The sequence below is a fragment of the Haliotis rubra genome, unplaced genomic scaffold (genome assembly GCF_003918875.1).
Source record: "Haliotis rubra isolate DU_JTF1 unplaced genomic scaffold, ASM391887v1 Scf790, whole genome shotgun sequence".
In the NCBI taxonomy this organism is placed as follows: domain Eukaryota; kingdom Metazoa; phylum Mollusca; class Gastropoda; order Lepetellida; family Haliotidae; genus Haliotis; species Haliotis rubra.
The window spans coordinates 1-142,963 of NW_025767513.1; the positions used below are offsets into that span (position 1 = coordinate 1).

General features: G+C 40.4%; 3 protein-coding genes across 3 annotated transcripts; 1 reads left to right on the forward strand and 2 right to left on the reverse strand.

Annotated features, from left to right (window-relative positions):
- Positions 1 to 2,455: 2,455 nt before the first annotated feature.
- Positions 2,456 to 105,010, reverse strand: LOC124261189. The gene is made up of 15 exons (XM_046695509.1): positions 104,533 to 105,010; positions 103,740 to 103,857; positions 102,552 to 102,898; positions 95,149 to 95,322; positions 94,252 to 95,007; positions 83,991 to 84,040; positions 68,337 to 68,501; positions 62,742 to 62,950; positions 57,868 to 58,167; positions 36,774 to 37,018; positions 35,219 to 35,461; positions 28,361 to 28,562; positions 6,129 to 6,211; positions 3,198 to 3,513; positions 2,456 to 2,566 (listed from the first exon to the last, which is right to left on the reverse strand). Exons 9-15 carry the CDS (start codon positions 57,940 to 57,942, stop codon positions 2,456 to 2,458), a joined length of 1,275 nt encoding a protein of 424 aa, XP_046551465.1. The 5' UTR covers positions 57,943 to 58,167; positions 62,742 to 62,950; positions 68,337 to 68,501; positions 83,991 to 84,040; positions 94,252 to 95,007; positions 95,149 to 95,322; positions 102,552 to 102,898; positions 103,740 to 103,857; positions 104,533 to 105,010.
- LOC124261192 lies at positions 94,487 to 96,363 on the reverse strand. The gene is made up of 3 exons (XM_046695511.1): positions 96,354 to 96,363; positions 95,149 to 95,322; positions 94,487 to 95,007 (listed from the first exon to the last, which is right to left on the reverse strand). Exons 1-3 carry the CDS (start codon positions 96,361 to 96,363, stop codon positions 94,487 to 94,489), a joined length of 705 nt encoding a protein of 234 aa, XP_046551467.1.
- A 2,228-nt stretch (positions 105,011 to 107,238) lies between the features above and the next one.
- On the forward strand, positions 107,239 to 119,313 carry LOC124261188 (catalase-like). The gene is given in 14 exon segments (XM_046695508.1): positions 107,239 to 107,419; positions 108,245 to 108,416; positions 108,914 to 109,024; positions 112,364 to 112,494; positions 113,528 to 113,578; positions 114,536 to 114,715; positions 115,067 to 115,258; positions 116,451 to 116,565; positions 116,568 to 116,602; positions 116,749 to 116,887; positions 117,584 to 117,690; positions 117,692 to 117,736; positions 118,501 to 118,668; positions 119,272 to 119,313. Coding segments are annotated over 14 exon segments (1,527 nt in total). The 5' UTR covers positions 107,239 to 107,362; the 3' UTR covers positions 119,296 to 119,313.
- The last annotated feature ends 23,650 nt before the right edge of the window (positions 119,314 to 142,963 follow it).

The following is a 142,963-nucleotide window of genomic DNA, read 5'->3' on the forward strand; positions in this document are numbered from 1 at the left end:
TATAGTCAGTGCTAATTCACCGTGGGTCGCCTTGGCTTATTATTGGGCCATCATCATGAAACAGTTTTTGTAATGCATTCATCGCGGTCACATTCCTCATTTCCATATCATACATGGACTGACTAACTGAGGCTTGCAACTCTGATTTAAAACGATGCAAATAAATACGAGATAGCAGAAATGTCCAAATGAGATGCATCCGGATAGATCTAGATCTAGATTTGGATTCTGTGAAGATGGCGGGACCCCCGAAGCGGATTTTTACTTTTGCTTGCCTCCGACGAAGGGGAGCTCTTACGTTTCTTAGTCTGAGATCTTGCAGAATCCATACTTAACCACTCAACCTCTGATAATTCTGAACACAGAAGGCAGCGATCTTGCAAGGTACAAAGATTACCAGTAAAACAAGAAATGCAGAGAGAATGGGGGTCTAATCCGACATGAACTTCTGACATTGCACGCACTTATTCTTAGCCATAGCTTAAAGTTAGACAAAGGAAAAAGGGCGGGAAAATATATATCAAGTACAAACATAAAAATAATATAAAAAGGGGGCAAAGGTCAGGTGTTACAGAGGCCAGAAGATTTGATTCAACTTAGCCTACAGCAAATTTCCACATCTTGGTAGTACAGTCGTGCCCCGTTTATCCGAACCTCAGATATCCTGAAAACTCGCATTCTGAACGACAATCCATTATATGAATTCACAACGTTGTAAAACTACTCACTTGTCCGGAAATCTGGTTTCCGTAACCGGACGGTCATTTTCACATACCAAATGCTAAATCATATACATTTTTCTCGTATATCCGGAAGGCTGAGCACCTGTCAGTATGTTTACACGTGCATTTTACCGAGTGGCCTTGCGTGCCCTAACATGAAACAAGGGTTACAAGCCGGCATTCTTTGAAGGGTGAGAGGATTAACTGCCCTTAATTAGCAAGGTGACACTGAGTTAATCTTGAGGCGTGTCAATTGGTGGGCCACTATAATTACGCTGATGACTTCTTGTCTGATCAGAAACGTTGTCTGTCAACATGGCAAGCCAACCAACAAAGAGTAAACGCCATGCCATTACAGCGAGAGAAAAAAAAAGAAATTTGCAAGTACAAAGAGCAGTATCCCTTAGCAAGTCATGTCGATATCATCCAATCAAATGAAGACCCAGAAGAAGACATGGCCTTGGCAGAACTTCGCGATGCACTACGGTCCTTTGGGCAAGTTGCACCTGTATTTGTTACTGCCAACGACCTTGTGAATGTCGACAGTGACGAACTGACTGGCGAATCCCTGAGTGACACTGACATCCTGCAAGCAGTGTGTCCTGACAACGAGACTGATGATGACAATGAAGTTGAGCAGCCGCCACCTCCCCCACCCGTGTCTCACAACGAAGCTTGTGTCTGCCTTGACCAGTTGATCAGGTACTACGAATGTGCAGGCGAAACTGACAACCTCGAACTCGTACTCGTACTGAAAGTGAAGTCTTCTCGCTTTTCTGCAAAGCCTGTACAAAAAACTTTGACACATTTCTTCAAGCGAACATAACTGCATGTACAGGTATGTTCTCACGTGTATACATATTGACTTGACTACTGTATTTGACAAGATCTGATTTTATGTATGTATTTGTTATTTGTTGATCAATCAATCAATAAAGAATACGTCTGAGGCTTATTATGTTCGTCTGTTTGTCTGTCTTTTTCCATATGGTCCTCGGTTCAGATATCAGAAATTCGTTTATCCGGACAATTTCAAGAAAAACACAAGTGTCCGGATAAACAGGGCACGACTGTATAAGAAGAGAGAGGTGCATACAGTGAGACAGATAAGTTTAAAAATCAATGATATATTGAGTGTAATTCAACCTACAATTTGTAATGTATATAACATGGTACAGAGAATGGTAAAAATATGATGAGATAAGGGATTAAGGCTTTGACACCAAGTGGGGGATACCATGAGTACTAAAAGAGATCTTGAGCACTAAAAGTATTAAACCATAAAAATTTCATATCTAAAGATGCATCAGTTCAAAAGGATAACGCTGCAAAGGACTTGATAGCAGGGAGTGCACATTTTTGCTTCCATGAAGAAAGAATGATAATGTAGGCTGCAATTAACAGACTAAGGTAAACAGTCTTAATTTGCACACTATGCACACTGTAAGACATTAAATTAACAAGGGCAGCTTGGAAATTCAAAACCATTTTGAATGAAAAAGCCTTTCAATGAATTTACAAATCTGGATTTTCATTAATTTAGAAAGGCAACTAATTTTTATCAGGATTAGTGACTAGGTTGACTGCTTGTGATCATATCTGTACAGTGTGGGACACTGCTTATCGTATCAGCCACTGCTAGGCTCAAATCAGCTTGAATATTGATAATTGTAGTATAACAGGAAAGATACTGTGATACATATTAAATTGTTATACCTGCAAGTAAATGATTGTTAACAATGTACCTTAGACAAGATCCTTTCAAAGGCATCAAGAACTGTTTTCTGCCATTCTTTTTGTAACTCAGGAACAGAAATGTCCAAACCAATTAAAACATTCCACAGCTGCAACAGAAAAAATACAATACCATGTGTAACAGGTAAAAATAACATCCCAGATTGTAACCTTATGTTGTTTTGGGAACATTTTTCATACTTAGAACTGAAATATTATTACTGATGGATAATGAATGAATATGAATGAGCAAATCATGCAGCAAAGTACAATGCAACCTTATGACATCATTGCAAATTTGGATCATCTGTACAATGTGTTTGCTTCATAAATCTGTTAATTCAAAGGAAACTATTGCAAACTATAAATGTTATGACAAGAAATTAACAGCTATGTAACAGAAATGCTGAAACAATTTACCAATGCATAGTGCACCACAATAATAATGTTTAGTGTCATGATCAGTCTTAAGTATCTGGAAAGCTCAAGTAGATGCTCAATTTTACGTTTTTTCACTGATGTGATGTGATGGTCATGTTTGTTTAATCAAGGCTTCCAAAACGTTTCCCATAATACAGTGAAATTATAACATATTCACAAGCCTTTCCTCTGAAAAAGTGTAACTTTTATAAACAATGTATTGGGATATATACTAATGTGACTACTGTGCATCATTTCAGCATATCATGATAGTTAATTTCTTTACTTTTATTGTCCTAAGTCAAAAACAGCATCACTAACCTCTAGTGAAGATCTGACAGTAGAGACTGAATAGAACTCAAAGTAACTGTCCATCCAAGTAAGCATTTGATGCTGAACACCTTTCAGTTTTGACAGCATATGGTCAGCACAAAGCTTTTCAAGTTCATTTTTGCATTTAGAATCCAACTTCACATTTTGGTACAGAAGGCGACCATTCCAAAGACTTGACAGAAAGAGATCTGCTGCAGCTGCTACCAAGTCAATAAGTTGGTATTTTCGTTTCAGACAAACCGTTACCACTTCAAAAGCAATCTTGACACTCATCTTTGCTTGAGCTAGATGTCCTTCTAGTGATCTAAAACAGACAATTTAATTTAGATGGGGTGGACTGAGTGTCACTACACATATTCAGTTGTTGATCAAATGGTAGGGGTTCAAAATGGCTATAGCTTGCAAGCCGATATACTTTGTCTAATGTTAAGGATTCCGAAGACCTGAATCTTTTTAGCACTATCTATAAAAACAAACCAGAGTTTCACTGATACAGAAGCTTATTTAACAAGTCACAACTATACTTTTAACAAATTTCTCCTTTAAATGACAGTTACCGCTACTTATGGTAATTTGACAAACTGGATCAAGCATTATTGTTTTTCAAAATGACTGTCTAAATTACCATTTACATAAGCAAATCCACCTTTTAACATTATTTTCAATAAATTTTAGTCTTATCATATGGACTAGTGTTAGTTGAGCTTACAAGGCCAAAAATTGTTTCTAGACTCATGGCTTCAGATCAATGGTTAAAGTCATTGCCATGCATGGTATTTCAATAATTTCAATCAATTTCAATTAAAGAAAAACATATTTTCAAAATAGTTTCCTACATCAGAAATGAATATGATGTTAGCTTTACCTATCCCATCTAGGTATGTGTCATTTTACATTTTAAAGTTTAGATGCAACCAGCAAAATAAACATAATTAAAACACAATTATCATTTATTCATGACATATAACATACATTGCTGATTATGAAAAAACAAACGAACAACAAAAATTATAAGCATACAATCGGAAATCAAAAGTGCAATATTTTGTACTTGGGTTTACTACCCTCAAAACAAAGCACCCGGGATACCGAAAAACCTAGTCAGAGCCAATTGGCGTGCACTCGAGTGTAACAAGAACTTTCATTGGCTGATACGCTCAGGGCTCTTTGAGTGAGAATAGGCATCCCGGTTCAAGCGGTGTTGTGCCGGGAAGGCTAAAATTTATTTTTTAGATGTCCCGGGAAGGCTAAAACGTATATTTCGGATTTTCCGGGAGAAAATACCGCCAAAGCTAAAGATACGGTGCCGGAAAGCATAATCCATGTTGGGAGTAGATAGATTTCTTTTAGAAGCATTAGAATTTTATATAAGTGGCCTTTGTATTTCAGATGTAGTTAATTATAAAAACATGAGAATAATAGTCACTAAGCATAATCCATGAGTAGATAGATTTCTTTTCAAAACATTGTTATAATCTTCTTCGCTTGTTTACAACTTTAAGTGATGATGTAAATACGTTTTTCTATACAGTCATTGGCTTACAGCAACAACTTCATGTTTTGCATCTATTTTGTATTACTTGGGGTTTGAGTGTTATTATTGAGAAAACTACTATTATTGTGTTCAGAAATGGATGCATGTTAGAATGGATGTGATATGGTATTATGGTAATACAAGGCTGAAATGTGTTTCGTTTTATAAATATTTGGGTTTAATATTCTCAAAGGCTATGCAATCTGTATACCAGTTATTCAAAAAGAATTATTTTATTTCTTTCAAAACTGCTTGTACCATCTTTGACTGTAAGATTTTACCGATTCTTTTATATGGGTCCAAAATTTGGGGAACTAAATATTTTCACCGTATAGAAAGGGTTCGTGCATCATATCTTAAATTCTTCCTAAATTTGGAAAAGTATACTTCAAATAAGGCTGTATTAGGGGAAACTAGTCGTTGCAATAAATTTGTACTCACTAGACAAAGAGTAATAAAATTTTAGCTGAAATTATTAACAAGAGTCATCAGAAGATGACAAATCCCCCCAGACCCCATAAATTTGAAAGAACAAATCAACTGACAGTTACTTAAAGTCCAACTTGATTTTTTGGGACTAAGTCCAAATCCTTTCCATGGATATCATGAAAAATGAAAATGCCCAAAATCAGCAAATAGCCAAAGGCAATACTTCAAGATCTTTTGATATATCTGTCAAGTCTTGTAGAAAGATATTGAACGGTTTTCAAGTTGTGATCCGGAAACGCAGCACACCCCTCCCTTTTGAGACTAAGTCCAAATCGTTTCCATGGAAACTGGGAAAAATTAAAATGACAAAAATCTGCAAATAGCAAAAGGCACCACTTTGGGATCTGCCTCACATATCTGCCAACATCACTTGGTCAGTTAGTTAACAATTAGTCTAGTAATGTGTTTTTTCTATCATATCTTTTTTGGGTATGTGTTCAGAACAAAAACTTTTACAAGTACAGACACAAGACAAGGCAAAACTGAATGTTTACAACAAATGTTTCAAAGGAAGATTTTTTTTGTCCAGGATTTTGAGGGGAAGAGGAGGGAGTGAAGGCCATTCCAAATTTTTTATCATATAAACATAACTATCGTTAAACTGTAGCCTAAGAAAAGCAGAACATGTTTTGGAAATATGACACTGATATGTTCAGCTGTTTGAAGAAGTGTTTTTGCATTAAGCGGCCCTATTTCTAACTGATATTGTTCTAATCCATAGGTCAAATGCAGCATCATGTGATTAATTAGTCAAAAAGAGTACACAAAACTAATTTCAGCTGTATTTGCTCCTCAAACATGTGACATGATTGCAATCTTGATTCTGGCAGTGTTTTTTAATCTTTTATAACATGATGAAAAACATCAACAAATGACACATCTAAATAGGAACAAACTTTGGATTTGGTTCAGACAATTCCATTGCCGTCCACTGCTTTCTCTGTGCATCTGCTACAGTCCTTAACCCAGTAGCTAGTTTCTGGAAAAAAACATACAGGAAAAATATTTTCAAGTCAATGGCCATACAATTAACATGGCAGAATACAATAAAATGACAGTGGTAACAGCAAGAAAGACAGTGATAATTCTTTTCACCTAGCAACAACAGTTGTCAAGCTTCAGGATATGATCGAAAATAATGATCTTCATAGACTGCTGGTCTTGATTTAATATGAAAGATAATAGACAGATAAACTCTTGCCTCCTTTATTTCATATATAAAAATACCCTCTCCCCTATACCAAACCAAAATAGCAACAATGTCAATACAAGTGACAAAACCCTTTCAACATCCATAAGAAATCTCTGGTGAAAGCAGAGTCAAGTGTACAATTCCGACTACATTATCAGAATGAATTTCTTTGTGTGCTTGTTTATGCCACCTAAACCTTTACTATCGAAATGAAAATACTCTTCTCTCTGGTGTCCCCCCATTACCCCTACACTCTCAATTCACTTACACTATTTGGGGTCAAAATGTATAGGGGTAATGGGGGGTCTTAAATAAAAAGTGTAGATGATGTACACCCTCTGAAATGTAAAATGGACTCTTTCAATCTGTATGTAAAACAAACAATATATTTTAACTTATACGTTAAATGTTTAAAGTCGCCATTTGAGCCTATATATCCTGGTGTCCATTTCCTTGTATTCTCGTTTGCAGCGTGGTGGGGGTCTGCTGACAACAATTTCCACTGAGGACATAGATGGATCCAGCAGGGGTGGGGTGCAAGTTTATTAAATGACCATTGAAACTCTTGCGAAAACGAGTGAAAATTAACTCCCCACCTATTTAAACTGTAGCGATACCCATCTAATAATGCTTGTTTTCCATCCCTCTGTGATGATACACTTTTGACTTTTCTTAAACATGCCATGTCGAAAATGTGCTTCGAAATGCAATATACATCACATTCTAATGTAAGTAAACGAGAAGCTGATAGTCCTTTTGATTGTTTAAATTGACAACACATAATACCTTCACAAAATCAATTGTGTTACTAAACATTAAAGCTTATGCTCACTGTCTATATCATGCCCCAAGTTTCATGCCTCAAGTTTCTTCAGAAATGAGCCAAGCTTGTTTGTTAATTGGGTGAGTCAATTTGTAAGTTGGGTAGAACCAAAGCAAAGTGTTGGGGTACTGAGAAAACATGCATTGATTAAGTGGTGTCCTCACAATGAGCCTACATGCCATTCTGCCTACAGTCTTTAAACAACATATTACAGTCTGTAGGTTCTGCATGTGTTGGCACTTTGACTTATAATAACATCCTTACTTACCCAATAATGACAAATAGACCAGTCCAGAAAAAAGTCCAAAACATATACATTAGACTCTGTCTAATCGACATTGATTAAGAATAGACTAAATTGACAGTTGTTTTAAGAATGTTATTTTACTTAGTTGATTAAGAAAAGACTAAAAAAGAACAGTTATCAAGCTACAACTGGCTTCTGGGCTTATGAATATGTACTGTCAAAACAAAAGGAATAAAGTCCTTTATATAGAATTTGATACAACACTTTCTAATGAAAGCAAGACAGTCAAAACAGAAGGTTTTTTTGTATATATCGCGTTAGATACTGTTTCTCATATAAACTGTACAATGGCGATGCTTCAGAGAGTAGTAGAGTATATTACCGTACTTCTCAGGCCGAAGGTCAGCCAATGTATGCTGAGAAAACCATTGGACTTGTTACAGAGATGCTGGAGTGCAAGCTATAGTTCATCGAGCAGCATGTCTTCTTCTCTTGCCCATTGACATAGTACAAGAAGCTTGGATAGAAGCACTTGATGACAAACCAAACAAGCCCTTAGTGAATACATTTGTAGACTATGTGACAACAACCTGGGTAGATGACGATGCTATGCTATGCTATGTAACTTTCAGGTATAGCTTGCCTGATCTGGAAACCATTTCTCACACTGCTTGTTAGAAAGTCGCAAAACCAAGATACTGTGCCTTGATGCTGCAAGCCATCTCCTCAAGCTCAATCGTTAATGAACTATATTTTGTGTAGAGATGATGTATATGAAAAGTGTCTTTAAATAATGCTTCATTTGATGCTAATATTATCATCTTAATAAATGATGCATTCTGAATGTTGTTCTTTTTATCTGTTACCTAACTGGATCATATTATGTAGGCATGGGGATGATGAATGTTTTCACTTTCCATTGCCAATGTGCCTACACTCCCCACATTTGTTTTTTAGGACTGTTGGCAGAGTGTCATGTAGGCACAATGTGAGTTCAATGTTTGAGGTGAGGTGAAATAACATTTATAGTGCTAGCCCACTGAGATACCATGCCGCACTGAAGCATGAATACCCCACTCAGACACATTATACTGACTCTGAGCCGACCAGTCCTTGGTGTACCCATTAATGCCAAGCGCCAGGCAGGGACCAACAAGTACCATATTTTAACGTCTTTTGTTATGACATGGTCGGAGATCGAACCCGCCACCTTCTGCTTTCCAGGCTTCAATGTGTAGGTGAACTGGGGTGTAGGTGAAATTAGAGTGTAGGGGTTACACACTGTGGGAGCGGGGAGCAGTGAACGGCAGGCAATATTTCATAGCAGGAAGTGAACAACTTATCACGCGAGAGGTGAGCCGGTTTTATTTTTTAGGTGTAGGAAAATTGCCACTATCTATATTTGTATAGGCCACATTGTCCCCAAAATTCAAAAATTTATGCTGTAAAATAGAAGACACCTGTGAGTGATTCGACCAAATATCTTTCCATTCCGTCATTATACAAGCCCATGAGCCTGCAAAACAATGCCTAGCTTTGGCTATGTTTCCTTAATATGCATAAACATATAAAAATTTAAGGTATCATTGCTGTACAAATTTGAATGGTTAGTTTTGGACCGTTTTCGAGCTTTCATCCTTGAAAGACCAACACCAACAAACAGTTAGTGAACGATTTAAGGAAATCATGGTGAACGATTTCATGTTGAACTCTAATTTACACAGTGAACACTTTACAGTGGTTATTCAATAGAGTTTCTAGTGACAAGGTGTGCTGTACTGCCCCAAAGTAGTGTATTCACAGAGAAAACATATAGAGACATCCGTATTTCAGTCACGTAAAGCTGTTCAATCAACGTGATAATACTTTTTCAGCATTTTCTGTAGTACATAGTAATTACATTTCTTACGTACGGATTCTCTCGGTCAACTTCTATAGCGGAGTAAAAGTGGCAGTGGGTTGTATTCTTAACTATTGTTTCAACATGATCAACATCAGTCGCAAAACATTGCAGATAAAGATACTAGAAGAAGATACTACCATTAAATAAGACACATACCCCCTTGTCAGCACATCTACACCTGTCAAAAGCAGTGCAGTGAAATTGCGGTTTCACTTACAATCTTAAAAAAGGGTGATTTTGAGAATATTGGACTCATGTAACTGCAGCAAAAACAATACAAATATACTATTTCTTTCCACAACATCATCTTTGTGGTTCAGTGCCAAAACGCAGCAATTTTAGCTTGTCCCCTTGTTTTAGAAGTGTTTGAAGAAATATTCGCTAATACGTCACCAAGAAAACATGCAAAGCAAAATGCATGTGCAAGTAAGTGGAAAACCATAGGGTATCGGTCATTTTAAAAAGGTTAACATTTTGTTTAATATTGTCATTCGTTTTTGCCTGGAAAAGAGGAAATCATCATGCCACGACTGAGTGCTGCCAATCGAAACATCGCCATAGGCCGCTTTGAAGCTGGGGAGTCGCAGTCTGCATTTGCCCGACATTACAGCTTTCTGCAGAGCACCATATCTTGCCTTTGGCATTGTTTCCTGCAGACCAATTCCGTCCAAGAAGCAGCTGTCCAAGAGTGACCACCCAAGCACAGGACTGCTACATCCAGATTGCTCACTTGCATCATCGTTTTGCCACAGCCATGGAGACTGCCCATCCCTGGTTTGAGAAGAATTTCCGACAAAGCTGTATAGAATCGATTGCGTGAAGTGGCGATGCGACCAAGAAGGCCGTTTTGAGTAGGACTGCACGGTATTACCAGTACATCACAATACGCCTTTCAAATGATACGGATTGCAATGGGTTTTTGTTGTTGTTGTTGTTATCTTGATGGTATAATTTCAAATCCATACAGATTTTCATTCACACTGACGTTTATTTTATAAAAAAATCCTTCAAAATCAAATCTTAATTCAAAATTTCTGTTATCACAACCATTAAATTTATTTTTATGGCTTTAGCATGTAGAAAATAGGCTCTGCATGTACAATCTAATATTGTCACTCGCTGTCGAACACTCAGGCTTCCAATACATCGCAATACATATCGGAATACGGGTACCAGAATAACAATATATTGAAATACAATTTATTTGATAATACACAGCCCTAGTTTTGAGAGACTTCCATCGGCACAGTCACTTCCGGTGGTGTCGTAGAGTCTTGAACTGGAACCTTAGAAACCGGAGTCGAGTCTGGTTCAGTGATGAATCGTGATTTCTTCTTCACCAGCCAGATGGAAGACAGTGTGTTTACTGTCCAAGAAAATGAATGTTTTGCCCCTAATTGCATTTGACAAGTTGACAGATTCAGTGGAGGCAGTGTCATAGTGTGGAGTGAGATATCCAGTGCATAAAGATCTGATTTAGTGGTGGTTCAGGGGAATCTGACAGCAAATCGGTACATCAACAATGTCCTTGCATGTCACATGCTCCTGACAGAAGGGGTTGCTCCAGCATGACAATACTATTTCACATACAGCATGCACTACGGTCTGCTACCTAGCCAATTCTAACGTCAATGTCTTGCCATGGCCTTCCCGATCACCAGATCTAAATCCGATAGAACACCTATGGGATGAACTCGATCGACGTGTACGTCAACGTCAAAATACGCCTGACACTTCCACAACTGGCCATTGTATTGTGAAGCAAGAGTGAAGCAAGAGACTTATCCAGTCTGTGCTGAGACGGTGCCAAGCAGTAATTGCTGCCAATGCTGGCCAAATAAAGGACTGACTTTGGTGCCATCTTGTGGACTCAAGTAAACAGAAACAATAAAGGCTGCTGTTGTGTTAGCGAGCTCAATGTCTATATATTGACGTGTGAATTTTCACCCTTTTACCATTGAAATTACATGAAATAATTGCTCTGAAACTAATACAATACATTTTTCTAAAAATGGCTTATGCGTTCCTTTTTTGAAGTGTGTATCTTTTCTTTTTCCGGTGGGCATGGTGATTCGTCATCCTTGATACTAAACTGAGTTTTTCAGGTTCCTTAGAAACAACAATTTCTTTATCAGTTTCATTTGGCACATATTTGAAATCTTTTTGTAACCTTAACATATTTTTAAAATAATAATTGTTGGTCTGTTTTGTTTTTCGTTTATACAGCAATGATACCTTAAACTTAAATATGTCTATGCACATTTACGGTAACGTAGCCAAAGCTAGACATTATTTTGCAGGTTCATGGGCTTGTATAATGACAGAATGGAAAGATAATTGGTGGGATTACGCACTTTTCTATTTAACAGCATGAATTTTGGGGACAATGTGGCCTATATAAATATAGATATTGACAATTTTCCTACACCTAAAAAAATCCCGGCTCACCTCTCACGTGATAAATCGTTCACTTCCTGCTATGAAATATTTCCTGCCATTCACCGCTCCTAAGGTGTGGGTTATGGGTGTGAACCTTCTCTCTCACAACACTTTGATTACTGGTCTGCAAATTCCTCATTATCCAAACCACCACAAGCTGTGACATGACATGCACAAAAGCATGAGAGAATGTGAACAAGAGTGAGCATTTTACACTCTTAAATGATATACCTTTGATTACAGCAATATTGCAAGCAGGCTCTGCTAATTTCCACATATATTCTTAGAGTGAGTGAGTGAGTGAGTGAGTGAGTGAGTGAGTGAGTGAGTGAGTGAGTGAGTGAGTGAGTGAGTGAGTGAGTGAGTGAGTGAGTGAGTGAGTGAGTGAGTGAGTGAGTGAGTGAGTGAGTGAGTGAGTGAGTGAGTGAGTTTGGATTTACGCCACTTTTTGCAATATTCCAGCAAGATCACAGCCGGGGAAACCACAAATGGGCTTCACACATTGTGCCCATGTGGGGAATCAAACCCGGATCTTCGTCATGACGAGTGAATACTTTAACCACTAGGCTACCCCACTGCCCCTATTTTCTTAGAACGGATTGAAGTGGAACTTGACTTTTTGTTAACAAACTCAGAAGAGAAGATGAACTCTTCTTTTCTAGTTTATAACCCTGCAATTTCCTGCCTGAAGCTAACTTGATGTGTCAGCAAACTAACCAAAAGCAGAGCCATCCCTTTTATTAAAAGAACTAAACTTTTGTCTACAGGCTCAGAAACCAATTCATAAGTCTCCAAATCTGAAGCCTTAACAACCTGATAACCAGACACTCCAAACATCCTTGCTTTTCCTTTAAATACTTTTAGGGGCCGTTTCAAACTGTTAGTCACCTTTTGAAAATGACAACAACAAAATTCTCAACAGTCTTATCTGCATGTAAAGATCAAACAATATATCACCTGTTGAGGTACTGACAGAGACCATTCTGTAATTGAGCTCACTGTGTGAGTTAATTTCCATCTGCTAACTTAAACCCTAAGCTTGGATATTGAGTAGTGTTGCCAACCCCTCACAAACAATACACTTGTGAATGCAGACATGCTGCCACATCAGCAGCTTAGCTTTAGGGCGGAGACCATTAGTTTCCAACTAAGACAGGCGGTAAGGGAAAAAATACACCGAGGGGAGTTTGTTGACATGAAATCTGGAAAATCATGGAAAACCAAACAACACAGGAGAGTCAGAATTTCATGATGGAGCTTGACCCTTCAGGCCAGGTAACGTTTAGACCCAGGCAGTAGTCCACTCATCATTAAACATTAGGTCTTGGACGTCTGCATTTTTAACCACATCGCAAACATTTTTTTGTGTACAATATCTTTACACATCAATAAATAACTCAGCACAATTTCAAGACATTACGTGAACGTCTGCAGTCCATTTAGACTCTTGACTTCAGTATCTAGTGTGACCACCACGAGTGGCAATAACTGCAGCACATCGTCTATGCATGGATTGCACCAATCGATTGATGAAGGCCATTGGCGCCTTGAATCCCACTCTGGAAAGGCCTGGCGCAATAAATCGGCTGTCTTCGGCCTTGGTATGACATTATTCAGTCTCCTCTGAATTTCATCCCAAAGATGTTCAGTTGGGTTTAAATCAAGACTAAGGGCTGGGCACTGCATAAGGTTGACACCGTTCTGCTGTAGGAAGTCCCGTGTAGCTCTGGCAGTATGGGCCCAGGCATTAACATGCTGGAAAATGTTGTTCCGGTGACATGCGAAATGTGGCATGAGATGGGGTCTGAGAGCTTGGTCGATGTAGCGCACCGCTGTGATTTCGTCTCCTCTCCCTGGACCAAGGTTCTGGAACACCACAGGACCCACTCTCTGGTTCAGTCCTGATGCTTGCACCTTCCCATGAGTCTCTTTCTATAACACATTGGTCTGAGTAACGCTGGCCACTTCGTCACCATATTCTTGTTCTGCCATCTGCAGTTGATACACAGTACCGACTCTCATCTGTGAACAGAACAGTTCTCCATTGCCTGTATTGCCAGTTTTGGTGTTGTAGGGCAAACTGTAGACGTTCACGCCGATGACGAGGGGTGAGGATAGGTCCAAGGTAAGGTCTACGGCAATGGAGGTTCCCGCTGTTAAGATGTCGGCGTACTGTATCAGTACTGATTGGTCTTCCGTGTGTTCCCACTGTCTGGCGTGCTGTTTTGGATGCCTGCATGAAGGGATTCTGTACATGCTGTCGCACAACATTGTGGTCTTGTCGTCTTGTGGTCATCCTTGGTCTGCCAGTACGGGGGCAATCATTTGTGGTGTTGGTGGCCCGGAAACGTTGCTGCAGCCTAAAAATGGTCCGAACGTTGACCTGGAAGTGATTGGCAATGGCTTGTGCAGTGTGGCCAGCTTCAAGTCTTCCTAGCGCCTGGTTCCTCTGAGCTGTTTTGAGTCGCGGCATCCTGCTGACGTTGTAATGTGAATGTTTCAACCAGGTTTGTGGTTGCATTTTATAGGGCTGGTCCTTGCTAACAGCACGTGTAGCATGAGTTGCATGAAAAACATGGAGAACACCGTACCATCTCCGAGATCAGGTTGTGTTTTTGAGACCATTTTCTGGGTTCCATTCTGAGTTTCGGAAGGAATGTCTTTGCTCAGGTCAAGTTGGAGATGTTGTCAAAAATATGCAATCAAAACATTAAATGAGTTTACAGTTATCCGTTTTTGCAAAGGAAAATTCCAAACTGACGTTTCTTTTGCTGCTTAGTACATATGAGATGACCCCTTGTGCCTGTAGGCAGTACGTGCATTCCATGATAGGTGAGTCAATGGGGAGTTGCCATACCTGGCTGAGCATCCTAATTGCCATCTTTAGTCTGATCTGTTGTTTTCAGCAGCTATTCATATTTTTTTATAAGTTTTTACTGATTTTGCAAGTAAACTTGGAAATTTTAACTATAAATTGTATATTTATATACTTATCCTACCTCGGGATTTGCACTTCTCTCTCTTGCTTAGATGCTTAGTGGAACGAATGAGAACTTTTCCTGTAGGCCTCTCTTGTCCATACGCCTGTGTTCCCCAGGCTGCTCTCTTTATAGGACCGGTCCCTAGTCCCTGACGAAGCGTGCAGCACGTTCCCCTATCTACCCATTTGACTACCACAGAATGATCATTCTCTTCTTGCAGCCAATGACAGTTATACGTAACCGTCATAATCTGAGTAGAGGGGAGGCTGGGCGGGCATCCGTTGCATGAGATAGGATAAAGTATATAAATATACAATTCATAGTTAAAAATTCCAAATTTTAAAACTTATCCTATCTCAGGATTTGCACTTATCCCACAGTTGGATGGCGGGTTGCAGATTAATCTAAGTAAAAAAGCACTGACAGTATACACTGTATTTGCTAAAGACAACCGTAGATAGCAATGAACAAGGGAGGCCGCATCCGACTAGCATAGTATTTATACTAGTGATGGGTTCTCCTGAACCCCTTGGCGTACTAGGCATCATCACTCCCAAGAAGTGGGTGCCCCTGAGTGATATGGTGTTCGGCCGCAACCCTCGCATATGCAAGAGGACACAACTAGGCAAGTCATCTCGCTTTGCCACAACTTATCAGAGTACCCCGTAATTAAAGTCTTACGACTAGTAATCGGGCCCACACCTACTTCGAGACAGCCCCCAAAACCCCATCACGAAGAGGGGAAAAGGTAACTAAATCGCAAAGCACACAAGTTTAATGTTCAGTACCAAAACAACACCACATGACTTCCACTACTTACCACAGTTAGGTCACAACAGTGTGCTAAGGTACTTTGGAGCTAGAATGCTATGAAATCCATAAGGAAATCGGGAAGGACTCACTACACTGACGTGATTGCTCTGTGGAGTATAGGTCAGCAAGTGAGATTGTCGAACACTTCTACATCGCTGAGTGAAAGCAACAACAAGGTAGGCCAATAACTACCAAGGTCACTACGTGCGAAGGTTAGTTTGAACACATTGACTTACTAAGCAGAATTCCTCCTAGGGACCATGACCATGACTCCTAAGCAATGTGGTGTTCAGTCACTACCTTCACGAAAGTGAAAGAACGTAGCATAGCGAGTGTTAACAGTCGCATCACCACGATTCCAAGGTATCCCCATAATAAAAGTCTAACGACTAGTATTGGGCCAGCCCCTGCTTCGAAAAAACAACCACCATAGACAAAGTCCCATGGAGGGTGAAAAGGTAATTGAATCGGAAAACTCACAAATTTAACATTCAGTACCACATCATCTTATGACTTCCACTACTTACCACAGTAAGATCACATAGATGTGTATAGGTACATAGGAGTATGAACGCTACGAAGTGTAACACTTCTGGAATGACTCGCTTGAATGACTGACGTAATTACTCCATGGAGTAGAGGATAGTAAAAGAGGTGGTGACACTCGCGAGTCTCAAATTAAATTGAGAGGAGAAATCTAAGTCCCGGAAGAATCAAAGACACAAATCAGAAATAAAACAAGCATTGTCACTAAGGTGACATAATCCCCCGCCGCAAATTATCAAATCAAACTTATAAAGTAATGAAAGTTTAAGATGAAGTTAAATGTCAACAAAAACATGACCAGTCAACCTCTCTTGATATCTTGCTGTTTAGTTGTTCAAACACACACAGATTTTCAACACTGACTTTGACCTTGACATGAATGTCATAGTGTATGAAATATGCAAAACTAGTACTAAAGAAATTACTTATTGAAAAACATTCAAGGGAGGTCTTGAAAGTCTATGAAGAAAATCCAGTGAACCGTTCTTAAAATATCTTGCTGACAATTCAGGTTAACATGCTGAAATCTTCAAAGTGTCGTCGTGACCCTAAAAATTATGTGAAGGTCACCAAAATTGACTGGGCCCTGGGCCTTTCCTAGATGAAGCTTGGTGACAAATATGAAGAAAATCCACTGAATATTTTTTGCGATATCTTGATAACTCTCTTAACATGCGATTTAACATGCTGAAATCTTCAAAGTGTCTCTGTGACCTTGTAAATTAAATGAAGGTCACCAAAATTGACTGGGCCCTGCGCCTTCCCTAGATAAGGCTTGGTGTTAAATATGAAGAAAATCCAGTGAACGGTTCTTGAGGTAGCTTAACATACAGGTTTACATGCTGAAATTTTCATAGTGTCGCCATGACCTTGAACATTATGTGAAGGTCACCAAAATCAACTGGGCCCTGCGCCTTTCTTAGATAAAGCTTGGGGTTAAATATGAAGAAAATCCAGGAAACAGTTCTTGAGATAGCTTAACATGCGGGTTAACATGCTGAAATCTTCAAAGTTTTGCCATGACCTTGAAAATTATGTGAAGGTAACCAGAATTGACTGGGCCCTGCGCCTTCCCTAGATAAAGCCTGGTACTGAATATGAAGAAAATCCAGTGAATGGTTCTTGAGATAGCTTAACGTGCAGGTAAAACGTTAAAGACGGTCAAGGTCACCAACCTGACTGGCACCTTCCTTTTACTGTGATGAACCTAAGTACCAAATATGAAAAGAATCCAGTCAACGGTTCTTAAGATATTCCAATCCGTACGTACGGACGGACGGAGCCTAATACTATATCCCCCGCTTCGCGCTAAACGCGTGGCGGGGGATAATAAAGAATTTTATACACATTGTACTCAAAGCAGAAACGCTTGCAAATGGTGAACATCTGCGCTGAAGCTGATGGTTGTACCGAGTGGCGAAAAGGTCTACATCTGGTTGTGATAACAGGTAGATCATCGATTGGAATGTCAGAGGCAGTAGTTTCCACTCCGTGGATGACAGGTGTTTGGGACGTGACAGGGCATCGGCAATGACATTCCTCGTCCTGGGAATGTGTCAGGCACTGGCCACTATGTTGCTTGAATTGATAAATTCGAAACATCTACTGAAGCAGAGCTGCCGATCCTGTCGAGCCCTGATGGTTTATGTACCAAACTACCATTGAATTGTCTGATTGAATCAGTATATGAGAGGACCGTAGTTCAACTGCCCAATGCCGAATGGCGAAAATGACAGTGCTGAATTCCCATTCGCTGATATGAAGGGCCCTTTCTCCTGATGAACACTGCTTTGATGATGGAGAAAGTGAGCGCCCCAGCCCTCGAGAGATGCGTCGACGAACAGGTGTTGAGTCGGTATGAAGGCACCATTGAGACTCCGCCGCAAACATTCTGCTCATTGAACCACTGATTATAGTTGTGCGGGAAGACGAATCAACTCCCTGGGGTTGTCTTCCCGGATGTATGGGCACAGAAACATCTGAACAGGCAAAGCTGCAGCTGGTCCCTGTAAATCAGCGCTTGTGTCAACGTCAACCACCCAAGTAACTCCTGCCACTGGTGAAGAGTTGTGGGTTGGGCCAGCACTAGTGGTAAGTTGCACTGAATCTTGTCCCACCTGACCTGGGGCACAATTATCATGATGTGTCATGTTGAATATTGTCCCGATAAAATGTAATCACCGGGTCGGTGTTACCTCCGATTTCTCATAATTCAGCAGCCAACATAATTGCAACTTGATGGTGAACTGCCTGTGGAGATGAAGGACAACTAGAGTCTGCTGGGCTTCAAAACAGACGTCGATAAAGCTCTCGAATGTCATGCCTTCGACAATGCAGGTAGCTTGTTATCGGTTTGGATACCTGAGTACAATGCCATGGGGCCGTACATATGCCAAACAGCAGCACCCTCCATTGGTAATGACGCCCTTTGAAAGTGAATTGAAGATACTTCCGATGGTCTGGATATGTCGAGGATGTGAAGGTAGGCGTCTCGCAGGTCGAAGGAAATGAGAGGTCTAACTCTTGCCTCAGAAAAAGGGATATCTCCTGAGATAGGAACGTTCAATTAGTCGACCTACCATGCCAGTACTAATGAGTCGGTTCGGCACATGGAGATTGTCAGTCAATCTACAGGAACGTTCACATTGTAAACAAATTGAAGAAATTGTTACTAGCAATTGAAGGCTGGCCTTGATATCTGACTCGTGGGACCAAGACAAATCTGCCAGGGCACTTCATAGTCACTCTAATTATCAAAATTTCTGTTAAACAAACAGTAGTCCGCCATTTGCAAATGTTACCCACGATGCAACAGTGACAAAAATCTGGACAACACGGTCTTCAGTTAACCAGGCAAGTCACACCCCATAAAATCCAGGCTAAGCTATACTGGCTATTTGACAAGACATCACTGCTGGTATCATGCATAAAAACTTGACCCATCTGCCATCTGTCCAGAAACTTGCTGATGATGTAAAAGGAAGGGTGCAGAAGATGACGAACCAGGCAATGATTGCACCCAACGATACACAAAAACGCTGTTACGAGTTGTCTGTAGTAACAAAACTCAGTGAAGCATCATAAAATATTTGTGGATAGCAAGCATATCTAGTAATGCCCTAACGGGTGGTTGTAGAGCTGATATCTACGCCGAGGGGTAGATTCGTTGAACCAAATCATTCATCAAATGTGAAGACCGGATGGTAGATTAAATCTGGAATGAGATGAGCCCCGGTCATGAAGAAGTCTTGAGATCTGGGATCGTCAGACCGTCAAGTGCCGAGCGCAATATGTCTAGATGACTGCACTACTGAAGTCAAATGTGAATCGATACGGCATGGTGAGTCACATAGCTACTACCTCTGTTCAACCAGCAGAAAAAAGGATACCAGGCGGGATAACTTTAAGCACCTCACAAGCCGTAAGGTAAACCAGATAAACAAATCAGATTGTCGTGCTTAGAGCTTGCCAACCCATGGTGAGGAATTCGTCTCATCACAAATGCCCTGAAAAATAGGATCGTGTTGAAAACTAGCATAGTTTGACAAATTTGGCCATATCCAGATGCAAGTTGAGGATCTAAAAAACCAGTGTTGACAAGTCCCGATCCTTCATGTTGAATATAATAAATAGAACATCTGGTATCTTGCTCTAGGTAGCTGTAGGTGGTCGGCGAACCAAGCGATCATGTGTGTCGAAACAACCAAAACATTTCCTGTATCTTAAGGAACTGATGATTGATGAATGCTGATAGTTCGATGAATGCTGACGATTCAGTGATCTTGAATGGCCAGGCGAACTGGTTCAGCGAAATGAAGTGGTTCGGCCTGGCGAAACAGTTCGGCATGGTGAAGCGATTTGGACCGGTAAATCGGTTCAGCTTAGTGATCTGGTTCAGAATGGTGGAACATTGATGTGATCTGAATCGGGACTGTGATCTGGATCGGTTCGGTAATCTGAAACGTTTAAATGATCTCAGCTGATGGAGAGATCTAGAACGAACATGTGAACTGGTTCGGCGAGGTCAAATGTTCCGGCCAATGTGAATCTTTTCGGAGAAGAGACCCGTCACGTCGAGGCGAACCGTTTCAGTGTGGTGAAACGAAACGATGATGTGAGCCATTTTGGCGATAAGAAACAGTCATGTTTCGGCCTGATAAATCCAAAAATCTAAAAACCTCTTTGATAAGGGAGCACATTAAGGGAGCGTTTGCTCCAGGAACACAGGCCAATACAATCCACACATGACGAGTGGGGATCCGAGGAACAAAATATTGTTTATACTGTGCGCAAAATTATGCTACTTAGGGTCAACTACCCATGATATATTTCTCAGGAAAACTGAGAACTCTAATAATACGCCCACACAGTGGTGCGACAAGAAGAAGAATGATCACTCTGAGGAAGTCATGTGGGTAGATAGGGAAACGTGCTGCACACTTAGCCACGGACTTGGGACCTGTCATATAAAGAGAGCAGCCTGGAGAACACGGGTGTATGGACAAGAGAGGCCTACAGGAAAAGTTCTCATTTGTCCACTATGCATCGAAGCAAGAGAGAGAAGTGCAAATCATGAGGTAGGATAAGTTTAAAAATATGCTTTTCTGGATATCCTACTATGCATCCCACTGAACGCCCAGTTAAGCCTATGTGGGTTATTCCAACATATGCTCTTTGCATTGTGTAAATTTTAAGGTTACAAAGTAACAGACTAAAAAGCAATTTTTTTTTCTATTTCCGACAGTACTTTAGGGCTACAATAAATACAAATATGAGACAAATTAGATGTTTAATGGATGTAGAGTAACAAATACAAATATATATTCATGAATACTTTATGTTTCATAAATGAACTTATGTATTTGCTTAGGCTGAAACATTTCAATAATATTTTCTTGTAAGGCAAAGAACAACAAATAGCAGCAATGCAGCCAATAGCTTTATGACTGTACCATAATGGGTCTTGGCAAAATTGTGCTACTTTATGGCTTGTATATATTCAATCTTGCATTTCACACTTTGATAAATATCAGATTGGTATTGAGTTAAATGTATAGAGACAATGTAAAGTGATTACATAATGCACAATTGCATTCTTATATTTTATTACTGTTCCATTATGTGACCTGGCATTTGTACAGATTTTAGATGAAGCTGCTTATTAAATATATTAAATCAACCCCCCCACACCCCCCCCAAAAAAATTAAAAAATATGCACTCAGTTGTAGCTACAGACATGATGAAGAACATGTTATGTGAAATATACTAGCCACATAAAGAAATTGTGCATTGTCAAAATATTATCCCATTTGATAAGTACGATAACAATGTCAAAGGTACATATAAACTTTAATGGAGGGATCATGAGACCATAACAAGTCGGGAAAATTTCAATTGAAAAGTCAATCACAATGACGTCACGAGTCCACAAGCGGGACAGGGGTCAAACAACCATGTCACAAGCTCAATAACGGGTACGTCCACCATCGGCATTGAGAACAGCAGTGCATCGATGACGCATAGAGCCTATCAAACGTGCAAGGAAGGCTTGTGGGATGTCACACCAGATTCTCTCAAGTTCTGTTGCAAGGTCAAGGACGTTATCTGGCGGATGAGGAAGACGGCGTAGACGTCCCAAACATGCTCTATCGGGGAGAGATCCTGTGAATTTGCAGGCCAAGGCAGTAAGTCAACGTTGTGGTACTGCAAGAAATCCATAGCAACCCTTGCCGTATGAGGCGGGCATTGTCCTGTTGGAATGTTAACCCAGGGCCATGACGTTGCAGAAAAGGAATTGCCACAGGTCGAAGAATCTGATCCGTGTAGCCCACACCAGCTAAGTTGCCCTGAACAATCACCAAAGGAGTTCTTTGGCGTGCTGTTATTCCACCCCAAATCATCACGGAACCACCACCAAAGCGATTCCTCCCCAAGACACAGGCCTGTGCATAACGTTCTCCCACGCGTCTATAGGCACGTTGACGTCCATCACTATGGGAAATGTTAAACCTGGATTCATCTGTAAAAACAACATTTCTCCAACAAAACAAGGGTCTGCGGACATGATTTCGGCACCACATTTGTCGAGCTTGTCAATGACGTTGTGTCAGGATTGGCCGTATGGCGGGACGTCGTGGTCTGATCCCGTGATGACGTAAATGTTGTCGAACTGTAATGGCCTCATGACGTTGTGCAGACGTGAGCCTTGGCATGCTATGCGTTTCAATAGCCGTTTAATTTTTTGAACGATCGCAAGGGCAGGGGATGAGCCTTCCAAAGTGACAGTATTGTGTGGCATTCATTTGCTCTGTTTCTCTTTCCCGGAATGCACGTGCAACAACATATTGCACGTCTCAAGGATGAATCCACTGACGTCACGGAACGTGGCACATGCATGCATGTTGGATACATGTCACTAATCTCTGAGTTTAAATCCTTATGTATCTACACAGGTTTGATAAATTTAGATTTTAAATTTTTGTAAGCACAGTTTCTTTATGTGCCTAGTATACTATAAGTATAAGTCACCTCTATCTTGAACCTGAAGGGAATAGCCATTCAGGATCAAGGTATTGTACAATTGATGCAGACACAGACATGTATTTCATATTTGTTCAATTCAGTTTCTCACATTTCTCTGCCTTGGCATTCTTTTGAGTAGTTGAAAGTTCTGTTCCACAAACAAAAATCAGAATGTGCTATGAAAAATTGAAATGCCTGCTTGTGGAATTTGTGACAAACTCAAAAAGAGCATATCGTTCTCTTGCCAAGAGCACATTTAATACACATAAAGTGTTGAACAAACATAGAGAAATGGAGTGTATATCCAGAGAAAAATTACAGCATCTGTTCTTAATGCAGTCTTTGCAAGGGCCCCAGAACGTGACAATTGCTAGCACTAAAAAGGCACTTAAATCCACTGCAAGACCAAAGGCTCATTCAGGCTTGACTTGCAAATTGTCAAATTTTCTTTTTCACAATAATTCACCATGTGCATCTAGTGGACATATTCATCACTTCACAAAATGCTAAGCAAAATGAAAAAGAAATGCATGGACATCTAAGCTGAATATTGTTTACTATATTTAGAATGTGCAGTGGGCAAGGAGAAGGTATTGTAAACATTGTAAAAGCATAAAACACCTTGTAAAATCAATCATCTGGTAAGTATATTTGGAATACCTTGCACAACCATCAACAGTTTTAATTACATCAGAAAACATGGGCGAGTAGGTTCGGTGGAAAAGTTGGAATGAAGTGGGAGAAATCAGAAATGAGATGGTGTTTTCGGGGGTCCTTAAAGGGAACAGAAAAGAAATTATGCAACATAATTAATAGTAGAAAGGGTGTAACATTGTGTACAAAACCTCTGCAGAGAAATCTGAAAAGAATGGGGTAATATAGATGACCTGTGAAGAAGATGGTGATGTGTGATGAAAACAAACAAAAGTGTGTGAAATGGTGTAGGGAAAGAAGACTATGGACAAAAAAATGACCATTGGGAAAAGTTTATGTTTTGAGATAAATGCCAGACTGTGGTTGCTTGCATCAAGTGTGTTTTCTGTTATGGTCTGGGAGGGCATATGGTATGACAGTGGCAGAACACTGAATGCAGTCAAAGGCAAAATTACACACATTCCAGAGTGACAATGCTTTCTTTCTAGAGTTGGGACAAAAGCCTATGCCATGATATGTATCATGATACTGGTAGTCCGATACATATGATATGATACATATCACGATACTTTGTCCTTGTATACAGAGAGATAGAGTAATGGATATAATGTACTGTTATCTTTTCATTTCAGGGGAAATATTCCCCTGCAAAGAAAAATAATGCAAGTCATCATGAAAGACATTTTATTCAAAATGTTTGACATGTTTCAGGAAACCAGTGTTCCTTCATAAACAAATGGGACAGCTGGGATCAACATTGGCACAGCTGGCATTTTGGCACAAATAACAACATAAACTTTGTGAAAATGATCTCAATCTGAGCATAATGAAAGTGTTATCATAATCTTCTTTTTCAAATGATCACATCATTTTCATATGTCATGTGTCAAGTCCAGACAAACCATGAATTACTGGTAAAAGCATGAACTATGAGGTAGATCAAATATCCACACAACCTTAAAGACCTTATGATCAGACTCTTGTCAGTTGTCAGCAATTCAGAAGCTAATATAGTTTTAAACAAAAAATACTGTCATAATTTGAAACTTGAAATGCAATAAATTTGAATATGCATTCAGCAAACATTTGTGTAAAATATCAAAAGGGCTGTTTCATAGACACTGGAATAACAAAAAAAAGATTCAATTGCAATATTTCCAAAGAATGCAATGTTTTTGCTTCTTGGAATAGGGAGCATGATTAAACTGCTAAAACCACAAGATTTTCAAACTGGAAGAAACATTGAAAATTGACAATTTCAAAATGCAACAGTTGCTCACCATTCAAGATGCAACATTAATGAGATCTTTAACACATTAAACATAATAAACAACCTGTTGTAAAGTTTAGTCAAGTTTTGAATGATTGTAGGTGCATTTCACAAACATTTGTGTAGATATATCAGAAGAGCTTACCAGCATGTAATGCAAGCCAGGTTTCCAAAGAATTAGAAATGATAATATCTACTTGGAATAAAATCATGATATTTTGTAAAAAAATAGCTAAAACCATAACATCTTTAAACTAGAAAATCATTGGAAATTGACAATTTAAAAATGCAGCACTTGCTCATCATTCAAGATTTAACTTAGGAGTAAATTGTCAAAGATAAGTAACATCCTGATATTTTCGAACATGGACAACTTGAACATGAAACAATAAACACTTTCACATCTGCAAACTCTTGTCACATGTCAAGTTAAGTCAAGTTTAGAAATGGTGTTTGACGTTTTTCTTCAGAAATATCATCCTGTCAACAGGAGGTTGGCTCACTGTACTGTAACAATATCAACTGCAGTAGAGAATACCCTCCCTAAAGGGACAGACGTTGCAGGAATGCACAGAATGGACTTAGCAAACTGGGACAACATTGGGTACTTATGTTCATGAAACTTCCACCAATCCAACAGATTAGAATCCATATTCATCTCCTTCACATATTTCTCAATCTCCTCCTGTGCACGAACTAGGGAGCATTTGGTCTGCTCTTGATGTGGAGCCGGGTCCATCTTCACTACGTACACATCCCCGAACAGTTTGGACAGGCTACCTGACGAATCACATTGCTTGGGAACTTCAATGGGTTCATGCTTCATAGGAGGAATATCAGCATCTTCTGCAGGACCAGTGTTTGATAGGTTGGATAAGTCAGGCAGTGGTAGATCATTGGTAGCAGAGTGTTCTTGAGGCTTTTCCTTCACCAGTGTTGGAACTGGAGCAGATATCATGTATTGTTAAAACATTTGCTCTATTTCCTGATTCAAAATAAGTATAAGTAACTGTTTCATTCATTGACACTGAAGTTGAATTGAATTAAATCAAATTCAGCAGATTCTGATATACTATTATATTATTGTATTTCATATTATATACACTTTAATATTTCTTTAACTTGGTAACTTTTGAAAAAGAAATTAAAACATTTTACACAGCAAGAATACATACACTGTGTCTGTCAGTAGTAGCTAGATCAGCAAACACGGTGCTTTTCTCTTCATCATTCAGAAACAGCAGTGTTTTAAATCTGGGATCAATGGCTGATGAGTGATGTAGGATCTGTTTCACTTTGGTTGCGTTGTAGCGCTTCCCAAAATCTGTGAGAATGGCTTGTTTCACATCCTTCATAAGACCGGAATCTCCTTCCAGGGGAATCATCTGGCTGTGGATCAAGTGTAGCATGGGAGCTATAATTGATATGGTTGGAATCTTCTCACAGGGGACTTCTGTTGCTCCCTTCAATGGATGATGAAGTTCTACGAGTGTTGACATCCCCTCGTTTCTCTGGACATCTTTGGAGACTAGAGTCGCATATATTGCGGGCTGTAACTGCACATAGCTCACAAACATGTCATGTGTGCTTTTCCAGCGGGTGACGACATCCATCTCAGCTTGGTCTTTGGAAGATCAAGACGAACTTGGTTTAAAACCGTCTTGAGGTGAGCGAAGGTAACTGTGCTTCTGTGGAAAATTACTTCGCGAACACTCAATAGAGTAGACACCTTGTAAAGCTTCATTCCTCTTTGGGTTGCTAAGTTCAATGCTTTAGCAAAGCAATAAATGTGTGGTGACATGTCTGCAACCTCTGCTGCCACACCCATATTGGCTGCATTGTCAGTCACAAGAGCATGTTTGTCTCCAATTCCCCATGTCTCCAATTCCCCATTCCCGCACAGCATCTTTCAGGACTTTGCCAATATTAACTCCTGTGTGGCTTTCTTCTATGACTAGAGTTTGCAGCACACATTACACTATCTTCCAATCATTGGATATGTGTTGACTGGTAATAGTGATGTATCCCTGGGTTGAATGACTTGTCCATCCATCTGTGGTCGAAGCAATGTTTACACATGTGGAGAGATCTGACAACACTGCTGATTTTGTGGTTTCATACAATTCTGGTATGAATTTCTGTGATAGAGTTTTTGTGTTTGGTAACTTGTACCTAGGTTTGAGGGTAGCAATAAATTTCACACATCCATCATTTTCTACGAGAGAAAATGGCTGTAAGTCAGTAATGATAAAATAGGCCTTGGTAATTGCTTGTGCCTGTATACTACCAGCTGGGAACTTGTGAGTGTTCATGAATATATCTAGTAAAGATGCACACTTCGACGTGGAAGTTGGTTTCAAACTCTCGCTTGTAGCAAGTTTCTTGTGCCTTTGATCGCTATCTGTTGCAATGATGGGATGGTGCCTCCTCAAATGCGCAAGCATATTTGTAGTGTTGCCGTTATAGCCAGAAATTGTCCCACATAGCGAACAGTCCACTTTACCTTTATCTTTAGACATAAGGAAGTGTTTCCATACTTGACTTTTTTAAAACCGCTGGTGGTTTTATGAAATCTGAGGGTGACAGCACAGTCACCATGTCCACACCATCCATAATTTTCTTGGCTTGTAAGTATCGCGAGAGTTGGCGTTGCATAGCAACTGAAAACATGGCCACCCCCTTGTCACTGATGACTTGTTGATCGTAATGCATTTATTGACTACATTTTTTCAGGTAAAGGTTTAGGGTTACTTTGTAGGTATATACGTATCGTATTGAATCAATACACAAGAATTGTATCGATATATAGTATCATGCAGCTTTAGAATTGCGATTATTCGCGTAACGATTAATCGTCACAACTCTATTCCTTTCATTTGGCACATGTTGTGAAAGTGTACAAAATAAAAAATGTAGTATGAAATAATGACCAGAACAGTTCCCAGATCTGAATAGTTAAAATGCCAGTTTGTAGAAAACCAAGTGATGTCACGGTCAAAAACTATCAGTACCCAATGACATTTGGTTCAGAAATGGTTTGGACTGTATTTGCAACCAATAGAACAATTCCATGTCAGATTCTTGAAGTCCTTTTCATGAAATACAATCTGACCAATGTTACAAATTTCTTTCACAATTTGCTTCTCAAATGTTTGCATGAAGTAATACATTACAGTCTGGTAATAATGGTAAGGCCAGACCAATTTTATTTCTTATGTTATGGATTTTTGTTCTCAAAAAACCTAAAGGCAGGAGGGAAAAAAAAAATAATAATAAAATCTCCAGTCAAAGTAATATTCCTTCTAAATAAAAAAAAGTATTTTCATTTTGGCAATTTATGAAAAGTATATGGGGCCAAAAACAATCTAAAAGAAATTTTCTTGTAAGTTCACATTTTGGGGCAATAAAAATATCAGGATTTTATATTTTGAAAGGGGAATATAATTTATTTATTGTTTCTTATTCTTGAAAAAATATGACCGGCGGATCCTTAAAACAAGAAATAAAATTGGTCTGGCCTAATGGTTCTCAGACAACCTTGCACAGTTAATTTACAGAAAAGTCAAATACAATTAAAGATTTAGCACTGTGTTAATATAAAGTTTCAAGGAAAATATCTTTATAAATGTTCATGTCCATTATGGAACTGAGGCATCAAGCATCAGGAAAGCCAAACCAGGATGGGAAAAGGAACGAGCAAGTGTCTTATGAAGGCATTAAAACATAAATGTTCTTACTTTCTTTTCATATTCTTGAAAATGGAAGTGTTGAGAGCCCAGATAGTGACTAAAGGTAGCTGAACTTATGTCAGGCGGAATGTTCCCAAGGCAGTCAATATCTTGAATGTGTTGAGCAGACACACATGCCATAAGTGTTCTTGGTAGCAAGTAGTCAACTTCAAAAAGATGCTCCAGGTCCCCAACAAGATGACTGAATGGTCTGGAAGAAATTAATTTTTTAACAAGTGTTACAATCTTTTTATGTAAAACATAAAAAAAATCGTAACAAAAATAATTTATGATCTTCAAATACAACTGATAAACAAGCAGCAGTAAGCTTTACTCAAAGATTCAGCATTTGTATTTGGATTCAGATACATGGAACAGAAGCTCACCTGAATATGTGTAATAAGCAGATTCGAACACCAACAAAGAAAGACAAAAGTTCTGTCAGCTTTGCCATTCAAATATTTCTGCATGAACAATGAGGAAAAACTGATAAATATATTTGCTCATTTTAAACAAGAGTCATCAGAGGGTGACAAATGCCCCCCTGCCCCCATCATTAACAGGTTGCACCTGGTGCAAGTAACAATAAATCTTATAGCTGTCATTGTGTATTAATTGAGAAGTAAGTGACTTGAAGTAATATGTTTCCCTCTGCATGACTTCCTACAAGCAGAAACATTTGTGTACTCATAGATCAGTTATGTAGAAGTAATCATATTAATGAGATTTATAAATAAAGGTAATGCAAAATTGAATCAGATTCATCATTTATCATCAGGGTCAGGTTGTGATGATTGTATCTGATACTGAGTACTTGTTATGAAACATTGCTAAACAAGTATGCATGTTACTTGTTAGAACTAGTGATATTTAATGGTGCAACCAAAGTTTAGATTGATAAAAAAGCCTCTTTATTTACTAACAAACAACAAACACCCCCCCCACCACACACACACACATGGAGTTACTTCCCGTGCCACACATGCGTTGCCAACGAGGTAAACGTCCTAGCCCAAATCATCATTCCTTCTGCTGACTTTAGCTAATTCTTTTTCAGAGAGATCTTCCTTGGGGTACATATATAAATGCATATACACAGACTCCCAAAGACCGAAGGCTAGGGAGGTGGGAATATTAGTACAAGAAAATTAGCGATATCGTAAAGAAGCATGTTACTTACGCTAAAAACACTCACCTGGTCACATGACCCGCAGCTCAAAGAGAGGCATGATGGAGGTGACCCAAAAGGGAGGAAATGTACACAGTTCTGATCGTAACAGTGAAATGCACTAGATCACAAGTAGTGATAAAAAAAGACCCGCCCACAGAGTGAAAAATTAGCGTAGAGCACAGTAAGGGCATACACATAACAAAAAAGTCAACTCCAATAGGAGATTAATTGTAATGAGTAAAATCGAGCCTTCAGTGGATAGTGGATCAGAGCAAACGAATGCAGAACCAAACCAATGATCCAAGACTCACTCGGACAGGGTGGCAGGACACTGTCCACTGGAGAGAACAGACCAACCAAACCGAGCACGATCTCTAGAGTGTGTATCGAGTGGAGTGGTGGAGGAAATCTCTTCAATGGGCAGTGCGGCTGCAAAAGCTTTTGAAGTAGCCACTGCCCTGACTGAGTGAGCCTTCAACCCTTCGGGGGAGGGGGGAGGGGGGAGAAAGGAGGGAGGAAGTTTACCCTTAGCCTGATAAGCTGCACAAATGACAGAAACAAGCCAGACAGAAACGAGATAGTTTGTTTACTGGCAGGAACCCCAGCCTTCCCACCACCGTAACAGCAGAACAGCTGGGTAAGAGTAGGAAGATTAATAGGAGCTGTCACGTGGAAAGCTGGTAACCATCCAGGAGGCAAATACTGACACGATCAGGGTGAAAAACCATCAGTGCCGGATCAGATGACATCGCGTGAATATCACCGACCCTTCTTTGGATGTAACCGCCACCAGAAAGGCTGTTTTCCACGTTAAGAATTGAAAGGAAATAGCCGATAGATGTGAGAAAACAGGACCGGACAGTCAATCAAGCAAGATTGGCAAATCTCAAGGTGGGCTGGTTCACCTCAGAGCAGGCTGAACCCGATCCACGCCAACTAAGAAGCGCTGCATAAGAGGGTGCTGCCCCAGAAAAGCACCATCGACAGGGGTGTGAAAAGTGGAAATAGCAGTGGAGTAGCCATGAATGGTCGAGCACACCAAACCCTCTTCCAAACGAGACTGAAGGAACTCCAGAACTCGGACTAAATCTGCAGAAAAGGGATCTGCAATTCCCCTATCGGAACACCAGCATGCATAGCGGGACCACCTATACTCATATTGAACGTTTGTCGAATTCTGCCTCGAAGCCAGAATTGTGTCTGCAACTGCTGCAGGAATTCCGCGTGCTTCGAGGCTAGACCTGACAGAGGCCATGCCACCCATTGGATCCGCAGATCAGGGTGCGGCACTCCGTTCTGAGTGAGATGGTCCGTCTGTAAAGGTATTAGAACAGGAGGCTGAGCCAGAAACCTGAGAATTCCCAGAAACCAGCTCTGCAACGGCCAAAGAAGTGCCAGTGGCACAAGTAGCTGAGCTGGCTGGGTGGATAGCTGGGAGAGGACCCTGGGGATTAGCAGTAGACTTGGGAACGCCCACAGTACCCTATACCCCGTCCGTCCAATCCAGCAGGAAGCCTTCTGGTCCAGTATTCGAGAGCAGAACACTGGTATCTAATACGTCCCGCCAGACGCGAACAGATCCACCTGGAACGACCCGTACAACTGGGAGATAACTCAGAATATACGCCGATCGAGCATCCACTAGTGTGGGGCCAGGGTCCGGCGAGAGAGCACGTCTGCTTGCACATTCTCCAGCCCCGGGAGATATATCAGAATTACATGGTAGTTGTATTGGTCGCACCACAGTAGGAACTCCGTCTCCTGAAGGAGCGCTGGAGACACCGTGCCGCCTTTTTTCAGAATGTACGTCATGTTTATTTGCAGGCGAACAACCTGGCCCTGAACGTGATCCCGAAAGCACTCGAATACCAACCTGGCGACTCTCAGTTCTAACACGTTGATGTGAAGATGGGCTTCGGCTACAGACCAGCATCCAGACACCCACAGACTGCCCAGAACACCCCCCAGCTCGTGAGGGATGCATCCGTTTGAACTGGAAGAGCCGGCGTCGGGAGACTCAAGGGGAGACCTTAGGAGAGATTTCCGACATCGGTCCACCACTGAAGGTGAGGGAATAACCACTCGGGAACTGTGAGACACTGCTCCAGATCCTCGGAGTAAGCCCACAGACACGCCAAAGCCAGCTGTATAGGGCGCATCCTCAACCGCGCCCACAACACGACAGACGGTCGCCGCCATGTGACCAAGCAACGGGAACCATGTCTGCACCGGGGCCTGGGGACATGAGAGGAACCAAGACACCATCTCCTGTGCTCTGGTGATCCTATCGGGCGAAAGGGAAACCAGGCCCTGATGTGTATTGAACCGTGCCCCGAGAAAAACCAAGTCCTGGGTGGGTACCATGTCAGATTTCTTGAGGTTGACGATCCTCCCCAAGCGGACTAGAATATCTAACACAACGTGAGTAAAGTCTAGACCTCCTGGTTGTGTTAGTGCTCGCAGCAACCAGTCGTCCAGGTAAGGATGACAATGCCTTCCTTGCGACCGAGCTAATGGGGCCGGCACTAACATGAGCTTGGTGAACACCCTGGGGGCAGTGGATATGCAAAAGGGGAGCACCCGAAACTGGTAACAAATCCTGTCGAACGAGAAACGAAGGTAACGCTTGAACGAGGGATGTATGAAGATACACATCCTTTAGGTCAATTCACGTGGGCAAACTGCCGGGCTAAACAGATAAGACGACCCCATGGATAAGATGACCCCCGAACTTGACCCTTATAATCAGTGTCAAAATGGCATAAGTCGATCCCCCGCGATGGGGTCCTAATTGCAGCAAACACAGACAACTGGCAGTTACCAATAACTTTGGTCCACATTATTCAAAGAATTCACAATCATATATATTGCGTCTAGTCACGGATCGAAAAGAAAAGAAAATGCATAATATATTTTGTTTCTCTAAATATCATATTTATTGTAGCAACAAACTGGCTTGCTTATTTTACCCCATTCAACAATCACAAACTGATTACAGCCTCGTTTTCCATTCACTGCTAGTTTACAGTAACATCGGTAAAAATGTGTGAAGTTAAATGGCTTCCCTATTTTACCCCATTCCATGTACGTACAACTATTGCTTACAGCGTTCATGAGGGTCCGTATAACCTTAGTGTCTATTATATATATTTTACATAACAACTGTAATTACAATTACACAATGTTAGGTTATATTTCTTTGGGTTAAATAATAGTACTCTGTGTTATATATTATTGAGCATGTTTGAACTTGATCGCCGGGAAACATGTGCACAGCTGATTGCTATTTCCGGCTTAGATACACACGGTAATCTTTATCCCTGCAAATAATAAAATGCAAAATTCGGCTTATAAATGGTCATATACGGTAACCCCTTGAGGTTTAGAATCGGACGGAAGTCGCTGTCTTTCTTTGGGACGAGAAAGTATGTGGAGTACAGACATGACATTTCCTCTCCTGGTGGAACACGCTCTATGGTCGACTTGGTCAGTAAAGCTTGAACCTCGTATCGCAGAATTCCCGCTTTGACAGCACGGGGAGTGCGTCTTATGCCGGTAAACTCGGGCTTGCCTCGTTTCCAAGTGGTAAGTGGCCGACAGTAATGGTGGACAGCACCCAAGGGTTGTTTGTAGCTGTCTCTCACACCTGCTGGAAAACACTGGAACATCGGGAGAAGTGCGTGGGTGGTCCTTTGCAGATGTAGAACTGGCAGGGATGGACCTGACAGAGGAGCTCGCACGTCTGCCGGGGGGTCAGGGCTGAAAAGACTGCTGCACACTGGCAGTAGACTGCTCCTTACCTCTACCCTTGGCGGGGCGACTCCTCCTCCTACCCCTGCCTAACAGCCGAAGCCAGCCAGCAGACTCAGGCGTAGGGTGTGCCCCGGAGGAGGAAGTTGCAACGGAGCATGGAAGCGAGAAACGCACGGTTGCTCCAGCAAAGCCTTAGAGTCCTTGAAGGAGGTAGCTGCAGCGACAGCCTCCCAAAATGATTTGCAGAAACCCCAGAAACAATGCCGCATCCAGCCTAATCGGAAGGGCCTGCAAGGTCTACTGTGTCGCCACGGAGTACCTGGACGTGGACAACCACAACCCTGTGCATACCCATGACCGCGCACATCACCTGTGACACCACAGATTGCAAAGAATCCTGGGTCAGGTGGGCCCGAACTTCAGTAAGCTGCCGGAGCAACACAACACTTGACGAAACGTCGCCAGTGTGCGCGTCTGGTTCCAGGACAGATCTCTGTAAAGAGGAACGCCCCATGAACCACCAAACTAATCTGTTGACTGGCATTACAGAATACCTCCTCATAGCTCCTGTAAGCCGCACGCAGAGGGGCCCCCAACTTGGGAAATGGTGGAACCAGCCAACCCTGTTTAGCCACCGGAGCAGCAAGCAAAGAAGCTGAGCCTCCCCTGTGGGTCACTGAAGTAAACTCACACTCGTCCACCACCGGTACAAGGAAAAGAGAGTCATCCCCTAATTGGTATCTCTTAACAAGCTGAGGCAGATCGAAGCAGAGCTGAGATCCAGTGAGTAAGGGGTCAACCACATTCTTCACCAATTATGGGAGCACGTGGAGCCGAGTCTGAGTAGGCTGCCGAGGGGCAAAATGCCTCAGCTGGAAGGCGTAACTCAGCCGAGCCCTGTTGCTCCAATGGGATTGCAGCCTGAGAGAGGACCAGTGCTATGCGCTGGAGCACCTCCCGTAAGGGTTCCTCTGCATCCCCGACCTCCATCGACTCAGCCTCTGAACCCGAACCAGAGAACCACCGACCATGTCGAAGATGACCTGCAGACACCAGGGCAAGGGTTGTCACCATACATTGTCATTGTCAATCTGACAGGTTAGCGATACAGGGATGAGATTATTGGGCCTCATTCAAGGGCAGAGACGCGTCACCAAGATAACGCCTGTCCACATGTTGCTTGTGTGGTGACAGATTTCCTGAAACAACAGAACATTCTGGTACTCCCCTGGCCAGCTGTTTCTGTCCCCTTTTGAGCACACTTGTGCATTGTGGGACTATTATTAACTATTATAATATAAACATTGTCGTGTTGCCGTGTCGCTGTTAAATTGTGAGTTGTTCTGAGACATTTTATTCATTGAAAAACATAAACGTAATGTTTCCACCAGTGATGTTAGCTGAGTGAAGCAACTGTTAACCAAGAAATGGGATGCTACAGAGTCGGTTACTGTAGGAGGCTGTACGAGGTGATGACAACTTACATGCATCTTGACGTCAGTTACCAAGGGTATGTTTGATGATGAGGGGGCAGACGCAAATGGCGTAGTGACATCAAAACATTATGCAAACAGTCGGCACCTTTGATCTTTTTGCGAAACATCTTAGAACATCAAATAATGCACAGTTACTTTATTCCAGTAGAATAGAAAGTCTTCTTACCGACTTATGGATAAAGACATTAGGAAGGCAGCTGTTGCAGGATGACTCTAGTAGAATAGTTTTAGTCTTCCTGCAACAGTTGCTTTCCTAATGTTTTTATCCATAAGATTTTTTCCTGTATATCCAGTTATGTTGCTATACAATTTACAGGTCAGTATTTTTTGTTTACGCTGAAACATGATCACCATAATACAACTTGTTAGTTAATATTTCTCCATATCCTGAGGAATTTCTATCAGATCATTTTTAATGCGCATGTAAACCTTAAATGTTTTACTCACATCGACCATTGATGAATGGTCTTCAGCGTTTCCTTTGCCTTCTCTATGCCAGTATGACCCCACCATTCTGATTTTCTGTATTCAGGATCACAGACTTTCTTGAATGGTTCCGAATCCTTTTTCAAGAAATGTAGGAGCGGTACAAGGTACATCCATTGAGATTCACAACTGTACACTGAAGTCCCATATCGGTAGTCTTTGGCATGAAAATTTATGGTTTTCAATAGGTAACCCACAAGGTCACTGAAAAGATATTAATGTTATCAAAAATAGAATTCTCTTATAATTCAAGGCACAGAACACTATCACAAAAATAAATTTGGATAAAATCAGGCTTAAAGGTTTTATATGATATTGTACAAATCTCTCATCTAGATCAGATTTTAACATTTCATATCCACAACTTAACTAATGGAAATAACATATCTCATTTTAATTCTGGAAATCCATTTGTCAATAATTCAAATCACATATTAGAAAATAACTGAAATTTCGTAATATATTTACAAGAAACAATAAAGAAATGAACACAAATAGTTGTACAGCAATGTTAACAAGAAAATGTATGTAACAACATCTCTGAGATGTATCTTTGCTGTCTTTTATCTTTACATTTGGTGTTTTGTACTTCAAACAGTACATTTTCCGAGGTATCATGATATTTGCTGTCACAATTTTAACAGGGGATAATGAGGGAATGCTGAGATGGAATTTTCAGGGTGTTCCGCAGATACGCTGGGCAGAGAAAGATAGTCACACAAAATATGTGTTTGGCTGAGAAACTCTTATACAGTCAAGGCAGTGGGGATGTGGATCTTTGGAAGATTTTTCACCAACAATTAACAATCCATGCCTTGGAAAAATTACGTGAAAACATGAACGAGGGACACAAAATGTTGGCAGTTGGAACACAAGACATGAGAGAATTCAAGGGACGAAATTCTCCCTTGTGCGTTAAAAAGAGAATGCTACTACATGACACATGTAACCACCAAACACTTCTCTGCATCCATGCTCCTGAGCAGTTTCAGCCATGACAGCTCATCATGCAAGAAAAGGGAACCAAGTAATGCTTGGAATAGTGAGCAAACAAATCAGCCATCGCAACTCATGTATGCACTCAAGCTTAAAGGGGGCATTGCTTTTGAAAGGGCAATTGACAGTACATTTGTATAAGGCATATTCTTTTGGACTGAAAGAAAATGGAAGTTCATGTATGCCTTTATCTATCTGGCTTATAATCTTAGCATAATGAATCTATTACTATGTTTTTATGCATTTTGGAACTTCATAAAACATTTTAGTCAATCTGTTTTCAGTGAATTAGAATCCTCAGTGGATTTATAAAATGATAGCAATGGCAAAATTGGCCTGATTTACGACTTCCAATTAGCAAATGTGTGTTAATACAATAATTTCTCTGTGATGGGGCAAAATTAGCCTCACTTTAACACTCTAACTGAAAATGTCTTCTGAACATTCACAATCCATTTATATGCAAATTCAACTGCAAGGAAATAGCAATGATGTTATAATTGTTCAGTAAAATAAGTACTTTGCTTTTGATTTGAAGTGTTGTTTCAAAGCTTCCAGATCTGGGCATTCTTTCTTCTGGTAATCAGGGTGTGGTAAAAAAGCTTGAAAGAGCTTTGCATCAGAATAGATCTCATGGATCATGTCGTTCTCGAAGGACACCATTAACACAAATGCAGCTAATACCAGTCCACTTTCGTCAGATGTGTTCTGTCCCTCAACCTTCATGATGTGATCTTGAAATGGTTTGATGAATCTGAGAAATGCCTGAAAAGTACGATAACCATTTGAGCATAGAACAAAACACTCTTTTCTATGATATTTTGTATCTGCCAATGCTTTCAGTAGTGCTGAATAGATTGAATTTAAAATATACAATGTCATTTTTGTGAAAGATGGGATCACAATGTCTTAATCATCATAAACTATGAAAATAAACACATAAAACACTCCAAATAAATTAAGCAAAATTCCATGGCACATCACTCTGTTGTAATTTCAACCAGTATACATTTTTCCAAATGAACATTTGTTCAAAATGTGAACAAGAGTCATCAGACCCCACAAGTTCGAAAGAACAAGTCATCTGACTGTCACTTAAAGTCCAACTTGAGATTTTAAACATATAAATGTTTCCTTGAAAGATATTGAAAGGTTTTAAAGTTGAGCACTGGACACAAAGCCCACACCTCCCTTTTGAGACTAAGACTGAATCGTTTCCATGGAAATCAGGAAAAATAAAAATGTCAAAAATCTGCAAATAGCAAAAGGCACCACTTTGGTATCTGCCTCACATATCTGCCAAGTTTTATTGATAGATATTGAATGTTTTTTTTAATTATCCATCCCTTTTTGACACTAAGTCCAAATTGTTACCATGGAAATCCCGAAAAACATGCCCAAAATATGTAAATAGTAAAAGGCACCACTTTCAGTTTTGTTTGATATCCATACAATTTTTTGTTCAAAATTATTGAACGGTTTCTTTGTTATAGACCATTCTTAGCCAATATGCATGACCTCGAGGTCAAATCGAAAGCGAGGCTTAAATAGGTTGACCCAAACTTGAAAATGGCGACCTCGGAAAGGAGAGATTACTGCTGTGTGCCTTTGCGTTGGAGTGATGCCCGTAAGGATTTTACGGTATCTTTTCACCATATTCCCAAGAATAAGATCAGAAGAAGGCAGTGGTTGACGAAAATACGGAGAGATCCTCGAAAATGATTCATAGTAAGTACAACTTAATTACGGCACATGGCATAGTCTAGATCTGCCGTGTAATGTACAAACTGTTCACTATGCAAGGTTTTAATATTAGGGGCACATGTACAATGTGAATTTCACACACACAGAGACACATTCAAACCCCACCCCCACCCCACCCCACCCCACCAGACATTGTCATGTTCAAAATCAGTGAACACCACCCTAGTTCACATGTACATAATTGGCCCTCCCCTGCCTCCCAAAACAATCTGGGAGACACCCCAACCCCCACAAACACCGCACCTAAAATCATCATCACCCCCCTAGTCATAAATTATGAACGGTCCAATATATTAAAAAATTTAAGCATATGGACATGTGCAGACACTCTTGTCATGATGGCAAGGGAATTTTATTTGCAAATGTTCTCTGTATCAGTGAAATTAGATTGGCTGCAAATCAAAGTAACATTTCAAGTACATATATATGCAGGACATACACATGCCGTTAAAAAATCTTAAATATGTATCTACTTTCCAAATTACTCTATGCTGACTAGTACTTCAGGGATACAGGACATATTACTGGACAATCTAATTACACCAACTGAAATATATTTAGTGTTTAAATATCCATTTCAGATGCTGCTGATTAAGAGTCAGAGAGCATGTCACCAGCTCAGGAACCTCCCAAAAGGAATCTACCACAGTCACCATCTCAGATACAGTAAGAATGTCAGATCGTATTAAGTTAATTTTGCCAACTGACATGGTTTTAAAGAATTTAATACAACTGAACTTTGACCTATATGCTATGTTATTTACATATAAAAATATTGATTGCCCATACTGTCTAAAAAATGATGTTAGCAACTATTCCTTGATGTATATTTGTAATTCCAGAGATATATTTATTGTTTGTGTGGTCAAAGAGATAATAGTGATGCTTTACAATGCTTATATTACAGTGAAGCAGAGAGTGATACAGCAGCCACTGACCCCAGTCCTACATAGAACAACTCCAGCAAAACTTACATGAACAGGGGAGGCAACTCAAGGAAAAGGTTGACAAAATAGAAGATTTGAACAGAAAACTTGAACTTGAAAAGTTTGGAGTTTGTAAATTCATGTATGATGATAAACATTGATTTAACATTTTACAGTATTCCATCATTTCAAACATTGGCACTGATTAGCTGGAACTTTTTCATTTGTTGAATATCTTCCCAGGTTTTGTGAAGTACCTTGCCCAAACTGCACAATTTGACAGACATGAATGTAAATGAAATTGTTTGGTGCTTTTGTGTTGTGTAAATGATGGATGAAAAAAGAGACAGCTGCAATACATTCACATTGATGGATTTAACTGAAAAATACTAAGGTCTTTCATAATGGCATAGTTGTAGATGTAACTCATTTGCTGCTGTTTAATTAATAATTGATGAAAAAGAATGTATTTCATCCTTTTGGAAAAGAGGTAGTTGGGAATCAGAAAAAAACCCATCATTCATTGGTAAGAGATTATGATAATGTGTAAGGGGAGAAAACTATGATAAATTATGCATTGATCCAGCTGTAATTGTTGCCATTCATGTCAGACTAATCTAAAAGGATACTTCTATCAACATAAATATTGCACCCAATATATTTTCAATTTGCATCCTCTGAAAATTTATTGTTATTCATCAGTATTACAGTTGGAAGCTATTGTGAATGTGTTTATTGTTATTGTTATAGTTTCTACATGATGATGTGGCGATTCGTTTTTCCTCTGCGATTGTAACATGCAGCTACGCACACATCCCCCATCACCACTAGTCCTGTACAACTGAAAATAAATGCGTGAATAAATACCCTATATCTATAAAACAGAGTCGATAGGACAAAACATTTTAAACAAAAAATACCAAACAAAAAATTTCATCACATGAATAATACAAAAAAATTGTCTGGTCCAGATCCTTTCTAGGAGAGCTATCTTGATCCTACTTATAATCTCGATTATCTAGCTCAAGTATTAACAACACTACTCCCACGTGGAAGTGGATGATTTGAATCCAGGTCAGGGAATACGTCTTTTACTTTGTTCATATGTTGATAAAGTAAACGTAATTGATTTCCCTTAGTAATATATCCACTATTGTGACTTTAGAGTAGCTTCCCTTCATAAATGCTGAGCAACATGGTAAACGTTACCTAGATATCTAGGTCATATGACTATTCACCCTTCAATCCGTGGATATGCTACAGAAACATTTGTGTAGCCCTTTCCCATTTCTCTGCGATTTCCCTGAACTACTGGCCAGTTTCGTAATGTACCGTTCAAGGGAAATTTGAAACCAGGAAGTATACATTGAGTTTTGTCGCCATTACGCGATTGTGTCCTTGCCCCGTTTGGCCTCGTTTTGGTACAGATATGAATATTCATGAGGCCTCATTAAGAATGGTCTATGCTCCGGAAACAAATTGAGTACAGATGGTCGGAAGGACGAGGTATTGACAATATCCCTGGGGGGGATAAAAACTAGTTATTAATTACAATTGAAAACAATATTTATCTGTTTTACAAGTCAATATAGACAAAATGCTATTGATATTATCTATACAAATGGGCTACACTGGTCATTGAATATTGACAAAACTGATGTATCTCCATAAATTCATGATATTTCTTAGATTTGATAAGTATCTGAGTTAAATATTCCCTTGCCACAGTTCATGGGTGGCCAGGTAGTAATTCCTGTGTTTGAAGCCAACATGACAGCACAGTCAGGAGCACTTTTGATTTAGTGATGTCACGTCCAGTTGTGGTTTATCATGATAATAATGATACAAACAAATATGAAATGTAGATAACCTGAATTGTAGACTGTAGAATTTTTTGAGACTGTCAAAGACCTTGTGAGTGGATCCCTAGCAATGGCACACACACACAGTATCTTTGAGCCAATGAAAATCACAATTAGAAAATTGTTTGGAAAAGGCCTGCATACAGCCTTAGACATATGCAAGCCAACAAACCTGACCATGTCCTTTTTGAATGAATACAATCATGTTATTAAATTTGACTGCAAGTGATTGGCAAGTTTCAGGAAAAGCATCATGAATATGCAGACCTCACCTTTGAAATGTCTTGCTTCCAATATGTAAACCAAATATGTCCCTCTCTTTTGTGGAATTCAATACAGAGTAAAATAATTGCATATACTATCCACTGAAAGTAGGCAACATAGACTACAAAGAATATCATACGATTGTCACATATTCAAAGGATATAAACATTTTAGGGATATATAAAATATACCAACAACAAAATATACTTCCTCGAAAATGGAAAGCATACTTTCTACATGAATTTCGGAAGTAGCCTGACCTCACATGTCACTCACACCCTAGCAATCACATGCTCCATGTTTCATAGACCTTTTCCTTAGCTGTAAACACTTTTTAGACAAGCTACGACCTACAGGATGACCTTGACCCTAGAATTGGTGTATTTTCAACAAAGATAATTAGGGCTGTAACAATGCATCAAACTATCGATGGATTGCAATTGTTGAGTCTCTGATAGCGATTAATTGATGGTAGAAATGAAAAATTATTGATGCATCAATAGTATGTGTGACTATCGATAGTTTAGTAATTGATCGTCACAATATGGCTGCAATATTGCCGATGTGACGTTAACTTTTAACTCACTCACTTTAGTAATTGACTTCCATTGATCAATTCTCAATCTAAATGTCTATTTGGACGGTTATTTATTTTCATTAGATATTTATGTTGTTTTGTATTTTCTATTGTTTGGGTGCAGATTTGCAGCTTCACTGAGTTTATGTTTAACTGTTTACTTGATCTGGGTTTCAAGTTTCTTGTCAGTTATTAAAAGAGACTGAAAATGTAATTTTCTGAATAAAATTGATATTTTATACTTATCCTGACTCATGCTTAATTGCTTGTCTCCTTCCTCTTGCGAACGTTAGTGGAAACACTTGTATCTCCTATTGAAGCTCCCTTCAATAAAGAACAGACGTAAAATCACTCCTCCCAAGAGTTATCTCTCCAGCCGTTTAGGCGGGAAACTGTGGAGCCACCGTCCCCACATGCTTCACTCTCTCCTAATTATGAGCCCAACACTTGAATTTGCAGGGAAATCCAAAGTGTCTAGTGGGGAGGCTGGGTGAGCTTACCCCATGAGTCAGGATAAGTATAAAATATCAATTTTATTCAGAAAATTACATATTTTTCCTTATCCTGACTCATGCTTAATTGCTTGTAGAATCCGACGGAAAAGGTGATTGGAAAAGCACTTTAGGATTTCTCTAGTGAATTTTACGTCATTATATACCCCCCTACGGGAACTTCGTAATGGCACTGTATTTACTGGTAAACTCTGCTGCTGTTGCGACCCTGCCTTCCAGTTGCCTTTAAATGGGGGGACCACAATAGTTAACTTTTGGTCCTTGCTTCTGTTAACATTTTATGTGGATTTTGCGACTCCATCTCTTGATGCAAGCACCAAGTGGAGAAGCGACCATTCCTGTACAAGTATCCTTACAAGTACTGGGTCATATCACTTATGCTAGTTGTTAGACGAGCATTGTGACTTAAGCAGAACTCTGCTGAGTGTAAGCATTGTAAGTCATGTGATAAAAGGGAGAGACTCCGTCTCAGAGCCTTTGCGGGACTGTCAATTGTTGTGCTACAATAAGTGGGCCGAAATAGTGAATGTAAGAGCCGTCCTCAGTGGCGATGTCCCTCAAGTAGTGGTTGGCAAACACCATGTTCCATTTCCAGAAGCAGCCCTCCATTATCGTCCTGATAGAGCGATTCCCAAGTATAGCAAGTGACGCCAGAGCTCTAACTTCATGAGGGTTGGAGGCTCTTGGAGGATCAAGTCCTGCTGCTTTGTAGGCAGTAGTATGACAGTTCTGATCCAGCTTGATATCTTAGTGCGGAAGACCTTCGTCTGTGTCGCTGTTGATATCGAGACGAAAAGACACTTGAATTTCCGTCTCATGGACCTGGATCGTTGTAGGTAGACTTTCCATGATCTCACTGGGCACAAGGATAAGACCTGCGTATCCTGTGGTCCAAGGGCTGTTGATAGTGTTGGGACGTGGAACTGTCTGTCTGGATGACCTGGCAGTTGATTCTTTGCTATGAAGTCCCATCTCAGTCCCATCTGCACGATATTTTGATTTGCATCAAATCGTGTTCTTTCAATCAAGAGCATGTATTTCCGACATCCATGCTGCTGTTACTAAGGTTATCAGGAACAGCGCCTTCTGCGTCAATAACTCTAATGATGTTCTTTGTAATGGTTCGTAGATGTCACAAGTGAGATGTCGTAGAACAACGTTGAGGTCCAATACCAGAGCTTAAATCTCTGAAGTTGGTCCTCCAATTAAAAGGGCGTAGTAAGGCCAGTAACTCCGGTACTTTTGTCAGTTGCACTCGTCCTCATGGCGATAACTGATTTCAATGCCGCTAGGTATGTTGAGAGTGTTGACCCTTTTAACTGCTTCCTTTGTCTAGGTGACAAAGGTAGTCCGCCACTTGAGGACAAGTTGCGTGAAGACTTGCGTAAAGCTAGTGTGACTGCTTTCGCTGCCCTGGCGAAATATCTTCTCTTGTTCAAGCATGCCTTGATACAGTCCACATGTGTAACCGGAACACCTCTGGGTTGCCGTGCGCCTGCTTTGTGTGAGGATGTACTAGTAGATTCGTCCACTCTGGTAGTTGCAGTTGAGGCAGTCCTAGGTTTTGTATGAGAATAGAGAACCATATTCTCGGTGGCCAATAAGGCGCGCCCCAAGTAGATGTGGGTCTCTCGCCTGACTGATTTCTTGCAACACCCTCGGTATTAGAGCTGGTGGTGGAAACGCGTAAGCGTTTAGTCCTAGCTAGGAGATGCTTAGCGTGTCCATTGCCCATGCCCGTGGATCTGGTAATGGTGAGACGAATGTTATGAGTTGACCCTTGTGGCGAAGAGGTCTAATAATGGTGCTCCCATCTCATGTATGATCTGCTTGAAGATCTCTGAACATAGCATCCAGTCTGTTTGAGAATGGCTGCGTTGGACAGGACAGTGCATCTGCTATCACATTCTTTGCTCTTGGAATGTGGCATACTCTGATGTGGACATTCAGGTTGACTGTTATGTTGACCAGTTGAAAGCAGACTTCCAGAAGGTTCGCCGACTTTGTTAATCCTTCTGTGGATGTAGAATGCCACTGTGGAAGTGACTGTATGTATCATCAGATGAGCATTCTTCAAAATGCTGGTCCAGTTGAGTATTGTGTTTATCACTGCTTTCATTTCCAGCATGTGGACGTGCAGATCTTCTCTGCTATGGTTCATATCCCAGCTGACACATCATTGTCGAGGTGTGCTCCCCAATCTTGGAGAGATGCGTCCACATAGAGATGCGTCTAGTACTCCGGCTCTGCTAAATAGGTGCGTCTGCGACCCTCTTATCTCTGAGTCCACCATATTAGATATGGATTTAATCTGTCCGGGAGTCCGAATGGGTCCGGATTGTCCAGATGTATATTTACGAAGACCTGTAGTGGGCGTAGTTGTTGACTCCCTCTGCGTGTCATGTCTTGTGCTGACGTGAGAAAACCAACAGATTCTGCCACTTCGTAGTAATAACGGAGAATGTAGTGCTTGAGATACTAGGACTTGTATCTATACCCTACGATCTTGAAACCCTTACCGTGTCCGTAAGGGAATGAAGCCCTGTCCGACTCTGTGACTGCCATTGTTGTGAAGTCTATATAAAGTCGTTTGGCTGCCGCAACCTAAGTCCGGCCAACGTATGTTGCTGAAAGTCGTCAGAAGAAACCTCTTCAATGATGACAGGGAAGGTCTCTAACCTCATGAAGGCAGCCAAATCACGTAGGTCCCGTCTTAACTGGACTGTAATTGAGGCCTTCCTCGCTCGCTGACATGTTGTTGTCACTTGTAACCCATTTCTTAACCTGTGAACTACGTCCGACCTCTGCGCAGGGCGTTGTCCCTCGTGGTCCAATCAAAATAAAGCATTTTGATTCCTTTGGCTTGCCTCTCTGTGACGTCACCATGATATGTGATCAGCTGTCGGTCTTGTCCGTAGCCTTCCGAAGTTACACGAGTGACCACGTGTATTGAGGGTAGAATGGTAAACGCGCGAAATATTTCGCCGCGTAATACCAATGTGGGTAGGCTGTTTTCCTGGTTGCTGTGACTGTTACTTCAGTCCTGAAGATAATGCCGTCGCCCTTTATACAGATGATCCACTGAAATCTTCACGTTGTCAGCTTGTAGACTGCATACATCAATGAAGAGTCATAATTGTAGAATTAATGCTGAACTTGTTGTAAATTCTACTCAGGGAATCCTTGACGAGTATGTATTTTCCTAACCATAGTAAGGCTGCTGTTGAACCACGCCAGTGAGAATATCTGCAGATCTGTATGAAAGTGAAGATCTCTATATGGCCATGAGTCTGCTAATGTAGATATATCAATCTATGTGAATCCCGTCCTGGATTCAGTCTGAAGATTCGTGCCGGTGATGAATTCGGATAAGAGTACCCCTCTTGAACTGTATTTACATGATCTTCAGTCTGTGTACCGATGAAGATCTTTCCCTTCTAATGTGACGCTACCTTGTGTCCTGGTTGAATAACCTTGGAGATTTGCGTAGTGATCTGCGTGGTGGTCAGCCTGGTGTGACTGTATGGCGCCTTGCGTGTAGGTAATCGTCTCGTAGTCCGGGATTGCCTACCTGGCAATATATACGGACATGGTGATTCCCATGATGATCTGCGACGCATCGTTGATGCCCTTGATGTAGGTAGTCGGCCTGAAGATCCTTTATTAGGATCTATCTGTTGACAGTCTCTGAAGATAGCGCCGTCCTTCGCGCAAGTTGTAGACAATAAGTAGCGTTCTGTTAAGAAGCTAAGTACTGCGACGTCTCTGCCTTGTGGATGGCCTGTGCGAATGCCTTCGCGCAGGCTCGGTGATGACATGACATGTAGCGATCTGTTAAGAAGCTAAGTACTGCGGCGTCTCTGCATTGTAGATGGCCTGCACGATTGCCTTCGCGCAGGCTTGTAGACAGCATGTGGCGTTCAGTACTGCGATGTCTCTGCTTCGCTGGAGACCTGTGTGACGACCTGTGTGAAAACCTTCATGGAGACCTGCGCGGAGACCGGCGCGGAGATCGGTGTGGCGAGTGGTCCGGCGAACTGCGTCTGTAGGGTGACTTGCGCGGAGATAAGCGACTGTGAGTTCGTGAATGTCTCGGCGAATCCCTTGACGATCTGCATGATGCGGAAGATGTCTTGGATACTGTATCTGAAGTCCTTCGCGAATGCCTTCGCGAATGCTGGTCATCTGATTCCGTATCTGAGGAATGGCGACTGGTCCTTCCCGAACGCCTTCGCAAACGCTGGTTGTCCGATTCTGTATCCGGGGATGGATGAATTCTCCTTCGCGAACGTCTTTTCGAACGCTAATCATCTGATTCTGCATCTGGGGAATGGCGACTGGTCCTTCGCGAACGCCTACGCGAACGCTGGTCATCCGATTCTGTATCCGGGGATGGCGATTCCTCCTTCGCGAACGCCTTTGCAAATGCTGATCGTCCGTGTCCGCCGCAGGGGATGGTTGAGTGGACCTTTGCGAAGGCTGGCCTGTAGTGTAGATCTGCTGCCAGATGTCACGTTGATGGAGGGTCCCTCAGAGACGACGTCTGCGTTGGAACCTTCGCGAAGGCTCGGGACCTCGTTGTGGGCTGTGACTTCTTCTCCAGGCCGTAACGCTGTTCATCTCCTGCATAAAGTCCCCCGGTTTGAAGGTCTGCGGTGGTAGTAGCGCTGCCCTTTTTGTGGTGATAGCGACGTGGCCCACAGGACGTTCATCTGTTGTCATCGTAGATACCTCGGGTACCGTGGAGATCTGCGCTGAAGTCACCATAGCTGAGACTGGTCGTTACTTGTGATGAACCTCTGGGAAGATGATCGGTTGATCATCGGAGAGTCCCTGTACTGTCAACGGAACAATCTCGGCAGAGAAAGTCCTTGTAGTCTGCGCAGACGTCCCCGTAGAGTTGTTGTCATCTAAGGGGTGTGTAGCCTTCTTTGGGTAGAGGATGGCGTCTATTCATCGTCTGCGATGATTGTAGAGCTGCCCTCTCTGCGTTGATAGCGATATGGTCCGTAGATCGCTCATCTGTCGCCCTCGGACTGCGTGCTGTATCTCTGGGATGATCAGCAGCGGATGATCATGAAGCTCTCTCACTGCCATCGGGATGAGGCTTCATTCTGCGTAGAGGATGGCGTCTTCTTCTACGTCTGCGTTGAGGGGTTGTCCGATGTAGAAGCCAACGTCTTCGAAGAAATGGCGGACAACATCCCACGCCCATCCTCCGAAAACACCTCCGGCAGGTCACTTGATGGTAGTAAGTCGTCTAACAGCAGTAGACAGCTCATGAGGGACTCAGCCAGTTTATCCATGACTTGGAAAGTCACCTGGATAGTCGATAGTACGTCTAAGTACGGAGAAAAATTATTTATTAAATTGAATTTCAATTAAATGCTGATAAAGATTACAGCTATAGCTGGAAGTACATGTTGTTGTGCAGCTAGGGCACAATCAAAGCGGGTCTGCAGCAGCGAACCTAAACCTATAACGAAAATAGGTTTTCTTGAAAAGTAAACAACTGATATTGTTGCAGGATACTAACTAAACCTCTATAAAAGTAGAATAGAGGAGAATAACTAATTAATTAAAGGATATAGTCCTGTATAGGAGACACAGGTGCTCTCACAACCTGCCAACAGGGCGGAGAAGGAGAGAGTGAGGCATGTGGGGACGGTGGCGCCACAGTTTTCCGCCTAAACAGCTGGAGAGATAACTCTTGGGAGGAGTGATTTTACGTCTGTTCTTTATTGAAGGGAGCTTCAATAGGCGATACAAGTGTTTCCACTAACGTTCGCAAAAGGAAGAAGACAAGCAATTAAGCATGAGTCAGGATAAGGACAAATCTACTTCTTTTTGTTTCATATAAACTATACATTCATTCATATGGGAAATGACTTCAAATGAGACAATTCAAGGAGGAAAAAACAATTGCAATAGTATTGTAATAGTTGGTCGCTATACACTATTGCTATCGCAATAGTATGTTGCAATAGACTATCGCTATCGCAATAGTTGTTTCCCCCTCAATAGTAACCCCTAAGGATATTAATTCTTGGAATGCTATATCTAACATTTGATTGCCTAATTTCCTGAAACTTGATCCTGATCCACATGTTTAGTTTGAATGAAATATTTAAAGACCCTGGTCTTGTGTCTTTCTTCCTAAAGTACTGTCATAAATAGAAAAAAAACAAACCTGTTCTTAACCTCCTACTCTGTATCCTTGTAATTGCAAATAGCATATGTCAAAATAACCTACATCGGCATAACTGGACGTTCAGTGGAATACATAATAGGATATCCAGAAAATAATGTTCACTTCTAAAAACTTAGAAAAAATATGAATAGTAAGGCTGCAACGTTTCACCCAGACCATGACTCGATTCAACTTTCGATATTGGACCCTAAATTTGATCAATTTCAATTCAATTCTTCATACAAGTAAAAACATAAAATTTCATTTAACACTCTGAGTCTGCTTTTTCAGCATGAACTACTAACAACAATTTTCATTGGATAAGTAGCCCAGCATCAACCAATCACGTTATATATCGGTATTCAAATATCGAATCGAAAAAGTGATAATGGTTATCGAAAATTGAAACTAAGGTTACAGATTCAACTTATGATGAATCAAACCGAATCATTGCAGCCCTAACGAATAGCTGCTGAAAACAATAGTTCAGACTTAGATGGCAATTAGGTCACTCAGCCAGGTATGGCAACGCCCCATCGACTCACTTGGCATGGAATGCACCTGCTGCCTACTGGCACAAGGGGTCATCTCAAAGATATTTTATGCTATTACATGAGTGTTGAATGTTTCATCTATTCATTAACATCTTACGTGTCTTTCTTTGATAAAGTTTATGTTGAGATACGTAAAAGTGTATGATACCCATAGAAAAGCTTAAATAAGCCATCGTATGAAATGTCTCAAAATATATAGGTGGCATGACCACCCAAAGAGCGACAGGACTGGATATAGTTTGTAAATTGTTATGATATGGGATTAACCTCCCCAGTTTCTTTGCCCTAAAGGATTATCTTATCTTAGCTGATATCTCTAGCCCCTAGTCAGACTGAGATGTGGAATCGGATTGGTCAGAGGTATGATGACGGGTCTGACACGACCGACATTGATGCCATCACACTGTTGATATGCTACCTTGATAGCCAGGCCATGGGCAATATCCTTGCACACTAATTTGCATGAAGCCATGGTCTGTTCCGCATATGTCACTTTGGACTTAAAAAAAAAAATGCATTGCTAATTTCTGCAATAATCTTTCTCAGTAAACTTCTTTTTTATTACGTTTCCTATCTCCCTATCACTGAGATTGTAGTTCGGCACAATTTCTTTCTATTTTCAACAGTACTTTAGTGACCTTTCCAAGCGCTATCCAAAGGAATTATCTTCCCTGATGTAAGGCTGGGAACCATATATTTGGTAGGGTACTGAGAGGAATGTACTCTGGGATTCCTTGGGGAAGGATGGGTGGGCCTCTACCTCAAGCATTAGGAGTAGTATTTTAAGAATGATTATCATTGTCAGTCATACTCTACAATTCTTATGAATACGTACCTTTAACACTTCACTGCTGAATTTCACATAATGACAATAAACATCTGGCCTCTAGATTGCGCAAGCATGATATCTCATTTCTGGTAAAATAAAATTCTCGCTGCTCCCCTCCAGTAAGGACAGACTGGGCAACAACCAATTTCTGTTGAGCCATGGTCTTCAATGCTAGTTACCTTTGCTTCAGCAAGAACACAAACACTATCATGTTTTTATGCTTTCTTTTTGTATCTGGCAGGAAATAAATTTAAGAATTATTGCAGTTATTCCAGAGACCCCTTCTGCTATTTCCATTCTGAGTATGATAGGCGCAGCGATTATAGTTGATAATAAACCAACACAAGCTGCACCAAGCCCCATGCTAACTGCTAGAAGTGCATAGTCATCAAGAACATTCACAGCTCTACGACACTTTTTATATTAGCCGAGTTGGGAATCACACTCCTTCTCCGTCGGTACTTTCCCATAAGACAGACTTCCCAAAAGACAGACCACTTAAAACAACACATTTTATGATTGGTTGCATAAGGCTTAATTAAGCTGTACCCTTGATAATAATGGTATGTGCCCAGATACAAAAGACAACATTACGGATCGTTCATAATTTATGGCTAGGGGGTGATGATGATTTTTATGGAGAAGCATGTACAATGTGAATGATCCCCACCCTCTAAAATGTGTACAAAGTAAGTGACCCCCCTGCATGCCATGTACAAAATCAATGACTCCCCTTTCCATATTTTTCAAGCATAACATTTTTATGCGCAAAATTGCTGACTCCCCTAGAACATTTGTACAAAATTGCTGACCCCTCCCCCACCTCCCCAGAACAAAATGGGTGTAGTCATGTCTGGGACAACTGCATTGCTGCTTAGAATACCGATCCAGAAAAATTACAACTCGATGAATTAAGGACAATCTGCGGGGCAACAAGAGGTACAAGTCATAATAAATTATATGCAGAAACTAATTTCACACCCCTTATTGACAGAAGACGTGCAAAAATCAACCCTCTTCCACAAAACGATAAACGGCAAAGATTCCCAACTCAGGTCAGCTCTAGCCCTCAGACCAGAGGGTTGTACCGACTCTCTGTGTTCACCCCATGTTATTCCATTCTTGTAAATAAACTTGTGATTAGCTTCTTGTGACTTCAGATTCTTTGCTGAGTTAATTCCCTCAAGCAGATCAGAACGCCAGTTAGATAAGGGGTTTCAACGGAACCCCCACTAAGAACCAAGACTCATTTCATAACATTAATTAAATGATGAACCTTACCGTTGTCATCACATTGGCGGGACAAGGGTGATATTTAGTAGCTTGTCAATTTTTGTCAAGAGCATAATCCATTTATCGTAATCAGTATGCATGAGATTGTACAATGTTTTTTTTGGAGACCCCAATCCCAACACCATTTAAATCTCCTAGAGAACTAACACTAGGTGAGTGAGTGAGTGAGTGAGTTTAGTTTTATGCTGCTTTTAGCAATATTCCAGCAATATCACAGTGGGGGACACCAGATATGGTCTTCACACATTGCACCCATGTGGGGAATTGAACCCGGGCCTTCGGCATGACAAGCGAATGCTTAAACATTAGCCTACCCCAATGCCCCCATAACACTAGGTACTGTTAGTGTAATGTTTTTTCGCTTGTATACACCATCTTGTAAGAGTAAGGCACATCATTTGTTTTCAGTACTGGGTTTATCAACTCTTTATGTGTCTCCGAGATCAGAAATTGCAATGTTGTGTTACATGGCATAAGGTGACGTGTACCAGGGCCTAAAGCATCAACCATTATTTTCAATATACAGTGTCACACTTATATATCCTATATTTATGGGTTGGTATTTTATATCTCAAACAGACACTTGAGCTCCGTAATAACACCTTGCATTAACTTCTTATGCTGTAAGACTGTAATACTGACTGACTGACTGAGTTTGGTTTTACGCCGCATTTAGCAATATTCCAGTAACATCAGGGCGGGGAACACCAGAAATGGGCTTCACACATTGTACCCTTGTGGGGATTCGAACCCGGGTCTTCGGCGTGACGAGCCAACGCTTTAACCACTAGGCTATCCCACCGCCCCAAGACTGTAATAGCTCCTAACAGAGTTAAAGGACTTTTGTCTTGAATACTATCCATTGTGCTAATCTAATCAAGATGGATGCACATCTCTTGATAGGGAACTATATCAGGGTAATTTTGATACAATCATTGTTGTGAGAGGTAATAAATTTCCGGGTTCGTACAGAATTTCAAGACCAAAATTTAGATAAACCTGTAGAGGTTTCCAATTCTTTGAAGAGAATCATCCTTGGGGTACATATATGCATTTTCTGAGGCTGAAAATGTCATGTGACAGTTGTATCAATGTTTTAATAAAAATATTGTACAATAATATGGCCCCCATCACGTGGAGTTACCTCCCTGCTACACATGCACAGCCAACCAGGTAAGCACCCAGGCATATCATTCTTTCTGCTAAACAAATCAGTGAACAGAATTGCGGGGAGGTGGGCGGCCCCACCCCAAGGACGATTCTCTTCAGAAAATTGGAAACCTCTACAGGTTTATCTAATTCTTCTTCATAGAGATCGTCCTTGGGGTACATATATGCATTAACACAGACTCCCAAAGACCGGAGGCTAGGGAAGGAATTCTGTCACAGTACAAAGAAATAGCAAACTCATACTTACAAAAAGTTACTCATGCCATAACACACCTGTCACGTGTCCCCGAGGCTTCTGCGAGAGGCATTATGGGAGGTAACCCGACAGGGAGAAATCGCACTGAGGACCGACCTTAATCAAGTTAAGCATGACAACACATCATATAGAGTGTAAACGAACCCCGCCCACTGAGGGAAAACTCTATAAAGAGCACCGTAAGGGGGAAACTACAACTCACAACCAAGCTAGTTAGCAAGAATCAATAGCGGATATGTCAATGAAACAACAATTGAACACAGCGTCTCTAGAAACCAAATAACCAAGACTCACTGAGTCAGGGTGGCAGGACACTGTCCACTGGAGAGAACAGAATGTCCGAAGCGTGCTCGATCATGGGAGCGTGTATCCAGCTGATAGTGCCATATAAAAGTACTAGGTCGGCTCCAAATAGCGGCAGAGCAAATCTCTTTGATGGGCAGTACTGCTGCAAATGCTTTTGAAGTGGCAACTGCCCTGACTGAGTGAGCCTTCAACCCCTCAGGGGGAGGCTTGCCCTTAGCCTGATACGCAGCAAAAATAACTGACACAAGCCAGCGAGAAAGAGTCTGTTTGCAGCAGGAGCCCCAGCCCTCCTGCCACCATAACAGCAGAACAGATGGGTACCTGTACGGATCCCTTGTGTTCGTTTGATATAGACCTTGAGGGTCTTACGGACGTCCAAATGGGTGAGTGCTCGTTGCAGAGGTCCCCGATGTGGAAGGCTGGGTAAGAGTAGGACATCGATAGGAGCTGTCAGATGGAAAGCTTGATAGACCTTCAGACGGTAACTATCCAGGAGGCGAATACTGATGCGATATGGATGGTACACTGTCAGCGCCGGGTCTGCAGACTTGGCATGTAAATCACCGACCCTTCTCCCAAATGTCACCGCCACCAGAATGGCTAAATGGAAAAAAGCCGATACACGTGAAAAAGTAGGACCGGACAGCCAATCTAGCATGATTGACAAATCCCAAGGTGGGCTGGTACGCCTGAGAGCAGGTCGAACCCGATCCACGCCAGCTAGGAAGCGCTGCATAAGAGGGTGCTGCCCCAGAAGAGCACCATCCACAGGGCTGTGAAAGGAGTAAAGAGCGGTGCAGTAGCCACGAATGGTCGAAGCCGCCAAACCTTCTTCCAAACGAGACTGCAGAAACTTCAGAACTTGCCCTATCTGAACACCAGCACGCATAGCGGGACCACCTATCCTCATACTGAACGTTTGTCAAATCCAGCCTCAAAGCCAGAATTGTGTCTGCAACTGCTGCAGGAATTCCGCGTGCCTCGAGGCTAGACCTGATAGAGGTTAAGCAACCCACTGAATCCTTGGATTGGGGTGTGGCATACCGTTCTGAGTGAGAATGTCTGGTTGTAAAGGAAAAGAACAGGAGGCTGAGCCAGAAACCTGAGAATTACCGGAAACCAGCTCTGTCATGGCAAAAGTGGCGCCAGAAGCACAAGTGGCCAAGCTGCTGGGTGGACAGCTGGGAGAGGACCTGGGGAATGAGTGGTAGTGGCGGAAACACCCACAGCACCTTGCCCGTCCAATCCAGCAGGAAGGCATCGGAAGCCAACGCCCTCTGGTCCGGTATTCGAGAGCAGAACACGGGCATCTGATTCGTCCCGCCGGATGCAAACAGATTCACCTGGAACGATCCGTACAACTGGGAGATAACTCTGAATATCTGCCGGTCAAGCATCCACTCGTGCCGGGCCAGGATCCGGCGAGAGAGAGCATCTTCTTGCACGTTCTCCAGCCCTGTGAGATAAACACCCACGTCTCCCGAAGGACACCGTGCCGCCTTGCTTCAGGTTGTACGTCACAGCCCTACGGTTGTCCAACTGAAGACGAACCACCAGGCCCTGAACATGCTCCCAGAAGCGTTCGAAAACCAACCGCACAGCTCTCAGTTCTAAGACTTCGGACCAGTCCAGAACACACACACACCCAGCCCCTGAAGGACGCATCGGTTTGAACTGTAAGAGCTGGCATCGGGATTTCCAAAGGGATCCCCTTGGAGAGATTCTTGACCTGGATCCACCACTGAAGGTGAGGAGACAACCACCCAGGAACTGTGAGAGACTTCTGCAGATCCTCTTAGTGAGCCCAGAGACTTGCCAATGCTTGCTGTTTAGGGCGCATCCTCAACTGCGCCTGCCACATGACAGAGATAGTCACCACCATATGACCCAGCTGACAGCGCCCAGTCTGCGCTGGTGCCTGGGGCAGGAATAAAGACACCATCTTCCGTATTCTGTTGATCCGGTCGAGTAACAAAGATACAAGACCTTTGTGAGTTGTGAACCGCGCCCGAGAAAAAACAATTCCTGGCTGGGTACCAGGTCGAATTTCTTGAGGTTTATGACCCAACACAGTCGAACTAGAAACTGTGTGAGTAGAATCTAGGCTCACTGACTGTGTTAGAGCACACAGCAACCAGTCGTCTAGGTAAGGATGACAATGCCTTCCTTGCGACCGCGTGAGAGTCGCCGGCACTAACATGAGCTTGGTGAACACCCTGGGCGCAGTGGATATGCCGATGGGGAGCACCCTGAACTGATAAGACATCCCGTCGTACCTCGGAGCCAATGGCAGCGGATCAACAGAAGCCTCGAGGCCTATGGATCGAGCCGAGCCTGGAGATCCAACCCACAAACTCTCCCACCGGAGTCCTCCAACCGACTTGTGAACAAGGGACTTCACTGAGTCCACATGCTGTTGGAACAATTGCTGTATGAAAGACATATCAATTAGTACAGATTCATTAGAAGGCTTTTTAGCCTTTTTTGCTTTGGATGGGGGTGTCTCCTCAGTTGGGTCCCCTCCCGCCTCCATCAATTCTGTAGAAGAGGAAATCATCAGCCCTTCGTTTCTGGGCATGGGAGGAGAAATCAAGGCAAAGTTCGCACACATCGGGAGTATGCCCAGCCTTTCCAAGGCAACACAAGCACTTGTCATGCTTATCGGCAGGCGGTAAACGTTGCCCACAGGCAACACATGCCGTAAACGCCTGAAACATGTAGCTAATGGCCAAAACAACAGAAAAATACACCAATAAAACACTGAAAATATGTGAATGCGACAACGCGACAAGAAATAATTGTAGTAATAAAGCAATATTTCAAACCACATGACCGCGTAAACTTCCCGCCATGGGAATATTAACCGTACGTAAACCACGGGAAAGCTAGCATAAATCTATACAAAAGTCACATAAATGAGAAATAACCGACTGCAAAGTCAAAAGAGCGTTCTGAAGAACGAATAAAGACCAAACATACAGTAGCTGAAGTCCAAGACATTATTGTAGTATGCATCTAAGTTGGTCAGCACAAATCAAGCACGTATGTACACAATGTGTGACAGCAGAAGGAATGATGATACAGGCCTGGGTGCTTACCTGGTTGGGTGCACATGTGTAGCAGGGAGATAACTCCACTTGGTGGGGGTCGTACAATGATCAAAAAATGATTTTTAATCATTGTACATAATATTTTTATCAAAACATTGATACAACTGTCACATGACATTTTCAGCCGCAGAAAATGCTTATATATGTACCCCAAGGACGATCTCTATGAAAAAGAATTAAGGCTTTTTTCAAGGCTTTTCTGGGCAAAATTAAGGCAAATTTGACAAGCAATGATATAAGTAAACCTAAATAAAATAATAAGAAACAAGACTTCTGAGCACTGTTAGGTTTAATTTGAAATTCTGATTTCAGGTAGTGTCAACATTACAATCTGTTTTCCATATCAATCGAGGCATTGGCAGGAGTCACATGAAGTAACGGAGCATGTGCGACAGGCGACATTCGGAAACAGTGGAATTGCTGTATATTACAGTAGATAAGCCGAAATTTGAAGACAAAAAAAGAAAGGGGTTCGGGCTTATCTTGGCGGGTAACACTTTCGTCAAATTCTTTTTCTGGTGAACAGTAAGAAAACGACATCGCATTGTTTCGCGTGAATGAACAAGAGAAAACAACTTTTTCAGTGAAGACGTCAAATTTGCAATTAAACATTACTAGACAAGATTATTGACCTTTTCATTTCTAATTTCGTTTTGCTAGACACTGTATCATATGCAGAGATTAAGATCACTGTGTATATTTGTCTCGTGTACAGAGCCAGAAATAGCAAGCAAGTTAAAACATGCCAAATAATATAACAGGATGAATTCTGATGCAGTGATCTGTAAAATATAATATCTAAAACTATTATTTTACCAAAAGAAATATATCCTTGCATTGTGTAATTTTAATAACAGGTTTTGCTCTATATATGTAAAATATGTATAATCAACACTAAGGTTATACGGACCCCATGGTAAGTGGAAGTTGTATGCACATCGAATGATTTGAACAAGCATGCCAGTTTGTCGACATGTGATCATCCAGCAACAATAAATATGACATTTAGCAAAACAAAATATATATAGTAATATATATACAAGTATATGTATGCATTTTCTGTCAACTACACTTCATTTCTAGGCGTGAGTAGATGCAATATTATTGTGAATTCTGTGAATAATGTGGATCGAAGTTAAGGATTTTTACGGCAAAAATAGATTTTCCAGGCTTTTTAGTGTGGGACTAGTTTCATGAGGTTTAAAAACTTCATCATTTAGTAAACATAGACTATAATAACCATCAGATATAATTTGGTGGTCTTTATTTAAAAATAACCTTTTATTGTTGCTTTCTTTACATATACTGGATGGAAACCTCACCTTTCAAAAGCAAATGCAAAAGTTTGTTCGTACAAGGTGGGTTTTTTATATGATTGTACCGTTTTGTTAACATGTTTTTCAATCCAGATTGACAGTTAGTACCAACATCAGTGTGTTTTCTGATGAAAAAGCATATCAACCAAACGTGATATCTGGAGACGTTCGAAGTTGCAGTATCCCTTTACCATCTATTTCAAACTTAGAATAGTCACGGCTCATAGGAGTAACGAATTTTTTATCTTCCTTTAAGGTATCGTAATAATCATTAACAGTTGACTGCAAAAAGTTCATCACCTAGACTTGCTCCGTGAAAGTTTGTTTGTCAATACCCTCATTTATTTTGGACCTTTAAAAGGTTGATCTTACAGGGACTTGCCTCCATAAAATTGAAAACAAGCCATAATTAATGTTAAAAACAATGATTCTTAAATTGCTTCCTTTACATAGACTATTAAGAAAAGGTTATTCTCAAGGATGACCCTGACCGTTGACTTCACTGGTCAATGTATCCACAGAATCCAGGGCTATAAAGGAGATCTACATGGCTAGATATCCCTCTGATGTCAAAGGACTGTGTAATTTCAGAAGCTGGAAATTCAAACAAAACCTAAAAACATCTATATACATGATACTGGTTAATTACTTTAAAACAATAACATCAATAAAACTTTTGATTCACCTTTGTCTTCACGCCTTGATCAAAGTCTTTCATATTTCTGTCGATCATATGATCCTTCATGCCTGAAAACACCATGAAAACAGTATCCAGAATATCTTCTGCTGTTTTTGAACCTTCAGGTTTCTCTTGAGATAGACAGGCAATGACTTTTCCCACTGGTGGTAACAAAAAGCTCAATGGCCCGATCAGTGTCAGCACGAAGTTTGTCCTCAAAGCTTCCTTTCCAAAGACCTTTCACTGTATTCCAGATGCCTTTTTCTATTTTTGGATAAGTGAATCCATCATACTGATGCCATGTGCCTACAGTAAAATGAAACATCAAACATGAACAATATACTGCAGGGACTAAACATATTACTTAATTTGCAGGATATAGCAAGGTAGTATTAAACTGGCAGATATGAAATATTTTCAATGTGAATTCATGTACCACCTATAATTATGAAATAATTATCACCAAGATTCATTTAATTGAAAATGTGACATCTGAGCTTATGAAATTTTCCTGTTATGTTTGTTGTGCTAAAAAATACCGAAATAAAGAAAAGAAAAAAGTAGTTCTTTGGGTTTATTTTGCAATCCTCCGATAATCGATAGTGGATTTGTGAAAAATAGTAAATGCTGGAAGGTTATATTCCCTACAGTCACTGGGTGGATTATGAAAGGGTATCATGGAGCTGAATCGGATTCACAAATTACTTCTCTTTAATAATTTGGTGTCCGATTCCCAACACTACTTGTAGATTTACCCTGAGATTCATGTAACCTTTTCCTTACAAGAACAATAGTATTTTGATAATTACATGAAATAGATCTATAAAACCATTAACAATCTCTCAAATTATAATGACTGTGACCCTCATTTCCTATCTGTCATACTTCCAGTCATGAAATTTGTATTCCTGTTGGACGACATCACTTATGTCACTTTCAGTTAGGACTTATCTTCCAGATCTTTGTTCCTACTATGATGTCAGCTCCAGGTTTTTTTTTTTTTGTATAATTACCAGGTGAGAATGTCACTTCTGGTCACTTTTTGATTGTTGAATGATATTAATTACGCATGCACAAGAGGCTACGAGATTGTATCTGCTGGAAGTTGTCGGGGAAATAAACATGGCTAGAAGGAAGCATGTGTGCTGTCAGCTGTCGTAATGTTATGGGGGTAAAAGGGCATGAACAAATGGTAGCAGAGCGTGGTTCGTTGACAAGTGATGTTTTCCACATGTGGAAGTAATTCTATTGGCAAAGGTCGTGAGTAAACTATCTGTGAAAGACTTTGAAATATTTTCTGAGCATGTGGTTCGGACTCGTTACTCCCCAGTTTGATCAATATTCGTGTGTGAAACCGTCAACATGTCAGTGAGAATTAACCCTCCTCAGTACAGGCCTGCTAAAAGTTATGAAAGTTATAGACAGGAACTGGTGGTCTGGAATGAAAATTCCTGCTAAACAGGGGGGCACATCAGTTGCATAATTTTTACCGGAAGACGCCCCCGCATCAATTAGAGAGAAAGCATTTGACCTAATTGACTTGGAAACATTAAGATCAAACACAGGATTAGATGCATTAATTGACAAATATCTTGGTAAAGATGAACTTGCAGATTCTTATAAAAATTTGAAGACTGTCAAATAGAGAAAGAAATGACCATGACTGAATATATTTCTGCCTTTGACCACTGCTACAATAAAATCAAGAAAAAGGGTATAACTCTCCCATCTGAAGTCTTAGCATTTAAACTGTTACGGAGAGCAATGTTAACAAAAGAAGAAAAACTGTTAGTTTTGACAGGTATGGACTTCACTAAGAAAGACACCCTTTTTGAACAAGCAACTGCTTCTTTGAAAAAGTTCTTAAGAAAGGGGTATGATAGCCAAACCCGAGAGAAGTGAAGCATCAAAACCCATAAAAGTAGAGCCAACATTTTCAGTTGATGAAGTCTACACAGCATATGGAGGTAGAAGACCAAATTATTTTAATTCTGGAAGAGGAAGGAGTGGTCGTCAAGGGTTTAGGAACAGTCGTGGATATAATCTTGGTGGCAATGATGCGAGCTTTACAGGAAGGGGAAAGGATCAAAGGGACATGAATCCGACAGGAAGAGATGGTCATACACTTAAGTGTTTGGCGTGCGGTTCCTATCGACATTTAGTTCGTGACTGTCAACATAACTTTGAAAAGACAGAAATGTTGGTAGAAGAGGTAGAGGATGTTGAACTTGAAAACATTGTGTTGTATACATGGGAAGAGCAGGTAAAGCAATGGACACCGCCTAGATCATGATACATGTGAATGGAGAAAAGTTGAAGAGTGTAACGCAGTTATGATTCCCAAACCTAAACATGATTAAGAAGAATGTCAACAAGCAAAGACAGAAGAATTGGAAAAACTCTTGGCATTTAAAACTTACATAGAGGTAAAAGACACTGGACAGAAACGAATATCTACACGATGGGTCATCAGTGATCAAGGAAATGGCAAGATTAAAGCTCGTCTTGTGGCTAGGAGTTTCGAGGAAGAAGGGTAAAGGCTGGTCAGTCAAGACAACATACATCAAATCTGCTTTCCTTCAGGGCAAGAAGCTGGACAGAGATGTGTATCTACAGCCACATGTAGAAGCAGATGTGACAGAAGGGAACATATGGAAGCTTGAACACTGTATGGCCTGGGTGAATCAGCTCGACATTTTACTTAAGTGTGGTAGAAGAGTTGACAAAACTAGGGTGTGTGCAATCACAGTATGACCCAGCCTTATTCTACATGAAAGAGAAAGGTGACTTGTAAGGGATAATTATTTCACATGTTGATGACTTCTTACATGCTGGTTGTCCATTGTTTGAAGAAAACGTTATGGGAAGACTGAGGCAAAGATTCATAGCTGGAAAAGTGGAAGGAAATGCTTCAGATATATAGGTTTTCACATTAAGCAATACAATCAAGGAATTATAGTATCCCAAGAAGACTATGTGTCTGATATCGACAGTGAAACCATTGCATCTGCCAGGGTCCTAAAGAAAAATGAAGTTCCAACACCAATGGAACAAACTAAATTCCGAGGAATGGTGGATAGAATCAATTTAGCTGTTCAAGGTTCGAGACCAGATGCAGTGTTTGAAATGATAGACTTAAGTACAAAGTTGAATAAAGCAACAATTGCTGACTATGTCCGAGCAAGCAAAGTCATCTAGAAGTTACAAGATAGTTCATCCACACTATGCTTTCCAAATCTTGGTCCCAGTAAACACTGGAGAATGGCTGCATTCTCAGACCCTTCCTTAGGAAATTTGAGTGATGGTGTAAGTAGTGTTGGGGCACACTTGTTTTTTCTTGTGAGTCAAAGCAATCATTGCTGCCCTATATCATGGCAAGCTAAGAAAATAAAGAGAGTGGTGCGATCTATGATTGCTGCTGAAACTATGGCGCTGTTGGAGTCTGTCGAAGATTGTATTTTCTTGAGAGCAGTTATTCATGCCAGGATGGACAGAAAAAGACCAGACCATTCCTATAGATATCATCACAGATAACAGAAGAGTAGTGGAAGCCCTGCAGTCAACAAAGTTGGTAGATGACAGAAGGTTGCGGATGTGGCAGCGATCAAACAAGAACTTGTAAATGGAGATGTGGAGGTGTCCTGGTAGAGAAGCAGCTCGCCGATGTGTTGACTAAACGGGGGCTGTCAGGAGTGAAGTTGTGCCAGATTCTTCGGAGTGGAAAGCTGTGTCTGTGATGTGTAGTGTATCATGTGATTTGTGTATGGGGCAAAATAATCCCCTAGAAGCATGAAGGTAGTTTTCCTTGTGAGTGCTTCTATCTAGTGAAACAATCTTAGCTTAATCAAGGGTAAAGCAGATGAAGAATCCTGAAGTTGAACTTTTAACTATAAGATAAAGAAATGACATTGTTACATTTTTACAAGATGAAAAAAAAAGAAGACAATTTTAATGAATGTTGATATTAATTACGCATGCGCGAGAGCCTGCAAGAGGCTACGAGATTGTATCTGCCGGAAGTTGTCGGGAAATAAACATGGTTAGAAGGAAGCATGTGTGCTGTCGGCTGTCGTAATGTTATGGGGGTAAAAGTGCATGAACAGAAAAAAGTAGTTCTTTGGGTTTATTTTGCAAACTGCACAAAAAGCATTTACAAATTTCACATCTTTAAAGGATGACTAGAATGTCAGGAACATAAATTTCCTGGAGTCTTTAAGATAAATTCAGTCATGCAGGGGTTCAAAAATCCCATCGCCCGACGTCCAGGACAAGTCAGTTTTCATTTCGGGCAATCAAATAATCGTATCTTACTTGTCCGTGGGCTACAAGATAATTTCCACTTGTGGTTTCAAACCGCAAATAAACTTGGATTTAATTTCATATCTGCTCAAAATGTAGCTATTACATTTCGCAATGATAATAAAGTAGAGTTATCTTTCTTTGCTATTTATCACTTTTCAATAAATAGTCCAGTAAACATTAACGTCAAATACCATGTTGATTTCTTCTTTTACATTATCATAATTATGTCATAAAATCAGGGCAAGTGGAAAATTAGTCAGGACAAGTTACTTTCTTAAAGTCACTTGCCCTGTGGCAAGTGGATTTTAAAAAATGTTTTTGAACCCCTGGTCATGGCTTGTAATAAGCTAATAGTACTTATGAAATGTAAATTTAATGACACAGACAAACCAACCTTGTGAACAAAATATTATTAATGCAAACATGTGTTTCAACATTGTGTGTGTTTAATTATGAAAAAACATGATTGATTGCTTGGTCGTTTAGTCACTGTGACCAGTATTTGACTATTTCAATTAATTGGACCTTGACTAGAGTAAACTGTAGTGCCTTTGTGCACAGACCTGAGAACTTCTTACCTTCATAAGATTTCCATGATGTTGGAATACAGAATGCACGATTAATATTTGGATGGTCTTTGTAGAATCTTTTCCTGTAGTAAGGTTCTTCCCATGTGAATGTGTCTGGACCACGCTGTATCATGTACTTGTATCTAAAATGACTTCTTAACAGATCCTTAGAGACTGGGACATGGCAGGCATATTCAAATTCTCCCTCAGATATTTTCCTGAAATTAAGTCAGACAACAAGTACATATTTGGGTCACAATTCACTTGTTGGATGTTGGGTTCTTGCCACTAACCACATTAAGGGATGTTGTTAGCCTAGTAAAATTTCATAAAGTCGCTTTTTTAAATGTTATACAGGCCGCCAATTGTAGGATATTTTTTTTGGTCTGTCCATGGTGGTCCAATAATTCAGACACTTTGTTATTAATCTAAGGTTCTAACGTCTGATTTAAACATAATGATACTAAATTCTAAGATTTGTGTACACAATGTCTACACTTGCTAAATAAATATTCACTACCCCTTGACCTTAACTTTCATGTGTAATGTCAAAGCTCACCCATGCTGCCTGTTTCTCCTATTGCTGGTTGCTACATCTGAACAATGTAAAGACACATCTTATATTTCACTTTCCCTGTTAGGTTTATTTTATGTTTATTGCTACATACCCAGAAAGTGTGTATATATATATATATTCTTCAAAAAAAAGAAACTTCACATAGCAACTATTTGAATCTTACAAAAATATTTGACACAAACCAATTCATGCTGAATCCCAACATGTGGGGGAATGGTTGCTGACAACAAAATGTTTGAAAAAAGACACGAACAAAAACGTAACGTTACACTCACGTCTGTAGTGAAAAGTTAAAACGCACCCAACAATGAAATGCACGTGCATCATGGGATTGTGAATCATCCTGAGCTGAAGTCTATGACTGTAGGCTTTAAAAAGCCACATCAATGGTACACCGTGTGCATTGCTTTAAGACACTATGGACGACAAGAGAATGAACAGATTGACAGAAGCTCAATGACACAGTGCCATCGGCCGTTTACTTGGCCGGGCATCGCAGCACATCGGGCACTTCAGCATGTCCGGACAGACCATCTCAATCCAATGGACCTAATACACTTGGGAGTGTTAATGACAGACCCCGGTCAGGTCGACCTAGTGTTACAACCGCCCCCCAGGATTGCTAAATCCGGTTGAGACATCTTCGTTCAAACACCACGGCCACATCATCCACAACAATCCAAATCCCTGGACTGCGTCGAATCTCCGACGCAATTGGCTATGGGAAGCCAGACTTTTTGCCAGAAGACCAGTTCAACATCACATCGTTCCCTTCATCAACGTCAACGGTTGATCTTTGTGGCATGACAATGCTCGACCTCACGTTGCACGTGTTTGACAAAACTTCCTCCAGCAAAACAATGTTCAGATGTTACCTTAGCCTTCTCGATCACCGGATTTGTCCCCCATTGAACATCTTTGGGACACTCTTGATCGACGCTTGTGACAGCATAATCCGCCACTTAAGACACTACAAGAACTGCACACAGCACTTCAGCAAGAGTATCAAAACATTCCTCAACACAGCATTCCGGCATTTCCTTTCATCTATGAATCACCGATGCCAAGCTGTTATCGATGCTCATGGTGGTCACACCTGATACTGATATTTTACTCTGACCAAGTGGCTTTAATAGCACTCTGTGGTTTTACCAAACACTTTCTGGATCATCATGGTTTGGAAATTTGTAAAGTGATGAATTTACTGTAATTGAGCAATGATGTCATGTTTGAATCAGTTATATGCACTTAGTAAGTAAACTCCAAATCAGCAAGTCAAGTTTCTTTTTTTTGAAGAGTATATATATAATAATACCAAGATATCAGTTGTTATTATATATAGTTGACGTTAGGAAAACAGGCAGGTTCTGGCTCAGACACATTCCCAGTGTACTTGACAGAAGTAATAGTTTCTTGTAGATAGGATGTTCCGATGATCATAAATAATCGAAAATCGATGAAAAGAAGGATTAAAATGATTATCGATTGTAAAAAACATATTTTCGATTAATCAGAATTTTGTTGTTTTTGTATAACCCCCTTGAATTAAGTAAACTAAACATCAAATTTGACGAATATTCATGAACAAACATGCGCTCAACAGCATAAAGCTTTGCACATTGTAAATTTTAATCTCTTTTATTGTTTAATTACAATTCCAGTGTCTTTCTTGCATGCATGCATTTAATTGCATGACGGTATTAGTTATATAAAAATAATTAAAAAAAAAAAAAATGGGGAAAAACCCTTAAAATTTGTGATTACATTAAACATGTATATATTTCGATTATAATTGATAATCGTTCACCACAATCCTCCAATAATCGACAGTGGATTTGGTGTCCGATTCCCAACACTACTTGTAGATTTACCCTGAGATTCATGTAACCTTTTCCTTACAAGAACAATAGTATTTTGATAATTACATGCAGTAGATCTATAAAACCATTAATAATCTCTCAAATTATAATGACTATGACCCTCATTTCCTATCTGTCATACTTCCAGTCATGAAATTTGTTTTCCTGTTGGACGACATTACTTATGTCGCTTTCAGTTATGACTTTTCCTCCAGATCTTCCTTCCTACTATGATGTCAGCTCCAGGTTTTCTTTGTATAATTACCAGGTGAGAATGTCACTTCTGGTCACTCTTTGATTGCGAGGATATTACAGAGCTTTTGGGTATGATGTCACTTCTGATTCTGATGTCACTTCCAGTCACTTACAGACCATGATGTCAATTGATCATGACATTACTTTCAGCCTACTCATTGTGGTTTTCTTTCCTGTAATCTGCATAGGTAACCTGTTTTAGGGTCAGAGTAATCAATGGTCTACTTATCTCCTTCACCCAACTGTTTCCCATAGGAGAAGAAGAAAAAAACTATTGATGAATAATGTATTCAGCATGACTAGAGGATCTACAGAGTGTACCCCTTCCTGGCTTGGCTGTTCATCGTGTACTTAGAAGTTGAGTAATGCGTTGTGCAAGCCCCATTCACAACTTGTTACAAGTTGCTCCATAGACACTGTGTTTCAGGATGCAATGTGTGACGCCAAAGCTCTGATTGATTGGCCAAAGTAAACAACAAGCATGGGTTGTGAGTCATGAGCATGTTGCCTTCTGCTATGGTAGACTTGAACCAACATGCTTGTCTGATAATGTCTGAGGCTTGGGCTTGGGATTCTCAGATAAACTTCTGTTGGGTTGGTTTCCGATTTCGTCAGGAGTATAAAGAACCCACAATATGTCATGAGTTGGACCAAGAAGATCCTGTTTTGTTGTAATGGTGATCTGTCTTCATCTTGTAAAGAAAAAAAGCCATCAGGATAACAGTGTAGATGAATTAGCTGATGGTCTGTAATATGACTTTGGTAACAGCCAAGGCACATTCATTATCCCAAACAGAAGTTCTTGCAACTTGTATTTTCTACTAGTGACAGATGCGTAGATGAAGATGAAGGATATATGGGAACATGAAACAATGTATTCTGCTGACCAAAGGAGATGATGAGCCAATCTACCATTGTGAGTCTTGTACAAAACTTCCATATCGGTTTAATCAGGAATTTAAGTAATGATACTAGATGACTTGTTGAGGATCTTGAGGTCTATAATCATCATCCATTAAAAGTGGACTTCTTCTCGGAAACAAGATATACCTGACAGTTAAAGCCCTTTGTGATGTCTGAGCCTTGAGATGCTTCAGGACCTTCTTTTCTAGTTCAATTGGCCAGATTTGTTGCTGAGGTTTCAGTCCCTTCCACATTGAATCTTTGACCTTGTGGCTGAGACATGAGAAAAGGATAATGGTGGAAGTACAGCTTGTATCCTACATCCTGACATCCACTGATGTTCTGCTTTCAGTTCTGGGCACATGACAAAAAAGTACTCCTCATGGACCCAGAGTTATGTTGAAACTCGGTACTCTTAAGTCGAATGTAAAGCCAGGTCTATATGATTGAAAGTAGGAGAAGTTGCCAAATCAGAATCTCCAGTTGGTGCAACCTCTTTGTTTATGCTACCTCTGCTCTGTACACAATGCTGACTCTTATCCTTGTGACAAAATGATTGAAAAGTATCCTTTCCTGTGGGAATATACATTATCTCAGCAGTTCCTTGGGATCACTGTCTTTTGTAGATTGTCTATGTTGCATAGATAGTAGAGAATAACAGTGGGCCTAAGCCACTAGGTAGATAGCAGATACTTGGGAATTGCTGTGTTGTATCCTGATGCACCTCTTCTGTTATCTTGATTGTTTGTGCTGTAACTAGTGTTGGGAATCGGAAACCAAATCCACTATCAATTATCGGAGGATTGTGGTGAACGATTATCGATTATAATCGAAATATATACATTTATAATGAAATCACCAGTTTGAAAGGTTTTTCCCCAGGTTTTTTCTAATAAATGTTTCTTATACTGTCATGCAATGAAATGCATGCATGCAAGACAGACACTGGAATTGTAATTAAACAATAAAAGTAGTTACAATGTTACAATGTGCATATCTTTACGCTGTTGAGCGCATGTTTGTTCATGGATATTTGTCAAATTTAATCGCTAGTTTACTTCATTCAAGTGTGTTAAACTAAAACAAAAAAAATTCAATTAATTGCAAATATGTTTTTTAACAATCGATAATCATTTTTAATCCTTCTTTCAAATGATTTTCGATTATTTTCAATCATCGGGAACTCAACTAGCTGTAACGGGTAATGTCTGATGTCTCAGAGTCCAGAGTGACATTCATATCTGCATGGTTAGTTGATCACTTTGCAAATCTATGAGAGATTATGAGTAGGCAAGATGACCTGATCTGTCGTGAAGGAGCATGGAATTCAGCAGTATCTTGAACTATCTTCTCTGTAGGAATCCAAAAATTGACATATGACTTGACAAATACTGACTACAAACTATTTACTTTTTGTCACAATATCTATGAAGTGCTTGTTGATGGATGGTGAACGAACCAGCTTCAGAAATTTCTCATTCAGAATTTTAGATTATGGTAATGGGCAACTGTGCATCTGGTAAATCATTTTCCTTAGTTGCAGTAAAGGGCGGCGATCATGCTGCCTATCTTAAGTCAGTTGTCACACACCTCGACAATAATCCTGTGACCATAATAATTTCAGAGTGTTCTGAGAGAGGCGACAGTAAAGACAACCTCTGTTGAAATTTCTGAAGATTAGTTTTGTGTGATTGAAACCACAATACAGGAGTCACTGATGTATAAGAAGCAGATGATTCTTTAGAATTATGTTTGCTTTGAAAGCCAGTTGTGGAGTGTATCCAGGTCTTTCCCTTAGATATTTAAATACTTTCTACAAATATAATTAATTTTTCTTTCTTTGAATTGACATAAAAATATCAAGGAAAATTTATATTCACTAGAAAATTGCAATCATGTTTTTTATTCATTTCATTTGCATTTGTCAACAGCACAAATTAAACCAAGCACATAAAGTAAGCAACCACCTCTAACAGGGCACTGCTTCATTACAGAGTAAAAGGTTGTTACCTTACAAGATCCATTTTCCACTTGTCTGAATTCCAACCTCCAAGAGAGTTTGGTCCAAATCTTATGTACACTGCTTCAGTATTTGGCTCTAGCTTCATTTGTTCTGATATTATCACATGGAAGACAACTTCCACATTATTGTCTCTTTCTGCAGTAGTTGTTTGTCTGAAAAGAGATAAACACCATAACATACAAGACAAAAAATAACAATAGACTGTTAATAATTGTTGGAAAATTCTCCAAGTAAGCTGGAAACTTACAGTTAATCACATTGGGACCAATTTCCTTACTTTTTGGGGTGCCATATCTGTTCTAATGATTTTTCTTTACTATGCCTCAAACAAATCCAAAGATAGTGTCATAATATCACGCTCTTTGATTGTAAAAGTGTTCGATGCATAGCTAAAACTACATTTTTAATCTTCAGTAAGCATATATTTCATGTGTCTTATGAATAAAATTATCTTTTCTGAGCATAAATTTCATGTGTTTGGTGGATATCTTCAGTAAGCTTAAATTCCCTGAGTCTTGATGGACTGGTTGCAAAGATGACCTCTTCATACCTTGTTGAAAAAGGTTAAAATGTGTCATTGCTCATGCTCTATGTGCCTAGTTTTAAATATCATGTATCAACATATATTTATATACATATATTTATTCTTTCTAACACATGGCATTTCCTGCTAACTTCTTCTTGATGCTGAAGGGAAACAAAATTTAAAACTTCTACCCTTCATGTTCCTGGTCTCATAACACTTCACCAAAACATCACCCAAACACAATCAAACCCTTTACAAGTGTGCAGCACACTCTGACTCTTATGTTGACTGATTACTCAACAGAGCAGAGGGTAGTGAATGGAATGGCTTGGGACATCATCTACTTTTAAATGACTGCACAGTGAGGTGACTCTGAGTTGAAGATATAGATGCAGTTCACAGACAAATGCGCTGCTCATCTTTACATGAATTTCTGCATGTAAAGTAAAGAAAAAAACTCCAAAGAAAACAAACTCAACACAATGTATTCACTTTGTACACTGAACAAAGAACCAATGTCATCAACTTGTTCCCAAGTAGTATGCCTGGGTGGGTGTCTGCACTGACAGGCTGTGGTCAGTTGCTGGTCCGAAAACCAAGCAGTTGCACAGTTTCAGACCTTGGACGTCTGTGACAGACTACATCCTTCTTCTGTATTTTAAGATCCAGCAGATGAGAATCCTAACGATGCATCTACACGTCAACAAACATGTGGTGAGTTATATGTATAGTTTTATTGAGACTGGCACATATGTTAGATTCCTGGAGCCAACACTGCCGATAATAATATGTTGTTGTTTAGATAAATTAGTCCTAACTGTCATCAAATCTAAAATCAAGCACTTGACCTAAAAAAACCTTTGTGGCAGGGTGCATCTTGCCTTTGTTGACAGAAACCCAGAAAGTCTCTGCAACTTCCACAAGCGGGTTAGACGGCCGACTTTGTGTCCTGGTGATTAGGTGCCTGACTCTGAGGGTGTAGGTTTCGAAACTTGCATGGGACATAACTCAACAAAAGTACCAGAATCTGTTCCTAACTATGAAAGTGTAACCCAAATATAACATATGTTACCTACATACTGTAAGTTGTAAAGGGCACCAGCTATACATTGTAGTTAAAAGTCACTCCATATAGTCAGGGATGAGTATGAAGTTTGAGAAAAACTCTGAAATTAGCAGAAGCACCTGATATTTAGGCATTTTAGACCCTAAACCTGGCTCAGAAATATATCATGAACACAGCAACCATTAAAAAACTTTAAATCGGCTGAAGCACATTCATACAATTGTCAACGGATTTAGACGATTCACAAAAATGACCCTTGGCCTTTTGAAATTCCCGGAATTCCGCAGATCCACAGAAAATTCTCATCCCTGTATATTGCATGCCACACCAGGGGTGTAAATTAGTATATAGTTTCAACAAGATACGCATTGAACAGGTATGGTCATTTTCACTAAAATACTCATGCTAATTTATATTTTTTGAAATTTTAACAAAAAATTGTATATTTATATACTTATCCTATCTCATGGTATGCACCTCTCTTTTTCTTCTACGACCATGTGTGGAAACGTGCTGTAGGCTAAGTTTAATCAAAACTAAGCCTCTAACCACCTGACCTCTGCCCCCACACTGATAGCAGCACCTGTCAATCATCTCATTAAGCGCGCAGATCGCTCAGATGATCACATGACGCTCTGTGCCTGTCATTCTCGTCTTGGAGCTTCCAGTAATCTGTGCTGTGGGGCAGGTCGGGTGGGTATCCATCCAGTGAGATAGGATAAGTATATACAAGTAAATATACAATTTATAGTAAAATTTCCAATTTTTTTAACATACCCTATCTCACGGTATGCATTATCTCACGGTTGGCTGGTGGGCCACAGATTACCCTGTCAACTCTACAACCATGAGGTCGTATAACACAAGGAGGTCAGGAGAAAGCACTAATTCCTGATATGCTAATTCTGAACTTGTGATGGGTTGCTTCAGATAACCCCTTAGCTTACACAGCACAAAAACTCTAGGGAGTGGGCGGTTCAGAATTAATGTGGTTTTCAGCCGCAACATATGCCAAGCAAAAGGACGCAGTTTGGCAAGTGGACACTGCCTCCCCGCGATTTATCAAGTGACCCCAGTGAATTAAAGTCGAAGACCTTAATCTGGACAGTCCCTGCTTCGAAACTACCCCCCACAGACACATGCTAGAGGGCAATGAAAGAGGGAAAAGCCTGGTTGCTCAGCTGGTTTAACGTTCAGTACCAATCCTCCTAACTTACCAAAGGAAGAAAGGACCTAGGAGGGGAATGCTTAGAAAACCACACAGGTAATCGGAAATAAACACTTCACTGATGTAATTGCTCAGAGAGTAGAGGTCAGTAAGTGGAGTGTCGACCACCTCTGCATGTAGCACAAGATTGACCTCTCAGTCTATTGAGTCATGGCTATGACAGTGCAGACACGCCCTACTTCAATAGGTGAGGTGGTCTAAGCCCAAGATAAAAAAGGTAAAAAGATAAAGATGACATCGAGATCTTTTATTAATGTACAGAAAGCAAAACCGACAGGCGGAAGGACTTCTTTTCATCTGCGAGCACGGGTCGATGACAGCTGCTGAGCTAGGGGACCAGAGGACCGAACTGGTGTAGGCCCTCCACGTCCGTGACGCAGAGATCCCGAAGATAGTGTGAGGAGAAAACGGTATCCGACTTCCAAAAACATCCCTCCATGATTGCCAGGTGGGAACAGTTCCTATGAAGCGCCATGGTGGAAGCTAGGGCCCGAGTTTCACGAGGATTCGCTGTCGAAGGTGGAGGGAGGTCGGCATAGGCATAGGCACGCAGGATAGTGGATCTCAACTAAAACGCCAAAGTGGTGAGCGAGACTTCTGAGGTGGAGGTAGCTAAGTAGATCCGCAATGCCCGAACTGGTCACAGGGAAAGATCTTCTGTGTCATCAGGACCCAAGATAGTAGACAGCGGTGGAATCGTGAATGTGCGGTCCGGCTGTCCTGGTAGTAAGTTCTTGGCGATGAAATCCCACCGCAAACCAAGAAAGACTTTAGCAAGTCTTGACCTCTCAAACCGCACCCGGGAGACGTCGAGGGCGTGTTACTCTGAAATGCGGGCAGCAGTGGCCAAAGCCAAGAGTAGAAGGTCTAAAACGTGATCTGCTCAAAGTCTTTTCCCTCTAAGGGTTCGTAAGCCGCTGACGTAAGATGATTAAGCACAACGGAAAGGTCCCAAGATGGTGGTCGGAACTTCCGAGATTGCTCAGCAAGTCCATAAAATCTGAGGGGAGACTGGAGCTCAGGAACTGTCGACACCTTCACACCTGTGGTTGGTGCAATAACGGTGTTAAGAGCAGCCAGGTAGGTAGACAATGTAGAACCCTTAAGCTTCCTGGAGGTTCGAAGATGTTGGAGGTACTCTGCGAAACAGTAGTGGGAGAAGCTATACCTCTGGCCAAGCAGTACGCTTCAAAGTTCTTCCATTTGTCATCATAGAGTGACCTAGTAGAGGAGCGATGCGCTGTAGTGATGGCAGTAGTGACACACTTAGAATATCCCTTTGCAGTTAGCGACTTCTGGAGATGCGAGAAAAAGGAAAGATGGAGTGTGAGCTGAGACCAATGCAGCTGATCAGAGTGAACCAGACGTTCAACTCTTCCATCCACCAGAGGAGATGGGGATGGAGCGTCGGGAGGTAACGTGATCAGGGAAAGCAAGTTGCCCACCCTGATGTGTGGAGCAAGGAATAACTGCAACGGTCGAAGCTGAAGCTGACCCCTGAGGGTCAAGGCCTGGGCCTACGTCAAGAGACCCAGGAGCTCCTGCCATTGATGAAGAGTCCTGGGTTGAGACAATGCAAGGGGAACTAACCGCCATATCTTGTAGAAACGGTCCCTCGGCACAAACAGTCTGTTGAGCTCTGTGTCGAACACCGCCCCAATAAACTGCAGGCGGCATGAAGGGACTAGCTCTGACTTCTCCATGTTGACAACCCAGCCTAACTGGTGAAGTAGCGGCATTGTGAACACTATGTGACGTAGGAAGAGTGCATGGTTGGTCTGAGCCTGGATACAGTAGTCGATGTAAGTTTCGAAGAGTATCCCTTTGTGATGGAGGAAGCTGGTGATGGGTTTCGTCACCCATGTAAATAGCCATGGAGCCGAAGAAATTCCAAATGGGAGCACCTGCCACTGATAGTGGGTGCCCTTGAAGACGAAACGAAGAAAACTTGCGATGGTCCAAGAAGATCGGAGTATGAAGGTACACATCCTCAAGGTCTAGGCTGACCATGTAATCACCCTGTTTGATGATAGTCTTGAGTAGAGCCACCGACACCATACTGAAATGAGGCAGTGGTTGTAGGAACATCTCGTTGAAGACCTTCATGTTGAACATGAGTCTCAATTTGTCGAAATCCTTCTTTGGAAGCAAAAAGATTGGAGAGTAAAACCCTGGGTCAGCTGTAGTCGAGCCCAGGGATTCTATCGAAAGTTTCTGAAGAAGCGTAGTTATTTTGGATCGCAGCACAGTCAGTTGATGAGTGGGATACGTCCTGTGCTCCGGAAATAATGTGAGAGGAGGGTTGCCAATGACCGGAAGTTGAAACCCCTTGGACAGAGTGGCAAGAACATAAGGGTCGTCCAAGATGGTCCAATTGAGGGCATAAATCCCAAGTCTTCCGCCTACTGGGGAAGCCGTAATAGGTACGATTGGAGGCGGAAGGACCCAATCGTGCTCTGATGTCTGCAAGTCACTGCTTCTCGGTCCTCTAAGTGGAGGACTGCTCGGAACCGGAAGCTGGTCAAGAAGCAAGGAACAACCGGCGTTGATGTTTGGAACGCCCTCTGGTCGAACCTCTTCCTCGAAAAGAAGCAGAAGGTCCCGAACGAAGATGTGGGTTGGACGGCACATAGGTAGCTGGCCGCCGTTGCCGCAACGAATCTTCTACTTGCAATCACTGAAATTTCAAAACCTCCACAGAGACTTGCAAATGAGCATCCTGTCCAACCTTAGCGGCTACATCCCTTATAGCCCCGTATAAGAGTGATCTGCCTGACCAAGGTTGACGGAAAAGATCTTTCCGAAATCTATCCTCCCACGAAGATGAGTGAAACGGGCCCTTGCGCTGAACCACCGTAAGGTAGGAGAAAAAATGGACCAGCTGATCCAAGATGGTCTGGAACTGCTCCTGTAACAACACCATTGCAGCCCGAATATAAGCCTGTTGAGGGGAAGCCGCATGTGAGACAGACATAGCCTCAGCTTCAGTTGCTGTCAAAACCAAGTTGAGGGGAGCTAGGATCCTCCGATTGGCACCATCCAGATGAAACAACGCACGGTCTTCAACCAGAAAGGGAGAATAGGTCTTCTGTTTAGAACCCAAAAGCGTGATGTCATCATCCACGGAAGGCGAGGCAATCAACGTAGAAAATGCATGAACATGGGAAGCCGCCAGGTTAAAGCGGGGTGCCGTGAACCCATCCTTAACCCTCCTTAAGTTGTCAAATGCCTCATCACGAGAAGCCGCAAGTTGGGTAATACAGGGATGAGGTGGAAAAGTGATAGAGCCAAAATCACTCAGTTTCATATCAAAGCTGGGCAACAAGTCCGAAGGTGAACTGCTACGACATAGTTGAAGGTTATCAGCAGTCCAAACCAATAACTGAGGTGTGTCAACCGAATCAACGCTGACATCTGAAGCCGAAGTGCCATTTGAAGTGGGAGAGGGCGTAGCTGATTGAGGCGTTTCATCCCTGGAACGAGGTGGAACAGTGGGAGGGCCAGCTGGCTGAACAGTCGAGGATGGAGCTGGGACTTGCTGACGTAAAACCGAGGCCATAGCATGAACGATGGCATCAAAATCAAGAGGTCGAGACGCAGAACTCTCAGACGATGAATCCCAAGAAACTGGTCAAATAGGTCTGGCCGAGGTGATAGACGTAGTACCTGAAGTAGGAGGCAATGTAGAACCAGAGGCAGGCATGGGTGGATGACCTGGCAAAGGCGGCAACGTTGAACCAAGAGAAAGCAGCACACTGGAAAACTGTGGTACACTGGAAGCAAGCGACGCTCTGACAGTAAGCGCTGATCCGGGAGCAAGCAGTGCATTCGAAGCAAGTGGCGCTCTGAGAGTAAGCGCTGAACCAAGAACAAGTGGCGCATAGGAGGCAAGTGAGGTAAGCGCCGAACCAGGAGGAAGCGGCGCATAGGAGGCAAGCGGCACTCTGACAGTAAGCGCCGAACCGGGAGCAAGCGGCGCTCTGCCAGCAAGTGTCGAACCGGGAGCAAGTGGCGCATTGAATGCAAGCGGCACTCCGACAGTAAGCGCCGAACCGAGACCAGTGTTGAACGGGAGCAAAGGGCGCATTGACAGCAAGCGGCACTCTGACAGTAAGCGCCGAACCAGCAACAAAGTTCACATTGAAAGCATGTCGTGCTTTGAGGTACGCGGCGCACTGGAAATAGGCAGTGATCCATAAACAGGTGGGATGGCATACCAGGCAGATGTAGAAAGCACCGCACTGGATCTCAACGTCATACTTGCAGAGATCACAGGAGGGTATGAGAGCACCGAACCGGGACAAAGCGCCGAACTGGAGACAAGCAGCGCATGGGTAGAGCCAATCACCATGCTGGAAAGCGCCTAACCGAACGTATTCACCCCTTGAGAGTGAAGCCTGGCCATCAAACCAAGCACCGCACTGAAAACATTCGGCGTAGGATCACCAAGGTTCTGAGAAATCGTCACCAGGGTAGACGGATGAGACTGGCCAGACGAAGTAGTTAATATTACAACTCTAGGTGGCGAATGATCTTGACTGGACTGGAGGCCTGTGGACGAAATAAACGCCGGAGATCTTCACTCAGATAAGAATCAGAAGCCTCACATAGAAATTCTTCATTCGGCGATGGGGACTTAGACTAGTGAACTGGTGTCTTCATACGACGTTCAGCTTTCGAGCGTGTAGAAGTGGAAGGACCCTCTGAAGGTTCATGGCGATCCCTGTCAGACAAACGTCGAGAAGCCACTCTGTGATATTCCAAAAAAGCATCTTCATCAAGTTGAGCACAGTAGGTGCAATGGTGCGACCAATCGCAACATCCCAAACAATCCACACACAACGTATGTTACTATTACACTTGTCGCAATGTTTGCGTTTAGTAGAAGCACTGCGATGAGATTTACCCATATTGAACACAGTCAAAATCTCACTAACAATCAGCACACATCCACACAACGTAGCGACAAGAAAGAGAACGACAGGCACAGAGTGTCACGTGATCATCTGAGCGATCTGCATGCTTATTGAGATGATTGACAGGTGCTGCTATCGGAGTGGGGGCAGAGGTCAGGTGGTTAGAGGCCCTGAAGTTTTGATTCAACTTGGCCTACAGCACGTTTTCACACATGGTCGTAGAAGAAGAAGAGAGGTGCATACCGTGAGATAGGATAAGTTAAAAAATTTATGTCTTGTAAAATGAGACTGTGAAAAATATTCCACTATTGCTAACTCCCATTACTTTGTCAAGATTTTTAAGATTTTAAGATTTTTTTTAATGTACTTATGTCTTTCTGTAAGTTGGGCAGTGAAAAATCAACAATTGTGCAGAGCTATGCAATGTAACTGAAAACCTAGTCAACTAAAATTTTGAAACTTACCTTTGGCCTAAACAAGGAACTGAACGTGATAACTATTTCAAGTGAGAAAACTATGGATGATTTACAAGGAACTAAACGTGATTCTCTTAAATATGAAAATGAACTTATTAATGAAACCGATAAATACCACTAAATTGTCTAGCGTCTAACACTACAATATTCTAACAAGAAGTTAAACAATGTAATGCTCTTAAAGGTTCAACCATCTCTTATATGATCTGTTTGAAGATCTCTGAATGTAGCATCCAGTCTGTTGAGAATGGCTGCGTTGGACAGGATAGTGTATCTGCTAACACATTCTTGGTTCTTGGAATGTGGCATACTCTGCTGTGGACAGTCAGGTTGACTGTTATGCTGATCAACTGAAAACAGAGGTCCAGAAGGTTTGCCAACTTAGTGGATCCTTCTGTGGATGTAGACCGTCACTGTGAAGGTGACTGTGTGTACCGTTAGATGAGCATTTTATAATCTGGTGGAGTATGGCGTTATCGATGCTTACATTTCCAGCATATGGAAGTGCAGATCGTCTCTGCTATGGTCCATATCCCAGCTGACACATTGTTGACAAGGTGTGCTCCCACCCTAGGAGAGATGAGTCCCCATAGAGATGCGTCTTGTACTGCGACCCCGCTAATTAGGTGCGTCTGCAACCCTCGTCGCACAGAGTTCACCATATATAGATATGGGTTATAACCTGTCCGGATCGTCCGGTTGTACATTCATGAAGACCAGTAGTGGACGTAGTTGTAATTCTCTCTGCATGTCATGTCTTGTGCTGACATGCGAAAAACTAACAGATTCCGCCACTTCGTAGTAAAAACGGAGAGAGTAGTGCTTGAGATAATGCTTTATACTCTTACCGTGTCTGTAAGGAAATGAAGCGATGGCCGACTCTGTGACTGCCATCGTTGAGAATTCTATGTAAAAATTGCCTGGCTGCCACGCCCTCGCCTTCAATGATGACAGGGGAGGTCTCTAACCTCATGAAGGCAGCCAAATCACGATGGTCCCGTCTAACTGGACTGTAATGGTGGCAGTGCTCGCTCGCTGACATGTTGTTGTCACTTGTAACCCATTTCTTGATCTGTGAACTACGTCCGACCTCTGCGCAGGGTGTTGTCCCTCGTGGTCCAATCAAAACAAAGCATTTTGATTCTTTAGGCTAGCCGAGCTGTGATGTCACCGGTGTAGCATGAAAAAACTCCTTGTAGCATCTAGTGCCGTCGTTGATATCTAATCAATCGTCGGTCTTGTCCGTAGCTTTCCGAAGTTACACGAGTGACCATGTGTGTCGAGGGTTAATGGTAAACGCGCGAATATTTCGGCGTGTAATATCGATGCTGGGTAGGCTGTTTTCCTGGCTGCTGTGACTCTTACTTCAGTCTTAAAGATAAACCCGTCGTCTTTATACATAGGCTCAATTGCACTTTCACGTTGTCAGCTTGTAGACTGCATACATCAATGAAGCGTCGTAATTGTAGATGGGCACAATGTGTTAAGCCCATTTCTGGTGTCCCCCGCCGTGATATTGCTGGAATATTTCTAAAAGCGGCGTAAAACTAAACTCAGTCAGTCAGTCAGTCGTAATTGTAGAATTAATGCTGAACTTGTTGTAAATTTTTTCTCAGGGAATCGTTGACGATAATGTATTTTTCTCGTTGTAGCAAGGCTGCTGTTGAATCCCGCCATTGAGAATGTCTGCAGATCTGTACGAAGGTGAATATCTCTATAAGGCCATGAATCTTCTAATGTAGATATATCAATCTATGTGAATCCCGTCCTGGATTCCGTCTGAAGATCCGAGCTAGTGATGAATTCTGACAAGAGTACCTCTCTTGTACTGTATTACCTATCTTCAGTCTGTGTACCGATGAAGATTTTTCCCTTCTAGGATGACGCTACTTTGTGTCCTAGTTGAATAACCTTGACGATCTGCGTAGTGATCTGCGTGGTGGTCGGCTTGGTGTGACTGTATGGCGCCTTGCATGTAGATAATCGTCTCTTAGTTCGGAATTGCCTAACTGGCAATATATACGGAAATGGTGATTCCAGTGATGATCTGCGAAACGTCGTTGATGCCCTTGATCCTTTATTAGGCTCTTCATCTGTTGACAGTGTCTGAAGATAGCGCCGTCCTTCGCGCAGCTTGTAGACTATAAGTAGCGAGCTGTTAAGAAGTTAAGTACTGCGACGTCTCTGCCTTGTGGATGGCCTGTGCGAATGCCTTTGCGCAGGCTCGGTGATGACATCTAGCGTTCTGTTGAGAATGTAAGTACTGTGGCGTTTCTGTGTTGTAGATGGCCTCGCGTGAATGCTCTCGCCAAGCGAGGCTTGTAGACGGCATGCGCAGTACAATTGAGAGACGAAGCAAGTACGGCGATGTCCCTGCTTCACTGGAGACCTGTGTGACGACCTGCTTGAAGACCTTCATGGAGACCTGCGTGGAAATCGGCGAGGAGATCGACGTGGTGAATAGCCCCACAAACTGTGCCTGTAGGGTGACCTGTGGTTTTGCGAAGGTCCTTGTGAATCCCTCGACGATCTATAGGACGAAGATGTCTTGTATACTGTAGCTGACGTCCTTCGCGAAGGCTTATCTTAGTCCGCACTTTGGGAATGGTGACTGGTCCTTAGCGAACGCTGGTCGTCCAATTCTGTATCCAGGGATGGAAGAATTCTCCTTCGCGAATGCCTTCACGAACGCTGATTCCGCATCTGGGGGATGGCGACTGGTCCTTCGCGAACACTGGTGGTCCGATTCTGTATCCGGGGATGGCGATTTCTCCTTCGCGAATGCTGATCGTCCGTGTCCGCCGCAGGAGATGGTTGAGTCGACCTTCGAGAAGGCTGGCCTGTAGTGTAGATCTGCTGCCAGATGTCACGTTGATGAAGGGTCCCTCAGAGACGACGTCTGCGTTGGAACCTTTGCGAAGGCTCGGGACCTCGTTGTGGGCTGTGACTTCTTCTCCAGGCCATAACGCTGATCATCTCCTGCATGAAGTCCCCCGGTTTGAAGGTCTGCGGTGGTAGTAGCGCTGCCCTTTCTGGCGCTGATAGCGACATGGTCCACAGAACGCTCATCTGTTGTCATCGTAGATATCTCGGGTACCGTGGAGATCTGCGCTGAAGTCGAAGGTGACTGGTTGTTACTTGTGATGAACCTCTGGGAAGATGATCTGTTGATCATCAGAGAGTCCCTGTACCGTCAACGGAACAATCTTGGCAGAGAAAGTTCTTGTAGTCTGCGCAGACGTCCCCGTAGAGTTGTCGTCATCTAAGGGGTGTGTAGCCTTCTCTGGGTAGAGGATGGTGTCTATACATTGCCTGCGAAGTTGTAGACGCTGCCCTATCTGCGTTGGTGGCGACAGGACCCATGGGAAGATCATCAGTCATCAGCGTTGACACATCACTGTAGCTCATACCGGTCGTTTCTTGTGATGAACCTCGGGAATGATGAGCGGCTGCTCATCATACAGGCCCTGTTCTGCGACGGGAACAATCTTGGAGTCTGCGCTGAGATGTAGATGCCCTCTTAGTCTAGACTGTGACGACGGGATGTCTGGTGATGCAGGTCGCTTCTTGGAGATCGCGGACTGCATCCCACGCCTCTCCTCCAAGAGAACTCCAGCGGAACACCAGACGGGAGGGGATCATCCGACAGCAGTTGACTTGAGAGGGATTCAGCCGCATATCCATGCCAGGATATAGCTTACGTGACCTATCTGCTGTGCGTCATAATACGCAAAGTAAATATTTGTTAAATGCAGAATTATATAAATTATTGCAAAAACTGCAATCTGAACTAAACGAACATGGTACAGTACAGCTAGGGCATATTAAATGTGGATCAGCACCAGAAAAACGTAACTTGCAAACAGTACAGAATTTTTCATGATCGTAACCTACTGAACAAACACGGAAAACACCGCGTATAAACAGCAGTAAATACGGATAATTATCAAAACATATTGTTGAAGGATACTAGCTAAACCTCTATAAGGGACTTGTAGAGGTAATTAAGTAAGAATAATCAAAGGATATAGTGCCGTAGGGAGACACAGGCGCTCTCATATCCTGCTCACTGGGCGAAGAAGGAGAGAGTGAAGCATGTGGGTGACGGTGGCGCGGTCTTTCCCGCCGGAGGGGCAACTCTTGGCGGGAAGAGTAGTGATTAGTGATTTTACGTAGGTTTCAATTGAAGGGAGCTTCACTAGGGAGATACAAGTGTTCCACTATGTTCGCAAGAAGAAGAAGACAAGCAAAAGAGCAAGAGTCAGGATAAAGAAAAAAAAAAGAGATGCACACCATTAGAGTCCCAAGAAAGGCCATGTATAAGTTCATTGAATTCCACAGAGCGGTTATGGTGGAGAAGTGGATAGAATATATTCCCTGTTTCATACGGACGGACGGACGGACGGACGGACACCGAGGGTAACCCTATATGCCCCCAGGCATATATGGCGGGGGTATAAAAACCAAAATGTCTTCAGAATACTCTATGTTGACAGAATATCACAAAAATTACGCAGGTTTTGTGTTTAAACAAAACTGGTTATTCATGTTGACTGCTGTGGAAAAACCCAGCAGAAGATTACTGGTTGCAAAAATGGCACATTCTAAAAAAACAAACAAGACTATTCAGGATTTCTGCAAGCCCACAACTAAAATTTCTAATAAAGTAATTGGAGATGACGAGCCTATTTTGCTCAGAACAAGTGCTCGGAGACTCACAACTGATTTGTGTGAAAATATCTATGAATGAATCATTCCAAAAATGTTTAAGGAGTAATCAATGCGAGTGGCCTCTTCTAAAGTACAAACTATTGTTGATATGTGATGTGGATAAAAAATAGATATTTTGCAAAATTTGCAAATAGTTTGGTCAATGAGTTAGAAAAGACGGAAACTGTGAATTCTTTTCACATTCCCTTATCCTTACGACTATGGGGTGGAAACAACCTGAAACAAACACTCTTGTAACACCTCTTCCGAACATACCAATTCTAACTCATTTGCAGCAGGAAGCAAAGTATGCATCTTGCCCTGGCTGAATTTGAAATATTTTACACTTATCTTATCTCATGTTATGCACTGATCCCAGTCTAAAGGTAGATGACAACTGTGAAATGACTTGTTCATAAGGAGGCTCTGAAAATCCCTTAGTGATACTTTGTACGATCCTCCCAGGGACTCCCCTGATCCTGAGTTTTGTGATTTCCAGTTGTATCACTTGTCAAAGGACAATGATGAAGCCAAGCGACAGGGAATCAAGACCTAAAGGCCTTTTGGTCCCCAGTTCAGCACAGCAAGTCCACACAAATGTATTTCAGGTTAGAGGTAAAAGTACTGCAACAGGTCGGTAATCTCTCTGAACCTGTCCAATCCATGACCACATATTATTTCCTGGAGGATATTAATAGTTGAAACCTGTCACAGGAACGTTTCCAAAAGCCATACAATTTTTTTACATTGCTTCTCATACTAGCATGGCTGCTTGAGAAAGTAGAGGTTAGCAGGTACATGGATCAACTCGATGTCAGAGTTGTAATACATGGCATGTAATAATCCTGGAAGATAGCCTTGAGTGAGTGAGTGAGTTTGAGTTTAGTTTTACGCCACACTCAGCAATATTCCAGCTATATGGCAGTGGTCTGTAAATAATCGAGTCTGGACCATACAATCCAGTGATCAAAGATTGCTTTGTAATGATGGCATTGTGATGGCTCTTCTTTGACATATCAGTAGAACACTGAGGGAGGTTGAGAACTTGTAAGTCTGTAGTAGAAGATAAAGCCAATCGAAGATTAAGATACTTTATTCTTTAAATACAAAATATCGTATCAAGTTTCTAGGGTAGATACCGTATACCGGGAAATTTTCAAGGTATTAAAATTTCGAGGTTTGAGACCCCCAGAGCTTTCGAGGTGATTTAAATTTCGAGGTTTGGGGACCTAAAATATATAAATATTTTAGACAATGTTATTTTCGAGGCTAGAAGAAAGTGGCCAGAAACATCACTTACCGGACCAATACTCACTGAGCTATCGGCAAAACTCCTAGTAGCCAGTGATAACTGCTGTCTGACTGTTATAACTACCGGTATACCAGCCCATGGCAGCAATAGTCATGAAAACAACCCTTTGATCCTTTGTTGTGATTAATGGCCCATCAAGCTCTCTGTCGGCAGAGTTCAAACATGACGCCATTTTTTCTCAGATGATATTTTTTTAACAACTAACTATAAGCATGTATGATGGGTCTCTGCTGAAACTATTTTGCTGTTAGAAAGCTGAGAAGTTGAACGCTTTTGTTTACGATAGTTTATACATGTAAGTAGCTTGACTCAAACGTGCCATCGCACGAATAAAAGTTTGTTTCATTCGATGTCGTTACATTTTGATGACACAAAGTGAGTCTAATAGCGTGGTTGTAGACAGGCATTACAGAGTTAATGCGCATGTCAGGAAGTCATTGTTTGCCAGCAGTTGAAATGCTTATCGATAGGAAATCTAGGTACGAAGTTCGGAAAAATTCAGAATGCATACACAAAGAAATGGTACTATTGGTAGTACTGGAGACTTCTGCTGTAGAAGCTGTGGATCGTTTCCAATGTCTATGATGGTTTTGCAGAGTGTTGATGTAGAACTTTAAATTTGCTTGTTGTTAAATGCCGCACCCAGAAATATTACAGCTAAAATTGGCAGCAGTCTGTAAATATTTGAGTATGGATGAGACAATCTAGTTATCAACATCATGAACAGAGATCAACACAATTTGGATACGATAACATGTGTCAACTAAGTCTGCAAGCCTGACAACTCCTATGACAAGCATGGTGTGCTGAAAACCAATTCTAACCTGAATGTTTACGGGTAAGATTTATAGAGCCCTGATAGGACAGACCTATAGATCCTAAACATTGTCAGACTCTAGGATAGAAGACAGCCATGGAATGGTGAACAGGCAGTTGACCCATGAAGATCTTACCATACTCCTTTCTTTCACACTTTTAATATCAAGAGCATGGATTTCCGAGATGCATGCTGATACAGTCAGTGCAGTGAGAAAGACTGTCCTGTGGGTGATGTGCCCAGAGTCTTTAACTTTGAGCGGTTTGTAGTCTGCTGATGCAAGGTGCCTAAGGATCACTGACAGATCCCAAGCTGGTGGTCAGTACTTCTTTTTAAGCCTGAAGAAAGTACTCAAGTTCTTTACTCTTCCCTCTAGCTGTAGTTACTCAGCACTGTCTGTGCTGAAGCAATAGTTGGGGAAAAAATGCCATGCCTTTCTTTACAATTACTTGGCTAAATTGAAAATTGCACACCTGAAAAACAGGTTTAATGCCCTATGATTTTTTTTCTATTTGAGCCCTGCAGTACATAGTCTCATAGCAAAAGTTTATACAATTTTTCAGTGTCACTTTTATGGATCATGTTCTTACCTGGAGCCCCCTCTTGCTTTGCCTTGTCTGGTTCCATCTCCTGGTTTCTGCTGAAAGTAAGATAGGCTTATGGGATATAACTGTGATGATATATGTTGGATGTTACATTATTTCCTGCCCTGAGTGAATATAAACTTTCTAAATGCATATTTTCTATTTCTGACAAAATGAAAGTGGTGATTTGAATAGTGAAGCAAAAGTGGAAATATCTGCTAAGGTAATATACTGTTGAAAAGATGCTCATCACCGACAGCCATGAATAGAAGAGGACACTCCTCAGTTATTTGTGACAAAGCAATAAGTTTATGGTCTTGGTTGCCATCAATGTTTAACAAACAATGAACACCATGGAACAACTGACATGATCTATTCAATCTGATCTGAGTATGTAGTAATTATATTGCTAAATGAAAATTACTGAAAATATTTGAGGTAGGGGGATATTACATATGACAGTTGAACTGATTTGATTATTGAGATTCCATATTCAGCTAGCTGGTTATATGCTGACAAACGTTTGCACCCTGTCTGTCCAGTTGCTACATATATTGGCAGAAACTATGAACTGCAAGATGACAGTGCCAGACCACACTGTGTCCTGATTGTCACCAATGTTCTCAGTGGAGAGGGCATACAAACATTGGGCTGGTCTGCGAGGGGCTATAATGTTCATTGATGCCATACTCTGTTAGCTGTAGCAAGGAAAGTTTACCTGCTGTAGTGCCCTGCCCCAGCTGACATGACTGGTATGATCCCTAAGTGCTATTTAATAAATTTGGTGGAGGTCCCCTCAATAAAAGGAAATAATTAATTATAAGTCTTCAAAATCTATCTCCTGTGCTACAACTAAGAGTTAATGGGGGTTACATCAGGCATAGGATGGCATATCTGGACTTCCAATTAAGTTTTTAATTTCAAATACGATAACCTGGAAAAAATATCACTTATGTGTTTTGGACATTTTGCCTATCAGTTTTGAAGTGGAAAATCATTTGTAAATGAAATTTCTCTGAAGACTTTATGTGAAACAAAACAAACATTACTCAAACTTGTTGTTTTTTTTACCTGACATGCCAGAACACCAAAATATTAACTGCAATTGGAAATTTTACTATAAATTGTATATTTACATATACTTATTCTATCTCACGGTATGCACCTCTCTTCTTCTATGACCATGTGTGGAAATGTGCTGTAGGCTAAGTTGAATCAAAGCTTTCTTGCCTCTAACCACCTGACCTCTGCCCCCACACCGATAGCACGACCTGTCAATCATCTCATAAGCGTTCTGGTTGCTCAGATGATCACGTGACGCTTTCTGCCCGTCATTCTCGTCTTGGAGCTTCCAGTAATCTGTGATGTGGGGCAGGTCGGGTGGGTATCCATCCAGTGAGATAGGATAAGTATATAAATATACAATTTATAGCTAAAATTTCCAAATTTTTAAACTTATCCTATCTCACGGTATGCATCATCCCACGGTTGACTGGTGGGCCGCAGATTACCCTGTCAACTCTATAACCGTGAGGTTGTATAACACAAGGAGGCCAGGAAAAAGCACCAATTCCTGATATGCTAACTCCGAACTTGTGATGGGTTGCTTCTGATAATCCCTTAGCTTACACAGCACAAACACTCTAGGGAGTGGGCGGTCCCGAATTAATGTGGACCCCGCCTCCCCACGATGTATCAAGTGACCCCAGTGAATTAAAGTTGAAGACCTTATCTGGACAGTCCCTGCTTCGAAACTACACCCTACAGACACATGCTGGAAGACTGTGAAAGAGGGAATAGCCCAGTTTCTCAACTTGTTTAACGCTCAGTAACAATCCCCCTAATTCACCAAAGGTGAGAAAGGACCACGCAGGTAATTGGAAATCAACACTTCACAGACGTAATTGCTCAGAAAGTAGAGGTCAGTAAGCGGAGTGTCGACCACCTCTGCATGTAGCACAAGACTTGCCTCTCAGTCTATCGAGTCATGGTATGACAGTGCAAACATGCCCTAGTTCCCTCGGTGAAGTGATCTATGCTCAAGCATAATCCATACCAATAAGAAAGATAGGACCGATATCTTTCATGATATAGAGAATGCAAAACCTACACGAAGGTGGGAACTGCATCTTATCTGCATTTGCGAGCCGACGACAATTGCTGCGCCAAAACCAATGGACCCAGTTGGTGAAGACCTTCCACATCAGTAACAGACAAATCCCGGAGGTAGGGTGAGACGAAGACCGTGTCCAAACTCCAAAACAACCCTCCATGATGCCGTGAAGGGAACAGTTCTATGTAGCACCATCGTAGAGGTCAAGGCTCTTGTCTCATGAGGGTAGGCCATAGTAGGAGGAAGAGGGTCAGCTTAGGAACAGGCATGAAGGATGGTAGATCGCATCCAGAAGGTCAGTGTAGTACAAGAGACTTTCGTAGATGAGGCAGATGACAGAGAAATAAACAGTCTCTTGCATAACCTACGACGGTCCTTGGATGCAGCTAAAAGACCCGTAAAGTCAGGAGGGCATAGGGAGAGGTCCTTGGTGTCGTGTCGTCAGGGCCCAGAATAGTAGACAGGGGTGGGCAGGCAAATAGTCTTTCAAGCTGTCCAGGCAACTGGTTTCAGCGACGAGATCCCACCTCAAACCAAGGAGGGCTTTGGCATGTGACATCCAGTGCGTGAAGCTTAAAGATGCAAGCAGCAATCGCAAGAGCCAGGAGGAAGAAAGTCTTAAATGTGACATGCTTGAAATCCTTCTCTGCCAGTGGTTCATACTCCTCTGATGTGAGATAATTAAAAATCACGGAAAGGTCCCAGGCTGGTGGACGGAACTTCCGGGATTGATCAGCAACTTGTAAGATCTAAGGAGAGACTGGAGCTCAGGGACAGTTGACACCTTTGCACCCGTAGCCGGCGTAATAACTGTGTTACACATGGCCAGGTATGTAGACAAGGTAGAACCCTTCAATTCCTTAGAAGTTCTAGAATGCTGGAGGTACTCCGCGACCATCTGAGGCGATGCTGTAGTGGGAGATATAATACCCATCGTCTTGCAGTACGCTTTAAAATTCTTCCATAGTCATCACAGAGTTGCCTGGCAGAAGTTCGGTGCGCCGTGGTAATTGCAGTAGCGACTCGCTTGGAATATCCCTTTGCAGTTAGCGATTCAAGTAAATGCACCAGGCGTGAAGATTTAGTGTGAGCGGAGACCAAAGCAGCTGATCGATGTGAAGATGAACCAGAAGATCTGCATATCAGCTATCCCCTCAGAGTCACAACTTGAGCTGACATCAACAGAAAAGGGTATTGTACCTGACGAAGAATCTTGAGTTGCGAAAGTGCTAGGGGTACCATAGAAACTCCAGCACAGACATTCAGATCGTCGAGCCACCACTGAAGGACTGGACGCAGTGGTTCTGGAAGGAAGGGTTCAGTTGACGGCCTCGAGATACGTGCGTAGAAATTGCTGTATCGGCCGAAGTAGGAGATGGCCTCTGTACGTTTGGGCTTGAGCTGATATCAGAAGGTCTAGCAACTACTGCCACTGATTAAGGAATATCTCCTGAGATAGGATACATTCGAGTAGTCAAACCAGCATGATAGACTGAAGAAGTGCTGAATGTAGTAGGTTCGTGGCATGGAGTTTGTCAGTCAATTTACAGGAACGTTCACATTGTACACACAGTGATGCAGGCCTTATAATCAGTGATCACAGGAACATATGGTTCGCCAAATGAAGTGTTGGTCCGCCAGATGGAGTGAAAAGCTAAGCAAGGCAAGGGATCGTCAATCTACCTGAACAATCGTAAAGTTGATGGAATGGCATAGGTAAAAAGACCAATGACTCCAGACACTGTCGATAAAGAGGCAAAGGTAGTAACATCGATGCCTACGGACAGTCCGGACATAGCTGCAGTAACATCTGAACTGAGGCCTTCAGCTTAAAAAAACTGAGTAAACCCAGCCAAAGTGAAAGCGTCTTGGCGATTCCGTCTGGCACCCTCGGTAAACTGTATCTCCCGGCTGACTGACAAACTCGACATAATCACTCCTACCAGGAATGGCACCCTTCATCACTGGCAATTAAAGGCTGGGATAGGTATCCGCTTCTGTGGGACCAAGGCAAGTCTGTCAGGTACTTCCTAATCGATGTATCATCAAAAGTCTCCGGTAAACAATCAGTAGTCCGCCATTGCAAATGCTACCGACAATGCAATAACGACAAAAACCCGGACAACACGGATGTCAATCAACCAGACGAGACCATAAAATCTGGGTAAAGTGACGCTAGCAACTTGACCAAACATCGGCTGCCACACGATAAACTGTGCATAAATAGACCAGCTTGATATGCAGTCTTGTTACTTAATATGCAGACTACTCGTAGCAGCTGTGTGGTGTATCACTGGGTGTAATCGTGGTCTGTTTCTCAAGCCTCAGCACCCTTCCTTTCACATCATCGTCAAGTCTCTGGACAAATATGTCAAACCCCGGGTGGTTGTAGAGCTGATATCTACGTCGAAGGGTAGATAGATTCGGTGAATCGAATCATTCATGAAAGGTGAAGATCGGATGGACTGACTGAATTTGGTTTTATGCCGCTTTTAGCAATATTCCAGCAACATCAGGGCAGGGGACACCAGAAATGGGCTTCACACATTGTACCCATGTGGGGATTCGAACCCGGGTCTTCGGCTTGAAGAGACAACGCTTTGACCACTAGCCTACCCCACCGCCTCTTGATACATAAGAGAGCGGCGCACTGGAGTGAAGCGGCACTCTGGATGGAAGCACTGACTGATACATAAGAAAGTGTCCCACTGGATGGAAGCGTTGATACATAAGAGAGCGGCGTGTGAACGCTCTGTCTGTTCACAAACACCGTAGAAGCAGGAAGCGTAACCCTGAAAAAATACGAATAGTTGTTGAAAACATTAGATCAGACCTTAGATGGCAATTAGGTCGCTCAACCAGGTATGACGACGGACTGTCTACTCACCTGGCACGAAATGCACATACTGCCTACAGGCACAAGGGGTCATCTCAGAGATATTTTGTGCTTTTTCATGTGTGTTGACTATGTCTCATCTACTGATTAACATCTTACGTGTCTTTCTTTCAGAAAGTTGATGTTGAGATATGTAAGAGAGTATGATACCCGAAAACCATGGAAACGCATCGTAGTATATAGGTGGCATGACCACCAGAAGATTGACAGGACTGGATATTATTTGTAAATTGTTATGACGTGCCGTGTACCTCCCCAGTATAATTGCCTAAAGGATCATCTTATCTTAGCTGATATCTCTATCCCCAAGCGCAACCCCAGGTTTTGCTTTTGAGGCGACCCCTCCTATCTGTTTCTTTTTAAAGTGACAGTTAGACTGCATGGTAGCTACATCCTTAATAGTTTCGGCATAAAAGTTATTATTTTTTACGTCAGCTATCGTTTCTAATGAATCTACGTCTAATTTCAAATTGGGCATTTAAAAAGTGTCCTTTGTAATACAATATCATCGCACACTAATTTGCATAATGCCATGGTCTGTTCCAAATAAGTCTTTTTTGGACTTAGAAAAAAACCGCATTGCTCATTTCTGCACTAATTTCCCCTCAGTAAAGTCCTTTTTCTCCGTTTCCTATCTCTCTACCACTGAGACTGTAGTTAGGCCGAACTTAATTTAACAGATATTTCACACTTTCACATATCAACTACATCAATTGTAGAGATAAATGAGAAAATACAGTTTTTTTCTATTTCCGACAGTACTATAGTAAACAAACCATGATGACAGTATGCGCATAGAGGGAACCAGATGATTCGGCAAAAGCTATGTCCAGCGAACACTGTCGGACCGGCGAATACTGTTGGAGCGGCGATCTGGTATGGTGCAGCAATCAGGATCGATTAGGTGATCTGGTTCGGTACTGTGATCCAGTTGTGTCAAGTGATCAGGTTCTAAAGTCAATTCTGAGTCAATCAGGACTGGTGCATTCGTCTTAAACGTCGTACCATACAGTAAAGGTGTACTGGACTGGTGTTCCAACCAAACAACAGTTCACTAAGTTGAATCGTTGTTCTAATCAAAAACGGAACACTGGTCTGAAGCGTTGATCTAATCGAAAAGGCACTCTGGGCTGAAGTGTTGATCCAATCGAATGCGCCTACAAGGTACGGGAAAGGTGTTGAAAGCGCCGCACTGGATGCTACCGTCATGGCTGATGTCACCACCGAACTGGAACAAAACGCCGCATTGGAAGCAAGCGCCACATAGGTTGAAGTGCCGAACTGATCCCTGTGGTTGAAAACGCCGAACTGACTGCACTCGCTACATGAGAGTGAACGCTTTCACCAATCGAACCCACCATAGCAGAGGGTGGTGGAGCACTCAACCAAAGCGGCGCACTGGAAACAACCACCTGCCAAGGTAAAAGGCTGAGACTGTGCTACAGAGGTTGTTAGCACTAGGTACCACTCTCGGAGCGGATAAAACTTGTCTGGAGACGGGACTACACGTTTGATGACGAAAGAGACGAGGGAGATACTTGCTCAAGTAGGAGTCTTGAGGCCACCTCTAAAAAATCTAATACTAGATGCAACCCGTCAATATTCAGAAAAAACATCATCATTGAAGCGTGAACAAACAGAACACCGATGTGACCAACTACAACAGCCTATACAATCCACACACAAAGCGTGTGGATCAGCAGCTGAAATGTTGCTGTTGCACTGATCACAGTGTCTGCGTTTCTAACTTTGATTCCATTTATTTCCCATCTTGACAATCAAATAACACACGTCCACTCGGTGTAGCGAGAAGAAATAGAAATGACAGAGGCGCAGGTAGTCACATGATCATCTGAGCGAGCTCCACGCTTGCGGAGATGATTGACAGGTGCTGATGTCGGAGTGGGGGCAGAGGTCAGGGCGGGTCAGAGGTCAGTAAGATTTTATTCAACTTAGCCTACAGCACGTTTCCACACATGGTCGTAGAAGAAGAGGAGAGGTGCATACCGTGAGATAGAATAAGTTCAAAAATTGTCATAGTATTTAGAAATGGAGGTAAATTTGCTAAGCATGAACACTGGGCATATGACAATGTTCCTTTAGAAGTTAAGACATATTATAAGTATATAGGATTAGTTATATCTTCTAGATTATCATGGTCAGTATCTTGTAAACAATTAGCATGTCAAGCCTCTAAAGCTGTCATTTATTTTACAAAAACTTGTAAATGTTCCATTTTCCACAGCATGTTCTAATTTAATGGTCAAATTGCGCCGATTTTGTTATATGGGGCGGAGATATTGGGCTCAAAATATAATGAGGCAATAGAGAAAGTCCAATCATCTTATTCTAAACGCTTTTTACGGGTTGGGAAGTTTGCTTCAAATAGGGCCATTTTAGGCGATACAGGCGTTATCCTCATTTCATTATCAGCCAAGTTAGAGTGGTTGAATATTGGTGTAAATTACTAAAGATTGAACGACAACGATATCCTTATCAATGCTATAATTTATTAAAAACTCTTGATGATAATGGTAAGACCAGTTGTTTCTGGCCCGGGTTTCAAATGTTAGATCTTTGCTGTTTGCTGTGTGGGTATTCTTTTGTTTGGATTGCACAAGACTTTGGTGATGAAGAGTTATTTCTTTTTTCATTAAAACAAATATTACAAGATATGTATTATCAAACCTGGCACAATAGTATTTCATCTTCATCCTTTTCATGTCATTATAATTCGATGAAGTCAGCTATAGAACCAGAGAAATATTTAACATCATTAGAAAATAAAGATTTTATAAGAGCCATGTGTAAATTTAGACTTCCCCTACACAATTTTAATGTCAATTTATCCAGAAGGTATAAACAAGACGATATTGACCTAATTAAATGTGCAAACTGTAAATTGGGTTTTATTGAAGAGGAATTCCATGTATTATTAGTTTGTGATAAGTATAAAGATCTGAGAGAAAATATCTTCCACGTATTACACATGTCCATAAAAACAATATGTTAATGGTAAATGTATTAAACTCTCAAAATCCTCTTGTTATACATGCAGTTGCAACATTGTTAAAACATATATTTACTGCTAGATAACTATTTCAATTTGTGCTCACGCGACATTATAAATACAAATATTATTAACTGTAAAATAGTCCATAAGGCCGTTTATTACTGAAAAAAGTGTCTGTCTGTCTGTCTGTAGAAGCAGGAAGCGTAACCCCGAAGCCAAGATGAGCACCGGTAAAAACTGTAGAAATGAGGTATCAACGCTGAAGTTGGAAGAAGTGTTGAAGTAGAACTGCAGTAGAAAATGTCCCTGTAGGTACCGTAGTGTGCGAACTAGTCATGATAAGTCATGATGACAGTATGCGCATTGAGGTACCCAGATGATTCGGCGAATGCTGACAGTTCAGTGAACACTGTCGGAACACTGTACCCTACAGTAATGGTGTACTGGACTGAAAGCTGTTCCAATCAAAAAACGGTTCCCTACGTTGAATCGTTGTTCCAATCGAAAACAGACCACTGGTCTGAAGCGGTGATCCAATCGAAAAGGCACACTGGGCTGAAGTGTCGATCCAATCAAATGCGCCTCACAGGGCTAATGAGTTGGACCGAACGATAGCAGTGAATTGAAGTGAAATGATGCACTGGTCTCTTCTTCCCTTTGTGAGAGTGATGCATTGGTACAAAGTGATGAATGGACAGCGAGTGATGCTCTGGTAGTATAAGCGGCGCACTGGAACTAGGCGATGGTTCAGAGACAGGTGGTGCAAAGTACGGGAAAGGTGTTGAAAGCGCCGCACTGGATACTGCCGTCATGCCTGATGTCACCACAGGAAGATATGAGAGCACCGAACTGGAACAAAGCGTCGCATTGGAAGCAAGCGCCACATAGGTTGAAGTGCCAAATTGATCCCTGTGATTGAAAGCAGCGAACTGACTGAACTCGCCGTATGGGAGTGAATGCTTTCACCATGTGCACCCACCATAGCAGAGGGGGGTCGAGCACTCAGCCAAAGCGGCGCACTGGAAAACAACCACCTGAGGCAAACTAGGAGTCTGTGAAATCATCACCAAGGTAGAAGGCCAAGACTGTGCTACAGAGGTTGTCTGAGGCCACCTCTAAAGAATCTTTGTCTGGGGACAGTGATTAGATCGACGAACTTTAGCACACATAAAAGTTGAAGGACCTTCAGCAGTTGTACTCCGATCTCTGTCCGATCCAAGTCTAGATGCAACCCGTCGATATTCAGAAAAATCATCACCATTCGAGTGTAAACAAACAGAACACCGATGTGACCAACTACAACAGCCTATACAATCCACACATAAAGCATGTGGTTCAGCACTGACCACAAAGTTTCCGTTTCTTAGAAAAATTTCGATTCGATTTATTTCCCATATTGACAATCAAATGTCTAACTGAGAGAACAACACACGTCCACTTGGTGTAGCAACAAGAAAGAGAATGACAGGCACAGAGCATCACGTGATCATCTGCGTAACCGGAACGCTTATGAGATGATTGACAGGTCCTGCTATTGGTGTGGGGGCAGAGGTCAGGGGGGTAGAGGCCAGAAAGCTTTGATTCAACTTAGCCTACAGCACGTTTCCACACATGGTCGTAGAAGAAGAGAGGTGCATGCTGTGAGATAGGATGAGTTTCAAATTAAGCAATTTATTGAATTCTTTCTGCAGTGTTCTGGTATAATTGTTTAGTCCTACACTCAGTTTAACAAATTAAACAATTCCTTAATAGCAAATGGTAACAGTTTAGAGCATGATTGGTGTGTATACCAGTACTCAAAGAAATATTGATAAAATTCATGGGGGGTTAAATGCCAGAACTGAAGCATAACAGACCATTTCCATATCCCTACAAACAAGTTGTTTAGATGGAGGATGATAAGGAATTTATGGCAACTGAACAAATTCTGTCTTATTTGGTATACTTACAATAATACTGTTACCCCTTTTCAATAAAACCCCTTTCATGGATGGGCCAGGTTGATATATTGTTAGGAAGAGGTGCATTTTCCTGTCTGAACATTTAGTCTTTGTTGTTTTCTTTCCATGTTTAGTACAATGAATTGTTTGTCTACTGTTTATCGAATTGAGATAAATGGTATTGAGGATTGAGTATTTATTGTCACAAATTCCTCATACATAAACCCTGGTCGGAAAAACTTAAATTATGGCAGGCATGTGACAATTATGACCAACTAGAATAGTTGGATATTAAGTCAACATACCTGTGCACCTTGTTTGTCTTTGTCACCGGATGACTTTGCTACAACGCTGCTAAATGTTGGCTTTTGATCAACCTGTTTGTCTTTACTTTCTTGATCTTTGACATTTGGAGAACCTTCTTTCTTCTTATCATCAATAGCAGTGTTCTTTGTGCCAGGCAGAGTGCCTGTCTGATTTTGGGCTTCAGCTGTTTTAATATTAGAGTTATTGGAATCAGAGGCACCAAATATTTCTCTCTCATTCCTTAATCAAATTCTTCTGTTCATTCACTGTGTTCACATTGCTGTCTCTCTTATAGCTTCCCTGTGAATCATTGGGGTTTGGGTTTCTTTGGACATCACCAGCACCTTCATTCCTGTAAGAATCTTCAGAACCAGCAGCATGTGAACCTTCTAATTTCACATAGACAGTGGCAGTTGATGGTTTTGGAGCACTGACAGTAACACTAGCAGTAGTTGCATTAGGAGCATGAACTGCAGTGGTGTTGGCAACAGTGGAGTCTGTAGAGAAAGCATCTCCAGCTTCTGATGTGGCCCTTGCCCTTTTGGATTCTTTTCCTATTTCATTTGAATTTCTCCTCTTCATATTTGGAGAGGTCTGTGCTGACACAACAGTCACATATCCCACATTAGGTGATGTAGTAGGAGTTGGTTGTTGCTGGTTCTCAACTGATACAGATGAACTGCTTACTTTCATGGGGTCTGCAGTCTCTGTCGCATTTGCATCATCAGAGATTTGCTCCTTTTCTTGGTGTTTGTCTTAAAATACATAACATGAATTAATAAATCAGACCAATGCAGACAATACAAAAATAACACCTTTAATATAATTTACACAAAATTTAAGCAATGTGGGGTTATTAACAATCGGATTTAGAAACTTTTTGAATTCACACTAACCTGGAATGACAGCCACATTAGGTGAGGGAGTAGGAAATTGTTGCTGCTGGTTCTCCACTTCAGCTGCTACAGATGTCTCCTGTATTCCAGCAGAGCTGCTTACTGTCATGGGTTCTGCTGTCTCTGGGACATTTGCATTTTTATCTGCGACTTGCTCCTTTTCTTGGCTTTTGTCTTAAAAAAGAAGAATGACATACATTACTTAATCAGACCAAGGAAGGCAATAGGAACATACCTCCTGTAAAATAATTTTAAAAAGTATCCAGGTCCTGTTGCTTTGCTCTTAATTACATTTTAACATGATAACATGACCAGTCTGAAGACAATTTCAGTGAATTTAAAGTTGTACAAAATAATATATTCAAGCACTGAAAAGTTATGACTTGTCTGACTTATAAAGATATACCTTGTTTCGGTGACAAGGATATTTGCAGAGTTTGAGAAAAAGTATTATAAACATATAATTTTCAGTTAAAATTCTCAAATTTTAAAACTTATACTATCTCATGTTCTGCTTTTATCCCACAGTGGGAAGGTGGGTTCCAAATTACCACAGTCTGTAGGTAGACAACAACTGTAAGATGACATGTTCACAAGCAAGCTGACCTTGTGTTCTCATCAAAAGATCCGGGCCCAGATTTTCGAAGCTCTCTTAGTGCTGAGATAGCTAGTCGTTAGTGCCATACATTAACATTATCTTAGCGCTAAGTGAGCTTCGAAAATCTAGGCCCAGATGTCAGCAAAACTTTACACAAACTCTCAGGGACTGGGCAATCCAAACTAACATGATTTTTGCCTACTATTGTCAGAGGACAATGATGAAGCTATGAGACAGGGAACCTGCTCCACCCTGATGTTAAAAAGGCCTCAGAATCCCAGTCCCAGATGGTGAGTTCTTCACAATGAACCTCCATGACACACATAAAGGTGAAATGGAATGAGTGAGTGAGTGAGTGAGTGTGAGTGTGGCTTTATGCCGCTTTTAGCAATATTCAAGCAACATCACGGCGGGGACACCAGAAATGGGCTTCTCACATTGTGCCCATGTGGGGAATCGAACCCAGGTCTTCGGCGTGACTAGCGAACACTTTAACTACTAGGCTACCCCAACGCCCCAAAGGTGAAATGGAGAACAGTGTGATGATTATCTCTTCTTAATGCTCTGAACCTTTTCCGTCAATGAGCACTTCTTTTTTCTTCTTTACCTGTGGCCATCGTAAACATGTGAGAGGAACTTTAAGAAATCTTCATACAAGGTTTTTTTAACTTACGTGTTTCCTATGAGAGTCTTGAGTATAGACTCAGAGTCTCGTGGCTTGTCATAATGACATAGCCTTGAGATAGTGTCTCTGTAATGATTGTACTTCAACACATCAGCAGAACACTGAGGGAGAATGATCACTTTTTAGCCCATGGTGGAGAATATAGACAAGTCAATTGCAGATTAACAATTTTGATCAATTCTCCTGGCAGCCTTGGGTAGGTATATGTTAACTGCGTTGACAGGCAGTTGATGGCTGGGTAAACTTGTACAGTCTTTGGATATAAGCCACTGATAAGTCATATGTAGTATTATGTGAAGATCATGTCTAATTGCCATAAACATCCTTCTATGAAAAGAGCAGTTTTAGTAGTGTCATGGTCGATGCCACTGCTCTGGTCTCATGAGGAGTAGGTCTAGAGGATGACTGAATGCATCCAGAAGGTGCTGGCTGCGGTTGAATAGATGGCCACTTCTAGTCCACATTTTTGCAATATAGACCTTTAGAGAAGTGACCGAACAAGGGAAACTTCATGACTTGTGATAAAAGTAAAACATTTGAAACTTCTCTAATTTAGATTAGATTTAGAGTATGGGATAATGGGAGGTCATGGAGTCATTTGCCTCAACAACCAAGGCAATCATCTTAGGCTTTGATTAGCTCATATTGGACAGTGCATGCCTGCTTGAACTTAATTTGCTATTCCTCATACACAGGATCCTTTTACGCGGATCCAGAGGGGTGCACCCCCAAACACACTGTCCCTGTCCTGAAAGTTTATTAAATGACCATTGAAACTCTTGTGAAAATGAAGTGTGCACCCCTCCTTTGTCAATAGTGTGCACCCACCCTTTCTCAAAAAGCTGTATCCGGCCCTGCTCATACATTAAAAGGTGAAGGATAGCAAACTAGCCTAAACCATCCCACCAACAGCCTCTCCAAATGGGGTTAGAGTAATTTCTATAGCTGAAAACAAACCAACGATATCTATTACGTATTGTTGCGATTTGATGTGTGCATTTAACAAACTATTACGGCCAAGACAAAAGATCTGAGGCGGATCAAGGAGTGTGATAAGCCTCACAATCAGTTAAATGTTGGCACTATCATTCACGAAACTTACGTCTGCTCGAAGATGAGAATTTGCACAGATTTCAACACTTTTGCACATGTGCAGAATCATTACCTAAGATGACAACAAAAAGCAGTATAAGACTTTGCAAGTGTTATAAACATGGACAATTCCTACAAAATTGTTTTTACTTACTTCCCTCGAAACAAAGCACCCGGGAGACCGAACCCAGTCAGAGCGGGTGGGTGTGCACTCAAGTGTTTATGAAGACTTTTATTTGCTGGTATATTTGCCGATACGCCGAGGGCTCATCGTGTGTATATAGAGATGTTGGGTTTTGTAAATACTTGCTCATTTTTTCTGCATTTGCGTTCGATCCAATCAACAAATACTGAGATGGTGAACTACTGCGTGGCTGGAAACTGTTGTTTTTTTCGAGTACAAAGCAGGACTTGAAACTGACAATCTGAGTTTGCACCGGTTTCTGTCCGATCCAGTCATCCGAGAAAAATGGATGCTGTTTGTTTGCAACCAACAGACATAATAACATGTCATGTGTACAAGTATCACACCTGCCTGTCTGTGTAATTACATAATGTGACAGAGACAGAACTCAGGTGCACGAGCCATAAATCAATGTATTTTGTTTATGGTGCATAGCCTGATACGTTTCAAGTTCAAATTGCATGTGGTCAATGATTGAAGTTGTGTATTGCATATTGTCACTAGCAGGCAGGCAGGCAGACACATAGGCAGGGATTGGGAAAAGCAGGGGCCATGGGCCATTTTACACATTAGAATAAAAAAATGTCCCATTAACATTTGGAAGTTGACTATTGATACAACGGCAGTGGCCCATTCTAAATTCAGAAAATGGCTAATAATCCTGAAAATGGCCCATTGTCAAAGTTCTCTTTCCCAATCCCTGCATAGGTGTCAATAAAATAGACATTGATTTGTGTCTGTGTGTTTGGCTAACTGGCTCAAAAAGTTTCAGATAACTTTCTGGGTCATTGAGTTATGTTCTCGCTTGTGTTCATCTCAATTGGGTATCCTAATTTTCCTTTGAGTAACAGTTACTAACATTTTATCTGTAGCTCTGGTAACCAAATAAATTGCACCCATCTCACTCAAATTCAATTGGGTATTTTGCCATTTTTCATTAATTTTGAAAATATAATAAAGTTTAAACGTTAGTGTTTGCTATTTATATTTGATCTGTAGTATGAAAAACGATAAGAAAGACTACAAGTTGTCAAGTTCATGTCCTGAAATAGAACCTCTCAGTATACCTCAGACTTAAGATTTCACATATGTGTATGCATGTAAGATCACATTTATTGAGTATTTACAAAAATTCAAGCGTACATGTACACAATAGACTTAATAGGAATTGAGTTTTCACATTTATATTTGCATAATTTACTCAGATACGCAGACTTATCTGTACCTCTGAATTTTGCATCACAGGTTTCCTATTTCTGGAACAGGAGTACAGGTGCAGGCATATCTTGGATCTTCATTGTTTTTGGTGCAGCTAATGTATCAACACTGTCTGCACTGATGGCAAAATACCAGACTGTACTGCAACGTCTGGATCAGATTGCAAATTCAAGCTCTGGAGATGTAAAATTAGATGCCAATTCATACATTCGCCTAATGACTGATTCTCAGTTCATCGCTGCCCTGGTTGTTGCCCAGTTTGTATTCAGTATCTGCACTACTGTTACTCTTTCCTTGCAGGCTGTGTCATGTGATTTAGGTTAGTGCATAACGTGACTTTGCTGTCTCCCATGAATGCATTGCAAACTCGTGCACAGAAGAGATATGGTCAAAAGTCTGGGATAGAATTGTCAGCATTGGACGAACTGTTGATATTGACATCGTGAGGCCACGAGTTTCTGGATTTCATGCAAATGCTGTTACCCATCAAGTGGCTGTCAGTGATTACTACAGGATCAAAGTGTGAATGCATTTAATGTACTCACAGAACTTGACACAAGGTTTGACAATTCTCACCAGTCAATCATAGCAGCACAGAATCTCATCTGAAGCTACCATGATCGATTAGATGAAGCGTGCACTGCCTCTATCTTGTCACACTATGATATGTTTCTCACCTATGCTGTCTCACCTATGCTGTTGTGAGCAAGTATGAGGCAGAGGTTGAAAGTTGGATGAGAATGTTTGCCCTGAGATCTGAGTTGGAGAGACCAACTACAGCAGCAGAGCCCTTGGCCCAGTGTAATGTAGACAGTGTTAATGACCATACCAGTTGGCAGTGTGGCTTGTGAAAGGTCTTTCTCCTCTCTTTGAAGGCTCAAGCTATGGACACGTGCAATAATGAGCTGCACACATACAGAAGCACGCCTTTAATACCAAGTCTATGCACTATCTACTCCAGGAAGAGTGACTGGAGGAAATTCAAATAAAGTTAAAAGTGTATAATGGTGTCAAAATCATTTTTTTATATTCCCTTGGAAATGTAAATGTGTTAATTTCATGGTTGATCATAAATAAAGCAATCTTTCTGACTGACCTATCTTGTTAAGTTGCAATGAGTAAACTGAGTGAGTAATATTGAACGAACATGAAGATATCATGTATAAAATCTAAATTTCACAAGCAATTTCTGGACTGTCAACTGAATTTGATAATACAACTATTGTATATTAACACTTAAACTGAACAAAACAGTTGTTTTGCATATATACAGATATATGTCTAGACATATTTATAAAGTTTCAGAACATTATGTACAGATGCTACAATTTTGAACAATTTTTTCTCTCTAAAAAACATGATGAAGGGACCTGGAATGGTCTCGAAACGTCATCAGAGAAATTAACAAAGAAGTTTAATCCATAAAAATATCTTGGACATCAATGTACAACTTCTAAATGCCACTGAAAGACATGAAAACAATTGGTCAAAAGTTGCAGGAAAAAAATAATATTTCATACAAATTGAACATTACATAAATGGAGTCGTTTTACCTTCAGAAAGCAGGAAAATGCATCTGAGGGCGTCTACTTTTTAAAAAATTCCCGGGAGTTGCCGCCCCCCTAGATTGCAGCTTCGAACGTGGATATCATTCAGAAACAAGGATATTAGAGTACCACAAGCAAAATCCATCAACAACGCAAATCATGTTTCAAAGGGGCGATGTGGCCATTGTGATAAGTATGTGGTTGTGCTACCTAACGTCAAAAAAGATGACGAGAGAAAGTGGGCGGGGTTTATTGGCCAGGACTGGATCGGTCTATTCACTCTTGTGGCATCATTATTATTAAACTAGGTTGAAACTAAGATTGTACAGCATGAAACATAGGTTGACCACCACTACAAAACATCTAAACCAAATTTCAATACATTTTGAAATAATATGGCCAATCAGAACCTATTTGGATTTCTAAATATGACTCCCACTGCAGTTATGTTTGATGTTGGATCAGAATCCTGTAACACTTTCTAAAGACCCCAAAACTTAAGATTATACATGCAAAGTATCAACTTCAAATGGATGGATGTCTCCTGTTTTGAAAGTGCAGTTACACCTCAATGACAGTGATACATAAAAGTGAAAGGTTGTAACTTGGTCCAAAACAGAACATGTCACAAAACAGATCATATGATTATGTTATTTCTAAAACCACATAGTAACTGCGTATTAGATTTTGTTATCATACATGCAGAAATGGTTGAGTAGTGCCCTGCACCCATGTTTTTAGTCAGAGAGTATTTTTCAAAAGATCCCATAGCTGAGATGTTTCATAAAACTTTTCAGCTCAGAATGTGATGTACTTGCATTGACACTTTAATTAATTACTATCACACTTAACATGGTTCAGTAAAGAAACGGAACTGCCAAAACATTAAACAGATTTCATGTAGGACAATGGACAAACAATATAATTGATTCTAATTCAACTTAGTATGTAACACGAGTTCTGATTGGTCAATGCTATAAATTTCCGACCGTACAATGAGCATATACGGTCACAATCTGAAAACCGATTCACCAAAACCTTTAAATGTATCCCTACAATTTTGGGGTAAAGCTGCTTTGCAGGACATTGTCATTTGCAGAAGTCATAGATCAATTAACTGCCCTATCCAGCTAAAATGGGTGGAATTTGTGTTAAAAATGACAAAATAGTATCATAAATTTAATTTTAAATTCAAACAACTTACTCGCAACGGGCTGTTGACCCAATACTGTTAGATCATGAAACAAGATTATGACGTCATTATGGAGCGTGACGTCACCTGCTGTGATGTCATTTGACAACAGAACTGATAATGGCCCGTAGTTAAGGAATCAGCCGGCGCTTCGTTTCTATAACTAGAGGGCGGTTTCATCATAATTCCTTCCATTTTATCTATAATACTATGATCTATTCATCATTGTCAGATTTAGTCTGTGTGCACATAATAAGCGTGTGTAGTTTGAAAAGGGAACTACTTTTTCTGGCGATGGTGTAAGTTCAAGGAGTGATATTATTAACCTTTGACCTAGAGGAACTTTGACCTGGTTTAAATAATGAATTTCTTTCATGAAAAAACAGCGTAAAACGAGTTGAATTAGAATGGGGATAACTGTACTGTGTTTGACGAATTGGGGATGTATACCGGTGGTTATATAGCCTCAAATTTAACGTTATATCGGCTCCGCTTGCGTGTCACCGATATAACTAAATTTGCGGCTATATAACCACTGGTATACGTCCCCAATTCCTCAAACATAGTACAGTTATCCCCTAATTTACACTCAAAGAATCCTCGAGCCTCATACATGTTAAATAGTAAACATCATCACATTTGTGCCACAACTTCTGAGATGTAAATTTAATGTTCAAAGTTTTGAACAACATTGTCAATAATTAACCATGATAAACAATACATAAGAACCTACAGGGCAAAAAGACCATGTCATCAAAGAGTGATGCATCAAATCTTATAAGTGTATTTGGATTTAGAGATTCAAGTGTTATACAATTGCTTCAACATGGTGGATTCAGCAAGCTAAGATATTTATTGAATACACTGACATTAGCACTAACACTCACCTTTTTCATCATCTATAAAAACGAGCCCTTCTCCACAATTTGAACAGAATTTCTCCCCTTCCTTCACATCTGCACTACATGAAGGACATTTGTTTACTTCTTTCTTGGTGAATATAGCTTTATCAATTTCCCATCCACATTCAGGACAAAACTTAAAGCTGGATTTGATTGGCTTTCCACAAGGCTGACCACCTTTCCCTGGACACAGGACTGTAATGTCAGGTTCGTCAGGTTCATCAGGAGGTTTACCACATTCGGGGCAAAACTTATAAACTGTCTCACTAGTGTAACTACAAAGGCTACCATCTCGTGTCTTGCCTCGGCACTTCATGTTGGAACTGTATGGTCTGTAACAAAATCACACAAGTGCAGAATGTTAACAAACCTTCGTAAATATATATTATTTCAGGCAAATAATTATTTTCTGAATGGTTTAACATGTTCAGTAATGCAAAGGAAATGACTGAAAGACATAATATTGCAGAATTGCAGAATTTCATCGACTCAAACAAAGGACAAATATATATTCACAGTGACTAAGTGTGAGACCTTGTTGAAATTAATGAACCATAAAGAATAAGTCATTTTTGTCTTCTGTTTGTGGACGTATGTAAGTTCCCAAAATGTCATGGCTATTTCACAGTGATAGAAAGCTGGGGTAAATCTAACATGAAAAAAAATATCAAAAAGTATTTGATGCAAATACCTAAAATGTTCAGCATTTAGTCATATATGTCCAGCATCTCTTAGATTCGTCTTGGAATGCTCTGTATATAATAAGGTGCTGACTTGGTCCACACATCACTCACAACCCATATCAGATTATTTTTGTTTATAACCTACCCCAACCATTTGCCACTTTATATTTCAGTACTCCAAGTAGTTTCTATGATCTTGATATCTCGCCTCTGTGATTGTCACGTTAGAGTGCATATGTCATTGTCAGAAAACAAAACATGACTGATAACAGCAAACTCTGAGCTGATCAGAACGCACACATATATTAATTACTTGTTAAGAACAAATAACAACGTCTTGGCCCAAAGTAGACTTAAGTCAAGACACAAGACTACTGTCATGGAACACGAGAGTTAAAATTTGACAAATAGTGCCAGAAATAAACAACTACTTCCGACAAGTCTAAATGTTAACAATACAGATTTGTCAAGATAAGAAAACACAACAAACCTGCCAAAACTAGCAGCTCCCCAACACTGGCCACAGTCTCGACAATCTCTTCGTCATCAGTCTCATTCGTCCAGTTAGTCGTAGTCTCAGTTAATCAAAACTGGGAATTTCCCGGAAACTGGGAACGCAAAACGAAAGTACGAGCGATTAAGACGCCACCTACTGAGAATTGTCAAATATATTAATGATGTCATCACACATATTATGGTGTGTATGCTATGCACATATTGCAAACATGAGGTGTGGAAAGATAAATTACCACAATTATGTGAAAAATATTCACATAAAGTAGCATGTACACAACGAAAACAGTATCTCATGGACGCACTTCCTGTTCTCACGAGCAGACGACACAAGGGAGGTAATTCATACATTATTCATAATTGAACACCACACTACATGACAAGCGTTTCATTTCAACGAAATTCCTTACTTGCCCTTTCATACTCTGGCGGCAATAGTTCACCATCGAATCTACTCTATAAACTTGTTTGAAAATAAAATCATAATTTTTTTTTACTATACAACGAACAAAATATAAAAAGCAATGTCGAGCTTTCGATTGAAATCCATTATACGATGTAGACCAGTGTAGTTCCTGCTGTAGGCCTATATATGGTATTTCGCTCATAGTTGTAGTGGACTTTTTGTTCGCTTACACATTGCACGAACTGGAATTGAAACATGTCTTAGACAATTCTCCGTCTCTTGTTCATAGTTTATAGGCTGATGGACAGGCGTGACATTTTATACAATGACTGCTTTAAGATGACAAGTTAGTTTTTGAACCTACCTGAATTGCTACCACAACTGCTGAGTGTCACCTCGACGATTCAGAAGGTGTGTCAACTGATTACCTGTTCTTTACTAATCGGTCAGGTGACGTCAACTTCCAAGAAGTTTATTGTCACGTGGTTTGATGTACTTCAAGTTTCGTTTTCATATTTCCATGTCTGACACTCCTTCCAACTGTTACTTTCGTTTTTCACTCGAGACGAAATACGTTTTTTTAAACCATTGTATTTATTAATGTGGTTTAAAGAGTTGGTAAATACAAATATTATTTAAAGGTGTTTCGTCAACAACTTGATTTAACTACATGGCAACTGAACGATCACCTTCTCCGAGATCATTGTTCATTCATCACATGTAAATCAAAATGACAATCGTCTGTACTTTTGAAATTGTTAATTTCGTATATACATGTATGTTATGATACAGATGCAATGGTGTTGCATACAATATTGGAGTTGTGTGTCTCTGGGTTATCATATGTTATTCCATTTGTTGATTAAAGCGATAATACTGAAAAATGCTCATCATGATTTGTAATCGGTATTGTGTCATGTTGGTTCTTGAATAAATACAGTTTCTGAACAGACGTGTTTTGACTCGTGCAGTTAGGTGCCAAATAGGCTCTGGTATGACATGACAAATTACAAACTCTTGATTTTCGTGTTTGGCGTGAGCATGAAAATGTAAACAATTCACTCAAGCTTGTTGCAGTAGCAGATCACAACGCAAATTGCTGCGTTTTCAATCACGATGAAGATACTGGCATCTTTCATATTTACTAAGTATCGACTCATAACTACCCAAAAAACACAACATTCCAATGTCTAGAAATTGAACATGTTTAATTTCCGAACATGTTTAGAAATTGTATCATCGTTATAACTTAAGGATGTCGTTATTCAAAAAGCATTTAATCGCGTACAACGGAACTTGTTTCAAGCACCTCATTGTGTATTATCCTATTCTTCTAAACATGTTTAAATGAGGTGCATATTATTTGGCATTAAGTCAAATATATATGAGCTGTATCATATATATTAAAATACAAATGAGCAAATCAGAGGCACTACTAGGACTTACAGTGACCTTACAATGAAAATGTACAAATACCGTGGATTGAGGGGTAAATAAATGGTTAATGGTGATTAGAAACCTTGACTGTCTCGATAGCACATGTCAGCGTGAAGGTCCACAAGTCAAGAGGTTGCAGCTTCATAGAAGATTGTGGAACTATAAAAGTGTTGACTTTCAAGAGTGTCATTCATGCAGAAACTGGAAACTGACAATGTAAGTATGTCTGATTACTATGATACACCTTAAACGGTTTTAGTCCCGCCCCCGCCCCCGCCCCACCCACCTTGCCCCACCCTCAACACTCACGGGCACGCATGGATTTCATCATACGGGTATCATTACATAAGAATAAAGAAATACTAGAAACCATTGTGAAAGCTCAGTTTTATTATTAGCAGCTAAATGTAACTAAAGGCTGGCCATCTAAGGGATCAAGACCCCAGTCAACACTAACAATGAAAAAGGCTGAACATAAACTACTCATAGTTACAAATATATATTTACAACCACATGTGTGCAATTAGACAGGTGGCAAAACTGACCAACAATAAAAGAGAAATATCTACATATAGGACCCGATAATCCTGACACTGCGTGAAAATGAAAGTTACTAAATCATCGTAAATAGACTTGCCTTCTAAAATAAATAACCTGTATCAAGACAATGCATGATGAAAGTATGCGATTAAACTGTTAGTGAACACAATTCAAGGAAAAAGACTCCTTCGTGAAATCCGATTTCTGTACCTCCATTAAACGGTAAAACAGTTAGTAAGAGTTTCTTTTTGATGGGTAAGTTATTACACAACGTTTCATCTGCAACCATTCTGGTAATGATTCGTTTGATTGGGTGGATATCTTAATATTGAGATGTTTACTCAGGACAGTTTACCCTTACCTGCCCGTTACCAACATTGGCTATACATAGCATTGTTCATTGGACAAGATGGATGATTTAAGTATAGGTGTTTTGGGCAGTAAGCATCTCGGTATGCTTTAGCAAAGATGTCTCTACACCACCAACAGGCAAGGCCCTCAAAGACGTGTACTTATAAAGTACAATAAGGACAGAGGTTTAGATGACTAAAACTGTAGCTTGGTTAAATTCACCTTCAAATAAATAAATAAATAAATAAATAAATAAATAAATAAATAAATAAATAAATAAATAAATAAATAAATAAATAAATAAATAAATAAATAAATAAATAAATAAATAAATAAATAAATAAATAAATAAATAAATAAATAAATAAATAAATAAATAAATATAGTCTATTTGTCTATTTGTCTGCTTCAGATGTGTGAGACGCGAGACGCAGTAATAAACAACAGCTGTAACTGTTACATAAATTACATTAAAATAGTACAGATAACAAATGAAGTTTAAACGTGTTGAACCAGTTTCAGAATGGTTGGGATTTGCAACGATCTGATAAAATATATCAGGTAACAATGAACGTTGTCAACATATTATTACAATCCATTTTTTAAAAATGGGAAAGTATTATTGAAGCCATAATTAAATGAGTTTTTCAGCAATGATATGAAACATATATTATATATGTTTTTGACAACACGATCTAGTTTTGTCAGGCTCGCAGTCAGACTTTGCTCGTTCTGACCCCGGCCCTAGGTCAAGGTCGCCCAGTTGGATTGGCTAGAACACGGAGTAGACTGACCCGAGTAGATTATCTTTCGGTGTACATATTATCAAACAGTCAAAGTTCTTGTCTTTCCATCGCTGCACCATTATGGCGAACAGGGACAAAGCTGCTGACCAGTTGAATGCTTTCAGCAAAACACAGGGAGTGAGTACAGTAGTTGTCATGGTGTAGAAGTGACAAACGACGTTACACAAGAGTTGACTTCTTGCGGCCAAAGTACACTCTTGATGTAGATTTGCAGACCGCACATTGCACACTGTTATCAGACAGTTTCCAGTAGCCTCTAGTGATCGCCAGTGGAATCTGGTGATGCTTTCACGGCATCATTATGAACATAACTTTTTGTCAGACAATGGTCGAATGCTTGTGGCAGTCTTCATCTCGTAGATCTAGTTGGTAATATTGCTAGTTGGTAATATTGCTTCACGGCAGGCGAACACTTGAAAACCTTGTGTTAAATCACGGTTGTTAATGTGTTTTTGCGAATTCATGTTTGATGTCCGAATGACATTTAGATATATTTTGGATAATGTATTTTAAACAGTATATGCACACTTTAGGATTGAATGTGATGAATTGAAGTTCATGGAAAGATTTAATTTGAGGTGCAATTTATCCTGTTTGATCATGTTTTGAGCATATATAATTTCCACTATAATGGTACATTCAGACTTTCAAAATTGTATAATGAGTTATGGATTGTGATATATGAAAGTGGAATCAGAGAAAATATATTTAGTTTCTGGCATGTTAACACCAAGGATGGGGCATAATTAATGGCTTAAATTTTCATTCGAATATTTTTCTGGGTTGAGATCATCATGGTGATGCAGTTAGCAGCATTTGACAGTGTGCTCCCACACAACTGATGTATTATCCTATAATAGAAACAATATGCCTCCTTTATTTCACATTGTAGTTATTTTGTTGAGAGGAGGGTTTAGAGTAAGATATTGCTGTCTTTTGTAGAAGCCTGATGTTCTCACCACAGGCACAGGTGCCCCTGTGGGGCGCAAGAATGCCACCATGACTGTTGGACCACGGGGGCCTGTGCTGCTGCAGGACTTTGTGTTTACAGATGAGATGGCACATTTCAACAGGGAGCGGATTCCAGAACGTGTTGTACATGCTAAAGGAGCAGGTGATTGCTGCTGATACTCCCATCTGTTTTTTTTATAGTAATGCTGCATTCAGCTATAAGACAGCTGTCTGTCATACAGTCACTGACATCGGTCTTTGAGATACAGTGACATGCATCAATCTTGGCAGTGAGTCTGACCACCTGATCCAGTTTGTCACCTCTTACGACAAGCATATGGGATGCTGAAAACTAATTGAAAACTTATTCAGTTCGGGTGTACACCTATTTATGCATTGTTTAATGAAATTCTACCATTTCTGTTAGTATAATTTTTAAAACTAGATTATAAGGGATCATTTTTGAAGCATACATCATGAAATGAAAACGTTTTTCAGAAAGAGTTTTGTATGAGCATTCTATTTGGTCATTGTAAACAGCAAGTACTGGTCTGTGTCAGGAAGTTGTGATGATGAGATAAGGAAAGTGTATGAATACATGTATTAGATGATGTATCATACTTGTGTTAAATGCACTCATTTGTATTTCCATCATTGCAGGTGCCTTTGGCTACTTTGAGGTGACACATGACATCACACGGTACTGTAAAGCCAAAGTATTTGAACATGTCGGCAAGCGGACTCCAATGGCAGTGAGGTTTTCAACTGTTGGTAAGTGTGTCTTAGGATATTTTTCTGACTAAAGATAGATTGAGTAATCGTACTACTGTTAGACAAAATTAAATCATGAACTTGACGACTCGTCGAAACTGTGCAAGCCATTATCGAGAAACCTATTTATTCCTGGCAATAACCATCAGGCATGGGGGATTTTACACTTTAATCACCTTTGCTGTGTTTGCAGGCGATCGAGGGTGGTTAATGCCCAAATTAAACATGAGCTATGTAAATTACAGAGCTACAGATAACTCTTTGGGTCATTGAGTTATGTTCTCACTTGTGTTCATCTCAATTGGGTATCCTAATTTTCCTTTGAGTAATCAAATAAATTGTACCCACCTCACTCAAACTCAATTGGGTAGTTTGCCACTTTCCATTAACTGTAAATATGTATACAATCAAGTTTAAATGTTGGTTTACATGTTTGTTATTTATATTTGATCTGTTATATGAGAAACGATAAGAAAAACTACAAGTTGCCAGGTTCAGGTGCTGAAATAGAACCTTTCAATATACCTCAGTTATTTTATCTACTTTTGTTTGTATGCATGTTAGATTACATTTATTGAGTATTTACAAAACTTCATACGCTTGTACCCAGTAGTCTTCACAGGAATTGAGTTTTCACATAAATCTTTGCGTAATTGACGCAGAGACGCAGCTTATCTGTACCTCTGAATTATGAAGATGTACTTTCTTTATCATAATGATGTTATTTATCCGATATCATCTGACCAAAATGCAAATTATGAGATTTTTAAATAACTTATTCTAACTCACATATTCTGTTGTTGATTGCAAGTGGAAACAAAGTTTTAAGTCATGTGCCCTTCATGTTCCTGGTTTCATCATAAATCACCCAAACAAACGATAGATTCTACCACAAGCATGCAGCACACTCTATGTATCATTTCCTTCCTTACTTTGCTGACTGAAGATGTAGAGTTGTCAGAGGGATAATTTGTCAATTTCTCATGTGTATTCTTTGTGTTTGAATTTAAAACCTTCCTAGATGAAACTCTCAGATTGATCAGATCTAGCCTTGTCCCAGCCTGTGCTTGCAGTGGATAAGGAATTGGACTTGTTCCTTACTTCAGGACAAAGCATCTAATCTTCAGGACAAAGCATCTAATCTTCCTCCAGACTACTGTGGATCAACTCTCTTTAGTGGGTTCTCAACTGATTACGTTTGGTCCGATGACATTCAGCTTCTTCTTTCACCTGATCATGTATTTGATTTGGGACTATCAAGAGCTATCATTCCTCCAGGAAAGCAAAGAAGCTTTGTTCTACCTCTCGGTTCATTATCAGGATCTCGTGAACAAGGGTTAACATTGTTGTAGGGATTGTGTAACACCAGACAATCAACATGAGGAATAGAGGAATGATATTTTTGTTTTATATTCATTTGTGTAGCTCATTTTGCCTCTGGAAAAATGCAACCATGAAGCAAAGGGGAAACGTTTTGGTTACAGGCGAGGAAATCCCCATGGGTAACATATGTTATGTTTGGGATTACATTTTCTCAGTAGCGTACAAATTCTAGTGTTTTTGTTTCCACACCCTCAGACACCAAACACACTCTGCAACTGCGACTTCCACAAAAGCCGGACAACTTGTAGTCTAGACAGCAGGTCACAAGCAAATATCATCATCAAGCTGAATATTATTTAATAAGTTCTGAAGTTCAGTTAAAACATATTCATATTTGCAAGTGACATTTTCTGTCAGTCCCTGGGAGTCACACAATTTACCTGAACATGGTTAATCTTACCAGTAAATACTGGTAGTTACCTGTAAATGTGAACCCTGCAATTTGAAGATGGCATTCGATCATCCACTAAGGCATACATCTTCCACAGATAACCTGAAATCTCTAGCACCTGTATGTCACTAGGAAGCTGAAGGGATCCACCCTACCACATATTGGGCAGCCATCACCAGTGCCATCTCTTTTGAGACAGGCATTAAGATCACTAATCTAATCTTACAATCAGTCACCTGACTGAGGTGCATTTGTTCTAACTGTTTAGGAATAGATAGGTCCTGTGCTTTTGTATTCAGTATCCTCTGCTTTTTTGAAGTCCTCATAATGCTAGCAGGTTTGCGGACCCGAGATATGGTTTCTTATTCTACTGTATCCAAGTTAAGAAGAGAGGATCATTTTGGTAAAAATTACAAATTATTGACTCTTGTTCTTTCTTTTGGGGGAACTGAGCAAGTTTGATTTCAGCCTCTTAATGTAAATCTAATGCATCCGCCTCGTAGCCATGGGATAAATGCAGTGAGCTAGTGAAGTTTAAACTTGAAGAATTTCTAATGAATTTGGTGCTTTAATTACTATCTCTATCTTACATGGTTTACGCTCAAGCACAACACTTCAGATTTCTAGACCATTCTACACTAGGAACAGAATGACTGAAACTCACATGGGGTGTGCTGCATGTTTGAGTTTGGGTCGATTATGAATAGGTTGTGCTTAGGTGAGGTGTTTTGCTTCCTCTCATCGAGAACAGCAGAAATACAGCCCTATGATATTTTATGTGCTGTTTTTCTTGTCAATATACCAAGATAGAGAAACCTACAGAAAACATGTATCAGTTGTTTTCTTAATGTATTTCTTAAGGTGTTTATTTAAATGAAAGTTTACAGAAAAAGATATTAAGAATGGGCTTTGTAACCTTTTATCCACTTCTTAGAATTTTTAGCAAGGTCATTCATAAAACCAGGGACATTTTGACAAGGTTGTCATTGTACAAAGCAACCTTAACAACGTGTTAACGTTGTAAATGTCAGAAGTCTGTATGAAGGTATGGGAGTTATGATACCGGCTATCTTAGCACAAAGGTCACATTATACAATGGTACCCTGGTCCAAATATCTATGATCCCAGACTGATGACAACAGCATAGGCAATGATTTGAGAGCAAACAGAGTTCATTCAGCTCCAATGTAGCCTGAAGAATTAATTTGCAAGTGATTCCATGTGATTACTTACTAAGCAGTCTGTTTTGCATTAATGTTTCCATACACATGGTCATGCCCACTAGCAGACTTCTTTTTTCCTGATTGTCTGATAATACAAGTTAATTGAAATTGTTTTTGCATTTGTGGATGTATTGTTGTAAATCTGTTTTTTCACAATTAGCATCAATTCCACAATGTGAAATCTGTTTTATATGTTTATACCTCTGATGATACACATAACAGGAGCCAATTCTTGTTCAGTGCAGTTCATAATCCACACCCAAACCTACTGTATTATTGATAACATAAATATTGTTTACTGCAGATGATCATATATGTGATATGTGCTCTGACTACCTAAAGGTGGAGAGAAGGGTTCAGCTGACACAGCCAGAGATCCCCGCGGGTTTGCCATGAAGTTCTACACTGAAGACGGAAACTGGGATCTTGTGGGCAACAACACTCCCATCTTCTTTATCAGAGACCCCATGCTGGTGAGTACTGACAGCAGACACAGGTAAAGCATTGGTTGAACACTTGAAGTAACACTGAACACTGGTATATGCAACTAGTATGTTTATAGTGCAAGAGTTGAACATAAGTGGAACACTTGTCGAATTGAGTGAAACAGTAATAGACCTATTATATATATTTGTGAGTGAATGTTGTTTATCACTGTAGTCAGCAATATTTCAGCTGTTTTGTGATGACCAGGGCCCCATTTCACAAAGCTCTCGTAAGCCTAAGATCTTGTAACTATTCTTGTAGTAATCGTACTCCCAGATTGTATCACCTATTTCAGCACGGCTCCCTTGGGAGCTGCATAAATCGCCTTACACGCGCATGCCGCTCTTCGTTGGATAGCTGTGTCCTGTAGCTACACGGAGAATGTTCCCGTTTGTTTTTATGCAAGTTTATAGCCGAGCAATTAAGGTTTCTGTGATTTTAAGCTGTGCGTTTTTCTTCCACGTAGGCCCCGGTGGAAGAAATTTGTTCCCTCCTATACTGTTAACATTGGCTTATGATAGTCGTATCGCTACGATAGCTTTGTGAAACAGGGCCCAGGCAGACAAGTGACTAGGAGCATGAACAGTGATCGGGCTAATCAGGTTCTGATGTCACACAATCATCTACAGAGTCTGACTTCAGGCTCTTGCATAAACCAGGAGGTACTAGGAACCAGGGAGGGGAGTAAGTGCTGGAAACATATGGAATTACATTGAACTTTTGAACGGGTCGTTTACATTAGTCATAACTTCATTTACTTGAATTAGAAATTTGTACTGACAAATTCAGCACTGATGTGCTTCAGATTCAGGGTTCCATTTTAGCCTCTTGATAACTTTACAGTCTGGAGAACTGTTCGACAATAGAGGAACAATGGACATGTTCAGTGCAAATGACTGCTCTTCTGATGTTATACATACTGGGTCTTGTGGGGAATCTTGTGTATGTGTTACCTCTCATAGACCAGACAGAATGAACTTATTATCAAGGAATTATATCTGAGCTGTTTGTTCATTACAGTTCCCCAGTTTTATTCACACCCAGAAGAGGAACCCTGCCACCAACCTGAAGGTAGGACAGTCTGACTTACTGACATGTGCTATCTATTCTTTCTGCCTACAGTTGCACGATTTTTCTCAAATGTAGGATATTAATAGGGAAAGTGATCAGTTGTGTAAACGTTTCTGCAGTTGGAATATGCCAGGTCTAAATGCTATTTAGTTTTAATGTACAGACTCTCCATATATCTTTTGGGTATCCAACATTTAGAGTGTCTGAAAAATTTGTATGCCAGGTGAAACAATCAGAGTTGAAAACTGGATGCAAGGTGATGAGGAGGGTTAGATGTCATAGTATACTATTTGTTTGCTTAACTAAATTTCTAGAGTCAGATGAAGTTCCATGTGTCACTTGTGGCATGTAGGAAATGAAAAGTGAACTAAAGGGAAAAGTTGTACAGACTTAGACCAATGGTGTGTATGAGGAATTTTGTCGTGTCAAATTATGACCAATGGTATAGAAATTTCATCATGTCAAAGTCTGAACACCTTGCTGGTGACACATGTAATGAAATATTCTGAGTTTATAGAAGAATACCTATTCAATGAAATATGCATTTGTGGCAATTAATGTGATCATGTAATGACATGTATTCTGCAGATGGATTGTGATCATTCAGTTAAGTGTGAAAGGAGTTAGTTCCCTTTGTACGCTGTTCATTATAACCATGAAAAACAACAATCCTTAAAGGCTTGTAAATGCATCTTAGATTACTTTTCTTTGAAGTTTCTTTTAAGTTTACAGACACAAAAAAATGCTGACAAATTACAAAATGTTGTGGGTGTGTCAGACATTGAGTTCATCAAACACTGACAAGATGCTTGCGTACATCATGCAGTGAAAAAAGGTGTGAATAAATCAGACACTTTGTGTATTATACTCTGACAAAAAGCTTGAGTATATATTAAACACTTATGAAATGCTTGAGTGTATAAGACACAAAACACTTTCATTCAAATATGTTACCAGGACCCTGATATGTTCTGGGACTTCATTACGCTGCGTCCTGAGACAAGCCACCAGGTGTCCTTCCTGTTCTCAGACCGAGGTACACCTGACGGTTTCCGCCACATGAATGGCTATGGCAGCCACACCTTCAAGCTGGTTAATGCCCGTGAGGAGAGTGTTTACTGCAAGTTTCACTTCAAGGTAAGAGAGTGTCCAGTTAGATACAGGTCAAATTTCATGCTGATTCTGAATGTCCTGACCCAAAATGTTTTAGGATCTTACCTGCTTGTGAACTGACAGAGATACTGATTCTTTTTGACATTAATGAAAGCATAAACAAGACTACTGGGTAATATTCTGTATTCAAATTGTCAAACCCTACCTATCACTTTTTTTTGTTTTTTGTATCATATCGTAAATGTGAATGTGAATTGATGCTTGAACTGAGAAGATTGCTTGCCTTGCCTCAGAAATGCCAGATAGTTTATGGGCAAAGTCAGATACTATTTATAATGGCCAGGTATTGTTGACTCACTCTCCATGCATAAACAGACTGACCAGGGCATCAAGAATATGACAGGACCTCAGGCAGATCAGTTTGCTGCTGATGACCCTGACTATGCGACCCGGGACCTGCACAATGCCATTGCAGAGGGCACCTTCCCATCCTGGTCGGCATACATCCAGGTGATGAGCTTCGAGGAGGCAGAAAGGTTCAGATGGAACCCCTTCGACCTCACCAAGGTAGGATGCATGTTCACTACAGGCATACACACTCCTTGATAGCCTATACAACCTACTCGGTAGAGATACACTGGTACCATAACATACAGATTAAAATTATGCTTTCCATTTGTTAGGAATCTAGCATGATATTGTTATCGTGTACAAACTGTTTTCGGGGTAGCTAGTAAAATAACATTAGTAATTTACATGATTAAGTAATGTTCATTCATGCAGAACTCCAGTGTAAGAAACTCTCAATAGTTCTTTAGTCTAAGCCAAACTTAAATTGATTGTGTTATCAGCATTATCTTGACATGATTGCTGTAGTGCATGTTCCATGTGGAGAGAAGATGTTGACCGTTTATGGTGTGGCCCCAAGGGCACTATTCAGTGATTATTGTGGGTCTTAATTTCGAAAGACTCCATGATGGTTGATGACATCATCCCACAGTTGATGTGTATATGTGTTTAGGTGGTACCCAAACGGGTATTCTCGGATTACTTTGGATCCTAACCTCTGCACACTTTATGTTGGTTGATGACATTATCGAACAGTTGATGCTTTATGTGTTTAGGTGTGAGGAAAAGGGGAGTTTTCTCCCATTATACTGTGGGTTGTAACCTCTACACACTTTATGTTGGTTGATGACATTATCGAACAGTTGATGTGTATATGTGTTTAGGTGTATCCTCAAGGGCAATGATCTCTGACCACTGTGGGTTGTAACCTCTACACACTTTATTTTGATTGATGACAACCCTACAGTTAATGCGTGTATGTGTTTTGATGTTGCCTCCATAAAAGTAGTGTAAAGGATAGAGCATCTACCCAGAGAACAGTAGGTCCCTGGTTTGATCCCCTGTTGCATCATACCAAAACACAATAACAGTTTGAACTTGTGTTAACTCATGTGCTTGGCATTAAGTGAATAAAGAACTTGTATGATGTATGATACCTTATTTGGATATCTTTGTTAAACTGTGGCATTGTGTGTCAGTAGGCGAGCTCTTCAATTTAAACATCTCTGGACAGGTACAAGCAGCAACATACTCACACAGTTGCATGCATTTCACATCATTTTGAATATGACACTTTTAAATCCCATTTCACCTCTCCTCACCCATCTGGTCACAGTTGGTCATCACCATGACATATTTTGCTTCAGCCTTTGACAGTACCCAACAGTTGATGTGTGTGTGTCTGTTGTAGGTGTGGCCGCAAGGGGAGTACCCTCTGATCCCTGTTGGTCGCATGGTCCTCAACAGGAACCCCAAGAACTACTTTGCTGAGGTGGAGCAGATTGCCTTCTCCCCGGCCCATATGGTGCGGGCATTGAGGCCAGCCCTGACAAGATGCTGCAGGTCAGTTGTCTTGTCCAGATACAGGCCAACATGGGTTCTGACATACTGAATGTTTTGTAACAGGCATGCTTGAACATTTCTATTTACTGGTGCCTTTGTATTGTATGTTTAAGGTAAGTTGTTTTTAAAACTATATATGTCTTTAGGGACGTCTCTTCTCATATTCGGACACCCATCGGCATCGTCTGGGCAGCAACTACCTCCAGCTCCCTGTCAACTGCCCCTTCAACACTCGCCTCAGCAACTACCAGCGTGATGGTCCCCAGTGTGTTGATGAAAACCAAGGTCAGTTGCATTATGTACTTTATGTTATAAGATATTCAAGAGCAACATAGTAATAGTAATAGTAATAGTCTGCTTATATGGCACACATATCTAGGCACATTGCCAGCTCACGGCACTACGTACATTACTATCCAGGGTCATAGGACACTATCATACTTTCTGATACTCTTTCAACTCCCAGGGGAGCATACCGCCATGCTGCCTGTTAGGTGCAATGAACTAAACACTCACATTGCCAGCACATCCTTTCGGGTACCCATTTTATAGCTGGGTGAACTGAGACAATGTGGATCTAAGTATTTTGTCCAAGGATACTATGCAAATTTGCCCACCTCGAGAACCGAACCTAGGTGCCTCCACCAGGGATTGAACCCGGGCGTCCAGCGTGATAGGCAGACGCCTTATCACTGCACTAACATACTACATATTTTGTTCTTTTCATTTATGTTAAGCCAACATATGATGAAATGTTGTTCAAAGTGCCTTAACCCCATTCACTCACTAACAATATATATACTCACAAATGGAACAAATGTGATATGTTCAGAAGATGGTAAATATCTTTCAGGAGGTTAGGTTTTTAGCCATGACTATCAAATACCATTTCACCTTAATCATCATGGCATGTTTTCTTTTGAAGTAATAAGATGACTTTTTCTTTCATGTTTTAAACATTAACTCCTATTTTGTCCTCAGGTGGGGCTCCAAATTATTTCCCAAATAGTTTCACTGGCCCACAGGATGACACCAAACACCTGGAGTGCCCTTTGAAAATATCAGGGGATGTAGGCAGATACAATACAGGCTGATGATGACAACTTCAGCCAAGTGGGCATCTTCTGGAGGAAGGTTAGTTCTGAGAGACCTGTACTTCTAATGCTGATATTATCAGTGGTGTGAACTTAAAGGGCTGTCCTTCTTGTTGTAGGCCATGTTGTAGATGGTGTAAGCTTAGAGTGATGAGAGCCCCTTGACTTTTCAGCAGATAGTGGAAATGGTGTAAGCTTTGAGTGTTTGAAGGCCCTTATTCCTATAAGCAGATAGTGTGTTAAGTGTTCACAACTAAGATCCCCTTGGTAAATTAGCCCATGATGGGGAAAAAAGTCATTATTAGCATCCCTATGATAGGTGACTGCTTTATTATTTCACAGGACTTTGTCTGCTGTGACTGGTGTTTTGGATAAAGTCTGCCAACCAAAGATTATTGTCATTAGACATTATACTTCCATGACATTCTTGCAAAGAACCTGGGAGAATACAATCGTTAAGATTTTGTGAACTTTAATACAATGATGGTGATGGGGGTGCATCTTCTTTCGCAAGAACATGCAAACACCTCAACCAAGTGTACATTTCAGTCTTATGCTTGTATGTGTTCAGTTATTACTTCATGATATCATTGACCCACCAAACAAGTTAGAGATATGAATCATGTTTGAATTACCAACTATTTGGGACTAAACAAGACATTTCTTTCCAACCTTGCTACACACTTCAGATTACATATCAGATCAAAACTGCGATGAAATCCTAAGCCTGAAGTTGTTGAGAAGGACCTACAGTGTCCAGATACTGGCTGGAGAGTTTTGCTGACTCTTATGTTTATCCCTCAGGTACTGTCCCCTACTGATCGTGACCACCTGATCAGCAATATGGCTGGACACCTCATCAATGCCCAGGAGTTCATTCAGAAACGGGCAGTCAGTAACTACAGCCAGGCTGACCCTGAGTATGGCCGTCGACTGCAGGATGCTCTCAATGCCTTGAGGGCAAAGGCACAGGTGGGAATACTTCAGTGTTGTGTAGGAATTATTCATTAGTGTTTTGTAATGGAGAATACTCCAGCTATATCACTGCAGCTTGTCTGAATGACAAATCAGAGTCTGACATTTTCTGATAAGTCTTTATTCAGGCTGCTTATTTCACCAGCTTGTTACTTTGTTGTATGCGATCTTTGGCGGTGGCCTTGTATTGATGTTGTTGGTTCCTTATGACAAAGGCCCTGCCTGATTCTTGTCCCTCCCCCAGTGAGTGAGTGAGTTTAGTTTTACACCACACTCTGCAATATTCCAGCTATATGGCGGCGGTCTGTAAATAACTGAGTCTGGACCAGACAATCCAGTGACCAACAGCATGAGCATTGATCTGCACAATTGGGAACCAATGACATGTGTCAACCAAGTCAGCGAGTCTGACCACTTGATCCCGTTAGTCGCCTCTTACGACAAGCATGGGTTACTGAAGATCAATATTCTATCCCAGACCTTCACGGGTCTGTCCCTCCCCAACTATGATATATCTGGAATACAGAAATGATAGAAATGATGTAAAACCCAGTCACCTTATTATGCAGTTTTATTTCATGATGTGGCTGTTTGTTCCAGAGTGGGATGACCGCCAACCTTTGAGAAGCCGAGAAGAATGTGTAAAAAGAAATTCTGCTTCCAATTTGTTGATTCTACAATCACATCCTGAAAATCATAATGTGCACTATCTATCCATTAAAGAGATGATTAATGCTGAATGACAGATAACTAAAGATTTGTCACCCTTTGCTTAGAATCATATGTCGATTGGGAGGCTGAAAGTTTTGACATATTTGAGCTGTTGATTTTGATTAACTGTGTTGTCTGTTATTCAGTGGGTAAGCATCAAACAATGAGGCTGAAAATAAAGAACATATTGATTTTCTGTGCCACCTCCTAAAATATTAATCTCTGATCTTTGAAGGAATGTGTTGAAACATTGATTATTAGCTTGACATTGTATTCTAATTTCAAGGATTAACATCATAAGCTGCTCAATGACTATGTATCACCATAAATATACAAGATTCAGATTAACACCATCTTTCTGTTTGTGAGACTTGGAAGAAGGATCATGGTTTTGGATTCCATTGTCCTATTTTTGTTATGTTCATTTAGATTTTTGTTTAATGAACTATTAAGGTTGTAATGTGAAATGTGATTTTTTTCATGTTATTGGTTTGTGTATGGCATATTTAATTAATATAATTATATTTAGTTCGAATATTGTTTTAGGTGATCACTGTGGTTAATTAAAAACAGTGAAATCTAGTCGTAATAGAAACATTAAATAGTAAAATTCTTGTATGTAAATTTACTGAACTGAGCTGTGTCAGTGTGATTGACCTTATATGTGACTGGTATTTGTGTATATTCAGAGACTGATTGTCTACATTTTCTTGAACGTTTTGGAATAAATGATGATTGAATATGCATCACCTGTGTTGATGTATCACTGAGAGCAGGGATGATCACTTAAATCACTTAATGCAAGAAAAGAAAATGTGAAACATATAAGTTGTTTTGTCTAGTTTATAAAGTACATGGACAAATGGAATATCACCACCATGTCAGAATATTAGTTTCTCTTAAGTTAATTTGAAATATTCAGATGCGTTTTATTATTGAAAGTGTTTATTTGTTGATGTCACACTGGATTACAGTCCGTCTTTATTATGTTCGCCTGCAAATAAATGAGTTTGAAGTAAACAATTCAGTGACTGATATAACTGACAATGATCCACAGCATCAGTTTCCAATGACATGCTTCCAAACAAGTCACCAGTTGGATCAACTATAGTATGACCAGAAATTATTGAGAATTTTAGGAATATGTTTAAATGGATTTCTAGTATAAACAACCTTGACCAGCTATCAAGTGCTTGGTTTTATTCAAGAGAGACAACTCTGTTAATCCTTTTTCATTAGTTTGTGAAAAGTTATCCCCCTTTGTTTACTTGCCAACAGACGACATTTTCAGTGATCCTCAGTTTGGATGATTTAGGGAAGAGGAAGTTGATTTTAGAGTATTATAACAAGGACATCAGATCAGCTAAAGTGATTTCAAGTAGAACAGGCATCCCTTTGTCCACTGTTTATCGTGTTTTGAAAGTTATTGCAAATGGATATGGCATTGAGCACTAGGGAGGCACAGGTAGGCCCAGAAAATTGACTGTTGGTGACAGGAGGCGGCTTGGTATTCTTGTTTTTAAAAACAAACGAAGGAGTTTAGAACACTTAAGCCTGGATATGATTGATAGAGGAACTGTGGTTGTCTGTAAGGAGACAATTAGAACTGAGCTGCATGCAATGGGTTGGCAGAAAAGTCGAGGAATTCCATCACTGATCATGAAACCTGAACAAAAGGAGCGAAGGTTGAACTGGTGCTTACAGCATAGAAATGTTAACTGGGACAATGTGATTTTATCAGATGAAAGTTCTGTGTGGCTGTTTCCTAATACACTGAAATTCTGGACCAAACAAACTGAAAAACCTTTGTATCAGCGCCCAAAGTACAGTCCGAAATTTAACGTGTGGGGTGGCATATCTGTGTCAGGGGCAACGCCCCCTCTGTGTATTTGAAGGGAATATGTACAGTGAGCGGTACACAGATATTCTCGAGGGACATTTCCTTCCATCTGCTCACGTGTTCTATGGAAATGTTTGGATTTTCCAGCAGGACAACGACCCAAAACATCGTTCAAAGCATTCACAGGCCTGGTTTCGGACCCAAAATATGACATTATTAGATTGGCCAAGCTATAGCCCTGACCTAAATCCAATAGAAAATGTTTGGGGACTTATGAAGGAAAGTGTCAATAAGAAAAATCTGACAAATATTGCTGAAATGAAAGAAGAGATGGTCCGATATTGGGACAGCATGGACCACGACTTTTAACTTCTTTGATCAGTAGGATGCCCCGCCGCATTGAAGCTTGCATTGCTGCCCATGGTGACTTGACAAAATACTAACTGTTCAACTGTCTTTGAATCTGGAGTTATGTTCTGCTAATATTCACATTTAATACGTGAGTAATGAGTGAAAACAAATTTAGAAATACAATCTTTAAATTCTCAATAATTTCTGGTTGTACTGTAATACATGTGGTAATCACATTAGATGGGGATAGTTTGCTCGGGACCTACACTAAGCCAGAAACCCAGCTGTGACTACTGAGAGTCAGGTTGTGTATTCAGGGAACAGAATCGTGTGTATATTTCCTAATTTAGATCCTGGGACAGTATTTATCAAACAACTTAAGTCATTAAAAAAACTTAGTTGTTTTAAAAATACGGCCCCTGGTGGTTAATTCCTTTCGGTTCTCAGCATAGACATCACGACAGCCTGTAAATATATTGAATCTGGACCCGACAAACAGGAACGCACAACACTGTGGTGGTAGATGTTACACAATCCACCAAGTCACAGGACCATCCGATCCATTCAGTCACCTCCAACGACAGCAGTTGTTACTTGGGTATTATTCTAACCTGGGTGCCCCTAACGAGTGCATTGGCAAGGTGGGGAGAAATGGATTTTAAGTAACATATCAAATAGCTTGAATGTGCAACACATAATTAGCAGTGGCAGGCCTCATGACATTTCAGCGATACCTGTACTCAAGGGATTCATTCTACTCCTGAATATTGTCTTACATGAGGATGAGCGGACACTTTATCATTGCGTTAAATGAAGATGGAAACCCATTGCTTGGTAGGTACCACATACCACATACCACACAAGTACTATTGAAGCTAGCTACCTGTGACAAGGGTTAAGCTCTAAGTCCTCAGTCCTCTATCCTTTCCTCACGCAGAATGGATATTACATTCCACGAGTGTGAGTCAGAGTGTGGTTAATCGCATCCTTTGTACTCTCACACTAATGTACTCGTGATATACAATGGGTGTCTCAAAACGTCTGACTCGAACTAGGTTTCTATTTTACAACATATTTGTAGTTCCGACTGAAGTCCACATACGTCTTCGAAAGGTACTGGAGTACTTGGAGAAGGCTTCTTCTTGGTGGGGGATATAAAGTCCTGTGAATGATGTCATTATCATTTTTGCAAACTCCTTCTTGTAGTTTTGGAAGAAGTGAAATTGTGACGGTGACAAATATAGTTACATATACTAGATGTTCAATGAATTCAACGCCATTGTTATGCCTTGGCGAAATAACAAACGGTTAAAGCGTTTTGCACTACGTTTGGCATTCATTTCCATGTAGTCTTTCAAACAGATTAAGTATTAATGAGTTGACTCAGGGCAGGAAGCGAACCAATAGTACTAGTTGTTCGAATCTCAGAATTCCGATGCCACAGCTTGCCTGCTGATGGACCCTACTTTGCCTCCTTCGCAGAGGACACGTTAGGTATATCTACTGCTTTGACTGCCGTGACTCATCCCCAGACTGGATACACAGTTCAACAAAATCATATGAGCCTAGTTCATTTCTTTGCATTTCTAACTGAGACATATAAACATCTAGTCTAATACGTTGCGAATAGAGTAGAGATACAATTGCAGCAAATGTTTCTTCAAATGTGTTTTTATTTTTATTGTTCGAAATTTGACGGTTGTGATGAAACTGACGACTACATGCAGGATGCTGAGAAACCACATGAGTGATGTTGACAAACCAAGGGTCATAATCAGATTGAATCTGGGATTCGAACGCACGATGACGCTTAGACACTCACCCATGCACAAGCTGCAGTGGTTTAGATGACTGAACCACGAATGTTCACGTGATATACATAAACAGCAGATTCACGTACTATCGTAAGTTTTATATAGTAATTTAAATGATTACCCTATATTAAGTATTCTATTCTGATTAACTAAATTCAGAAGGCATACCTTCTCTGTAAGGATAACCTTGATATGTATACATTTGCCTATTACAAAAACTCAAAAGTATAAAAATTGTCCTAACATTTTACAAATACCAAAATATTTGATTTTATAACCTTCTAACCCTCACGTGGGCCTTCTGTGTTAGAACAGGTCCCCATCAACCTATGTACATGTACAGCCCCAGTTCCAAAGACAATATTACTATCTGGAAAGTAAATCGAATGGTCCACATAGGGAGAAAGAAATTGTCAGTGAGGAGATAGATTTTTGGCATTAATAAAGAAAACCCAATAACAACAAAACACAAAAACTTGCATCAAAGATTCTGGTATATTTTCACAGAAGGAACTGCTATTATCATCAGCAATATTCGTCTTAAACAATTCTATTCTGGCTTATACAATTCTGTTTAAAAATTTACATTAAAATATAAAAACTCAAAAGTATAAAAATTGTCCTAACATTTTACAATGGTACCTATGATTTTAGTTTATAACCTTTACCCCTCACGTGGTCCTTCCATGTTAGAACTAGGGCTGCGCAATATAACCGGTTTACCGGTATTAACCGTTTCAGACATGAAAACGATACGTATTGCGATACGCTGATGGAAAACCGGTATTTTGACAAGCATTCGGAAAGCTTCGTAACACTCGGAAACCTTGATGGTTGGTGCAGTTGTGGTAATGGTGGTGGGAATGATCGTGGTGAAAATTACATTCAACTGAGAAAAGCAAGATTTATGGATGTCAACTTCTATATTGCGAATGAAGTTGACATCCATAAATCTTGCTTTTCTTAATATGCATTCCACTTCTAAAGGCCCTTCAAAGATTTACATTTAACTGGATTGTTAAGTTCGGTTTGAAGTTGTGTTCTTAAATTTTGTTCAAGTGTTTCGCAATGTTTTGGATCTGAATGTTTTAAATATTTACTGATTAATGGCCAGTGATCTCTGACATGTCCTGACCAGGTCAAGTTGCTGTCTAAAATCTCAGGGCTTTTATTAAGAGTGGAGAATGTAGTTCAAACTAGTAACCACTGTGTTGATGGTTTCCTTGTTTCATTTGTGCCAAATATTATTCATATTGGTTAGAGTTCCTTACGTACCCCCCTACCTAATTTCAGCGTGAATGTAAGAGAAATGTTCACAATAAGACGGGATGCATAAAATAGGCGGGATAAATAAAGCTTTAAAAAATAGGCTTTATAAATAAAGCGTTAACTCGATTATAAGTAGTTTATTGTTACAAAAAAAGCCTTCTTGCAATATATTGCAATACATATCGCAATACATGCTTTCGCATCGCAATATATCACAATATGAAAATTCTCTGCAATACCCACCCCTAGTTAGAACAGGTCCCCATCAACCACATGTACAGCCTCAGTTCCAAAGAGTTAAAGACAATATTACTATCTGAAAAGAAAATGGAAGAAAGAGACATAGGGAGAAAGAAACATAATTGTCATTGAGGAGGTACATTTTTGGCATTAATAAAAAAAACCCGACCCCAATAACAACAAACCACAAACACAAAACAAAAACAAATTAAAAACCCAACACCTCCGAAATAGCTGATCCCTTTTATCTGTGTAAAAATAAGAAGGAAGATTTTTCGCTTTAATAAAACAAACCCCTCCAAAACAAATAAAAAACATCTCCGAAATAGCTGACTCCTTGTATCCTGTATAGAAAACTCCTGCTCTACTAAAGAGAAATATTTATCACCAACAAGTGTCCTTTATCAAAGTCGTAATCTATCACCTTACATTTCTCAGTTCCGCACTTTGATGTAGTATTCCTGATGCAGACGATGACATGGAACATCAGGTCTTTGGGCCACCATATATACACGATATACTTACTAGAGCACTAACAACTGGGCATTGCACCGTCATTTGTATTTTTTACATATTTATCGGGCATTTGGAAAATGTCTTTTTATTTGTGTAAGTGGGTGCAGGGAACATTGGATTATATATGATTACATCTCATTATGAAGAAAGAACAGAGGATAATGTCAGCACGACTAATATGTTATGTTTTTATGCTACTTCTTGAAATACCATTAGTTGACTAGATCACATAGATCAGACCATTTATAAAGAAAAGATTTCAGTGTGTTATTATTTTGTGCCACGAATTTTTCAATCAGATACAGGTTTTTCAAATTGTGACAAAAGAGATTAATGTATTGTCCTTTTGTATACTAGAACAGAAGATATATACATGTAGTTTTCTTCAAATAATCATATGATTAATTATTTTACAGTTCTTGTCACAGATTTACAATAGTAGATGTTTTTTTTTATCAAATTTAATCTCAAAACATAGTGACATTCCACACAAACATGCATCAAAGATCTGCTTTATTTTCACAAAGGAACCGCCATTATCATCAACAATATTCGTCTTAAACAATTCTATTCTGGTTTATACAATTCTGTTTATATATTTACATTAAAGGTCTAACAGCTTAATGTACACCTTCTATATTGCAAACATAGCTCCTCCAATGACATGCCTATGCTGGTAATTTGCTGCCATTTGTTAGATATATTTGGATACCAATGGGTAGAATTAAGATTTTCAGAAAAGGGTTTGAGCCATTTTGAGATTTTTATCATATTATATGTAGCAGAGTTGTCGTCCAGAGAAGAATGAGTCACTTGAAATGAGCCCCCATTTTCTCTAATTGCTGGGAATACTATTTAACATTCCAGACTAAAAAAGTCCATACTTTTAATTGCTGGGAATACTGTTTTACATTCTATCATGGTCTCGTTTATGCTAAGCATAGTTTTAAGACTATACAAAGGAATGATGCCTTGTGCATTGGGAATATCTTGTGTAAAATGAATTCCTTTCGTTCCATCATGAAGAGGTCCCACAAGGGTTTGTATTGGGACCGTATATTATTACATTATTCGCCGACGATAGTGCATAAGAACTTTCTCTACTGACATGGTTACGATTGAAGAAAGACTAAACCAAGACCTACTCTCCCCATATCAGTGAGCAAGCAAATGGCTTCTAATGTTAATCTTACTTAGACAAAATATATGCTGTTCAGTCACAAACAAGTAACAATTATCCAAGTATCTTTATGCTAACAGTGCCATCGAACAAACACCAAGGCGTCACTTTATCTCAAGACACACAATGGACTACACATATTTCAATTAATGCTAGGTCAGCAGCATGTATGGTTTCATCTATGCCTAAACTTAAATACAATATCATAGATACAATCTGTCAAAAGTTTATCTGACATCGATAAGACCTGTTCTTGAATATTCATACGAGGTAAATGAAAATAAACTTGAATTTAAAAAAACAAACACAGTTGGATGCTGCAAGAATCGTTACTGGTTTATGGAAAAAGCTAAATTAATATTATAAACACACGACTTAGACTTAGTTACGCAGCAATCTGAATGATGATTTATTTAGAAATAATTTATCTGACACTACTTCTTGCTCATGTGGTTCCGGATGCGTAAATGCTTTTCACTGCCTTCTAGAATGTAAGAAATACAGTTTAATACGACAATCTTCGTTTATCAACAACCCAACATAGAAACAAGTCTAAGTGGAAACAAAACTATACCCGAACAGGAAAAACAACATTTTAAAATATGTCCATCAATTTATAGTTGAAGCAAACAGATGTAACATTTGATGAAATTTAATAATTATTTTATTTAACAAGTATCACACATCACTAGCTACCTTTGGGCTATACCATCTACTTCATACAACTTTATTATCCCATGCACATTTCTTATCTCAACATCAACGAAAAACTATAATAATACATGTACTATATCGTAAATATCTATCACTGATGTCTTGTAATTGTACTGATGCACTTCATTATTCATGCATCCCAATTTAATGAAATGTATATTGGAGTGTCACTTGTGTTCAATTCATTTGTTTATTAAATAATAATTAAAAATATGTTTGAAATCAAATTGATAAAAGAATTTGATAAAACTGTAATTATTCGATTTAATGTTAGCTCTCTCATTCTCCAGTTAGTTAACAGTTTTTATTTGATCCATCTTCATTACGAGTGTGTATGACCTAAAGGTCTTCCGATTGAACATTACATTTAATCTCTTTGATTGGCATTCCAGAAGTTGAGGAGATGAAGAATGAGGACAATTTTTAAGGATATACAACATCTTTATTCTGTATAGGCGACGTTTCGACATTAGAGATTCTAATATCGGTCGCCTCCCCCTCTCAAATCCCCTCCACCAATAAAACCCAAAACCCAAACCAAAACAAAGAAACAGGATTAAAAAAATATAAATAAAAAAAAAGGGAGTATAATGTAAGTACCTTTCAAACCTAAATATAGAAGCTATGTCAATGGAAAATGTAAAAAAGTAAGTGTTTGTATGTTGCCTGATAGCGCCCAGCAGTAAACTAGACAATCCAGAGATATGTAATGACAGGATAGCACTAATTTTCTTGTAACCAAATACGATTTGTCTAAAATTCCAGTTTACAATTTGCACTTGCTTCATTCATGCATTTTGAGTAACACATGTTTCACTTTTCAAAATAATGCTTGGATGAATTTATTCATTTCAGGAGAACACTCTAGGTTACTCACACTCATCTTTGATTGTTTCTTGATGTGTCCATATTACTCATGTCACAATTGATCGAGGTCTGCTTGTCCCACGTTTTCGTGTTTTAGCGTCACGAGGTTTTCTAATCGGTAGATGGAAGACTGGTGTAGAGTATAGGCAATAGGTTTGTCACTTTATGGCTCATTTAACAACATGCATGGCCCATGTTTCGGTTAGTTTCTGGACGATGAAAGTTAAAAATGAACGAAAGAGAGTGAGAAAACAACTACCTGCGGCAGTTGATGCATCGCTGTCATATTCACAAACATGAAAAGACATTATTCAATAACGAATGTTCTCTGGACGTTAACCTTATGGTCATTAGCATAGTGAACTCACTTTGGTTGCTGGTGATCTTTAGTCCTTTTTTAAATGCCTTGCTGTGTATAGCGATTTTACACTAATTTTGAATTAAGTCTAGTCTAGTTTTATTAATATCCTTTGTAAACAGGTGTTTGAATGAAATAAATGTAATTTTTATGCATAACTTTTTCATGGCCACAAAACGACTGAAACTCTGCCGATGAGACTTAAAATCCTCTCAATCGCAGAATGTCCAACAAAATTTGAACTTTCCCTGTATGGCGTTGTGGCCGCTTAGCCTGCTGGTGAAAGACGTCACACAATGATCCCGTATATTTTACTCCGTGTCACCTGTCACTTTGTTTTGAAGGAGTGGTTCGTTAATGTATCCTTGTCATGGTGTTTGTGTCATCGATGCGGAAGAAAGGTGTTGTTTCCTATTTGCTTGACATTCACGACGCGTTTCTGAGTCCAAACGGATACCTGAACTTATTAAGGATGCGTTTAATCTGACGTTACGTTTAATCATAAATTATTATACATTGTTTCGTACATCTTCTAAATAAAGAAAATATGTAAATTAGAAATGATCATCAAACATTGTCAACACAATATTATTTAGGCATTTTGTAGTCAAGCAGGTTTGTCATTATGTTACAATCAAACAATAACCAATAACACCTGCGCTCAGTAATATTTCAGTTGTTTGGCGGTGGTGTTTAAGTACAATCCAGAGAACAAAAGCATGGGCATCGATGTACGTAAACGGAATACGATGACATGTGTCAACCAAGTTGCTGAGCCTGACCACCCGATCCCGTTAGTCGCCTCTTAAGACAGGCATGAGTTGCTAAAGACCCATTCTAACCCAGATCGTCACGGTTCCGATAACAACAGATGCCTAAATTATATATCTATAAGATTGCAGACAAATACTGGAGGGCTGAAGTTGGATCCTAAACACATCTTTAAAGCCCAAAGCCCTTATAAACCGAACAAAGAGGTTTGACGAATGCTGTACAACGGGACACATGCACAGTTCATGTAGATAATCCAGATGGTTCCCTTCATGAAAACACAATGACTACAATTAAAGGAAATATGTTTCGCACAACAGTTATCAAATGATTTAACATGAATCATTATTCATGAGATTTTTATACGTAGATAAACCATAAATAAAAATGAATATAATAGTGGTTTCTATTCGTTGGGGTAGGAGATATTAATGAAAATGCCTGGAGGATAAAGTTAGAATTTTTACAGCCTTTTAATAATATCTCAGCAATGACACGACTCCGATTTGTAACAATATTTGTTGTCTAGCAAGAATAGGCATGTACTCATATTGCTTGTATGATAAACACGTTTGCGTGAACGTTTTCTCATCAAGAATTAAGAATGCCACGCTCACGTCCGTGAAACAGCATGCCTTTGACACATGTAAATGAGACGACAGTGTATGACGTCAAGTGAAAACCGGAGCAGCTGAATGTATGCAGTGTTACTCTGTTACTACAGCGTTGCTTACTTTTTTCATCAACGCAGTTAAACGTATATTGTAAAAGATTAAAAAAGTTGATATGGAGACAACTGCATGAGTTTACGGGCAATAAAATGAAAATTTATTGCCTCGTAACTATCACATTGCCACACAAACTAATTTCCACGACTTTTTCTCTACTGCAATAATTGCTACTATGATGTGACGCTCACGCCAAAGTTTTTGTATGCTTGTTGTTTTATGCCGTTGTCAGCAAAGTTCTAACAATATCATGTCGGTCTATCAGTGTTATGAACAACGTCCTACGCTGTCGAGGTGACACACAATCGACTAGGTCAACCAAATTCATTTGGTCGACTCGTATGTCATTCAATGTTTATTGAAAACCTATTGTATAAAGCTGTAATCCCTACGGGTGATATTTATGATATGTGTCGCGCTGTGTGTGTCGTCAATGTAGATGAGGAATGAACAGGTTTTGTTTGGATTGACAAACTCAAAGGAAGCGCGCAAATCAAATCGATGAATCTGCCATGTACAGATTAACGTAAATATAAAATGCAAAGTCGTATATCTGTGGCAATACAAAGGTTCGTATAGTATCTTTAATGTGTTGACACACAATACTGCATCATGCATACACATGAGCATTAATCGAGTGGCACAAACTTTTTTTCATAAACGTATGAAAACTGACTGACTGAGTTTGGTTTTACGCCGCTTTTAGCAATATTCCAGCAACATCACGACGGATGAAAACAGTACATGTGGTATATGCTCTGAATTCACAGTATTGATATGGTAACTGTTACATATTTTACTCAACAACAGCAAAACTAAAATTGAAGTTTGGTTACAATTTACTTGCAATATGAGAGGAATTGAAAATACATGTGTATTAACAGAGCTGGAAGTATGGTCACCATGACTACCCCACCAATCTGATTGTCACACAGTTCTCCAATAACGATAGTTGCGAGCCACCACCGGCGATCAAATCAGCAGCTGGTGCACCCAACCCTCGCACGGATAACATCTTCCAGTGTAATCTACATACTGGCTATCAAGTGCCTTATTCTCAGCTTTGGTATCCTCTGCCATTCCTTATGGAGTGCCTGCGTTAATTCCTGCAGATTTTAAAGCTCGAACTTGGCGTCCAAGATAGTCGCAAAGATACTCTGTTCTGCAAATGGGCGATGACGGTGAGATCTGGCGTTGTCATCCATGAATATCAGACGACTTGCAAGGGGCGTGTTATCAACATGTGACACGAAGTCGGTATATCCTGTACTACCTGTTGATAACGTTTATCATTGAGAGTCCCGGGTACTGTAATTGGATTAAACTTTGCAGTCGAAACGCAACCTCACAATATCGATGAGGCACAACCAAAGGGTTCAGCTACACGGAACATCTCCTGGTGATATGCTTCTTTACGACGTCTCCATATACGACAACGACCGTCGGTGACATGTAGACTAATGAACCCATGACCTCAAGTTAGGGGGGCGGTGGGGTAGCCTAGTGGTTAAAGCGTTCGCTCGTCACACCGAAGGCCCGGGTTCGATTCCCCACATGGGTATAATGTGTGAAGCCCATTTCTGGTGTTCCCCGCCGTGATGTTGCCAAACGCGGCGTTCAACCATATTCACTCACTCATTCCGGTTACAGTTTCCTCGGAGCCTGCACCACGCCGGACGTTCTTGCCTTTGCCTATCTGTGGGGAATCGGACTCCCACTCCCCCAGTTCTTCTGTATGGTCATGGAATATCGTCTTGCCGGGCGAATTAGGACTCTTCATCACAGTGATTGGTCATCTTCCGTGTTCCAGGTCTTGGACGGCCGTTTACTTTACCGGTGGTACATGCGTCCTCACAGGTCCACAGTTAACCGTGTTGTTAATACTCAAGCTAGCATCGATGTTGTGGCAGGACAGTATCCTGCCAATGTGTATTTTCTCAAAGTCTTACAATTTCAAGAAACGTTCAGTTTCTGTTCTGTCGTCTTTGAAATCAGTTCACAAAACTGTAGTCCACATACTGCAATTTTGAAATTTATACCCCAGTGTGCTTGTCGCCTTCGCAGCATGTAACGCATCTTTTGAGATAATGTGTGCAGCACGTGTTTTACATGTGCATTCCAGTATGCGAGGGTATAATCGCCTGTTTGGATCAATATTGTTAAAAAATGCCACAGCATTCAGGTGGTACTTAATGCTCATGCGCACATCACTTGTATTTGCTTTGTATATAACAGAATCACATATTTCAACTTTCTCTGTATTTGAATATGGCAGATGTTTTGTTGTTTCATGAAAATATGCTTTTGTATTCTATTTGACGTGGAGTTTTATCAATTGTTTTTATGAAATATAATATCGACTTCTACCTCACAAACGTATTTTATCATATTTCGCAACAATTCCAGGAAGCCTCTGAACTACTAATACTGAGATTGATGATGATTTCCTCTAACACTGCAATTTCTACGAAGAAACATACTGGAAGTTTAATTTCTATTAGATGTGTTTACAGCTGACTGCGTAATAATGCGTGCTAACCCAGTGACCTAACACGAATTAGTACTTGGTCTTTGTACTGTCCACATGAGTCACTTGGCCTAAGGCAAACTCGACCTCACAAATATAGATACTAAATTACTATTTCATGTTGATAGAAACGTTAAACAATGACAGTTGCATTCCTAAAAATGATTCAGTGAGATCTGAGAGTGGCATGTGTACCCACCCATGTACTTATTTACATGTAATAGCTTTCTACTCAGGATGTACTTTCCATTATAACGTATGATTGATCAGGCTGACATTTGGCGTACAAGGTCGTACCACTAGTGACGGAAGACCTCTACAGGACATATCTTGACCCAGCCAAACTTTACTGTTAAGGGTTATGCTTCGGAAGGCTTACATGGGAATCTGTGGGTTAAACACTGGAGAACTCGTGTGTCATATTTGGTTTAAATTATTGTCCACTTTCAATAAAGCACTGACAAATTACCACGCGTATTTATATATGGGGCGGTTACCATGTACATTCTAGTGGTCGTTGGCTTGGGTTCCGAGGATTCTTGTCCACTGGCAGGTTTCAAAGCACTGCCGTGAAATTACCATTGCGCGTTCTTTGATATAGGATTTTATTGGTTACCATGTACATAACATAACTCCGGACTGTCTATCTATTCTCATAATGGACTATAGCTAATGTTTGGGATTGATTGGCAATTTAATGATGATTTTTGGTTGTTGTTTAACTCTGCACTCAGCTCTGTAAACACAATCGACCCTTGAATAGACAATCCAGTGATTGATATCATGCGCATCGATCTAAGCAGTTAAGATATGACGACATTTGAAAACAGCAAGCGAGCAAGACTACCCGACCTTTTACGACAAGCATGGATTTCTGAAGATCTTATTCTAACCCGAATCTTCATAGGTAATTAAAAATTGAACCATACCGAAGGAGCATTTTTGCTTTCGGCACTATCTGACAGTGATTCATAAACACATGCCTATGGTCGGAATAGTACAAACGGAATCTCGTTTAGCAGAGATATCTCATGGCTGTAGCAACGGTTTGGTTTACTAAAAGCCAATAATTAACAAAATAACGGTGTGACATGAACTTTGACTTCCTTTTTAAATGGAAGGTATTTTGTTTCGTTTAAGTGTTTAATTACAACGGAAGGATCACTTTGGAGTTTTATATAGATATATGAACCATAATATCCCAATTCGCATGTCATACAAAAAGAGCCTTCAGTTCTCAATTCTTTAAGGTAATGTATAGCCGGGGTATTTCATAAACCTTTGTTTTTCAGATAATACTCTCATTTCAGATCCGAATCTATAACAGTTAACAATAAATATTCCATCATTTCTGAAAATGACGTGGAGCAAATATGCTACTTTGGTATAACTATATGTATGTCGCTGTTCCCTATGACTGGTCTCATGTCTATTATGCATTGCATAACACATATTAATATGGAAGAAATATTATCACCATGGTAGCAGTCTTGAAATGTCAAACGTTTGACATTTATCTACCTGATATGCATATTCAGTGTGAAACCTACAGAAATGATCAAAATCAAATCTCTAAAAAATAATATTAGTGCAATGTTGGCATTAAATGGTTGAAGTCTCCTAACTGAAGAAAAACTATATGGTAAGTCCTCATGTGTGCAGTCAGACTCACCACTGCTGCTAGCGTGTAAAATAGCAGCCAATCAATAACCCTCCCACACCACACACCAACACTCACACACACACACACACACACACAAGGGTTGAAATTTAGGGGACTCGACTCATAAAGTCGCGTGAATAATTTAGCTCTCTTTGACAGTGAACAAAATATTTCGAGTTACCTCCAAAATGCGTCATCCCATATCCCATTGAATGTAAATGTCTAAAACGAATAATGTATACATTAACATACATCATCATAAAAGGATACATCAACATGAAGAAAGAGTCGTTCTAATATAACTAATAGAGCTCGAGGTGCTGGTCCTGGTTGCCTTGATGTTTTCCTTCTGGTTGCCTTGATGTCTGTGATGTCAGTTGTTAGTGATATACAGCCGTTTGTTAAATTCCGTTAGTTCGAGGAACATACCAATCTCTAAGCTGAGCAGGATGCGATGACAATTCAAATAATTTAGACAAATATGTCGAATTCGGACAGGCAAATATTAAATGGCACTGTCTTTGTGGCTTGATAAGGAGAATTTATTCCTCTGAGCCAAAAGTACGTCGTCCGTTTAGGACTTTGGATGAAGACGGCTGGCAAGTAAAGTGAAACTAGCCACTTCCCACGCGTAACCGTCAATGTGTGATTCTGCATCAATCTGTTAACATGGAATGTAGATTATGTTAACGAGACTGTCCAACATCTTGTCAGTGGATGCAGTGTGTTATAACAAACACAGTACCTTAAGCGACATGATGACGTGGCTCAGTCCTTGTATTACCGTCTTCGCCGTGCTTGTAGTATTAGTCCCGAGGTCCATCTATGGTGTGAACCAGAATATGTAGTGGGCTTCATGAAAAACGCCAATTCTACACAGCCTCAGATCCATGCTAACAAACCTCATCTTGTAGTTTTCTCTCAAACGGTTCAAATTAATTAGATCTTATTTCAGTCGTTTTGACACAAATGTGATTGACGAGATTGAGACAAAAAACATGTCAAATGTGTGGACTCCGCTTACGAAATGTCACATTTGCACCTAAAGTACCAAGTTGTCCGACTGGCCGTTGTTCTCTCTTCCTTAGGTTCGGCATCGGTCAATCTGTTGACTAACACCGGGAGAGTACCTAAGCTTTCAACGTCTTTTCATTAATTTAAAGAATTGTTTTAATTTACCATCTGTCTGTCCATATACCAGTATTAGCGTAATCTGCACCATATGTTTGTCGCGAATAGTTGCATCATTGTCGATACGGCGTTAAGCAATATTTACACACTCAAGCACACACTGCAACTTTCTTCAGACAATAACGGAAATCGTTAGTTATTTGTGTGACATTCGTCCCAAATCTAAGATAGCATATACAAGCAGGAATCATTCTGGGTTTTAAATGATTTGATTCTCAGTTTCTTGGACTACCGATTTTATTTTTGCAAAATGCCACATTCGGTGACTTGTGAGACAAAAACAGAATGTTGCTTGCCGTGATCATTCATTTCCTTTCGTTATTACTTAGGGTTTATATACGCATGACTAAACAGAGACATTGGCCTTTTGAGTGCCTAATACACTTGACATGTCGTTCATATCACTTAGAGACCGCTGTTTCTATTGATCATACTTCAATCTTATTTATGTCACCCACCACAGCGGAATTATCCGCCCGGTCGCTGTTCTCCGTGCATCCGAGTTCTCTCATCAGTGATTCTACCTGTAGCAGGGGAAACAGGCGGAGCTCAGAATGGTGTAATGTGTGTGTCATATTTTGTCACTTATAAGTGTAATGATATGGGGAAAAATGTTTGAGTTTCAAAAACAAACATAGTTAAACATTTACTTTTTCATGAAAATTGTTTGAACGGCGGGTGCTACGTGTAGAGCTCCCCGTGTTCACAAACGCCTCATCACTGATCTTCATTGATCCATAGATTTATGTTTTTTTGCACCTGTATATTGCATTTTTGGCACATGGAGGCTGTTTCAAAGATAAAGCCCAGGTGTAATTGTTTTCGGCGTTAATATTTTTTGCTGTGTTTGAATTTTTAGCTCCTTATAGGGGAGTTCATGTTCTTCACTCTTTTACAGGATATGTAACTGAATGCGATTATAAGCAACATATATTATAATCATATGAAATACCCATTAAAACATTGCTCGATTCCGACTAGGACATGAGCATGTGTTCAGGGATAGCTTTCAAATAGTAATGACACCAAGCATTCTCCAAAACCTGCTCGTACCTTGCCCAAACGGTTGCACCTATCACAAACATATGCAAAAGCAAGTCATGTATTCACCTGACAAAACCCAACAACAATAAAACAAAACATGTCTACAGGACACATGTCTGCATGTCTACAGGACCTTTTTGAAAAGCTTTACTAAGACTCTGGATGTTGTATCTCTGATCAAACAACTATGACACTCTTTTGAAATCGTTGGTATCACGATCTTCTCATGAACCTAATGCTATAAAAGTGAGTCACATGGGGTGACGTATGTTAAGGCGAAGCTAAAAAAGAGGTAAAAATCTACAAAACATATTCAACAAAAGCCCACTGTGATTCATATTTTCCTTATGCTAATATTTTTCAGCGTCAACGTTCTCGAAACAATGCCTTATGACGCCTGCATGGCAACCCGGTTGTCTGGCTCAGCGAGTGCGTATAAGCTCCGCTCACTGGTGTTTCATCTCTACGAGCTATGTCTTTGCATAAGCCCAACGATGTTGAGAGTTTCCAGTAGTTGTATACCGGCGGATGCCCAATATTTTGCAAGCACCAGTTTGAAATATTTTTCTTTTTTCACTAATACGCTCATATTTATTTGTATTACGGGCTGCTGAGGTGTTATGTTTTGTGTATTTTGTATTTTTAAATTTTTTAAATTTACATATATATATTTGTCATTCAGTAATTTGCACCATTACATAGAAAAGTGTTTTATTAGTATTTTATTTTTCGAAGCGGTAATAATGCATTACACTAGACACGTCAGTCGTGTTTGCGCCGGTTCGGTCAATGCATTCTATTTATTAGGATTAATTCAAGGGATTGGGGTTAGGGCTAGGGCTAGGGCTAGGGCTAGGGCTAGGGCTAGGACTAGGACTAGGACTTAGGGTTAGGGTTAGGGTTAGGGTTTAGATTTTAGGGTTAGGGTTGGGGTTGGGGACCTAATGCAATATATAGTAGGTACATGTCCGGTGGTTCGGTCAATGCATTCTATTTATTAGGATTATTTCAAGGGGTTAGGGTTAGGGTTAGGGCTGAGGGTTTAGGGTTTAGGGTTAGGGTTAGGGTTAGGGACCTAATCCAATATAGCAGGTACATGACCGGTGTAATACGTGAGTACCATTTGTTGTTTTTCCTTTTTGCATTTTAATACTTTTATTTCACACAAAAACGGGAAACCAAAAAACGTCGAAAGTACATTATGAAATGGGTTAATGTAGACATTTTGGGCTAATGGAAATTGGTCTGGAATTTGCACTCAAGCCTCTTTCACACGCAACATAAATTTTGTAAAGTAATGATTCGAAGGCTAACTCACCCTCGTGCCGTCACTACACATGCTCATGTCTCCCTCGTTCCTTAGTGCGATCCACATTATCCTTACAGTGTTCATACATCACTTTTCTGTCACAAAATCACCGATTTATATAAAAGCGCGTCATTCATGCATGCACCGTGAAATCTACGTCTGACGCCTGACGTCAACAACCCTTTTCAGTTTGAGGCATATCGGCTCATTCCACGCCACACGTTAATTTGTAGATTACGGAATGGGACGAGTGTGCCAAATGGCATCGGATCCATTCGGCAATTGTCCGGAGAATAAAATCACGAGACACCAAGTCTACCCGTAGCATTCGTAATTGTCCGTGACCTATTCGACTCTTTCCGTTCATTTCCGTGACGTCACAGGAATGACTCGATAAATTTGCACATTGTGCAACAGTGTGGACGTAGCTCAGTCGGTTAGCTGTCGAGCTAACAATCCGAAGGTCGCGGGTTCGCGTCCGACGGGTTCTCTCAAACTGGTTGCTTGTCTTAATGACACGTGACCTACGGCAGAGATCGTCCTCACGAGAAGTTGTGGTGCTGTATTCTAAAGGTGCTCCCAATATTTACACACTCAAGCACACACTGCAACTTTCTTCAGACAATAACGGAAATCGTTAGTTATTTGTGTGACATTCGTCCCAAATCTAAGATAGCATATACGAGCAGGAATCATTCTGGGTTTTAAATGATTTGATTCTCAGTTTCTTGGACTACCGATTTTATTTTTGCAAAATGCCACATTCGGTGACTTGTGAGACAAAAACAGAATGTTGCTTGCCGTGATCATTCATTTCCCTTCGTTATTACTTAGGTTTATATACGCATGACTAAACAGAGACATTGGCCTTTGGAGTGCCTAATACACTTGACATGTCGTTCATATCACTTAGAGACCGCTGTTTCTATTGATCATACTTCAATCTTATTTATGTCACCCACCACAGCGGAATTATCCGCCCGGTCGCTGTTCTCCGTGCATCCGAGTTCTCTCATCAGTGATTCTACCTGTAGCAGGGGAAACAGGCGGAGCTCAGAATGGTGTAATGTGTGTGTCATATTTTTGTCACTTATAAGTGTAATGATATGGGGAAAAATGTTTGAGTTTCAAACATTAATTAAACATTTACTTTTTTCATGAAAATTGTTTGAACGGCGGGTGCTACCTGTAGAGCTCCCCGTGTTCACAAACGCCTCATCACTGATCTTCATTGATCCATAGATTTATGTTTTACCTGTATATTGCATTTTTTGGCACATGGAGGCTGTTTCGGAAGATAACCCAGGTGTAATTGTTTTTTGCGTTACCGGTGTTTGAATTTTTAGCTCCTTATAGGGGAGTTCATGTTCTTCACTCTTTTACAGGATATGTAACTGAATGCGATTATAAGCAACATATATCATAATCATATGAAATACCCATTAAAAACATTGCTCGATTCCGACTAGGACATGAGCATGTGTTCAGGGATAGCTTTCAAATAGTAATGACACCAAGCGTTCTCCAAAACCTGCTCGTACCTTGCCCAAACGGTTGCACCTATCACAAACATATGCAAAAGCAAGTCATGTATTCACCTGACAAAAACCCAACAACAATAAAACAAAACATGTCTACAAGACACATGTCTGCATGTCTACAGGACCTTTTTGAAAGCTTTACTAAGACTCTGGATGTTGTATCTCTGATCAAACAACTATGACGCTCTTTGAAATCGTTGGTATCACGATCTTCTCATGAACCTAATGCCATAAAAGTGAGTCACATGGGGTGACGTATGTTAAGGCGAAGCTAAAAAGAGGTAAAATCTACAAAACATATTCAACAAAAAAGCCCACTGTGATTCATATTTTCCTTATGCTAATATTTTTCGCGTCAACATTCTCATCCAGAACCAGCTATTGCATCCTATTTCAAAATGACATAGATATGCAAACCCCCTTTTCACTTAAATATTCAGTATTGGTGGTTGCTCCACCACCCCAGCCGTAGTTTCACTGGAGAATATTTGGGAATTACATGTTGTCTTCAAGACATGCCAATTACATTACTGTTAACGCAAGCGTCACGCGAATTTACATTTGTTTGAATGAATGTCGGTACCCGTGACCGTTTTCTGGATTAGGTTTTTCGCAGTACCCTAGATGTCGCATAGATCCGGTGAATGTCTCTTCCATTCGGCCCTCCTACCCCGAGACAGATGTACAAGCATGACGGTTGCAAAAGCTTTGACGTTTTAAATTACACACATTTATGGACTGAGGGAGTACAAATTAACACGCAATGCATGACGAAGCTTGAAAGTTTAAATTGCGTGGGTGTAAAATTATATGGCATCAGTCACTTAAACATTCGCTGGAGAATTGGCGAGACGAGTACTCTGAACGTGATGAATGAAAATACTCCGACTAAACCGTTTCATGACGTGACATTTAACAGTACTTCACTTTTTCGGCGGGTGTATATTTTTGTAACTGTTAATTGAAGATTTATTTACAAATAATAACCCTGTTTTCAAGTTTACTGGATCTGAACATTTTTATTACTCACATTGCCATTGATGGCATTAAGTTATATAACCGTAAACGTTAAAGCAAGGACAAGGGCGTCAACTATCTAAATGTGCCCTTCACAAGCAGGTAATGCTATTCTTTATGGCTATAAATAGATTGTACTTGTCATGAAAGAACATGTCGAAACAGCAATGGATACTAAGAATCTTCACACACCTGTTATTCCCGATTGCGGAAGTTCCTTATTTATTGCATATATGTATGTGTGATACATGGCCATGAAGATACGTGTAGACACCTGGTCTGAGCATGATGTGATGCATGTTCTGTTACTTTTTTCTGCCAGATACATTGTCCGAGTTAAGTCAGGTAGAAGAACTGTTGAGGTTTATAAAAGAAATAATTCATGTAAATATACTCTCCCCAAAAAGAAACGCATATAGGCATTTCAACTGTATTTTTATGTATATTTCGAAACATCTTGTAGGCTTTATGAGTCAATGAAATATAGCGCAATTGCACACTGGGAATGCAGACTTATCCGTCTTTGGCACCAACTCGAGGAAAGTCAGTTTGAGTGTCACATGGAGACGAATCTGACCACCTGGGGAACGCAAGCGTCGGCGAAACGTTCACGACATCGACGTCTGTACACCCGCATTCTTCCATCGCGTCGTTCCAATAGAAATCGTGATTCATCACTGAACCAGATTTTACGCCAATTCGGTAGGTTCCAGGCCTGAACGTTGGTGCATCATTGAACTCGATGTCGACGATGTTGTTGTCGAAGCACAGGGCCAAAATAAGGTCTTCTGGCACGTAAACCAGCCTCTCAACCTGTTCTTGACGGTCTGTGCAGAAAGCCTCCTCAATCCGGGTATTTGTCGAGCGGTACTGGTCGCCGTAGCTGTTCGATGACGCAGGTGATGTACCCTGATGTAGCGATCCTGCGCCGCAGTGGTCGCTCGAGGTCGCCCACTACGAGGGGCATCTGCTACCGAATTCTGCCGGCGATATCTCTCCCAGAGCCGTGAAATGGTGCTTTGGTGAACATTCATGCGTCGGGCAACTGCACGTTGAGACTGGCCAGCTTCAAGCAAACCAATGGCGATATGACGGTTGGCTTCACTTAGACGTGGCATTTTGCGTTCGTCAACAATATTCCAAATACAGTGAATAATCGACAGACAGCGATCAACCTTTTATACCCATCATTGAGACTATCTGATCCCCAACATTCACGTGCATTGCATGTGAATTGTGTATTCTGTGACACTACACGCCGAAATTGAAAATCATGCTGTTAAATACGGGTATTTTACGGATGGTGCGTTTTGTTGTGATGTTTCAAAACATAAACACCATAGCACTCATAAACAGAGCAAAACCTTTTGTAAAATGAATCACGTTTTAATTCATTGCTACATGAAATTGGTATTTTCATGATGCGTTTCTTTTTTGGGAGAGTTTATTTTTCATGTACTGAAAGTTGTTAAGGTTGCTTTGGGACTCGAAACACCACAAACAGTCAAGAATTGAAACGTTATAACAGCAATAGCGATGTATAAACAAAACATTAAACAAACAAAAATGAAAATAGTAAAAACTATAGACACCGTAAAACATCAAAATTTAACTTATTACAAAGAACAGTATACAGATTTATGAAAATCCCAGAGAGAAACTGAAACTTTATAAAAAAAATTAATTTGTTCCCATGATTACAAAGTCAAGGTATACAGTAACAACGACTGACTGACTGAGTTAAGTTTAACAGCAAATTCATATCACGGCGGGGACACCAGAAATGGGCTTAACACATTAGGAAAGGTGTACATTGTTGTAAAGATGTAATTATGATAAGTTGCTGAATATTGGGATGAGTGAATTCCATTTAAGATTGATTATTTCAATTTTATTCTTTCTCTTTGAAATAATTTTTTTCTACAGAAAATATCTCTTTTAATACGTTTTTATAATGTATGAACTTTGGAATTGATTTTTTAAATATTATATAAACTGATATGTTTTTTGGCAGAGATAATGATTTGATCTGGTAATGCATCATTATGCAATGTACCAAACCAAATCAAATATTTGTTATGTGTATTTTTCGTGGTAAATAGTTATTAATCCAGAGTTCTAGATCATTCCAGAATTTCCTTCTTTCACAACATTCCCAATAAACATGACAATTGCTCTCAGAAACATCATTGCAAAAACTACACAAAACATTGTCAACCAGATTCATTTCCGATGCTTCTTTTTGAGTATAAATAACTCTTTGCAAAAATCTGTATTGAAAATCAAGAAATTTAACATCTTTCGATCCATGTCTACAGAAGTTAAAAAGTTTGTGTCAATCAAATTAACAATCATTGAATATTATTTCCCATTTAGTACAAATCTCAAGTTTATCATTTTTAGAAATCAGCTTGTCATAAATAATCTTGAACCATTTGAGGGCTTTAATAAATTTCTTTGGTAAACACTGATGCATAAATTGTAGTAGGAAGGAATGATTCTTGTCCTTTAAATAACATCTTTCCAAATACCAGGTAAGATGTGAAGTAGATAGTTATAGTCAAATAGTGTCCCTCTTATTTTGTATTTTATCTTTAACTTATCAAAAGGCATAAATCCATGTTCATCACATAGATCCTTT

Bases quoted from the DNA above. Each gene is read 5' to 3' on its own strand.
- LOC124261189 (XM_046695509.1), bottom strand. From the start codon at position 57,942: ATGGTGTTTTCAGGCATGAAGGATCATATGATCGACAGAAATATGAAA. The intron at 37,019-57,867 runs GTGAATCAAAAG...CGTACTTTTCAG, and splicing joins ATCAAGGCGTGAAGACAAAG to GCATTTCTCAGATTCATCAA. The intron at 6,212-28,360 runs GTAAGAACATTT...GTTTTTTTCCAG, and splicing joins TTCAAGAATATGAAAAGAAA to AAACTAGCTACTGGGTTAAG.
- LOC124261192 (XM_046695511.1), bottom strand. The intron at 95,008-95,148 runs GTTAGTGTGAAT...ATGTATTTTAAG, and splicing joins TAATGTGGCTGTCATTCCAG to ACAAACACCAAGAAAAGGAG.